At 44.2% G+C, this 132,086-nt stretch overlaps 1 protein-coding gene across 4 annotated transcripts; it reads left to right on the forward strand.

Moving 5' to 3' along the window:
• The first annotated feature begins 57,470 nt into the window (after positions 1–57,470).
• CD36 (CD36 molecule) lies at positions 57,471–120,622 on the forward strand. Of its 4 annotated transcripts, none has more exons than XM_054988458.1 (14): positions 57,471–57,488; positions 75,571–75,816; positions 90,631–90,791; positions 94,900–95,044; positions 96,521–96,700; positions 98,530–98,621; positions 104,330–104,376; positions 107,644–107,713; positions 110,153–110,340; positions 112,877–112,995; positions 115,019–115,092; positions 116,141–116,195; positions 116,897–117,061; positions 120,048–120,622. In XM_054988458.1, exons 2-13 carry the CDS (start codon positions 75,697–75,699, stop codon positions 117,059–117,061), a joined length of 1,416 nt encoding a protein of 471 aa, XP_054844433.1. In that variant the 5' UTR covers positions 57,471–57,488; positions 75,571–75,696; the 3' UTR covers positions 120,048–120,622. The 4 variants fall into 4 exon arrangements, with proteins under 4 accessions (XP_054844433.1, XP_054844430.1, XP_054844432.1 ...); XM_054988455.1 differs by lacking the exon at positions 57,471–57,488 and adding an exon at positions 57,623–57,786; XM_054988457.1 differs by lacking the exon at positions 57,471–57,488 and adding an exon at positions 62,512–62,599.
• The last annotated feature ends 11,464 nt before the right edge of the window (positions 120,623–132,086 follow it).

Consider the following 132,086-nt stretch of genomic DNA (forward strand, 5'->3'; position numbering starts at 1 on the left):
GTATATAAGCACAGTTGGGAACCATAGGTGGGGGATTCTGCACCTCTGCAGGTAGGGTTGCCAGGTCCAGGTTGGGAAATTCCTGGAGATTCTGGGGGTGGAGCCTGGAGAGGGCGGGATTTGTGGAGGGAAGGAACCTCAAAATAGTATAATCCCATAGAGTTCACCCTCCAAAGCAGTCATTTTCCCCAGGAGAATGGATCTCTGTCACCTGGAGATCAGTTGCAATTCTGGGAGATCTTCACCCACCACCATGAGGCTGGCAACCCTCCTTGCAGGAAATGGGAAAGCTTGTACATAGGATTCTGCTATAAGAAGGCTTTCAGCCTAGTTTCTTTCCTGCCATTACACCCTGGTTCCTATTTGAATCACTTCTTTGCCCTGGCCTGCAGTTAACTTGCCTGTCATAGGGTGCTGCACATTTATTCACAGACATACATGTGTCCCTGTTAGAGCTGCAAGGTCCAGATCCTGGCCTGGCAACCTGCTGGGAACCTGGCAGGGGCGGAACTTACCCTAATGGGAACCCACAATGCTACAACATCACTTTGAACTGTGAACCAGTAGAGTCATCATGTTACAGTATGCTCTTGGGTTTTCTGGAAACCTTGTGGTAAAAATTTTAAAAAGTTCCAATTGAATTCTAGAACAACCTGCAATGCAGTGATATATCTTCTGATTATGCAGAAACTGTGGCATTTCCTCTCTTTTGGTCCTCTTCTATTGTCATCATCTGCCAGCAGATGAAGACCTTTTTGAAGACCTTTTCGTTTTTCTTGACATTATCTCAATAAGGCTCTGGGTGTCATGTCTGAGCCACATCCGTGCCAATATCGATGCTGTTGTCAGCAATGCTAATGCTAATGCAGACCTGTTGTCCTGAACCAATGCTGTAACTTGCTATAACTTGATATCATATTGCCAATGCCATAACTGTTTCTCTCACAGGCTTAGTACAGGTGCTTATCTAATGGACTGTAGAATCTTTCAGTGTTCATGACCTTGTATAATACTCACTCCCTCGTATTGCTATGTCTTGCTTTCCCAGTGACTCAACTTGATAGTACAAAGATGTGAGATGTTCTCATGCCAGGTTCATGCCAAAAATCCTATTTACTGTTGGGACGGAGGAAGGAGCAAACGTGTGTGTTAAGAGGAAGGATTTTTCCACATATCACTATTCCTGTCAATCTTGCTCTTACTGCTTAGATGCTTACCTTGCTTCTGAGTAATCCTATGGACATATATACGGAAATGATTTGATTTCTGAATAAAACCATTTAACTAAGAGCCTGGACTTCTGCCATATCCTGTCATCCATAGCCTGACACTAGGACAGCTGTTTTTGTGTGCAACAGCACCAAAATTGCACAGAACACAGTCCTCCCTCTAACCCATCGGCCCACTGTGTTTGAGAGCACGCAATAATGTGGTTCCATATTTATGGATACTGAAGAATGTTTGGGGAAGGCATGCATCAAGTGCTGGGAAGTGGCACATGCACATACACACTGTTCTTTTCAAGCGGTGGAGTTGTGAAAACGAGGCTTTATTCACTCTTAATGAAAAACCACACCATCTAGAAACCAATTGATCTAATGAGTTTCTCCTCAAGCACATGAAAACACATGCAACAATGGACCCCAAAGAAAGCAAGTGTTGGCAGGCACACACAATGGCAGCGTGCAAGCATGAGAGAGCTCCATTGCCAACTGGCACAGTGCTGCAATTTTTTTTAAATTCCTGTTTTAGTGAAAAAGCCAATAAATTATTACTGTTGAGGCCTGCTGTTATACCATGTTTCCCTGTGCCTTGTAGTTTCATCTCTACAAAGAGGGGTGAATCCTCGCCCCAATCTGCTTTCCAGCAGTCCAGAACTTCTTGTTGAAACCTGCCAGCTGGTGGCCTGGCATTGCATTGTCCATCGAAGTGCACAGCAAGAGAGGGCTAGATGTTGGTTTTTTTGCTTCATGGGAAGGAAAGGAGAGAGAGAGAAAGAACGGCCCTCTTTTTTCATACTAGTAAAAGTGGGAGATGGGACGGGTTGCTGTTCATCAGTCTGCCTTTCTAACTAAAACTGGAACCCAGACTTGAGTGAAAATAAAGAAGAAACAATGGCAGGAAAAGCTGAAGGAGAGACTCTCATTGGTGTGCCTGAAAATAAAAAATCTGACCAGATGAGTCCTTCCATGTGGACTACTGCTCTGGAAAGACTTGGGTGTGCATGTGTGTGTGAGTGTGCAATGCACACACCTACCACCTCCCCGTCATTTAATGCTGGGTTAACAGTTTTAATCAAAAAAGCCCCAAAAGTCAGAAGGCAAGATGAAATTCCCCCTGGTGCTCTATCTTGGGAGGATGGGGGCACTGGCACCATGGCACCTAAGCGAAGGACAGCAGCAGCAGCAGCAGGCCATTGACTGGATGGGCATGAACCAGCTCCATGTGCCTGGGACCTCCTGGCTCTCCTTTAATAATTGCCTTCCCCCCCCCCAATTTTCACCCTAATCTGCATAACGTGAGCCTTTGCAGCAGTTGGGGACTCAGAGGCCGAAGGAGAACCTCCTCAAACCCACATGTGCATGGCTGCATGGATGTTGCCAGCCTTTCCCTGCATTGTGCATAAAATGCACAGAAAGGGATGGCGATGCTGGCTCCCCTCCCTAGTGCTCCCCTCCCTAGTGCAAAGCAAACCTTTTGCGATTTGATCCCTACAAGTCACTCAATGCCGATGCCATTGCCCAAGAAGAGCTGAAGGAAAAATGCACTCATGCGCTCTGCACAGATCTCCTAGGGGCTCAGTCTCTCCCTTCTGGATCCAATTGGTTGCATGATGAGTGCAGACAGAGTTGCCTTTAAGGAAAACAAGATGCTGCAGGATGGCCCACCACTGCCTGGCCTGCCTGTGCGGCTGCGGCGGCGGCTGCTTAATAACAACCAAAACAAAACACACACACTTTTTGGTGTGGGTGTGTGTGTGTGGGGGGGGGAGTTGTAACAGATTTGTTCCTGAATTTGTTCTGCTGTGCCAGGAGTCACTTCAGCCAGTGATTTCTGTGTGTATTTTAGCTGTTTTTCCCCCCATTACAAACACACTTACCTGCCAACCCTGCTTTTGCTCGCTTGTGGGCTCAAATTGGGTAAATAGGTAGCATAAAACCCTGCTGTTAAAATAAATAAATAATGTTTTATATATTTGTATATGTATTTGAATATATATATATATATATAGAATCTAAATGAATAAATTTGAAATGAATATATCATGTCAGGCTGAAGGTCTTTCACATCCCTTACTACTTGATCCCTTTGCCAAGAACCTTCTGCATGCAACAGAAATGTCCCCCCCCCCCCACCTCTCTTATCATCCTCCCTCCAGGCTTGGAGTTTCCTTTTAGGGGATGGACCCAACAGTCTGGCATAGGGTCACAATCAAAGGCTTAACGCCTTTGCTAAAACTTCAGCTAACTTGCTATAGAGCAAGTTATGCAACCATCAGCCAGCTTTTCCTAGTCATTGTAACTGAGTAAATTTGTCAGTAAGTTAATTAGTATTCACTCAGCTGCAAAGGATAAATACATGAAAGGCTATTCTAGCTGAGATCTTCATGAAGAGGAAGATATAGGTGTGAGATGTAGACTTTGTGGCTTAGAGAGAGCCTTGAAGAAAGGTAGGTGGAAAGATACAAGATCTGAAACAGCATTAGGCTAGCTAATTAGATAAATTGAGACTGGTATTTTGTAGGCATGTTTGATACTTAAATAAACACATGCTTTTTGGACCAGTTAGTCTCCCTCCTAGCTGAGTTCTTGTGATGTTAAAATGGGGAAGAGAGAACCACATATATTGATCTGAGTTCCTTTGGGGAAAGGTGAAATAAAATGTACTAGGTAATGATACCTGCTGCTTTTGCATATTTAAAAGTCTGAATGTATTGTCTGTTGAGACTGGAATTGGAGGAAAGGCTCTTTTTCTCTAGTTCTTCTTCTGATTAATAATCTTTGGGCAGGTCAGAGCATGTAAAAGTGTGCAGTATTCTGGATTTATTGAAGATGGATCCTCTCTAGAACTTCCCTAGTGTTAGTCTTCTCTTTTGATTGCTTCAAGCAGTTGAGGCTAGTGCAGGCCGCTTCCCAGCTAAAGTAGGGCCCTGGAGGATGATTCAGTCCTCATCTGGCCATTCCAGATTATTTCCTTTGAAACATACAAAGTCATTTTTCCTGTGTACTTGGCAAGTTCAAGGAGTAAACAGAAACCCCCCTGTTCTCTGTGAATGGCCTTGTGCCTGTTGGGAGGGCAATGAAGGAGAGCCAGCAAATTGTATTAAATTAGAAAAATAGTCCAATGTTGGAACTGCATTAAATTGGAAAAATAATTGTACCTCTAGAAACCCCTGCATGAACTTTAGTAGAAAAGATCATGTAGATATGATATTGTATGTTTGAATATCTGATGGAATATGGAATTTTGCCAAGCAATTCCTTTTACCAAAAATGGTTACTGTTTGATCTGGCTAAAGGATTTTTATATTTGTGTTAAATGATAGTTTTATGTTATTTTCATTGGTAGGTAGTTCATAATAGTTTAATAGATGTTTTAGATATTTATGATCTGCTCGGTAAATTTTAGCTTTATTAATCATATGGATTAATGACTGTGTTGTTTGTTTATCTGTTTAAAATTAAATATTAATTAAACAAAAGAGAGCCAACAAGCTTGCTGTTGGAGGGGCATCTGCTTGGCATAGAGAAGGCCCTCAATTGAATCTCTGGAATGTCTAGTTAGAAGAATTAGTAGGAGGTGATGTGAAAATCCTTTGCTTGAGATCCTAAAAAGCTGTAGTAAACAGTCATAGTTGGCAATACTGACCTTAGTAGACCAATGGTCTGACTCAACCTGTTGCTTTAAGAATGCCCCTACTGGGTAGTTTTATGTTGTCTAATGTCAGTCCTAGAATTGCTTATGCTCTGTTTCCACATCTCTTCAACTCTGTACTGGATTCTTGCACATGTTGAAAACTTGCTTTTATTTACTCAATGACATCGTTTATTGAAATGTCCTTGATACTGACTGTACTAATTGAAAGATTTATGCGATTTGAAGAGAAATCTGAGCATATTTACGTTACTGCGGTATCTTTTAATCTGTATTCTCTAGTTTATTTCTGTAACACTGTTCATTCCTGTAATTTTCTTACTGGTCTAGGACCGTAATAATAAATTTGATTTGACTGTACTAATTGCACACTATGTGATTCTTCTTGAGTCTCAGGGAGAAAGGCAGACTATAAATGGCAAATAATAATAAAAATAACTAGAAAGGAACACTGGCTGTGACAGAGCATCTGTTTTGTGTGGAGAAGATTCTAGACTGAGGTTCTGACTTAGGAGGTTCAAGTAGAAGCTGTGAAAGATCCCTCCCTGAGAGAGACCCTGAAGTGATGCTAGCAGGGTAGACAATAGTAACCTTGATGGGCCAAGAATCTGAACCTTGGAAGAAAGTCCTTCTTGTGTCCTTCGTGGGAATGGTAGCAGTGGAGCCGCTATCTCAAAGTGAAGTTTCAGGGGCTGGCTGTATTACGACTCTGACAGTGTTTCGCCGTAGGAAGAACTGATTTGGAGGGCAAATAGCCCCACCTGCCCTTTCCCTGGGGCTCCCCCCCCCCGCTCTTTCAGATGCAATGGATCTTTGTGGGGGTCCAGCTGCTAAGGGCAATGGCATACAACTGAGCAATCACAGCAGAAGAAATGCTGGATTGTTCTTTTCCACTTCTCACTTTTCTACTCTGAGCTGCTGTCTCCTGAAATTGTTCTTTATGCACTGGGACTCTTGGATACACATTTGCATATAATGTATGATTTCCCCATTTGGACCTGCTTGTTGATAATCTCTGAGACACACTTATCACATCTGATGATCTGAAAACATGAGAGCAACATCTAATCTATTGTGTTCTGGAATCTGTAGAACTAACATGTGGGAGGAAGAATGTTGTGTTTGAACTCTCTTTTAATTGAGGAAAACTATGTCATGTATAAGACTAAGTGGAAACTCTTATGTAACGTTTCTGATGAAGCAGATTTATTCACATCCCACTGCTGCCATGAGCTCAGTAGGTGGCCTTGTTAAGCCGCTCCTCCCAGCCCCCCAGCTGTATTGTGGGGATAATAACAACACTGACTTTGTTCACCACTCTCGCTGGGGCACTAATCTATCTAGAAGAAAGGTATATAGGTATTAGTTATTATTAAATGGGTACCTGCTCTAATGTGTTGATCACCTCTCTGTGGGAGGATATGTTATGCCTACTCTCTCTGGAGAAGTAGGCTTTCTGCTGACCAATAATTGCCCTAACTAGGCTACTGGTTATAAAGTGCAAACCAAAAAAATAAGACTTATCACTTGGAGAGCAAAAGGAACAGAATTCAGGAGGCCAAAAAGCCAGTATGTTGGCTTCAAGCTGCCCAATTTGTCCCCCTTTTTCTCTCCTCCCATCCCTTCCGTTTTGGTGACTGCATCTTCTCTTTCACTTGTGGGGCCTCATGAAATTGAGGTTGAGCTGATGATAATAGGCTGAGCTCCCCCCCACATTTGATATGATTCTGAATAACTTCATCACACTCAGTTGGGAGCAGTAGTTGGCCTCCTAAAAGCAAGACTTTCCTTTTACTTAGCCCCAGAAAGAATTAGTCAGAAAGAATTCTTGGTGATGAGTAGCCGTGTTAGTCTGTCTCTGTAACAGTAGAAAAGAACAAGAGTCTAGTAGCACCTATAACAACATTTGTGGTAGGCTGTGAGCTTTTGTGAGTCACGTACCACTTCAGATACACAAAGCTCATACTCTACCACAAATTTTGTTTGTCTTATAGGTGCTACTGGACTCTTGTTCTTTTCTTGGTAGCAGATAAAGAACAGTACAAATGATCTGCCTGCTGGAGCACTTGAGCAACAATTCACATTGGCATTTCCCATTAAGAAGTGCCTAGTCCATAATGATCTAATTGAGGCTATGGAATTTCCTGCCATAAATCCCACCTCAATGAAACAATTAGGACTGCCTCCAAACACAGGTGTCCTTCCCAGAGACATCCTCTTTCTTTCCTTCTCTGAAAATATTTCAGAAACTGGGAAGTCCTTCTCATCTCTAGCCCATCAAGGCACATAGCTGTTAACTCACCTGGATCCCTTTTCTTTTTTCCCAAGCCTGAGAGAAAGGGAATCTTTTATTTTCATTCATCCAGAATCTGGCTCCAAATAGAGGCTTTCTGCCTGCCTAAAGCTAACCTATATCTTGTGAGATGGAACATCTGACTCCTGGGAAATGTTATGGACCTTCCAGTTTCATTTCCCCTCTAGCCTTCTGCTTGGACTACTGCTTGGGTAAGTGACTGTATACCCTTCTGATCTTTTCTAGAATGCCCACGTTTGTGCCAAGGCTTAACTCCCTGCCTTTCATGATGTCTCATGCGTCTTACCTTTGCCTTGGACTGCCTTTTGGTATTACTGTCTACTTGGACAGTTGGACTCTGGCCTTGGCATCTGAACCCTGAAGCCTATGTGAATGGCTATCTCTAAGGCACTGCTTCACCTTCTTTGAGTGATCCACATTATATTGTGTGAGAAAATGTTTGGAATAGAATTAGCGCATATACTTGGTGTTATGCTTGCGTGGCTGTGCCAATAAATAAGCTATTGCCAAAGCTCCCATCTCCAAGGCCTTGGTGCTTATTTCGAACTTGTGTTTGGAAGCTTTGGACCTAACAATACATGACATTCTCCTCCTGTTCTCTCAAGGTATGTCACAAGGACTCTTAATCGAACGTGCCTTGAGATTCCATGCTGGGAATTCCAGGCATGTCTGAGCCCAATTCAGACACAAGTATATCAGGTTTGGGGTCTACGTTCCTAGGATGCCACTATTTGTTTCACTAGGAAAACCTATATGTAAATGTTAGTGAATTTTGGGGTACCTCCTGATTTCCAATTAAAACTCATTGATTGGGACTGCAATGCCCTCTCCCCCAATCCCAGCCACAATCAGGCATGGAACAGGTTGCAGTGCCTGCCACCACTTCACCTGGCTGGGAACAGTTGTGGAGCAGGCAGGAATTCTGGCCCCCACTTCACCCGGCTGGAATCAGGTATGGAGCAGGAGGTAATGCCCCCCCCCCCGCCTTCACCTGGCTGGGATCAGGTGTGGCACAGGAGGCAATGCCTGCTCCCCCCCCCCCTTCACCAAGCCAGTATCAGGAGTGAAGCAAGTGGCAATGCCCACCCCCACTTCAACCCACTGGAATCAGGTGCAGAGCAAGAGTTTCTCAGTGGAGAAATCTACAATTAGCTAAGGGTGTTGGTTTAAGTTCCTCATTAGTAAAATTCCCAATCAGGCAAATAGCTTTCCACAGCCATTTCAGATTGGGAAAGTGGCCTGGGAGGGAAGCTGAAGCCCTCTCTGTTTGGTTGAGTTCTGACTCTGAGCATAGAACTCAGAAGGTACATTTGATCAATAGTCCTTGTGGTGCAGCAGGGAAGAGGTAAAGGTTGGGATATAGTTAGACCCTTTCTTCAAACCCCCCTTGCTTGCTGCTTGTGTGTAACTACTCCAGTTGGGTACATTCCAGTAGATTAGAAGACTTAAACTGGCAGCTCTCAGGAGTGAAAAGCAGTGGAGGACAGGTTTTTTCCTTTATGCTCCAGCAATCCTAGTTGGCTTGTGGGTTTTTAAATTTTTTTAAATTCATTTATTGTCTGCCTTTCTCATTGAAATTCAAGTCAGATTACACAGTATAAATCAATGGAGTCAGTAGAATGAGACATCTAATAATGAGTATATAAGGACTGGGATTACAATTAAAACAAAGCATAAGTGTTAGATGTTAAACAATAGAGAAAATGGTATTATACAGGTATAAAAACAAAGCAGTGAGAATAAGATAATACATATAGCAAACAATACATTCTGTATACAGTGGTATAGTTCACAATTTAATTCCTTTGATAAAAGTGTCTTTCTAAATCATTTTGTTATAATGTGACAGCCAGTGTGGTGTAACGGTTAGAGGGACTAGGATCTGGGAGACCCAGGTTCGAATCTCCACTATGCCAGTGAAGCTTGCTGGGTCACTTTGGGCAAGTGACACATTCTGAGCCTAACCTACCTCACAAGGTTGTTGTGAACATAAAATGGAGGAGAGGAGAATGATAAAAGCTGCTTTGGGTCCCTATTAAGAAGAAATGTGGGGTGTAAATAAATGTAGTTCTGTTCTTTATAACGGCCTCCTGAATAATTCCGCTTTACATGGCTTGTGAAGTAACAGAAGTGGGTAGCCTTTTTGATCACCTCAGGCAGGTCATTGTAAAATAGGGACCAAATCTGAACATGGGCCTGCTAATACAGGTACATGTGATCCCCAGAGCCAACACGATGGCAAATGATGGATAGAAAAAGGACTTTGGAAAATGATCAGTGTTAATATTTTCAATTCATATACCATAATTATCTTTTTATCTTTGTTCTGTCTTCTGGATTATGGCTTTCTCCTTGATTGGTCTGTTTCTATTAGCAATAGTCAACCTTCTGTGAACTCTAATGGTTTTTATTTTCAAGATGTTAAAGTTTCGGTTAAAAAGCTAAGATTCCACCCCCACCCCCCAACATAAAATTTCACTATCACAATGGCCATTCAAATGGGATTGGTCCTATACGAGAGGTGGTGAAACTTTCTGTTTGATCAGACCCTTCAGAGTCTCTCCTAATTTCAATGCAGTCAAAATTTGGTGGCAATTCTGCCTCTAGAAGAGCAGGAGCATGAACTCATGGGGCTTAAAGTGTTCTGTTTCCATAGCTTCTGGAGGTATGAGGAGCAGAATTTTCTCTACAATCCTTAGTTTCTTCTCCTTGAAGTGAAGTGACATAAAATTTGGTGGAGGACTGCTGGAACAAAACTTTTGGATTAAAAGTGGAACAAATATATACTGGGACAGAACAAGATGAATCAATTCATTCCTTAAGCTCATATTTCATTGATGCTTTACACCAGTAGACTGTAGGAAGTCAGACATGACTGCGTTTACTGCTTTGAACCCATTCGGAATCCCCTTGCAGCATTCTGTGACTTTGGAGAGTGCCCTATAGATCAACACTAGGGTTGCTAGGCACAGTCTGGCAATCCTTGGAGACTGGAAGGGAGGGGACAAGGGAGGGTACCCATCAATAACAGTATAGCTTCGCTTCTGGGCAAAACAGTAGTGGGATTCGAACCAGCAGAATGCTGATTTGCAACCCAACCACTTAATCACTATGCTACAGCAGCTCTAGGGATCGCTGGAAACTCTATGGTAAAAAAAACCATACAAGACTTTCTAGGAACTCCTAGAGAGCTGTGATGTCACTTCTGAATTTCCCCCCAGAAGTCATGCTGTCAGCCTCATGGCCTTTATTTTATTTAACTCTTGTTACAAGCAGCTATGGGAAATGGGAGTGGAGAGTCCCCTGCCCCCTCAGCCAACTCTAGTCATCACCCCCACTTTAAAAATACCCTTTAAGCATGGTTAATATGAGGTTAATTTTGAATACAATTCAAAATTGTATTGAATATCTGTGTCACTCACAACTGGACCTTGTGTGTCCCAGTATTATTAAAGCTTTGCTCAAGACTGCCCACTTCTGAATGACTCTAACTCTCAGTGGATATATTTTTTTCCTTGTCTCACCTCAATTAAGCACACAGTGCTGCTGGGATATGGGATGGGGAGGGCAGAGTGCGATTAAAATACCCTGATAAAATGAATTAGTGACATGCATGCCATTAAGGACTTGTTAACATGCAGCTTGGTGAACCCTTGCCAACTGGCAACTGATTATGTCTTCTGGTTCCAAAGTGATTTGAGGCAATATGAAACTTTGGCGTGTGAATAAAATTTCCAGGTCATTACCACATGTTATTGAGATCCAGAAACAATGTGGTTGAATCAATGGTTATAACTTGTGTGCCTTGTGCATTAATTTAGGTAACTTTTATCTTAAAAAGAAACTCATGGTTAATTTTTGTTCCAAGCATTATTTTTGTTGCATGTGTAATTTGTGTGTATTTGTCAACTTCTTCCTCTACAGAGCATGTTACTGTGATTTATTCCCCTCCCACCCACCCCCCCAAGTCAAAATGAAATTCTTGGTGATTTTAATCATGTAAATCTGCTAATTTCAGGCTGGTAGACTAAATGGTTCTTTTATAGGCATAATGGACAGAGGAGAGCATGTAGAAACCCAAGGCAGCTACTGCAAATATACTTAAAACTAACAATAAAACAGGATACTTTACACCCACTACAGAAGTAGCAGTGCTAAGAGATCATTTTGGGGGTGCAGCTGGCAGACCCTCTGCCCCACCCCCTTTTCTGAAAAACTGGCCTGTGAGAGCCAAGCTGTCTGGCTCTTTCCACACTTGGCACAGCCACTGGGGGTGCAAGAGCACCATGCTATGGGTTCAATCATCCGTTTAACAGCTATTTGGGGCTTTCCTTTTCTGACTAAAACTCCTTAGATGCCATCTCAAGAGGGAAAGGGGGAAAGACAGACTTTTGTGACCCTTTTAGTTCTTGTTGACAACCAAGCTGTATTAGCTCCTCCTAGAGATGGTCGCCTTATGTTGGTCTTTGTTACCGACTCCAAAAGCAATACTTTTTCACATTTTTCTGTTTAATTTTTTTCTTAAACTATAAACTATACACCATAACACAATAAACAATAAACATAGAGAATAAGAAAAAACACACAATTCTAAACATGACACACTAACAATACATATATCTATATAATTAAAAGGAAAAAGAAAACAACCAACCTCCCCCCCCCCTAGATTGTGAGTTCCGATTTTCTCCGCAACAAGTATATATCATTTCTAGAGTCACACTTATTCTAGGTTAGTCACAAAACCCCTCTTTTTTTTTCTATTGTTCATGTTTCTTAATCCATAAATGCAGATGTCATCAAATCCTTGTTATCCATTTCATGCAAAAAGTCTATTAATGGTTTCCATTCAGTCAAGAAGTTAACTAATGTCCTTTCTCTAATCAATGTAGTAAGTTTTGCCATTGATGCAAACTCCAAAACTTTTGTCCACCATCCCTCCACTGTAGGCAATGTTGGAGTTTTCCACTTTTGTGCATAAAGTGCTCTTGCGAGTCTTGCTGCTGTAATAAAGTATAAGAACAGAGTTCTAAAGCTTTTTTTCCAACTGGCTGTCCGTTATTCCCAACAGAAAAGTCTCTGATTTTAGCTGAAGTTTAATCTTCAAAATCTTCTGAATTGATTATTGTATCTGCAACCAAAAACTCTTATGTCCACCACATATGAAAAATGTCCCTTCTTGTTTTGGCACATTTCCAACATACATTTGATGCCCCCTTATACATTCTAGCCAATTTTTCAGGAGTCATATACCAACGATACATCATTTTGTAAAAAATTTCTTTAATACTGGAGCTTAATGTAAATTTCAGCCCTTTTGTCCACATATTTTCCCATTGCTCCATTAATATATCGTGTCCACATTTTTTTGCCCATTTAATCATACAGTCTTTTTCTTGCTCTTCTTCCATCTCAAACCTCAACAAAAGTTTTATGTTTTAGAAATAACGTGTTCATCATTTGTACAAAGGGCTATTTCAAATTCAGTTTTAGATTTCTCAAAGTCACAATGACTCTTGTCTAATTTGAATCTCTCCAGAATTTGCATATATGGAAACTACTGACAGGTGTGCCCTTCTGTTGCTAAGTCCTCTCTTGATTTAATTTTAACTTGGTCTTGAGAGAATTCCAATAAATCCTGATAAGTTAACCATTTAGGTGGACTAACCATTTCCCTTCTAAAATAAGCTTCTTGTGATGACATCTAGAGAGGTATTTTCGAACAAAACCTAAGTTGTATTTATTCCATACTCTCAGGATTGCACACCTTACATAATGATTATTAACTCTGCGTTGGTTTTAACTTTGTCTTACCATAGATACCCATGCCACCCAAATTTTAGATCGTGCCCTTCCAGGTCCAGTAATTGTCTATTTTTTTCACAGTATCCATTCCTTCATCCAAACCAAACAGTTAGCCACAAAATATAATCTCAAATCTGGGAGGCCCAAACCTTCGCTTTCTTTTGCATCCTGTAGAACCTTAAATTTAACCCTTGGCTTTTTGCCTTGCCATACAAATCTCAATATATCCTTCTGCCACTGCTTAAATGGTGCCTCTGTTGTTAATACAGGAATTGTCTGAAATAAGAATAACATTCTAGGTAATACATTCATTTTAATTGTAGCTATTCTTCCCAACAGCGATAATTGAATTTTATCTCATTTTAGCATATCCCTTTTAATTTCTTTCCAAGTCTTAATATAATTATTTTGGAATAACATACAGTTCATATTAGACAAAAGTATTTTACCTTTTTCTCAACTTTAAACTCTGTTTTGCTCCCAAGTTTCATTTGTTCTTGTATTTTCATATTTCTAGTTAAGATTTTGGTTTTCTGCTTATTAACCTTAAAACCGGCCACTACACCAAATTCTTTCAACTTTGTCATTAGAGTTTCAATTCCGTTCAAAGGGTCCTCCAAAATCAACACCAAGTCATCTGCAAAGGCTCTCAGTTTGTAGTTCTCCTGTTTCACCTTAACACCTCAGATTCTCTCATCTTGTCTTATGTCCCTATTCAAAACTTCAAGCATCAGTATAAATAACAAAGGTGACAATGGGCAACCTTGTCTTGTGCCTCTTTGTATTCTACATGGTTTGGTTAACCCTCTATCCATGCAGTCTGGGTTGTATAAACCGACTTAGTCCATTTAATAAAATTGTCCCCAAAGTCCATATCTTCCAATATCGTAAACAAAAATTTCCAGTTTAAATTGTCAAAGGCCTTCTTGGCATCTAGGAAAATCAAAGCATCTTGTCTTTCATTATGTTTTTCTAAATATTCCAGAATACCCAATACTGTTCTTACATTGTCCTTTTGATGCCTCTTAGGTAGGAATCCACTTTGGTCTTCATGAATAATGTCCCATAGGATACTTTTAAGTCTTCCTGCCAGGATCAATGCAAACAGCTTATAGTCATTATTTAATAGTGATATTGGCCTGTAGTTTCTTGTCAATGTGTGATCTTGTCCACCTTTTGGTTTAAGTGTTATGTTGGCCTCCTTCCATGAATCCGGCATTTTCCCTCCCTCTAAAATAGAATTCATCGTCTTTTGTAAAGGCTGAAGCAGTTCATCCTCAAAACACTTATAGTAGCTACTTGGGAGGCCATCTGGTCCAGGAGCTTTTCCCAACTTACTTTTTTATGGCTTCTCCCACTTCTCTTACTGTTATAGGTCCATTCATAATTTGTCTTTGTTGTTCCGTGATCTTAGGTAACTTCAGTTTATTAATATATTCATCTATTTTTTCCACTGACACATCACAACTCTTATACAGATTTGTATAGTACTGATAGAATGCCTTTTGTATATCTGCAGTGTCTGTTAGTGCCTTATCCGCCTTCTGTATTTTCAATATCATTCTCTTTTCTCTCTCCTTTCTCATTTTATAAGACAACCATTTTCCAGGTTTATTTGCATATTCAAATGTTCTTTGTTTAGCATAATTCAATTTCCATTTCTCTATATTGGTCTTGGTATTGTAATAAAAATTATGATGATTTCCATTTCGCTTGACATTAACATAGATAGTTGTCGTAAGTTCTTGATATGTTGCAATATATTAGTATTTCCAGGAGCTCTCTTGAGTTCTTCCTCTTTGCTCTTTATCTCCTCCAAAATACGTTGCTTTTTCTCTTGGTTCTTTGTTCTCAGTTGAGCATTATATTGAATTAGGTAACCTCTAATATATGCTTTGCATCCCAGACCATTCTCATATCTGTACCTTTGTTTTAAGTTTAAAAATAAACTAAAAGAATATTTTGAGTTAAAGTCTTTGATAGTCCCTTCATTTTGTAACAAAGCTTCATTTAATCTCCACCTAAAGGAGATTCCCCCTATAAATCATGGATACTGGATTATGATCTGAAAATGTCTTGGGTAGGACCTCTATTTTAACCACCTTGGTGGCAATGTCCCTTGATGTCAAAATCATATCTATTCTTGAGAAAGATCTATATCTTTCTGGGGGGAAAAAAGTATACTCTCTTGCGTTACCATTTTTCTGTCTCCACAAATCAATCAGACCTAAATTGTCCATTAGATCAAAAAAAGCTTTAGGTAGTTTACCCTGGTTCATCTTAATATGTTTCTCAGAACATCTATCTATCTTTGGATCAATCACTCCATTCCAGTCCCCCATCAAACAATAGTTTTCATATGCTATATCTGTTAAACAATCCCCATTTTTTTTTAAATAAAATCCAGTTTTATTCTCATTTGGAGCGTAAAGACCCACCACCATTGTTTTTGTCCCCTGTACATCAATTTCTACCACCACATATCTTCCATACTATCAAGTTAGACTTTAAATGTGGCTTGATGTATAAAGCAATTCCATTCTTCTTTTTTGTATCTGCTGCTATAAATACTTCAGCCAAAATTTTGTAAGTCAGAAATTTTATATCTTTTCTCCTAATATAGGTTTCTTGCAAACCGATCATATCATATTTTAGTTTCTTTAAGTAGTGAAAATTTTTCTTTCTTTTTGGAGCTGAATTTGCTCCATTAATATTCCATGTTAAACTTTTGTAATCCATAGTGCCGTGAGATTTTAAAATTTAATAAAATGAGGGGGGAAATATATAAGCGTAAAGAGCAGAGTTAAGTATGGGCATCCACTTCCTCCTCCTCTTTGCTCTGCTCCAAAGGATGCCTGTATTTTTCAAGTCGGTCTCTGGCTTTATGTACCGAGTTCAGTCTAAATCTTTGCCCTGGAAATGTAAAAATCGTACCTTCTGGAGTATCCCATTGAAAAGCAGTATTTTTCTGTTTTAGCTTTTCCACCAGAAAGCTATAATCCTTGCGTTTATGCAGAAATTGGATGGGAATTTCTTTCAAAACTATAATCTGAGCACCACCAATTATTAATTTTGTGATATAGTGCTGTTGTAGAATTTGCTCCACTCTTCTTCTTACAAAGTAGACCAGCACATCCCTTGGGAACTTTCTTATTTTAGCAAAATGAGAAGCACAAATACTGGATGGGGGATACACTTCTGGGCAGTAGTATATGTGAAAGGGATCTTGGGGTAAGAGTGGACTGTAAACTGAATATGAGCAGTCAGTGTGATTCGGTGGCAAAAAAGGCTAACTCAATCCTGGGTTGTATCAAAGGGGCCATAGCATCGAAATCGCAGGAGGTCATAGCCCCTCTCTATACTGCCTTGGTCAGGCCACACCTGGAGTATTGTGTGCAGTTCTGGAGGCCTCACTTCAAAAAGGATGTGGACAAAATCGAGAGGGTGCAGAGGAGAGCGACGAGGATGATCAGGGGTCTGGAGACTGAGCCCTACGAGGAAAGGCTGAGGGCCTTGGGAATGTTTAGTTTGGAGAAGAGGAGGTTGAGGGGGCACATGATTGCTCTCTTTAAATATTTGAAAGGCTGTCATTTGGAGGAGGGCAGGAAGCTGTTCCAGTTGGCAGCAGAGGGTAGGACGCGAAGCAATGGGCTAAAACTACATGCACAAAGGTACCGGCTGGATATTAGGAAAAACTTTTTCACCGTCAGAGTAGTTCAAAAGTGGAATCAGCTGCCTAGGGAGGTGGTGAGCTCCCCTTCACTGGCAGTTTTCAAGAAGAGGCTGGATGAATACTTGTCAGAGATGCTTTAGGCTGATCCTGCACTGGGCAGGGGGTTGGACTAGATGGTCTGTATGGCCCCTTCCAACTCTATGATTCTTCTAGGATCGATCTAAACCTCTGGGCAAATTCTTTTTCCTGCATTTCTAACAGTACCAAGCTGTCTAATTGTTTTTCAGTCAAAATATCATGAGACTGTACTTTTTCTGTTGTTTCAACTTTCTGCTTAATTTGATTCACTTCTACAGAAACTTGTTTCATAGATTGGTCCAATTTTTGAACTTGCTCTGTCATTTGATCTTTCAAAGCAACAATCCTTTTGTCTATTTGTTTCTCAAGGGAGTCCATTTTGGCCCCCAAATTCTTCCCCAACTCATCCATCTTATCAGCCATTTGTTGAAAATGTTTCTGAAATTGTTCCATTTCTTGAAGATCTAGAGATCCATGGCAAGTTTTTTTGTAGCTGTCATATTTTGTAGATATTTCTGTAGTTGCCAGAAGGTGCCACAGGGTGGCAGTCGATGTCTAAAATCTTAGTAGTGTCTCCACTACTACAGTGGAACTGTATCTCTTCCAAGTCCCGTTGCCATAGCAACAGAAAGAAAGCAATAACACAGTCCAGGTGTTCCTTATCTTGCATAGCCAAAACCAACAGCTGTTTTCCCAGTTTCACTTTCCCAGCTTAACCGTTCCTTTGCTAAGCAATGCTTTTAATCGCAGAAGTACTTTCCCCCTAAAAATGTCCAAATCTACATTAATAAATCTTGAAAAAACATTCGGTCTTTAGACTTTTCACTTCCCAGGTCTATAAATCCTCTGAAATGCTGGAATAAGAAAGATTTATTCAAATGTCCTTTATATCTCCTTTTTAAAAAAGGCTTTCTCCCCAAAGGATGTTATCTTATTTATTTATTTTATTTGATTTATACCAAGAAATGAGGAGCGGAAAGCTTGGTGTCGATTATTGGCTCCAGCACTGCTACGAGTGAAGATAACTTTCCCAGATTCCAAATGCTATGGCAGGGACCAATGCCAAAACCTCCATCTCAGCAAAAAAGCCCCCTGGCAAGCAGTCTTAGGAATGCAGATGGGATAAACTCACATCTGTCTTTTGATCCAAGCAGATATTTGAGTGGAAAAACTCCCACATGGCAAATTAGCAGTGCTGTCCCTCAGCTCACTTGCTGGGCATCTGCCTTCCTTGCCCTCCTCACCAGAACTCGCCTCCAAAAGCACTACTGAGAAGATGCATGCTGGCATCTGAGGGGGAGCTGTGTGGATTTAGCAGTGCTTGTGATCAAATAAAACATTTGTCCCAATGGCAGCTGTCAGCAAAGAAAGGAAGAGGGTCAGGGGTGGGGAAAACCCCCCACAGACTCAACCCAAACAGACAGGGGCAAATACAAGGGTCAAGTTAAAAGTAAAATATTCAAAACAGGTATTTATTGTCAGTGTACACAAGGTTCAAGTTAAAAACATAAGGCCTGAACAGCAAGCTGCATACTTATGTTAAAATGTGTATGTAGTATGTTAAAAACTGGTAAACTGTTCTCAATATACAGTTGATGATAATGTCAAATGACCAACATTAAAACAGGCCATATGCATTTCAGCCCCAAGGCTTTCCTCAGTGGTCAATTGTACAATATTTGTCATGTCTGTGTTCAGTCATGCCATGATTGTCTGTATGTTGTCACCACAATGCTCATTATTAACCTGATGTATTCTCTCCTTAGTGCAAGTGTTACTTTTGAGACCCAGAGTGGGCCTCTCCTGTTATCTTTTAGAAATATGCTCCTCTAAGCTAACACTGACCTTGGAGCATCCAGATGCCAGCTCTTGCTACTTTGCCCAGATGCTGGGAGTGTATGATTGTATACTGAATGTCTAGCCATAACTAAAAAGGGTTCTCACAGGACCCATGTGTACTGTGCACCAAAACCTTAACAGTTATTTGAGCACGGGGAAATCAAGTATAATATAGAACTGCTTGCCTTGCCTTATCACTTCTATCAAGTGCTGTGATGGAGTGCAGACCTGAACTGTCAAATCCTGAATAAAGCTTTTCTACTGGAACCAATGTGTGTTCACTAGAGAGGGGCTGAGGGATCTGCCTGCCAGGAACTGACAATATTTATGGTAAACAAACAAACCCACACATCCAGAAACAAATATAAAAATACTCCTGATGTTCTTATCTCTTGTATTGTGTGGTATAATGCAGATTGTTGCAGCAGGCCATGGACTGCATTCACACAATCCTTTTCATTTGGTGTTATATTCTGAGGCTTGGTTTCCAATCTTTCTGGATGTGTGTCATCAATATGAAGTTACAGTCAAGTGGCCTAATAATATAATACCAAATGAAGAGCATGTTTTTAAATTGAACTTTGTGTACACTGATAATAAATACCTATTTTGAATATCTTACTATATAAAAGGCTAAGCATATTCAAGACAACTCACTTTCTACCCTGGTGTACCACCAGAGGGCGCTGCTGTGGAAGCCCAGATGAGGCAGCCAGAGCTCTAGAGTCACAGCAGGAAACCCAGGCCAGGATCAGGCGCAGAGCAGGTGGTAATGTCTGCCCCCCATCTTTACCCAGCTGGGATCAGGAATGGAGCAGGTAGAAAGGCCTCCCCCCCTTCACCCAGCTGAGATCAGGAGCAGAGAGGGAGCACTGCCCACCCCCTTCTTTCACCCAGCAGGGATCAGGAGTGGAGCAGGTGGCAATGCCTGACCCCCCACCTTCAACTGGGATCAGGAGCAGAGCAGGTGGCAATGCCAACCCTTCCTTTACCCAGCAGAGATCATGTGCTGAGGAGGGGGCAATACCTGCTCTCTGCCTTGACCCAGTTGGGATCAGAAGTGGAGTAGGTGGCAATTCCTGCCCCTCACCATCACCCAGCTGGATCAGGAGCAAAGCAGGTGGCAATGTCCACATTCCCCTTCATCTGGCCAAGATCAGGAGGAAAGCAGGTGATAATACCTGCACCTCACCTTCACCAAGATGGGATCAGGAGTGGTGCAGATGGCAGTGCCCGTCCCCACCTTCACCCAGCTGGGATCAGGCACAGAGCAGGTGGCAAAGCCCACCCCACTTCACCCAGCTGGGATCAGGCATGAAGCAGGCTGCAATGCCCACCCCTATTCATCTGGCCAGAATCAGGCATGGAGCATGTGGTAATGCCTGCCTCACCTTCACCTGGCCAAGATCAGATGTCGAGCAGATGGCAATGCCTGTTCCCCCTTCATGTCACTTGGATCAAGTGCAGAGCTGGTGGCAATGCCCAGCCCCTGCCTTCACCTGGCTGGGATCAGGAGCAGAGCAGGTGGCAATACCTGCCTCCCTTCACTCGGCTGGGATCCGGAGTGGAGCAGGCAGCAATGCCTACCCACGCTTCTCCCGGCAAGAATCAGACGCAGAGCAGGCAGCAATGCCCATCCCCCTTCACATGGCTGCGATCAGCCATGGAGCAGGTGGCAATGCCAACCTCCCTTCACTCGTCCGGGATCACCCGCAGAGCAGTTGGCAATGCTACCCCTCTTCCCTCTTAATTTCCCTCTTAGCGATAGGCACGAACAGAGAAAAAAAAGAACATGATGTTCACTGTTCATTGTCATCCATGAACAGGGAATCACGAACAACCACGAACATGACCCTGTTCATGAACATGTTCGTGGTTGGCTGTTTGTGGGGGCCAGCAGGCTCTCCTCCAGCCATCATCCAAATTTGGTCAAGATCCCTACTGCACCAGAAACCTGACTTGAGCAGGCACCAGGAAAAGTAATAAATAATAGCTTGGCCCCAGAGCCTGGCAGCAGCCCTGGAACCTGAAGGGGTAGATCCCTACTGCACCACTCCCAGAAACCTGACCTGAGCAGGCAGCAGGAAAGGTACCAATAATAAATAATAGCTTGGCCCCAGAGCCTGACAGCAGCCCTGGAACCTGAAGGGGTAGATTCCTATCCCACCACACACAAAGAAAATTCAAGCTCCAATGCACTCACCCTGTCTCTCTATCAAAATGCCAACAGCAACTGTTTCTCCCTCTCCACTATCTGCAAAGAAAGCCAGAGCTGGGAACTCTCTTCTTCCCCCCTGGTCTTTGCTCCCTTATAACAAATTTGGAGCTCCACACTTGAAAGACCTGCCTATCAAGCTAAATTGGACTTAGATTGGGGTTTCCAGGGCAACAGCAGGAGTTCAGACAGAATTCAGACAATCCCTACCTACGTTGCCAAGGGAATTGATTGCAGGTGCCAGACTGTCTGGCTTGACGAACAGCTGACGAAAGCAATGAACAAGGCTTGCAACGACCACCTGTTCGTTTAGAATGGGGCCTCACGAACAGCTTGTTTGTGAACAGATTGGGCTGTTCGTGGATTTTTTTAGATCGTATTGCTGTTCGTGCCCAGCTCTACTCTTAACCTATAACATAGCACATTGTTCTCACCTTCTGGGGTTCCTAAAGTTGATAGGAGACCAAGTTTGTGTTCTTCTAACACTACCTGATATGTGAGGGCTGGCTGGATTTTTGTGTTGTAATCAAGGCTGAAAATAGCCTTTTACCTCACCAGAGAAATTCAGTGTGGTGCCCAGTTGAAAATTAGGGGCTGTTGACATATTAAAATCCTTTCTAATGCTCCCAGAGTGCCCAATGAAGAAGCTAACACAACTCTTCGAATGAACTTCTTAAATGGGAGTTCAATTTGGGTCATCAGCAGGTACATGCTCTGCATGCCTATGACATCTTCACTGTCTCCTGGCCACTAAATCTTGTACAACGTGAAGAATGTGGTACACACCTACTCCCCACCTGATGATTATCTTAAGCTGCTGCTGTTTTGGGGCACGTGTTGCTACTTGTATGCTAGTTTCACCACAGTTCATACTCCTGAGATCAGCTGTTCCTTAGAATCTAATCTCTCTGTTGCACAAGTGTAAGTTTAGTTGTTGGTTTTCCCAGTCCAGGGGCAGTTATGAGTTGCCCCCATCCTGTTTTCCTGAGTATGTGTGTAAGAAGAGCCTTGCTGGATCAGAAACCTCTGTAAAGAGTTCAGTAGCACCATTAAGACTAACCAACCTTATTGTAGCATAAGCTTTTGAGAGCCACAGCTCTCTTTGTCAGATGAAGAGAGCTGTGGCTCTCGAAAGTTTATGCTACAATAAAGTTAGTCTTAAAGGTGCTACTGGACTCTTGCTATTTTGCTACTACAGACTAACACAGCTAACTACTCTGGATCTATAGCCTTTCTGTGCTATACCTGTTTCTCCCACAATTATGCTATAGGTGGGACAGACCATCCACTTCCAGTTCAAACTGTTAATATGGATCAGGAAGTAAGGAAGGGTGTTTTGGCTTAAACCTGCCTGAGGGACAAGGATAAGTACATCTATGTGAGGAAGTTCTTTCTCAGGCTCATGGAAGTGTCAGTAATCTTTAGCTGGTGGACCCAGAATGCTGTCTCTCCCCCTCCCCCACCTGTGATGGCAAAAAAGAACCAGTGTGTGAAGTACTGGAAACAATGTCAAACTAGGATCTAGGCAACCCAGGTTTGAATCCCATCTCTGGGTGGTTTTGGGTCAGTCATACACACTCAGTGTGACCTATCTCATAGGATAAAATGGAGGAGGAGAGAAGAATGACGTAAGCCAGATTGGGTTCTCATGGGAGAAAAAGATGGCGTATAAATGACCCAAACAGAAAAACAGAGCTGGCATGTTCTCAAGGGTAATCTAATCTGCCCATGCACAATGCAGGAAATTGACAGCTCCCCCCCCCCCCCAACTCCCATAGTGACCCTTGCTCTATGTCCGGAGGAAAGCAAACAAACTCCAGGATCTCTGGCCTGGATGAAACTCCTTCCTGACCCCAGAGTGGCAATAGCCATTGCCCTGGGCATATAAGAAAGGGCCACGAGAGCCTAACACTGGGTCATCCCATCCTGCCCCCTCCCACTCACAGTCTGCGGAAATTAATAGAATCAACCATCTTGCCATTTTTTAAGCAAAAATCTCCAGAGAAGGAGAACCCACCACCTCCCAAGGAAGCCTGTTCCACTGAGAACGCACTGTGGATGGAGGTGGAAATTGCCTTTTTAGCTGCAGCATCACACTGCTGAGTCATGTTCAGCATATGATCTACTAAGACCTCTAGATCCTTTTCACATGTATTACTGCCAAGACAGGTCTTCCCATCCCATAATTATGCATTTGATTTTTTCCTACCTAAATGTGGAACTTCACATTTATCTTTGTTGAAGTTCATTTTGTTAGTTTTAGCCCAGTTTTTCAGCCTATCAAGATCATTTTGTCTTCTTCTGTGTTTGCTACCCTGGCACTTGCCTAATTCAGGGTCCGTTAACACTGGCCACCTTGTTTGTGTGTGTTGGAAACTCAGTGAATTCATGATTAAGAAGGATTTGGGTGCCATTGAGTGCAAAAACAGCTGCCCTAGAGCCTTCAGTTGGTCCCCCCCCCTTCCCCATTGAAAGAAACAGCCGCAAAAACAACGAGAATGAATGTTGAGGCTGGTCCAGCAGCACCCCCCAGGAAAACTACCCAATCATGATTTAACATTTAATTTGACAGCCACAGATACGAAAACAGAATGGTAATTTTCAAAGTGTGCACCCCTAGTTGAGTGAAACTGAATTCTCCATGGCTGCTTTTACTAATCCATTGGGATTTTAGAGAACCTGTATTGAGTTTTTACAGATTAAACACAAGATTAAGATCAATGCGATATGATTCAAATCCAAACACCTGCCAAACCACATGTTTTAATCTTAAATTATGAAAAATACAAGCTATTCCTTCCTTGCCATGGCAGATTTCTTTGGTAATGTAGGTTTCCAGAGTATTATTTTGTAGAGATGCTTGACACTTTCCTAATACTTTCCAGATTGATGACACTATTTCAGGGGTCCTAAACCTTTTTGAGCCTGCGGGCACCTTTGGAACTCTGACGCAGAGTTGTGGGTGCAGCCGGAAAGTGGCTGCTGCAGCTTACCTTGACTCGTGCAAGGAAGAGCTCTGTGCTATGATGGCTGCTTCTGCCAAAGGAACATTTTTAACAAACTGCACAGCCAATCGAATCTCCTGTGGGTAATCAGAAGCTTTCCTGGGCAAAAGCCCCACCTGGCCCCACCCATTACCTAAGAAAACTTGTTTAGCACTAGAGAGGGTGTTGGTGAGTGCCAGGGCTCCCACAGGCACCACACTGAGGGGGTAGGGTGGCCTGCTCCAGCTTGTGGATTTCCTGGAGATTTGGGGGGTGGGTGGGGCCTGGAGAGGGTGGGGGGTGGGGAAGGGCGGGGCCTTAGCTGGGTAAAATGCCACAGAGTCCATCTTCCCAGGCAGCCATTTTCTCCAGGGGAACTGATCTCTGTTGGCTGGAGATAAGTTGTAATTCTGAGAGATCTCCAGCTGTCACCTGGAGTCTGGCAACCCTATGAGGGGGGCTGATCTATGCAGTGCTTTTGTTTTTTTTTTAAAAAAATCTTGTCCTTCCACCTTTGAAGTAGGCTAGGCTAGGAGAATATGGGCTGGATTCTCCTGATATGTTCTGTTCACAGTGGTGCTTCTGTCTAGCACCAGGTGCCTTCTCCTGGCACAGGAAGCAACGGTGAAAGAGCCTCTTTCATTGGGGGTGGGGAAATGCCACCATTAACAGAATGGATTCCTCAATCCAACCCAGTAAATGTTATGGCAGGGCTGCTGATTTCAATTGAGATCATCCTGATTTCAATTGAGATCATCCCAGCACTCTAACCACTAGGAAAGACTGGTTATGCAATGGTAAAAGAATGGGCTGTCGTGTGTGTGTGTGTGTGTGTGTGTGTGTGTGTGTGTGTTTAAAGCATACCTTCTCTTATACCTTGAACATCAGCTCAACAAACTCAGATTAAGCTACTACTGGAGTGGAGGGGAAAGTGGTGAGAAAAGCTTTATTTGTATTGGACTCTGGTTAAAGTGCTGCAGCACAACTGTTATCAGGAGCAAGCAGGAGCATCACCCCATTCTGCAATCACTCCATTGGCTATCTATCAGCTGCCGTGCTCAGTTCAAGGTATTGGTTATCACATACAAAGCTCTACATGGCCTTGGCCCAGCATACCTACGGGACTACTCTTTCCCTATGTTCCTCCACGGCAGCTTTGCTTATCTGAACAGGGACTCCTGCAGGTGCCACCCTGCACACGTGCAAAATCAACAGCAGTCTGTACATGGACTTTCTCTGTGGTAGTCCCTATCCTGTGGAATGGCCTGCCTGAGCCCCCACTCCCCTAGCTTTCCGCAAATGATGCAAAATCAAATTATTCAAAAAGGCTTTTGTATTGTAGGGAGGGGTCTCAGATGCTTCGCTAATGAGTTAGGGACCATAGCCTTCAACACTGTGTTTTCTTATTTATTATCTGTTGTTTAAATAGGTACTCCTAGTGCCTGTGCTTCATGCTGTCTAATTGCTTATGCTCTGTTGCAACATTTCTTCAACTCTGTATTGGATTCTTGCTAATGTTATGTCTTTGTAAACATGTGTGTGTTTACCCAATGCATTGTTTATGTTGACTGTATGTTGACTGTACTAATCTTGTACTGTGTAATCCGCTTTGAATCTAATGAGAAAGGTGGACTACAAATGACATAAAATAAATAAAATTACAGGAACAAAATCAGTAACCAAACAGGATATTTATATATGGTAAAATATTTTGCAATTAGGCATATTTAGGCAGTTGGTGTGGTGGGGCAATAGAAACCCTGCCATTCTGGGCTGAGTCTTGATGAGAACAATTTAAGTTTACAGATTGGGTTGTGTAAAAAGATTCAAGCATATCTGAGAGAAGTCTGTAACTCTCAAGCAAAGTTTGGTCAAGAAGCCTTCTTCTAGGCTTTCATTCTTTCCATCCAAGAGACTGTAGTCCTGCGACTTTCTGCTAAACAAGCATATTCAGTTTCTCTATAATTTAAGGCTTTTGTTGCTCTAAATCTCTAAAATACTACCCAGCTATTGCCAATACATCCTCTCTCAGGAATCTTAAATGGTACTTTACTGTAAGAGTGAAATGACCGATCTTGCTCAAAAATAATTGGGAAAAGTCCCTAAATGTTGCATATGGGCAGTTTTTGGAAGACAGAAGGCACTATTCTGAAGGAATCAATGTGAAGCCTATGAGAGCCTAGCATGATGCCAGTTCTCAGATTTCTGCAGAAGCCTATTTTCTCCCACTGCTTCACCTATAGGTATGTAGCAAACCCGGCTGGTGTTAATGCTTTAGAATTCCTGGACTGAGCCCTGTTCTCTCCTCTTGATGCAAGCGTTGCATCGCGGCACACTAAGTGCATGTGACGGCTTTCTGCAGTAGACCAGAGAGAAGCCTTCTCTTTAGGCACTCTTGCTGTCTGTCAGTCCTCAACTGACCTTCGCATTTAGGAGTTGTGTTTTCTTGGTATGCAGTGGATCTTTGATGGGGCACTCATTCGGGGACAGGAGAAGAATTGTTTGGCCCTAAATTTATTCATTTTAGCAAGTCCGTCTTTCTCTCTACTTTGAGGATGTTGAGTTGGGGGTTGTGATAACCCTGGGGACAGGGGTGGCCATTCTCACATGCACCCTCAGTTCCAGACCTCTTGGGAGCTGAACAATTGTATATGCAGATTGGTGTGGTATCTTCCCATAAAATAATGAGGTAATTGTTTTAAGAGTTAACTTTTATTAACTACTAGCAACAAAGCCCGTTGTGGGAAAAAATACAATGGGCTCTAGAAAGGGGAGTGCTGGAAAAGACATTCCCTCCTCCTCCTCCATCACTGATCCTGGCCAGATGAAGGCAGGGGAGTGGGCATGGCCACTTTCTCTGTGCCTGATCCTGGCCAAGTAAAGGGAGAGGGCAGGCATTGCCACCTACTCCATGCCTGATCCCGGCCAGGTGAAAGGGGGGCAGGCATGGCCTCCTTCTCCACTTCTGATCCTGGCTGGGTGAAGGGGTGGGCATTGTTGCTTCCTCCATGCCTAATCCTGGCTGGGTGAAATGGGGGAAGCATTGCTGCCTGCTCTGCACCTGATTCCAGCAGGTTGAATGGTGGTGGGCATTGCCTCCTGTTCCGCACCTGATCCTGGCCGGGTGAAGATGGGGGTGGGTGGGAATTGCCACCTGTTTTGATCCTGTTCCCTGCCAGGTGAAGTCGGGGAGTGGGCACTGCCACCTGCTCCATGCCTGATCCTGGCTAGGTGAAAGGGGGGAGCATTGCCTCATGCTCCACTCCTGATCCCGGCTGGGTGAAGGGGAGGAGCATTGCCAACTGCTCTGCGAGTGATCCTGGCCGAGTGAAGGGAGGTGGGCATTGCTGCCTGCTCCATGGCTGATAGCAGCCATGTGAAGGGGGATGGGCATTGCTGCCTGCTCTGCATATGTTTCTTTCTGGGTGAAGGGTGGGCCTCCTGCTCTGTGCCTGATCCCAGCTGAGTGAAGGCAGGAGGCATGCATTGCTTCCTGCTCCCCTCCTGATCCCAGCCGGATGAAGGGAGGCAGGTATTGCCTCCTGTTCCACTCCTAATGAAGGCAGCCTTCACCGCTCCTGATGCACAGGCCAGGCATTGCCACCAGCTTCGCACTTGATCCAAGCCACATGAAGGGGGAACGGGCATTGCCATCTGCTCCACATCTGATCCTGGCTGGGTGAAGGTGGGGCAGGCATTGCCACCTACTCCATGCCTGATTCTGACCAGATGAATAGGGGTGGGCATTGCTGCCTGCTCCACACCTGATCCCAGCCTAGTGAAGGGAGGTGGGCATTGGCACCTGCTCCATGGCTCTGCGTCTGATTCTTGCTGGGTGAAGGGTGGGTAGGCATTGCCTCCTGCTCTGTGCCTGATCCCAGCTGAGTGAAGGCAGGGGGCATGCATTGCTGCCTGCTCCACTCCTGATCTCAGCCAAGTGAGGAGAGGCTGGTATTGCCACCTGCTCTGCTCCTGATCCTGGCTGGGTGAAGGTGGGGCAGGCATTACCACCTGCTCCATGCCTGATTGTGGCCAGATGAATAGGGGCGGGCATTGTTGCCTGCTTCATGCCTGATCCCAGCTGGGTGAAGTAGGGTGGGCATTGCCACCTGCTCTGTGCCTGATCCCATCTTGGTGAAGGCGGGGATGGGCACTACCATCTGCTCTGCTCCTAATCCCATCTGGGTGAAGTTGGGGTGCAGGTATTGCCACCTGCTTTACTCCTGATCTCAGCCAGGTGAAGGGGGGACATTGCCACCTGCTTTGCTCCTGATCCAGCTGGGTGAAGAGGGGATGGTCATTGCCACCTACTCTGCTCCTGATCCCAGCTGGGTGATGGAGAGGGGCAGGAGTTTCCACCTTCTCCACTTCTGATCCCAGCTGGGTCAAGGCAGAGAGCAGGTATTGCCCCCTCCTCAGCATATGATCTCTGCTGGGTAAAGGAAGGGTGGGCATTTCCACCTACTCCGCTCCTGATCCCAGCTGGGTGAAGGAAGGGGATGGGCAGTGCTCCCTCTCTGCTTCTGATCTCAGCTGGGTAAAGGCAGGGCGGGGGAGGCATTTCCACCTGCTCCATTCCTGATCCCAGCTGCGTGAAGGCAGGGGGCAGGTGTTAACAACTGGTCCATGCCTGTTCCCGGCCTGGGCTTCCTGCTGTGGCTCATTCTCTGGAGCTCTGGCTGCCTCATCGGGGCTTCCTTCCACAGCAGCGCCCTCTGGAGGCCCACCAGGGTAGGAAGTGAATTGTCTTGAATATGCTTAGCCTTTTATATAGTAAGATAAATGCATGGACTGAAGGCCAGACAGAATGGAAGTTTAAGAGGCAACTGGTAATCAAAACGTTCTGCAAGACAAAATAAAATACTTCAATTATCTACTTGGATAAGTCCTAATTCAACAATTACTAAGATCTTTGGTAATGAACTGTGTAATCCTGAGAATACGTTCCTGGGAGTAAGCCCCATTGAATAAAATGGGACTTACTTCCAAGTATACCTACTTAGGATTGCTCTCAAAGATTCCTAGCTATGTTTAACTCATGGCTAGTCCGTGAGAGTTGTATGGATGTTTGTGTGTGTCTGAAGAACATGAGTGAAGGAAGGATAAATGAGGGAGGGGAAAGAAGATGAAAGGTAATTCAAGGAGGAGGCTTGGGAGACCAAGAGGAGGAGCTATGCTGGAGACATGGAGCTGTATAACAAGGGGTCTGGAGGGAGGGACTTTAGGAGAAATAAAGGAAGACTCCATAGCAAGACTGAGGAATAGTGTCTGAGCAATGTAGTGAGAGAGTATGGGGTGTCAGACTATGGAATCCCTGTTATCTAGAGTTTGTCTCCCCCTTCTGCAAGAAGTACAATTTCTTGATTTCAAAAGGTTTATTGAAAGACTACGCTCTGACACAAGTATCCATATTCCAAGGCCTAGGAAGGATCTTGGCTGAACACAGTCATTGTCGAGAATGGAAAAAGAAAGCACAACATGTAATACATCAAACCCTGCATTCCCAGCCTCCCCCCCCCCCACCCCATCTTCCATGGCAATGAGAACTTGGCTGTGGGAAGGCTCGGCCCGTCAAGGTCTCTGGCTGTAGAAACAGATAAGAGTATTCTCTCCCATGGAAAGCGCGGTCAAAATAACACTTGGACCTGGAGGGAGAGAAAGGCTAACAACTACAGTATGAAACATGGCGTAACTCTGACTAAGGAATCCCAGAACATATTAGATCCTGACATGGGGAACATGGGCCATAGTGAGAGAGAGATTAAGAAAAGGGAAGAGACCTGTCTTGAAGAGTGCGTGCTGTCTCCTTACTGGAGGATGTAGGCTTAGATGGAAAGACCTGACCCGAAGTTAGGGTTGCCAGGTCCCCTCACCCTCTGGGCGGGAGGCAGGGCAAAGACCATAATGGAATATTTGCTTATAGGTGTTGGGACTCCAGTGAGGAGGTTCTGCTGTCCCCCAGAGGGCTCTGTCTGCTACATTTTGGGCTCCTGGCTCTTCCCACAAGACTGGCCGGTCAGGTTAAGGCCTGCAAGCCTGCCTTTACACACCAAGCCTACTGGATGTCTAATACTATTGTGGGCTGCTTGTTTTTCTTTTGTGGCTTCCTTGTTGCCTTGGTAGTACATTTGCTTTTCCTTGCAGTGGAACTATGATAGCACGCAGTGCATTATATTGCTTCTGTACATGCAAAGCAGCCTGAAACTGGAGTCTGTGCGTCAAGTCAAAACCTTCACCTCTCTTTGGGAATTAGTGGGTGTGTCAACTATTCTGAAGCAAGAAGCTTCTCTGTTCTGATGCTATTTCTATGCATGAGAGGTGTAGGTGTGTTTTTTCTCCTCCTAACTCTATTAACAATGTAACATTAAGATAACATTTATTTTGTGTTTTGTTTATTAACAGCATTAGTATTCTGCCTTTCTCAAACAAGATTCATTGTGGATTTATCCAAGGTCCGCACAACATAAGCTGGAGAAGGAGCCACATCCTGGGGACATAAGCTAGTTGTTTGGGCCTAATTTGGACTTTTGTATTACATAATTAGAATAGGCTTGTCATTTCCCTAGTGGGGCCGGGAATCCTCAACCCCCAGCCTTTTCCCTCCACCACTTCTTACTTAGCTGGCAGGGGAAGAAAAGGTGTAAGAATGCTGTGCTGGGGGCCAAGCACAAACCTATGTGTTCTGGAGTGCCTCCACATGCGCCCATGTTGTGCTGGGAATGATGTCATTCCTGATGTGGTGTGGAAGTAATAGGTCGTGCTGAGGAGCTCAATCAGCCCCTCTATGGTCGTGCTGAGGAGCTCAGTCAGCCCCTCTATGGTCGTGCTGAGGAGCTCAATCAGCCCCAGGTGCAACCCATTACTTCTACATCATACCGGGAATGATGTCATGCCTGTCGTGACATGGGGCACTCTAAAGCGTGCACGTAGAGTTGCCAAGTCCCCTACAGCCCGACCTGGGGGGCAGGAGGTTATGAGGGGCATGCAGGGGGAGAAGTTACTTTGCATTCCTGCTTTGTGTGTGTAGACATTCCAGTGCTTCTCCTTGTTGCACCAAGAATTGTGTCATTCCTGGTGTGCCAAGGAAAGGAAGGGCCCTGCAGGCTCCTGGGACAATTCCCTGCACCAGGGGTGGGTGAGGGGTGGGGTGGAAGCTGGTTGCGAGGCCTAACTTTTGTGTGTGGGAAGTAGAGTTTCCAACCTTCAGATGGGGACTGGAGATCTCTCAAAATTACAACTGACCTCCAACCTACAGAAATCAGTTCCCCTTGAGAAACAGACAACTTTGGAGAGTAGCTCTATGGAATTATACCCCACTGAGGTTCAACCCCACCTCCCCCCCCCCCGGATCCCCAGGAATTGCCCAACCTGAAGCTGGCTATCTTAGTTGGAAGGATTTCACATGCCTGGGAGGGAGGGGGCTATAGCCAATGCACTTTAGAACTTAGCTTTGTATTTAGGTACCTAAGCATGCTTCTGTTGCAGAAAATCCAGAGGGAGCACCCAGGCCCCCTTCCATTATAACTGCAGCCATTTCTAGCAGGGAGTGCCCTTTCTTCCAGCTAAGGACTAATGAGGCTGGAGGAAGCATTGCCAGCCTCCAGGTGGGGCCTAGAGATCTCCCAGAATTGTAACTGATAATCCAGGCTATAGATCAGTTCCCATGGAGGAAATAGATCCAGAGGAGTTAGCTGTGTTAGTCTGTAGCACCTTGAAGACTAACCAACTTTATTGTAGCACTAAGAATAAAGCCTCTTGTGGGAAAAATACAACAGCGACTAGAAAGGGGAGGGCGGGCAAGCGGGTATTGCCTCCTCTATGACTGATCCCAGTTGCTGAGAAGGAGTGGACATTGCCACCTGCTGTGGTTCTGGTCCCAGCTGAGAGAATGGGGGTGGGTGGGCATTGCTTCGTGATCCACACCTGATCACGGCTGGGTGAATGGCAGGGTTGGCATTGCCACCTACTCCACTCCTGGTCTGGGCAGGAAACAGAGAGGGCAGGCATTGCCTCCTACTTTGTGCCTGATCTCAGCCAGGTGAAGGGAGGGCATGCATTACCGCCTGTTCCACTCCTGATCCCAGCTGGGTGAATAGGAGGCAGGCATTGCCACCTGCATTGCACCTGATACCAGCCATGTGAAGGGGAATGGGCATTGCCTCCTGCTCTGACCTGATTCTGTCTCGGTGAAGGGGAGCGGGTATTGCTGCCTGTTCCGCATCTGATGCCAGCTGAATGAAGGAGGGGTGGGCATTGCTGCCTTCTCCTTGCCTGATTCCGGTGAGTTGAAGGGGGAGCATGCATTTCCACCTGCTCTGATTCTGGCTGACTGAAGGGGAAAGCAGGACTTGCCTCCTGCTCCGTGCCTGATCCTGGCTGGGTGATGGCAGGGGCAGGTATTGCCACCTGCTCTGCTCCTGTTTCCAGATCCCAGCTGGGTGAAGATGGGGGATGGGCATTGCCATCTGCTGCATGCCTGATCCCAGCTGGGTAAAGGTGGGGGTGGGCAATGCCACCTGCTCCTCTCCTGATCCCAGCTGGGTGAAGGGAGTGGGTGGGCATTGCCACCTGCTCTGCTCCTGGTCTCAGCTGGGTGAAGGCAGGTGGTGGGCAACAGTCCCTGATCCATGCCTGGTCCCATCTGGGTGAAAGTGGCCAGCAGGCATTGCCACCTGCTCCATGTCTGATCCCAGCTGAGTGAAGGCAGAGGTGGGCATTGCAACCTGCTCTGCTCCTGATCCCAGCTGGGTGAAGATGGGGAGGCGGGCATTGCCATCTGCTCCATTCCTGATCCCAGCAGGGTGAAGTCAGGGGGCAGACATTGCCATATGCTCCACTCCTGATCCGGTATCGTAGAGCTGTACTGCGCCGGAAATGGATTTGCACATGTATGATTTTGCACATGTATGAATTGCAATGAGCACTGTGTTTGTATGAATTGCAATATTGGCTTAACAAATAAGAGGCACTTGCACTTTGAAAATTGTATAATCATTTATTATTGTTGTGGCGTGCACATAGAGTGCAAACGTTTCTGTGGGTAATCCCTCCCTTGCCACTACTGTGTATTGCAGAAACGGCCATTCTTTTCTTTTCCATTGTTCATCATGGCATCTTACAAAGAGGTGTTGGCTTTCTCCATAGAGGAGCAGGAGCAAATTTTGTTAGGCGTATCGTCAATTATGAATGAATCTAATGACTCTTCTAAACCTGATTGGGACACTCTTAACTTTCTGAAATGCAAGAAGGTGAAATATGACCTGCACGCGGCCACCCTATCGGATTACCACAAATCTCAACGAATCCCACGGGGTTTGCGGATCCAGAAACCTCCGGGAATGTTTGGGTTGGATGAGCAGTTCAAATCAGATTGGGCTGCGATATTGAACAAGTGCAGCCTAGATTTAATGTTATTAATTATCAGGAGGTGTAAAAAAGAGAGTGAGGCACTAATGGAAGATATTGAGGCAACTGGGAGGAGGATCAAGGAGTCAGTCCCTACTGTGGAATATGAGCCACGTCTCAAAGAAATAGAACAGGAAGTGCGGGCTTTTGAGAATCGGACCAAGGAGATCAAGGTTAAGAAATACAAGAGGGATTCTCTGGATTACACGAACAATAGAGTGTATTTATGGTGGGATTCTTCCATTAGTAGCAAGGACACGAACCGTAGAGTCACTTGGGCGGAACCGATCCGTTCCTACTCCGACTTAGAGACCTCCGGTCTCTCTGATAGTTCCGGGGAGGAGGGACCGAGCAACCGCAGACTTCGTAGCGGAACAGTCTTTCCAAGCAGTAGGGAACCTTTTTTAGGCAAAGGCAAGAAAAGACCTGTCCCCAGAGCAAGACAGAAACCCTAGTGGTCAATCTTTCTAAACGCATGTTAGAACCAGCGGAACACACAGTTCTCAATAAAGGGCTTGGTTTTGTACCTACGCCTAGATATCAATCCTTTCAAACAACAATAGACGTTTTCAAACTGATCCGACAGATAAAATTGAAAGCTTTTTTTAGTGGAGCGATTGAAGTGAAAAACAAGGATTCAGGGATAGAGATACCTAAGCGCCTCAGGCAAAAGTCCAACTTTATGCCTCCCATGACCGACCACAGAATTGATACTTTCGAGTACATGGTTATGCGGGATATTAAACATCTTGAGAGTAAACCGGTAAGGACCTGGCAGAATCTTTCCAAGGATGAGAGGAGAGCAATCAGCACTTTAAAAAATGATAAAAACATCATCATAAAACAGGCGGACAAGGGAGGGGGAGTGGTAGTTATGGACCGGGATATGTACATGGAGGAAGTTAATAGGCAGTTAGGAGATGCCTCTAGTTATCTCAGGACTCCATCTGACCCAACAAAGCATATTAAGGACATCATCAAGGTAGTTATTGATGAAGCAAGGGAGATGGGCGAGATTGATGATCAACTACACAAGTTATTACAAGCTAGAACCCCACGCACACCAGTCTTCTATATACTACCAAAAATACATAAGAAGATCTTCCCCCCTCCCGGACGCCCGATTATATCAGGATGTGGGTCTATCCTGGAACCGTTAGCTATATTTTTGGACATGACCCTGAAACCAGCAGTCACAGCAATTGGTCCTCTCATACAGGACACCAGGGACTTCATTCAGAGAATAGAGGGGACACCCATGGTGGAGGATGCTTGCTTCCTCACCATGGATGTAACGTCATTATACACAATCATTCCACATGATTTGGCACGAATGGTAGTGGAGGAGGCTTTGGAGTTAGTAGGAGGCAATAGACCATCAAAGAATTTTCTTCTACAGCTTCTGGACCTGATATTAGAAAAAAACTATTTTCGCTTTCAGGATCAGTTCTTCTTCCAAGTGAGGGGAGTGGCCATGGGGTGCTCTGCAGCACCAAATATTGCAAATCTTTTTATGGGCAAATGGGAAAATCAGCACATCCTGGATCAGTCTAACCCGTTTGTAACACAGATCATACAATACTTCCGATTTATTGATGATCTCTATTTCGTGGGGTGATAAACACATGGGTGATAAACACATGGAATTCGTTGCCACAGGAGGTGGTGGCAGCTACAAGCATTGCCAGCTTCAAGAGGGGACTGGACAAATATATGGAGCAGAGGTCCATCAGTGGCTATTAGCCACAGGAGATAGATGGTATTCTCTTTGTGGGGAGGTGGTGCTCTGTTGTCTTGGTGCTGGAAGGAAGGCAGTGGGAGGGCTTCTGGTGTCCTGGCCTCACTGACAGTCCTTTAGATGGCACTGGATTTCTAGCCACTGTGTGTGACAGAATGTTGGACTGGATGGGCCACTGGCCTGATCCAACATGGCTTTGCTTATGTTCTTATGTTCTTATGTGTATAGAGGGACAGACTCAGTCGTCAAGTTTTGTGAGTGGCTCAATAACAGGGACCCCTATGTTAGGTTCACCTGGCAATACAGTAAGATTGAGATCAATTACCTCGATGTGATCACCTTTAGGGATGCAGATAATACGATCAGGGTACGATCCTTCAATAAGGAAACAGATAAGAACTCTTATCTACACTTCGACTCGTTCCATCCCCGGCATTTGAGGGAAAACATTCCCTTTAGCCAATTACTACGGATTAAACGTAATTCTTCCTCGGCTTTGGACTTTTTCAAGGATGGGAGGAGGCTTTGTGAACAGTTTAGGAGAAGGAGCTATCCGGTTAAAGTCATAGAGGCAGCTTGGAAAAGGGCTAATAGTACAGGAAGGGCGTCACTCTTTACGTCGGGAACGAGGAACCAGGACGATAGGATAACGTGGGCGTTGGATTTCACTCCCAGAGCCAACCAGATTAAAAAGATAGTATATCGACATTGGCCTCTGATAGAAGGGATAGGGGGATGTGAGTCCAGACCAAGGATTGGTTTCCGTAAAACCAAAAGTTTAAGGGACGACCTGATACGGGCAGATATTAGAGAGAGGAAGAAACATCTTGATCTCCCACAGGGTAACTTTCAGTGTGGCAATTGCCAAATTTGCAGCATTATGAACGTGGGCAGGGAGTTTCACATCGGGGGCAATAGAGTGACTGTTCACCATTTCGCCAACTGCCAGACCAAGGGGGTAGTCTATCTTCTGGAATGCCCCTGTAGAATGCTTTACGTCGGGTGCACGTCCAGACCGGTCAAGGTTAGAATATTGGAACACATCACGCATCCGCAATAACATACAGGAAGCTCCACTCACACAACACTATAGGGAACGCAGTCACCCAGAGAATGCCCTTAAGGTAATGATCCTAGAAGTAGTGGGAAGAATTAGCGGCGATACATTCCAAACAAGGCTTCTGCGCAGAGAAGCTTTTTGGATTCAAAAACTCGATACGATAAAACCAAAGGGACTGAACAATGAATTATGCTTGAATTGTTTCTTATGATGAACTGAGGTATATAGCGTGTGAAGTACAGCATATAGTGTGTGGTTGCTTTAAGAAAGGGTGGTACCAACAGACTACAGCTGATTCAAATAGGGGGCAGTTTGCAATGACGCACAAGGAAGAGAACAAGCATACCTACTAACCAGGCGATGAGAGAAATGTGGTGGTGATATTCTCCGGGGGAGTGTCCGTGAGTAGGAAAGATTATGAGTTACAGGGAAGGGGTATTACAGAGAAAAGGTTGTAAATAGGTAACATATTCATAGAGTGTTTCTATCACAGATGGCACGCTCCTGAAGAAGGTGGCACGAAATCTGCGTTCGTAGCCGGCCCCAGATTGAGCGTGGCGTTTTCCACTCCCTCTTTTGGAATTCAATTTGGCTTTACACCACCTTTGGGAAGAATTAGCAAGAAAACTAGTTGAAAGAGAGGAACGAGTGAAGCTGTATAGAATTTATTGAATTTATTGTATTACTTGTATACCTGGTATCGTAGAGCTGTACTGCGCCGGAAATGGATTTGCACATGTATGATTTTGCACATGTATGAATTGCAATGAGCACTGTGTTTGTATGAATTGCAATATTGGCTTAACAAATAAGAGGCACTTGCACTTTGAAAATTGTATAATCATTTATTATTGTTGTGGCGTGCACATAGAGTGCAAACGTTTCTGTGGGTAATCCCTCCCTTGCCACTACTGTGTATTGCAGAAACGGCCATTCTTTTCTTTTCCATTCCTGATCCCAGCAGGGTGAAGTCAGGGGGCAGACATTGCCATATGCTCGCCTCCTCAGAATGGACACGTTACCATCAGCGGTCATGGAGGGCAGATATGCAAAACAACCACTCGAGAAAAGAGTATGTATATGTGGGGCTGGAAAGATAGAAACTAGGGGACGTACTCTTCGAGTGTGAGCTTTATCAAAATATTAGGGCAATCTTCATAACTCCAATTTGTAATCGGTTCCCAGGTAGAAATGACAGATTCTATCTAGATAAGCTTTTAGCCGATAAGGACCATGAAATTACATTAAAGGTGGCAAATTTTGCTGTGCAAGCCATACGGATTAGGAAGTATTTTACAGGGGGAAATATTTAAATATTTTATAATGTTAAGGATTTTAATATTTAATAATTTGGTCTTAGGCACTCAGGTTTTAAGGTTTTAAATATTTAAGACTCTGTACCCTGAAATTTTAGTGAATAGATTTGTAAATAATATGACTTACCATGACTGGGTTGTATGCTATTATTGTGTGGTCTATGACCGTAATAAAGATTGACTGACTGCCATATGCTCCACTCCTGATCCCAGCTGGGTGAAGGTGGGGGATGGGCATTGCCACCTGATCTACTCCTGAACCCAGCTGGGTTAGGGAGGGTGGCCAGGCACTGCCACCTTCTCCACTCCTGAACCCAGCTGGGTGTGGGCAGGGGCAGGCATTGTCGCCTGCTCCGCACCTGATCCCTGCCTGGGCTTCCTGCCATGGTGCAGTCTCAAAGGGACGGGTTGCTTCTTCTGGGCTTCCTACCATGGCAGCAACCTTTGGAGGCACACCAGCATAGGAAGTGAGTTGTCTGGAACATGGTTAGCTTTTTATATAGCAGGATAAGCTTTTCTTGAAAGCTTATGCTACAATAAACTTGGTGAGTCTTAAAGGTGCTACAGGACTCTTTACTATCATGGAAGTAATCATGCCTCTGGAGGGTAAACTCTATTGTATTACAGCCAGCAAACTCTATCCTCTCTGGGTTCCACCCTCAAATTTTCCAGAATTTTCCAGCTCTTAGTTGGCAACCCTACTGGAGGGAGATGAGAGTCCTTGGGCATCCATGCCCAATGCCTCATTAAAAATATACTTTCTTCATTGGTTTTTATTTGTTGGAATCTGCTTCAAAACCTCTTGTTTTGTTAAATATATCTAAAAATATATGTTTTGTTAAAAATATCTAATTCCTATTAATTTGTATGTTTCGGTTTTTGGAGAGGATTTATCTTCTCTTCCTGCAGTAGACTTATAGCACTAAACTCTGCAGCAGAAGATTTAATTCAATAGCTGATCTTGGTTTCAGGAGCCCTACTAGCTTCAGAACAAAGTCCATGGACTACATTTTTATGAAGACCAATTGAATATATTGCAACATAGAATCATAGGATTGGACTTCCAGGGTCATCTAGTCCAACCCCCTGCACAAGGCAGGAAATTCACGATTACTCCCCCCCCCCCAGACATACACACACAGTGACCCTTACTCCATGCCCAGAAGATGGCAAAACACCATCAGGATCACTAGCCGAACTAGCATGAGGAAAATTGTTACCTGACCCCAAGGTGGCGGTCAGTATTACCCTGGGCGTGTAAGAAGGGGCCACGAGAACTAAGTACTGATGTAGCCCTTCCTGCCCTCCCTCTCATGGTTCACAGATTCAGCATTGCTGTCAGATGGCCATCTAGCCTCTGCTTAAAAACCTCCAAAGAGGGAGAGCCCACCATCTCCCCAGGAAACCTATTCCACTGAGGGACCGCTCTAACTGTCTGGAAGTTCTTCCTAATGTTTAGCCGGAAACTCTTTTGATTTTGGGCTCCTGGCTCTTCCCACAAGACTGGAAAACAACTCCACACCATCTACTATATGACAGCCCTTCAAGTACTTGAAGATGGTTATCATGATAATTAACATGAAGTGCAAGTTTTCAAGTTCTCCAGACTTGATGGGGGGGGGGATTTGGGGGCAAAATTATGCCAGGCGAAGGATCAGTGCAAGGTAACATGGCAGCAAGCTATCAGTGAGGTCCTTTTATTGATGCAAACCTGTTGAGCTTTGCTCAAAGAATGCTTGCCAGAAGTCTTAGCATATGACTGGAAACTATTTATATAAAAAGCCAGTGCTGGAAATTTTGATTGGTCATCAAAAGCATTATATTTGTCTTTGGATTCTCCTCTCTCTGTATCATCCCTAGGTCTAGAAAGTTCCACTTCTTTGAATTTCAGCATATCATGCAGTTTTTCAAGAAAAAAAAGCATCAGTTATCTCCCCTCTTCCCCTTGAATAAATAGGAGAAAGGTAATGGAAATTGATGCTTCCATTAGATATCCTCCCATCAACTCTCCCCTATTTTGTCCACAAGTTCTTCATTTGAGAGTTGGGAAAGCATTCTTTAAAAAAATAACATTTGTTATATATCTGTTAAAGGCACTGGCGGTGATTTGGCAATACCGTCCAGAGTGCAGTATGTATAAGGCAAGACCATTCTGTAGCCCAAGGAAAAGCAGCCAATAGGTGCCATATGGCTGCCTTCAGTAGGCTCTGTGCATATTTGTAACTTATGGAAGCTCAGATCTGTGTTGTAGTTCAGTGTTGAGCAAAGTTGTGGTGTGTGTGTGTGTTTTTCCTTTGGGATTATCATCAACATCTCAGGCCTTTTTGAAATTCATTTTCACAAGCTGGCAAAGAGCTACGTGCTGATCAGAGAGTTCTGTCTGGAGGCGGATCTTGTTGGTAGCCAAGATCTGTGTGGCAACCACCCTGGTGAATGCCGTAGCCCAAACTGCATGCTAGAAAACCATTTGACTCCAAACATGGGGTTGAGAAGATGACTCTTAAACTGGATCACTAGAGATGGGAATGCAGCACTGTCATAAGAAAAGCTTTAGTAGGGTAAACATTACTAGATGGGGTGGGTGGGAATTCCACAGATAATTGCAGGAAATGAGAACTTCAGTGCCTTGAAATGTGTGAAGTTACAGTCAGGAGACTGTCAAACTCAAACTAGGGAGACAAGGATGAGGATAGCACTAGTAGGCATGTTGAAAGTTTTGCTCACCAGGCAAATGTAGTGACTGCGGTGACCTACTCATGTGTCGAGCCTCAAATTGGTTTGTCTTGTTCAACAAAAGAACACAGTATTTTGGATCTGCTTACAAATTGACTGGACGTCCCAGAAGTCCTCCAAGATTAGTGATACCCCTATTATTATATTGTTATTGTTGCAGTTGCATGCATCCATTCCTGTTGGGGAAAGGGGATTATGGTGCAGGTATTTTTGTATCCAGCCATAAATTAAACCGGTGCAAATGTCACTGCAGTGGGACATGCAACCTCTTAAACAAGCTTTGGAGTTCTGTGGACAAATGTCAACAAGTGAAACAGGCAAGTCACCTCTCTCCATTCCCTCCCTGAAATCTAACAGGCTTTTGAATAGTTATGGAGTGGGCTTCTCTAGCTGGCTACAGGTATGCATGTACGTATTTCTTTAAAACATTTCAGTGCCACCTATCCACCCAATTCAGGTAGTGAACAGTAAAACAGCCAAACCAAAGGTTTCAGATGTTTAAAAGCATTGAAAATACAAATATATAAATATTTAAAACATAGTATAAAAACATGGACAAGGAGAAGGGCTAATAAGAGTTTGTGAAGGAATGCCAAACAAAACAAAAAGGCTTCACCTGCTGGCAGAAGACAACAAAAGCAAAACTTGGAGGAATCTCTCTCGAGGTGGATTTTTGAAGTTTTGGCACCACAACCAAGAAGGCCCTTCTCTTGTTGCCCTTGGTCTAGCCTCAGATGGCACCTAAAGCAGAGTCTCCAAAGATGGTCAGAGTAATCAGGTAGATAGAGGGGGGAGAGTGTGGAAACTGGGTATTTGATTTTTTTTTATACCTCATCTTTCCTCTTAACACAATTTCTTCTGTGTGAGGCCAATTCATGCTCAATTTTCTAGGAGCCGAGGCTGGATTCATATCTATTCTGCAAGGCCAAAAACAGAAGATGCCAAATCTGCTTTCAGAAAATAAGGTAAAAGAAAATGCACACTGGCTGTTTGTAATGGAATCATGCAGAATTTCCAATGTCTTCTGTGTGTATCCAATACCGTGAAAACTTCCTTGTACCCTACTAATGCATTCACATCACATCCATGCTGATCTGGGATTAACCCTCCCTGTCTACCAGTTCACTGACTTGCGGGCTGGGGTGTGGTTTTGTGACAAGTCTCTCTATTTACTGAATCTTGAAATGTTTATGGGCCATTTTTTGCCTTTTGTGAGACAGCCAATAGATGAGGAAGTTTAGAATTACTCTCTAGATTTTTAGAATGACTATTGCATTGCCTCACTTGGATGCTTCTAGCAAGCTGGACTGCTCACGTCTTCTGTGAAAGCAGGGGTCTATGCAACCACATTCTGTTACTTTTTTTTGCTCTATGGATTCGTCCGCACCTGCATTCCACTCTATCTGAATTTTTACAATCTGAAATGGGGGCATGTGCAGTCGATTGCAACATATAGTTCATTGTTTCTTTCCTCCACACATGTGAAAACACATTACCAGATTCTCATGCCAGCTTTTCTGCAGTATTTATTTGCCAGTGTTGAGGTGCATCTCTATCTGATTGCATCAAGATTCTTTGTATGATACCTTATTGATATACACATCTCCCATAAAACCTTGATACAATCACATTCAGGTTGCTATTTTGCAGAGTATTTATGCATGTTAATGTCTCTTGAGAGAGGGAGAACAAGGGAGCCAGGGCAAACCCTGCACGCACAGTGCTCTGGTCTGTTAAGGATTCGGAAAACATCACTCTTGGGCTTCTCTTCCCCTCCTCTGCATGTACTGGTTCTGTTTCCACAATAAGGCCAGGTGGTTGAGCATCTGAAAACATGGAGAAAAATTCAAATCAAGAGAAATGGAAGCATCCTTAAATCTAAAAGAATGTCCACTCTTTTTTATTATAGATAAAAGAGCAAGTGTTGGTATAGTGGTTAGAGTTAGTGGTATAGTGGTTAGGATTTGGAAGGCCCAGGTTCAAATTTCTACACTGCTGAGAAGTTTGCAGGTTGATTTGGTAGAGCGGGGCAGTTACTGTGTCTCAGCCCAACTACTGCTCTGAGCTCCTTGAAGAAATGACAGGCTAAAAAATGTAATAAACAGATTTCCTAAGCTTTCAGCCCATCTTATTTAGCAAAACTTTGAGAGTATGGGGAGAGTTGGTTGTTGTGGGTTTTCCGGGCTGTATTGCCGTGGTCTTGGCATTGTAGTTCCTGACGTTTCGCCAGCAGCTGTGGCTGGCATCTTCAGAGGTGTAGCACCAAAAGACAGAGATCTCTCAGTGTCACAGTGTGGAAAAGATGTAGGTCATTTGTATCTACTCAGGAGGGGTGGGGTTGAGCTGAGTCATCCTGTAAGAGTTTCCCAGGGTGTGGAATGCTAATGGCGGGAGGCTTCACTGTATCCTGAGGAGGTTCTTTTGCATATGGATTGGGGCTTGATGTGCTAATCTTCTCTGCAGGGCTATTGTTGAGTATAGAGTGTTTTGTTAGCCTGGTGTTTTTCAGAACTGGAAACCATGCTGTGTTCATTCTTAAGGTTTCTTCTTTCCTGTTGAAGTTTTGCTTATGCTTGTGAATTTCAATGGCTTCCCTGTGCAGTCTGACAAAGTAGTTGGAAGTGTTGTCCAGTATTTTGGTGTCCTGGAATAAGATACTGTGCCCTGTTTGAGTTAGGCTATGTTCAGCCACTGCTGATTTTTCAGCAGTGGGGAGAGTTCTTGAGCCAAACTTAAGCTTACCAGATCTGCCACTATGATGAGAGGCCTCCCATGATTGTTTCTGTTGCCCATTGCTACTCCAAGCAGCAGCAAGGAAAAAATAAAAATGCTGTAGGTCTCTGCTCTGATGAGTCATTCCTAGCTCTAGGAATCGTCAGAGCCTCTATGCTGAAATCATAGTTTTGCCATAGAGTTTCCAGCAATTCCTAGAGCAGCTACCCATTGTCACTTCCAGATTGTACCTGGAAGTGATATAATGATGTCAGCAATACTGATTTCACCAACCCCTCTCACATGTCCCTGCCCCCACACCTCCTGCTGGTTGCCAGGCTTGGTTTGCCAACCCTAGCTAAACTGGCCGTGAAAATGAGGGCAAACTGTAATTATGGTCTTCTGGCTCTGGCAATTTTTTGCCCCAAATCAGCTGCATGAAGCGACTAATTTTGTCATTTCTAGGGAAGAGGGTGATTTCTATGGTTTTCCTGAAGTTATTAGTTCTGGGGGCGGGGGGTGGGGTGAGAGACCTTGGAGCTTAAGGAGAGAAATTTACATTACCCTCCACACTGTTTTTCTGGTCAAGAGTAATGGATGTGGAATAGGAATGGGGCTCCCTTGACCACACAGGCAAACTTGGCTGTTGGCAACAGTCCTAGATGGAAGGAAGCCTCTAGGATTAAAAAGCAAAATAAAATAATAAAATATCTCTATTTTTATGTTGTTCATTTTGAATACCAATCAAATAAAGGTAAGAGCTCGTGCTCAACCTTTCATCCCCCCCCCCCCTGTATTGAAGGAGAGGGGTGAAGTCCTAGTCCACGTAGGGTGCCAAAATCCCATGTGCTGGTCCTGCATAGGAACCATTGTTGATGCTACTGTACCATTGCCTCCGTCCAACTTGTGGGACTAATAGTCGATGCTTGAGGAGAAGATATGGAGTTAAGGATTAAGTACCCCCTGCTCTAGTTCCACAGATCAATTCTTTTTTTTTTTTTTTTGGAATGGCAGAAGAGCAAGAGTCCAGTAACACCTATAAAACTAACAAAATTTGTGGTAGGGTATGAGCTTTTGTGAGTCACAGATCACTTCTTCAGATACTGAAGATATATATGAAGTATATATGCAGTGAGCTGAAGTATATGAAGAAGTGAGCTGTGATTCACAAATGTTTATACCCTGCCACAAATGTTGTTAGTTTTGTAAGTGCTATTGGACACTTGCTCTTTTCTACTAATTGTGGAAGATCCTGTTCACAGATCTCCCATGCCACAGCCAGTGCACACCATTTTTCAGCAGCTTCGGTCACTGCTGAAGCTCTGAACTTTGCCTTACAACTTCCTATCTACGTGCAAAACAGCTTTTGAGCTGCTTCTGCTGATAGGATCTGTGGCTCACCTCCTGGTTTCATCTGGCTTGTTGTTGTCCCTTGAGAAATTACACCTTGCTGGATGAAAAAACTACTTCCTCTTGTGGAAGCTGGACTTGCCTGTCTGTCTTTGGTGCTCTCTTCCCAGTCAACCTAATTGGATTTAGTACAGAAACAAAGTGGCCACTCCAGTTTTGGCTGGTGCTGAAGGCTTCTGTGACTACTTTAATGTACAAGTGGGCCACAACTACCCCACTGAGGGGAAAAATAAAAAAAAATGGTGCTGGTTTTCCTTAGTAGGTTGTATACCAGAGGTACGGCCTAGTTCTGCCATTTCTGCCTTGTGGCTTCAGAAGCCTGTGTGTATAACAGAGAGAGAGACCACACAACCAAGCTGAATAGTATAGTTTTAAAAAGTTTCCCCCCCTGTACTTCCACTTGAAGACTTCTTCATAACTCTTCACATTTTAAGTGTGCCTGTAACATTTTATGTGTACATATAAAAATATTATGTATGAATGTGTCAACCATGTAGTTCAGGCTACATATGTATTAAATGAGGACTCATGCAAGACAGAGAGACTGTTAGTGGCCTATTCTGCTGGGCCACTTGCACTGGTGGGGACTCAGCCTTTGTCCTCCAAAGGACCTCTACTTATTTGTGAAATAGTAAAGAGTCCAGCAGCACCTTTAAGACTAACCAACTTTATTATAGCATAAGCTTTCAAGATCCACAGCTCTCTTCGTCAGATGCATACTTATTTGTGGACCCTTTTAAAAAAAATGAAACAACATCTTCAGTCTTCTTCTCTTGGGAGTCTGTTTTTATGTTTCAGTCCCACTGTGTTTTTCCCAAACCTGACTGGTCTTGTTTTCACCTCCTTTGGAGACTTTGAACAGTCAAGCTTCTCTCTAATAGTCCTCATGTTCATGTTTGGCCCTTGATAATTAAGAAAATAAAATAGGAACCTAAACTTTGATTTAGTAACCTTTGGACTAGTTTTGGCATTCCTGTAGCAACATCAAGAAACAGCCCAAATGTGGGTGTCTGTCTCGCTGTCTCTGACTTTGTCAATTCTGCAGTTTCAAAAGCAGTTTTTCATTCTGCAACAGCCAATGGTTAGCATAGAACAGCCAACAGCCAATGGTTAGCATGCTCGCCCGCGGAGACTCATGGATCCGATTGGTTTCCAGAATGCTCTGCAGGAACCGATGCTCCATGGTGGTTCGTTGGATGAGCTGGTGGAAGACTGGCGAAGCTGGCTCTCCGAAGCCATCGGCAAAATCGCACCCCACCGTCCTCTTCGCCCCTGCAGTCGCCGAGCTCCCTGGTATATGGAGGAGCTTTGGCAGAGGAAGCGGGAGCTAAGACAACTTGAGCGCATGTGGCGGCAATCTCGGGACGAAGAGACAAGAATATCTTACAGGTCACTTATGAAATCCTATGAGGTGGCAGTGAAAGCTGTGAAGAAGGAATTCTACGCAGCTTCCATTGTGTCAGCTAGCTCACGCCCAGCTAAATTGTTTAATGTGGTATGTTCATTGGTCTCCTTATCGGGTGGAGACCATCAACATTTGAATTTGGCCATTAGCTGTGAGGCTTTTGCAAGCTTTTTTGCTGATAAAGTCCTGTCTCTCTGCCACGATCTGCCAGCCACAGTTGACACAGTATGTGAACTAGAGGCCCCTTGGCTGTCTTTGTGTTGGTATTCAATCATTTCAGCCCTCTCTCTGGGGAGGAGGTGGACAGGATCCTGCAGGTGGTGAGGCCTACCACTTGCCTCCTGGACCCGTGTCCATCGTGGGTGGTGAAAGCCAGTGTTGGTGGACTATGGGATTCCTTGGAGGCTATTGTCAACACATCCTTGGGCTCTGGGGTTTTTCCCGGGGCACTAAAGGAGGCTGTGGTGAGGCCCCTGTTATAGAAACCATCACTGGATCCCACTGACCCTATCAGTTACTGCCCAGTCTCGAACCTCCTGTTTCTGGGTAAGGTGATTGAGCGAGCGGTGGAGAAACAGCTGCAGAGTTTCCTGAAGGAGACCTCGGCCCTGGATCCCTTCCAGTCTGGCTTCTGCCCAGGCCATGGGACTGAGGCACTGCTGGTCACCCTCATTGGATGACCTGGATCGAGGTGGAATGCCGTCACAGACACCTGGATCGAGGTGGAATGGCACTGCTGATTTTACTAGATCTTTCAGCAGCATTCAATATGGTCAATTATGATCTTCTGACCCACCACCTCGCTGATGTGGGAATTCAAGGGATGGCATTACAGTGGCTTGTCTCCTTTCTCCACGGTCAGGGACAGAGGGTGGTGCTAGAGGAGAAGTTGTCATCCAGCTATCCATTAGTGTGTGGTGTGCAGCAGGGGGCAATATTCTCCCCATTATTGTTCAACATCTATATGCCCCCCCTCACCCAGCTGATGCAAAGTTTCGGGCTTGAGTGTCATCAGTACGCTGATGACACCCAGCTATACCTGTTGATGGCTGGCTGGCCTGGATCGGCCCTGGATGTCATGGAGCATGCTTTTGAAGCCATGGCTGGATGGTTGAGGCAGAGTCGGCTGAAGTTAAACCGCTCAAAGACAGAGATCCCGTACTTGAGTCGCAGGAGTGTGGATTTGGGGCCCAGGCTTCCTACGCTCAATGGGGCGGTGCTTACACCAGTTCCGAGAGTTAGGAGCCTGGGGGTGATCCTGGATGCCTCCTTGAAAATGGAGGCTCAGGTCATGGTGGTTGCCAGGTCGTCGTTCTTCCATCTCCGACAGACCAGACAACTCGCCTCCTGTCTTTCAACCTGCGACTTAACTGCAGGTCCAGGTAATGGTCACCTCTAGGTTAGACTACTGTAACGCGCTCTATGCAGGTCTTCTCTTGAACTTGATCCGGCGGTTACAACTGGTCCAAAATGCGGTGGCACGTGTCATCACCAGAATGCGTTCTAATGCACATGTTACACCGGTATTACGCCAGCTGCATTGGTTACTGGTGGAGTACCGGATCAGATTCAAGATTTTGTTATTAACCTATAAAGCCCTATGCGGACTGGGACCAGCGTATCTGTGGGACCGCATTTCCCTATATGAGCCCCAGAGGATGCTTTGATCCAGCGACAAACAATTGTCCCTGGCCCCAGGGAGGCCCGCCTAGTGTTGACCAGGGCCAGGGCTTTTTTGGTCCTGGCTCCAACCTGGTGGAATTCTCTGTCTAAAGAGACTAGGGCCTGGCCACATCTTTCCGCCAGGCCTGCAAGATGGAGCTGTTCTGCAAGGTGTATGGTTGATGCCGGTTGGGCCTCCCCACCAGCTGACTAGAGGAAAACATACCCCCCCCCCACCTACCCAGCCTGTTAAATACTTTGGAGATGGTTGAGTGGTGGTTATTGGAGAAATCTGCTGATGTGTGTTTTAAATATTTATGTGGTTTTATTGGTTTTAAAGTTATATGGATTTTAAATTACTATACCGATTGTAATCCACCCTGAGCCTGTTGATGTGGGGAGGGCAGAATATAAAGTGAATTAAATAAAAGAAAATAATAAATAGAAATTGGAACCACAGCTGAATCCAGCCCAAAGGAACTAATGTTCAGAGTTCAGGTTGTATGTTCTAGGGGGCTAGCTGTGTCAGTCTATTGTAGGGAAATAAACAGAAGTCAGTGGCCCCTTAAAGATAAACACTATTTATTCTAGCATGTGCTTTCATGAGTCAGAGCTCACTTCCTCAGATGCAATTAATGCAGTGTGCAAGTGTGTTGTGACAGCCTCTTGTGTCTGTTGAATTAACAAGTGGGTGAGTGTTTGCCACAATTAGGAGAAATTAAAGCTCACTGTATAACACCAGGCTCTTTTTAAGGGGGCTTGTAGCACCATGTAAAATTGTGATCAGCAATTTATCTAATTCTCAACTTGGCCAGATCGGTGGATGTTTAAATCTGGAGACTGGAGCCATAAAACAACAAAACAGGTCTTTTTACAAACTCAAGAAAACCACTAGGGTTGCAAAAGAAAAATATGGAATGAAAAAAAACAACAACCCCCAAATCTGGGGTTGACCCCCCACACCCCCCCCCTCAAAACACTAAAACACTTCCGGCTTTAAGAACTGGATGCCTTGGTCATTGCTAGGCAACTACAACAGTCTAGCGGGCAAGGAGGCTGTGAGGTGTCCGTCCTGTTCTGTTTGCTGTGGACTGGGACTGGTTTTTGTTTCTGCACCAGCCGTGCATTTCCTCTATGCCCTACCTGATGTTTAACTCTGCTTCCATGATTTTGTATGTTGGAGAAACATACAAGCATAGGATAGAAGATGAGCTTCCCCCCCCAGCTTCCTCCGGTTTGCTACACTGAAATCTCCATGTTACCGAGGATTCTACTGCAAGGTTTGCGGCACGAGTCAAGAGGGAGAACTGCTTGCAGGAAGAAAGTGTGTGCTTCTATTTATTTGCTGACAATATTTTAAATTATTTTTTAAAAACCAGGCCATGACTGGGTACTGTAGAGGGTGGGGTTACAATATTACAACTGAGATGAGTCCCTCTGGAGGAAATGGCAGCTTTGGAAGGTAGATCTCCCCAGGAGCTGCTCTCAAATATCCAGGAATTCCTCAAGGCGGAGTTGGCACCACTATTTACAGGTCTCAGTTAGCTCAACAAATTTAGAGACCTGGACAATTATTGCCACGAGGAATGTGTTTTTCCTCATTGTGTTTGAATTTTGCATAATTGCATCTCAGAGGTTTTCTGCACTGGGCTTTTGCTGTGTTTCGTCACAGCCTTGGTTTTCCCCCTTCCCTTACACCACAATATCATTTGCAGGCTGTTCTCTCCAGGTTTTTCTTTAAAATCCCACCCCACCGGTGGTCTGCAGAAACATGGGGAGCAATGACTGGCCAAAGGAATGAGAGTAAAGGAGGGGAAAACCGACTACCACAAAGAAGCCAAGCTGCAGCAAAAACCCAGTGTGAAAAGGCCCTCGCTCCGTGTACGTCCACAGCATTTCGTGGCCCTTGATGGGGCTTTGCCAAAGCTCCTGCTACACCAAAAACAACAAAGGAAGCAAGCCAAAAGGTATATTGCCCTATGTACAATTTTACAATAAATTTACAATAAAGACTACAACAATAAAGAGCAATGTAGGCCTGATGAAGGATTTGTCCTGAAACGAGCCAAATTGGATTGGACCGGTAAGCTCGTTGCCACTCAGCGCTCTTCGTTGTCTTCAAACAGCTCCTATGGACTTTGGGATGAATTTACACGAACTAACAGCGACGTGACTATAAACAGAACCACTTACCTGTTGAATACTTGAACAAATTTGATGGAACTTTTCTTGCTCTTAATAGTTGTGTACTACATTGCTCTTTATTGTTGTAGTCTTTATTGTAAATTTATTGTAAAATTGTACATAGGGCAATATACCTTTTGGCTTGCTTCCTTTGTTGTTTTTGGTGCAGCTTTACTGAGAAAGCTCCTGCTACAGCAGGAGGCCTCCCACAGGCAAGCCCTTTTGTGTGCCGTCCCGCCAAACAGAACTGAGGGAAAAGTAATAGAAACAGCAATATTGCTGACATCACTACGGCAATATTGGGTAGAACTTGGAGGAAGGGTTTCCACCAGGTCCCCTCACCCTCCAGGTGGGAGGCCGGAAGCCTGGCACTCACCTTTCTCGATGTGCTCCTGGGCTGTGCAATGACGTCACTTCTGAGAAGTCACACAATCACACAGGAGAGCTGCTGGGAGAGCTCCTGTGCTTTACAGTGGTCCAATTTATGTCCCAAACGGGCCCAATTCAGCCCACTTGGGGCCCAAATTGGCCCACTGCAGAGCGCGGGTGTGTCCTGCGCTGCCTGTTCCCACACCCTTTCCCCTGCTGGCCAAGTAAGCGGAGGCGGAAGGTGGAGGGTGGGAGGTTTCCCCACCCCAAGTGGGGACCTGGCAAGCCTACCTGGAGATGATGAAGGGTAGCTCTAGCAATCACCAGAAATGGTATGGTTTTACCATACAGTTTCCAGCAATTCCTAGAGATACTTTTTGTCACTTCCAGGGTTTCTCTGAAAGTGATGCAGTGATGTCAGAGACATTGCACACCCCGTTTCCCTGCCCCCAGTGCCCCTGCCAGTTGCCAGCCTCGGCCTGGCAACCCTACCCTTCATCCTGGTGTTTATAATCTGAATTTTTCCACAATCTTATGTACCTTGGGCTCTTGTCCGCAAAAGCTTATGCTGGGGGATTATCTTTTTTTGTTTGTTTTTAAGGTGGGCCGGAGAGAGAAAAGGCTGTTTTCTGCTGTTTTGAGTTGGGGGGATTATATGGAGGGGAGGTAGGAGCCTCTTCCCCTGTCCCCCCCCGCACCACTGTCCTGCCCCAAATCAGGGTCCCACGGTACTTTCTGAGGGAGCTCTCCCTAGGGACTGGCAGCTGCCATATAGTTGTCAGTCCCAGTGGAGAACTTGTGACAAATGTAGAGTGGTTCTGGGTGTGTGTGTGGATTTCTGTTTCAGAAAATTTCTTTTTTAGATATAGCAATTAATTCCTTTTAGTCTCTTTTCCTCTTTCAGAAGAGGAATTCTCTGTGTTTTTATCATTAATTTATCTTTTGAGGTTTTTAACCATTTAATAATGTAGAATTCCTCACCTATGGATTTCTGCCAGTTGTTGTGCCATTGCAATGCGATACAAAGGGTAAAAAGCAGTCTGATGCAGCAAGAATATGTTCAGACAAGTCCTGACTTGTGTTTGATTGTTTCTTTTAGGGCTCCCTTTACTTAATTTGCAACTATGCTAATAGTATATAAATAAATACATTACCTCTTAGAGATCTAAATCGAATCTTCCTCTTCATGAAAGAGAAATTGACTCAAAACTGATTCTAATTCCTAAAAAGAGGAATAGAAATGGATTGCTGGATTTCAGGGAGAAATTTGGCAAAGAGAAATCCAGAGAATTCCACTTAACAATCCTAGACAAATGTCCTCTCTACTACAGCCCTCAGTGTGTGTGCAAACAAATGTAGGAGATATAGCAGCATTCCTTTTTCAGTATGTGTCTAAAGGCAGCCCTAAATTGTAGCTCTGTAGTAGCTTGCAGCCCAGGAAATGGGGCTCCGGGACCTACCTAAGGATCTTGACCCATAGGATAACCAGTGGCAGTAAACTCCATTGAAGAGGACTTTTGAGAATTCAGCATGTTTCAAGCTGTCATTCAAAGGGAAGGCTCTTTCTCAGAAATGCAAGGAGGTGCTTTTCATATTGGAATGTGCAAACTTGCTTTGTTTCCATGGATATCTTTACCTTCCTCCCCTCTGGCATTTTGTGTCTGATTGACAGTTTTCACACTGTAGCTTGGAATAGGCATTAAAATCTTGTATATTATTATCTGCAATGCTTAATTCTGTTCATTATGATCCCCACCTAAGTGTGAGATGTCTTTCTAGGCAATACCAGTGCAGCTATTAAGTGACTGTGTATTCGGCTGGCATACTTCTGTCTACTGATCCCAGGATAACATCAAGCCTGCTGGCTGTTTGAAAACACTTCTTCTACCCGGGTAGCTATGCAGTTCTTGCATCAGAAGCTGAAATGCTAATCCAGATATTCTTACCCTGTGCAAAGAAAAGAATGCAGAGTGTTTCAGGAACAGTTCCTCATTGCAACTGACCAACAAACTTGATTGCAAGACTTTTAAAAAAGCCATGCTTGAGCCAAGAGATTTTGGAGCCTGGTGCTTTGAAGACATTATGTTGCTGGCGTGCCTGAGCAAGTGTCAGGGCCAGCAGAGCTATCTTGTCAGCCTATCTTCAACGCTTTGTGAAGCATGGCCCTAACCAGCACTTCCTTCAAGGGAGTGGATGTTATGTGGTATAGGGGGAGGGGAGTAATTACAGGGCTTCACAGGCAGCCCATATGAACTTCTCTGGAACAGCCAGTTTATAATACTTTTCCCTTTCTTTCTCTTTCCTGCCCCATATAATTTCAAAAATGCTAAGCTCGAATAATAAAAAAATTCTTTTCTCCAAAGCAGTCCCCTTCTGTTGTGTTTGGCATTGCATAGCTGGCAGGAAGAGGCGCCTCTGAAACCAGATTTGCTGTGTAGCTTCCCAAGGGCAACCTCTGTACTTCCTTTTTCTGTTTGTCATCTCCATATGACCTGTCTTTGCCACCCTACCTCAGTATGAACTTGTTCCTCTGGCACCTACTGGCAGGTAAGTGGCTAGCAAGATTTCAGGAGGCTTAGGTTGGGGCAACTCTACATAGCATTGCTCTGTAGGTCTGTCTCTGAGAGAAGCAGCAACCATATTCTCCTTGGGAAAATGAAGAGGATAAGAGGCTGTTTTGCTGATGGCTTTTTAAATGGCCAGTGAGGGAGATTAAAGAAGTGAAAATGGCCATGAAGGACTTTAATAGTGCTAAGAGAGAGATCTGGGGCACAAGGGAATGATGAAGCAAAATTTGACTAGTTATTGAAGATTTGGAATAGGGTGGGCTATACCTTTAAACATAAATTGGATCTAAACTCTCTCAATGGTCTCTTGTGCATCTGTTAGGGATGTACGGGGAAGTCCAGAGGAATCTGCGTTCCAAAGAAAATAAAATTGGTCAGTTGCTTGGATGCTAAGTAAACTTTTAATTCTAAAGGTACTTTAAGGGAAACAATTGCATAACTTTAGGAAAGTACTTTGAAAATGAAAACAAACGTTTGCATATGTAATGAGCCAGAGAGTTTGGCAACTGAAAAAATTTGCAGAGACGAGACTATACCTGGGAGTTGAAAACTCCCATGATGTCCATGCTCCCATTTATATTTTCCTCCCACCTTCAATTCTCTCTTCCCCTCCATTACTTTTTTTTTTTTTACTAGAATTAGCTTTTAGTTATGATGCTGTTCATAACATAACATTTATATTGGCTCAAGGGTAATAGGAAATAGGGACATGCAAAAAGGGGGAAAGAGCTGAAAATATAGCCAGAAACCACTCTTTTATTTTGTTAAAGCAGCTTCTGGAATGCTGAACCAAATCTGGGAAACTAAATTGTAATGAGTCCGTCCCACCAAATAGTCTCTGTGTGAGGCTTGTGAGAGAGCAGGAAGGGGGAATGGGACCAATGAGCGTGAGTGTGTCTCCCTTTCACCCCTACTTGTAGCTACCCAGGAAACAGCAATGTCTACCTGCCTGTGGGTCCTCACAGAGGGAGACCCCCTCCCTCCCTATCAGCTTTGGAAACATTGGGAAAGGGGAGACTTCTATCATAGAATGCAATTCAAAAGAAACTTCCCTGGGAGTATGCACTATTGAATTATATGGGACTTACATCTGAGTAGACCTGCTGGGGTGCATCTGTTTTACAGCACTGCCCAGACACTAGTCTCTCTCCCCCACCCCAATCAGAGCACTTGGACAGTCACTGTGAGAAAAGTGCCACAGGTGTGTGTCTGTGCGTGTGAGCATGCACACATGCACAAGTGATCTGTTCAATCAATCTAACTTGATAAAAGCCCTGGAAGACTTCAATCATAGGCCACAATTTTAAAAAGTGAACATAAAGCAGGAAATTTTTTTGTGCATGTTACTGCCTCTGCCCTGCTTTCCCACAGTGTGTGCACCCACCAATATCCACATTCTTCTGGGTCCATTGTTGTGTGTATGTGTAGTGTAATTGTGGAAAAACTCAGTGGGTAGATGGTTTAGAGGGAGTACTGTATTCTGTGTGATTTTGGTGCCATTAAGTTCAAAAAAGCCCTGACTCGGATAGGCCAGGTGAGCCTGATCTCGTCTGATCTCAGAAGCTAAGCAGGGTCGGCCTTGGTTAGTAATTGGATGGGAGACCTCCAAGGAAGACCAGGGTTGCAGAGGCAGGCAATGGCAATCCACCTCTGCTAGTCTCTTGCCATGAAAACCCCACCAGGGGTTGCCATAAGTCAGCTATGACTCAGCATCACTTTCTACAAGTACAAAAACATCTGCCCCAAAGATCCTGGAAACCTGCATTGTAAAGAACGGGACTGAAACTCATCATAATGAAAAAGCCAATTGGGTTAGATCTGAACTGGCAATGCCCCAGTCAGAAAAATACCAGAAACGGTGCATAGTCGGTTTGGAACCCCCAGATCTTAAACTGAAATGGAAATTTTTTTAGTGCACACCACTAGTGGGAAATATTTAAGTAACATTTTGGTGCCTTCACCACTGCCACCAGCACTCTTCAACTTTGTGTCTGATGTAAAAGTTGCTTCTGTGGATGCATGTGAAGCTGCTTTATACTGAATCAGACTCTTGGTCTGTCAAATTTAGCACTATCTACGCAGACTGGCAGTAGCTCTCCAGGGTTTCAGGTCTTTCTCATCACCTACTGCCTGGTCCTTTTAACTAGAGATGGGGATTGAACCTGGGAGCTTCTGCATGCCAAGCTGATGCTTGACCAGCGGGTCATAGCCAGAGCACCACCCCAGTTCTCCTTCAATAGTGTTTAGCTTACCAAGAAATTGCCTGGTAGTTCCCTGCTTTGGAAGACTACTGGTGATGACCATGAGCAAGCTGAGCCAAGTGGCAAGGCTACAGCCATTGTCTTTGGGATCCACTCTATCCCTGATTCCCTGGGAAACGAAAGTGAGAAGAAATGATTCTTGCAGAAAGTTTGCCACTCTCCAGGCTTCTCAGATACAGAAAGCTTGCTCTGTCTTGTGTCTTAGCCTTCATTTTCAATGAAGAATGGTTTACAACTTTTTCAGTTTGAGATGGAAGGCAAGCGCCAAACACTGAGCTACTTCACTATTTATTCATGCATTCCCACTGATTATAAAACTAGGAAGGTCCAGTTGTGGGGGCTACCAAAGGAGATATGGCTAACAGCTGATTTAAGATTTCTGAACAGTCTTCTCTCCTCCCCCTACATGTTGGGAAAAGAAGTGCCACTAATGTTGCCCAAGAGAATTTTAAGTTTGCTACTCTTCAGATGAAAATCTCAGGACATTTTACTGGGTTGGATCTAGGGGGCAGCCACCCTGACTCAGCAAATCCTCTTCCCCCAAATATAGTCTTGTTGCTAGAGATGGGTAAGCTCTACTCAGTTCACTTCAGCCTTTATTCCTTTCAGCCCTTCAGGGCATTCTTGGAATTATGGCTCACAGCATGCTTGTCATTAATGACAAAGGGGTTCTCTACAGAATCACAGAGTTTGAAGGGGCATACAGACCTTCTAGTCCAACACCCTGCCCAATGCAAGATGAGCTTAAAGCATCCCTGACAAATATTCATCCAGTCTCTTCTTGAAAACTGCCAGTGAAGGGGAGCTCACCACCTCCCTAGGCAGCTGATTCCAACTTTGAACTACTCTGACTGTGAAAAAGTTTTTCCTAATATCCAGCCAGTACCTTTCTGCATGTAATTTAAACCCATTGCTTCAGGTCCTATTCTCTGCTGCCAACTGGAACAGCTCCTTGCCTTCCTCCAAATGACCACCTTTCAAATATTTAAAGAGAGCAATCATGTGCCCCCTCAACCTCCTCTTCTCCAAACTAAACATTCCCAAGGCCCTCAGCCTTTCCTCGTAGGGCTCAGTCTCCAGACCCCTGATCATCCTCGTCGCTCTCCTCTGCACCCTCTCGATTTTGTCCACATCCTTTTTGAAGTGAGGCCTCCAGAACTGCACACAGTACTCCAGGTGTGGCCTGACCAAGGCAGTATAGAGAGGGACTATGACCTCCTGCGATTTCGATGCAATGGCCCTTTTGATACAACCCAAGACTGAGTTTGCCTTTTTTGCCACCACATCACACTGACTGCTTATATTTAGTTTACAGTCCACTCTTACCTCAAGATCTCTTTCACATACACTACTACCCGGAAGTGTATCCCCCATCCAGTATTTGTGCTTCACATTTTTGTGGCCCACATGTAATACTGTGCACTTATCTATGTTGAATTGCATCCTGTTCACAACCACCCACTTCTCCAGAGTATTCAGGTCTTGTTGAATTTTAACTCTATCTTCTTGGGTGTTTGCCACTCCTCCCAATTTGGTATCTTCAGCAAATTTAATGAGTAGCCCCTTTACCCCTTCATCCAGATCATTGATAAAAATATTGAAGAGGACTGGGCCCAAAACCAAGCCCTGCAGCACCCCACTGGACGCTTCCCTCCAATCTGATGAAACATTATGGACCACCACTCTTTGGGTGTGGTCCTCTAACCAGTTCCCTATCCACCGAACTGTCCTATAGTCCAGTCCGCAATCTTCCAGTTTACCCATTAGAATGTCATGGGGGACCTTATCAAAAGCTTTACTGAAATCCCGGTAAATCACATCGACAGAGTTCCTATGATCCAGCAAGCTCGTCACTCGATCAAAGAAGGAAACCAGGTTGGTCTGGCAAGATCTGTTAGGGACAAAAGCATGCTGACTTCCCCGGATCACTGAGTGGTCCTTCAGATGCTTACAGATCAATCCCTTTAAAATCTGCTCTAATATCTTCCCAGCAACGGAACTTAGACTGACCGGCCTGTAGTTGGTTGAGTCCAGAGTCTAAAACTACCAAGTTGCATCAAAAATGTTGGTAGCTCTTGAAATTTCACTTGTCTTGTGTGTATGTTTACCTAGGATAAGATAGTGGTACCTAGAGCACCTTCATCTATGGGGGTCTCTGGGAAGGGTCTGCTGAGGAAAGGCTGGTTGAAAATGGACAAGGCTAGAGAAATCTAGCCCTGTCTTGGATGGCCCCAGTTAGCCTGATTTCATCAGATCTGAGAAGCTAAGCAGAGTTAGCCCTGGTGAGTACTTGAATGGGAAGTCCTGGGCCATTACACAGAGGCAGGAAACAGCAAGCCACCTCTGTTCATCTCTTGCCTGGAACACCGTACTGGATTGCCCTAAGTCGTCTTTGCTTGACAGCACTTCACACGCACAGTGAAAGTCTAGATTTTCGGGGACAGAGTGGATTTCTGCCTCAAGTTCTCTGACCACAGACTGAGGATCAGCTAAGTCTTTCACAGCACCTCACTAATCCACCTCCTTTTGGCTTCTATCTTCTGGTGGTTTCCTCCTCCAAAATGAAGCCTGACCAGTCGTTTACTTACAGTATTGTTTCTGATATGTAACTTAACCTTGTACCTCCCATCATTGTTTACCTCCAGTATATGTTGATGAGAATTAGTTAAGCATTTGGATTAATTAGTTATCGAAGGCTTTAGTAGACCAAAAGTTCCTCATAATTGTTCAGTGTGATTAGGAAAGTTTCTTCAGCCTTTCAAACCTGTTCTCCTGGATTGTACAATAAATACCTGATACCTTCACCTCCTACCAGTTCACAACTACTGTACTGGAGTGAGAAAACTGTTAATCTCTTGCTTGGGCTGGTACTGCTTATGAAGAGTAAGTAGGGAAAAGGGCTGTCCTGGGCTGTGGCAATTCATCCTTATCTCTTGAGGCCATTAAGGCACAGAGGCATTTATAAACATCTGCAACTGGCCTCTTTCTCCCTTCAGAGGCTGATGAAAGACCAACGGACTCTTGGAGGACTAGGGCACTCTGAAGTGCCCTAGGTTGCTATAGGGTTGCTACAGCAACCTAATTTCCCCTGTAAATAAAGAGGCAACCTGGCCAGCTTTTTCTACAACTCTACTGAAATCTTGTTGGTTGGACTGCAAAGAACAACTTCCCATCCATTCAGGTTTGTAGCACCTTCAGGCACTGATGATGGAGGCCTCCTACCTGTGTGGTAACTGTGCATTGATTTTTGCCTGTTAGCTGACTATCTTGACTGGGAAAAGTGTAAAAACTGTTTAAAGCCTCATTTCTAATGAAAGATATTGGGATCTCTCCTAAACTGGATATTAATTACAGTGCTATGAATTTTTTAAACTTGAGTACCATTTTACAATGGCTTTGCTAATAGTATAGATAGATGCAGTTGGTGTTGTAATGTGCTTGGCTGTGATCTAGATCACATTTCAGTACTAGTGTACACTAGGAAAGCAGTATCTTTTCTTATATATTAATTGTAGCAAGAGAGAGAGGTTGATTACATGTGAAGATTATATTTTTATTAAGTGAACCTGCATGACAACCTTGTCAAACTCTCTTAAACTAAGTTTACATCACAATGTTTCGTAAAGTGAGTAGTTGTGTGATAACACTGGTAACTATTGTGTCTGTTTTTATGTGGGATGGCTTCAGAATTTTTATCTTGGCATTGTGCCTTTAAGCATACTTTCCAGAGAGTAGTTCCCTCTGGAACTCTTTGACTTTCTTTGGAATGAAGATGTATAGGATTGTGTTGTGGAAAGATTTATCCCTGCTTTGTCCTCTCAGCCTGATTGGAAAACTATGTTGGAAAACTATGACTGGGAGCCAAGCTACAAGTGACGACTGACATGAGTTAGACACGTGTCAGTTTCACTCAAGTTTTGATGGGAACTGTAGGCATCCTTGCAGCTTGGCTCTCCATTTAATTTGAAGTTGACAGAGCAGCAGTCTATGGGAGGGAGAATACGTGGTCAGGAGGGGAGTACAGGTGTCGGGTTCTTGCTGAGCGCACCCCTCCCCTCCACTTGGGTGGGTGGGTGTTTCAGGGCCCCTCTCCTACCCCCCTCCCCACACAGCAGACAGGGCAGGCTGGAGCATTGCTGAATCTCCCCCCCTTGCTCGCCAGGCCCCCGCAGAGCGACGTGGCATGTGCGCCCAGGCATCACCTGTAGCTTGGCTCTAGGTTAGCAGCTGGGATGAAAACAGGATCTCTGCTAGTATAGCTTTTCCAATCGATTTTTGTCAACTAAATTTTGTTGTGGTCAAAATATCCTAGGGTGTTATCAGGAAAGGAGCTCCAGGGTGGGCAATCCCTTGTATGTTTGCAGGTCATTGACTGGCCGGACTCTTTTGTTGGTTCTCTACCCAAGTACTGAGCGGATCCATTGAGGCACTGCCAGAACCACTGGGCTGGTGATATGGGAGGAAGGCCTCTCAAACCAGCACAGCTGCCAGGCCAGTCAGTCTAACGGCAGAATTGGGCCCTGGGGTACAACCTCGTCCCTGTGTGCCTGGACAAGTACAACCCCCCACTCTCTCTGTCCCCCTGCCACCATTGCTGTTTAGTTTCCTGGTGCATCAATAGGCAGACTCCCCCCCCCCCGGCCAAAAAATTTACCTACACCAATGTAAGTTAAAGGACTACACTAGAAAAGTGGTGAGAATATGGAGTTAGATTTCTTGCAGCAGGAAATATAAAATGAATATCTAAGAAAGGGTATGATTAGAGAGGAATTGATAGAAGAAAACTGTTTGTGGCATTCCCTGAATTTTCTATCCAGACTTTATTGGACTCTCTTTCCAGCTTCTGCAAAGCTTCTTGGGTTTTGTGTGGATTTTTAAAACCCAGTATCATGTGTTGAAGCCATAGTAATAAGGATAGTGTCTAGCAGTCCAACATGTGATTAAGTGACTGGGATGCAAATCAGCGAGCTGCTGGTTCAAATCCCACGAGTGCCACGAGCTCAGCAGGTGGCCTTGGGTAAGCCACTCCTCTCGGCCCCAGCTCCCCAGCTGTATTGTGGGGATAATAATAATACTGACTTTTTCACTGTTCTGAGAGGAGCACTAATCTGTCTAGAAGAGTGGTATGTAAGTGCAGTTGTTGTTGTTGTTGTTGTTGTTATTTTACAATCAGAATTTAATATTTTGCTCTACAACAGCAAAGAAGCGCCATTGAAAGTGTAAAACAAAATGGTGCATTTCCTTCATAAACTATATTTAAAGATATCAAACTATTAGGGGGAGTAATACTGAGCTTTGGGCATGACTTGGAAGAGGAATAGATAAAGTTTGGCCTAAGGAAAGAATAGCCACTAACTGCTGGCAATTCTTCTGAACTTGAACACATAACCCCTCGCACCTTAAGAAAATGGGGCAGCAAGGGGCAAAGGGGCAAAGCAGCAACACACCACAGACAACCCTGATGGAGTCCAAAGAGGCCACAGCTATACTGATTTAGAGCTTGCAGAGCATTGGCACTGCATAGGGCACAGAATCCAGCACTGGCTGACCTGCTTGCCAGCCAATGACCCCCTCAGACCTCTGCTGAGGGGAGGAACAATGGGATACCAGCTAGTGGGATCTCACGTGGTCTTGTGTGGATCCTCTGGCAGGCCTGGATCTATGGTTGCCAGCGCCCAGGGCAACCGAAGACTGGCCACTCATGTGCGCAGTGCACGCGCGCTCCTGGCACTGCGTGATGATGTCACTTCTGTGATGTCATCACGCAGGATGGTGCGTGCCACCCCGTGGCCAGCCGGCTGTCCCAGTGTGTCATGGGGCTGGCGGTGGCAGTGTGAGTGGCTGGGAGGCTGCCCGCACCATTCACCTGCCCCGCAGAACAGGGGGCGGCTTGCTGCATGCCTCCTGTCCTGCGGGGCAGGCGGATGGTGCAGGCGGCCTCCCAGCTACTTGCACTGCCTTTTGCCTGCCCCACAGGACAGGGGGCACGTGGCAAGTGCGCCCCCTGTCCTGCTGCCCACGTGCTCCCGGAGCTGGCAGCTGCGCCCAGCACCCCCTCTTTGGTGGCGCCAGGGGCAGACTACTCCCCCTGCCCCCCCATCGATCCGGCTCTGTCCTCTGGTACCTGGTAATGAGTAGGCCTCAACAGCCCCCGAGCTGGGCATGCACCTGCCATGCCACACTCACCAGATCTTTTAAGAAGATCTCCATAATAAGGAAACTGAGCTCACAGGCCATGTTTCTGCAAACAGATCTGTGCCCAAACTGCCTGCTCCAAAGTTGTGAGAAATGAAAACCAAGTACAACCCTCTCCTGCATGCACCTATAACAAACCCTAACCAACCCAAAGTCCCAAAACCATGCATGGTGACGAGAGTTCCAATAAGAAAAGCTCAAGGAAGGGCTGGGTGGGAAGCAGGCCCCAAGCCAAGAAGGGAGGGGCAGGGCTAGCACCTCCTGATAAGTGCTGGCAGCGGACTTGAGAGGGAGCCTCGCCTCTCGAGTCTGTTGCCCTTTCTCTGCCCTCCACCGCCCAGGCCAGCCGCCTTGACTGGCTGGCTTGGGATTTGAACTAGGGTGGCACAGAAGGCCCGCAGAGGCTGCAGGGAGCCTTGCCACCCCTGGAAACATGCAAATAGTAAAGAGGTAATTACGGGTATGAATAGCAGAAAAAGACAAAGTCCCCGTAATAACAGATCGACACAAAAATAACTATTGACAAATAGAATATACAGCAGTAAACGCTGACTCATTTAAATTGACCCTGAGTTCGGGCAATAAACATATAAATACACAAATTAGCAACACAGAACGAAATGTATTGGAGCTGGAATGAAATGTATTGGAGTTCTAGCTCCAATACATTTCGTTCTGTGTTGCTAATTTGTGTATTTATGTTTATTGCCCGAACTCAGGGTCTATTTAAATGAGTCAGCGTTTACTGCTGTATATTCTATTTGTCAATAGTTATTTTTGTGTTAATCTGTATTACGGGGACTTTGTCTTTTTCTGCTACCCCTGGAAAAATGGCAGCCCCCATGCTCCTCACCCCAACAGCCCACAACCGGCTCCACCAGGTAAGTCTGGGGAGGGTGCTATTTGCTGTGAAAGGTAGAAATCGGGTTCTTTTTCAATGTGTCTCCTAGAAAATCAGTCTGGATTCCTCAACTTGTGAACATTTGTCTTTATTGATAATAGCTCTTCTTGGGTAAAAAAAATCAGTAAGTCTGAGATTGTCTCTCACTCACGGACTCTTGGCATCCTTTTAGTTTTTTGGTTAAGTAATTAGTTTGTTAGCGTGCCTAGTCTATTCAGGTAAAAGTATTTTAGGAAGTACCTTGAACATTGTAGGAAGCAATACAACAGTGATAGTGGACTGAAACAGAGACACGGAGGGACAAGAGTTCATTTCCTGTTTTTTGACCATTCCAAAAGTTGGAAAAGGATTTGATTACATTTGCGTAGCAACTTTTAAAGTGCGGGGTGGGGGGTGGGGGGTGGGGATAACCTGGAACTAGGACACACAGTTCATGGTAGTAAAACAATGGTCTTTCCAGCACGTTTACAAAGACACTGTCTCATTGTATGCAACATAATGCATAATTAGGAACATCTTAATTTGTACTGCTTGCTTGTTGTGATCTTGAAGTGTGTTGAATAACTAGGACTGGGTGTGCTTCTGTGTTAAAGAGCAACTGGTATCCACAGGAGTTTCCCTTTGCTTCCCTGACACTTGCCTTAGTTGGATCAGAAATTAACACCCACCCCTAGAAACTCTTCATAATAGGGCTTCCTTTTTTAAAAAAAATTTTAGCAGTATAAAAATAGCCTTGGAACAGCAATATGTGGTCAGCATTTTTTCTGGCAATAAATGGAGAAGTGGACTACATAAAAGCCATTTACCTCCCGATGCAGTCACTCTGGTGACAAGAGTAGAAAATTTATCAACAACATTCTCTCTCATAGTAAATGAGTCCTCTATTATCACAGTAGAGGTAAGACATTCCTAATTTTTTTTGAAGTTTGTCCCTGAATACCCAATGATTGGGAAACAGAGAGGCTTCTTCTGAGATTCTCACTGTGGTGTAATATGTAATTTCAAAGAGAATTAGTATATTTCTAATTCTCTTTAGGAACTAGAATTTTTTTTTTTAGCTATTTAAGCTGCTTAGTATGGTTACTCCATAATGGAACTTGGTTTCTTTTGGAATTAGATGATTGTAAGAAATTTGTTTTTTCACTTGCAGTGAAAAAATTAACTTCTTTTCAGAAATAATCCCCTCAAACTTGATGAGTAATGTTCCCTGAATACTCAAATACTTGCCCTCTTTTTAAGGATAGGATACAACGGCATTTTAATATTGACTTATTTGTTATTATGGAGGCCATTTGGAAATGAAGATCTCTTATTCTGTGCCTGCCAAAGAGATGGTGGCTAGTCTGATGTTTATATCTGGAACTTGAATAGTGGAATTACAAGTTTTGGTGCAAAGTTCAGAACATTTCTAAATGTTTTTGGTTCCAGTTCATTTTAGAAGTTACAATGAAAAGAGCTTTTTTTTTGGAAATGCTTGACTAACAGCAAAAGGAGATCAGGCTTTTTGAACCAGAGCAGAAGAAGAAATTTTGAAAATTGTTGAAGGGGGTAAGGAAAGCTGCATATGCCACATTCCAGGATAAATATGATAATATGATAAATATGATAGTAAACCAACGGTGGGCTCTCTTCTCTTCAATGATTTGAAGGCACACATTGCTGAAGCTGTGGAAACTTTAAAAAAGAAAAGCAGGATGTCGTCTTGCTTAGGAGGCTGTTAGGAGGCCCATTTAAGCTTTCCAAGAGCAGGATGTTAAGAGAATTTTGGGGTACCCCACTGTTGCTTTTTGTTTCCCAAGTGTCTCAAATCAACATGCACTCACGTACACTTTATATTTATTATTTCATTTTACTCTGTTCTTCCTGTGCTTAGTCAGTACAAGATAAAGGTCAAACTGAACTTAGCAAGCATATTAATCCTTGAGTGAATAAGGTCTCGGATGTTTTTCCTTTTTGCCCTTCTCTCTCAGCCTTGGATATATCCTAGATATCACTGGAGTCTTAAGATTTTGTTTATAGTATTTGACCCAAAGCAGATATGAAAACCAGTCAGTCCATCATATTTGAACATCATGTAACTCATATTTGATAGTTTATATATTCACTTGACTGTTTACACATTCGTGTATTAATTTCTTGTTCTGTAAATGAAATTGTTTACTTGTATCTTTTCCTTCTGAAAAGTATAAAAATGGGTGATACCAAATTCTGTGATGTACTTTTGCTATCTGCCTTGTACATCAAGTTTATTGGAGAATTAACTTTTTCTGAGATAATCAATTTTGAAGTCTTGGTTAATTACTCAGACTAGAAAGAAGGGAGCCTCACATTGGTACACAGAGGAATAAAAGAATGTCCCCCACACAGGGCATCCTCACGAGTGGTTGGAATATAGAATCTGAATCAGAGGGAACATGGCTTAATCCCTACTGAATTTAAAATGCATTGGGTGGGCCTAGGCAAGTTGCTTTCTCTCTCTGCTACCCCATGCAGAAGCTCCTGGCAGCTCCAGCTAACAGGATCAGAGAATAGCTTTAAAATGAAAGAATACCACGTGAGGTCCTCAGAAGCCAGTTTGAGTAGGCAATACCAACCTTGATAGACTAATTATTTAATTTAGCATGAGGCAGGTTCATGCGTTTATGAGAATGCAAAGAAACAAATGGGGTGAAATGGTTCCTTGTGCCCTCCAAAGGGCTCAGGGTGGAAGGGGGTGAGAGAAACAGAGTATTAGGATTAAGCATGTTTTATGTATTTAATGAGATCTGCTGTGACATATCAGGAACTCTCAGGTTAGAGTCCCATCTCTCACGAATTCCTGAGGTGGCCTGAAAGCAGGTCGCTCTCACTCGTAGCCTCCTGCCTAAGCTATTATTGTCCTACATTAGGGTGGCTGTGAAGGTTACTGTAACAGAATGTGTGTGAAGAGCCATTTTCTGTATCCTATCATGTCCATATTGAGTGTGCTGTCAGGCGACATTTTCTGTAAGAGCTTCTACAAAACTTCTTTTTCACAGAGAGCTTCAACTCTGCGTGCTTTTTGGTGCTAACGGTATTTTGAATTGGCACTCTTATCTCCTTAACATAAATCGGCTTTCAAAGTACAGTCACGAAGGGTCTTTATTGACCTTTGGCAACAACAATCAATAATCTTGTTGCTATCTGAACTGCTATTCTTGTGTAAGAGCCTGTTGTATAACCTGGGAGAAGTCTAGACTGATTGCAGGGACTTTCTCGTACTTGCAAAAGCAGGTCTTTAATAATCAGCTGTTCCTTGTTGCAAGAGTTGGCCCTTGACATTGATTACTTGATAATGACATGAACTCCTAGTGACCTTATATGTGGAGGAAATCTGCCTGCTTCTACTGATACCTCAGTATGGTAGTTTGGGTCACAACTTGACGGGTGAGATCCCACTGATCACATACAGATGAGATCACAGGAATTGTGAATTTCCTGCATTATGCAGGGTGGTTGGACTAGATGATCCTGGAGATCCCTCCCAACTCTGTGGCTCTATGATTCTAACTGTCCCATAGCATCGGTCAAAAACGCTGTTGTCAGGCTATTTTTCAGAGATGAATATGCTAATCATATCACTCTGAAGCTGAAATATCTGGACCGCGACTCCGTCTTACTTCTGGGCATAATTCAACATACTGGTCCTTGGATTTTTTTCTTTTTCTTTTAGCCAAGAAAGCTTTTTTTTTTTTAAAAAAAATTTAGAAATAGATAAGATTAGGCAATGGAAAGTGCATAGAAAAGCTTATACAAACAATACTTGCAGTTAATTGGAGACTTACAGTAACTTATACAAATAACAGATCTAAAATTAGTTTATAACTTAAACAGGCACTACGTTTAAAAATGAACTAAACTGATAAAGGTTAAGATATAAGAATTTTAGTAACAGAACTTAGTTGTAAATCTGCTTTTCTCCTTGGTTACTTATACAAAATTTAATATCTACTATTTTACTAATCATTCTTTGTGTGCCATCCTTTTATCTTTATAGTAAATCATATTAAGTCACCTTAATTAATGTTAGTTCTGGTCTAAATAATCAAAAAATCCCTCCATTTTTTGGATTTTTAAAGTCCTAAATGCCTTGAGACTTGGGGATGTGAAGATCTTCCTTCTCCCTGTTCTTCAGCTAGCCAGAAAAAGGTCGTCTTCTTAAGTCCTGCCCTCTGTTCTCCCTTCCCTTGAAGGTTAGGAGAGAAGCAACCAGAGATGGGATTTTGACCACATGGTGTGCTCCATCTCTGGACTGCTCTCCCCACTGAAACTCACCCACTGCATATCTTGCTATCTTGTGGGTGCCAGGCCAGGACACATTTAAGTACCTGAGCTTTTAATTAAAGGCTTGTTCCATTTAGGTAAAGATTGAGGCAGTCAAATACTGACATCAATGGTTTTATGACTTACGTTTAGTGTTGTTTTATAAGTTCTTCAAAGTGCCTCTGAGGTGTAACTGCTAATTTGGAGTGGCTTTATAACTGGGGTTGCTAAATCTATTTCTTTTCCTGTGGTGAGTTGATTTATTTTGTTGTTTATTTTTAACTTTAGCTGCCTTAAGCAGGCCTCTGAAGAGGTGGCACTAAATAAATGAAGTTTGGAAGGTTTTGTCTGAACCACTTTCAAGCCACGTTGAGATCCATAACAGCAGACCGGTTTCTTGGAAGTCATTGAGCCTGCCTTCCCATAATCTTCCATTGTACAATTGTGGTGGTCAAAGACAGTGGTCTTCCATCCGTGGGTTGGGACCCTCAGATGGATCACACAGTTCCATCTACAGGATCACACAAGTCTCTTTAGCACTGCCATTTTTTGGTGCTTCTTTTTGGAAAAACCTGGTACTAGGTGTGCATGTGTAGAGAGCAATGGCACCATATACCCTTCCTCTCTCTGTGTGTACACACAGGGGGGAGCAGCAGGCTAATGAGGTCACTAGATGGGGAGAGGATTCGTCCATGGTTTTGACCCTTAGCTTGTTCCTGGCTACGATACACTTCCTGGTGTTCAGCTTGTGACTCCTGTCCTCACTTTGAGACTGGTGAGGTCATAACTTTTGCTTCCCCTTGTCCTGTCATCAAGCTCTGTCACATGACTTCCTGTCATATGCTTGCAGTTCAGTGGATCCAGAGAGCCAAACTACACATTACAGCGGCCATAGGTCCCACAGGTGGCCACCAATGCCATCTTAGAGCAGATTTATGCTGTTTAAAAATTGTCATGAGAGCCTGATTCTGATTGGGACCACTGTGGAATCTTGTTTCCTCCTGTACCTTTTCAAATGCTGAAAACAATTATGGAGGCTGCATGAGAAATCTTCTTTAAAATGCCAAAAGAAGGTTATTTCAGCACTCGAAAAGACATGCAGCGAACAAGATGACATGGTGCTGCTGCACTGCAGGCCTGATCAGATGAGGGCCACTCAGCAATTTTTAAACGGCTGAATTTTCCTCTAAAATGGTGTCAGCAGCCATGGGTTGGACTCGAGGATGCCATAGCATGTAGTTTGGCCCTAAGTCTGGAAAGTCGAAGGCCACTGGTCTCAGGCCTGCAGTTCATTCATGGCAATAATGTAAGCTCGCTAAGAACTCCTGCTATGGTGAGATGTTGCTTGCTGCTGCTCTGACCCAGTGGTGGGGGAAAAAAATAAAACAGAAAACAACAACATTGCTGACATTGCTACATCTCTTCTAGATAAAATCCAGTTTTACCACGAAGTTTCCAGTGATTCCTAGAGCTACCCTTTGTCATGTCTGTGCTATACCCAGAAGAAGTAAAGTAATGACATTGTTGATGTCACATGTGTGCCCCCTTTCCCCCACCCCCAGCCCTCCTGCCAGTTGCCAGGCTCGACCTGACAGCCCTAGCCGTGAGACCCAATACTTCATATTGGAATTGACTGCATGCTGTAGAACATGCTGTCAGATATACCTCCAGCATATCTGTCATATGTTATGGATTCCTTGCTGCAGTGTGTAGTGTACCTTTGAGAACATGCAGAGGGAAACTGTTTTGCTGACTGCTTGTGAGCTGCTTATCTTACAGGTGTTTTGGTTACAGTTTCCTGGCAGGCCTGAGAATGTGGCCTTGAAGTTTCAGCAGAGACTGCACCAACCTCCTAAGAGACTGAGCAGAAATCATCCTTTCCCTCCTCCCCTCTTCCCTGGCTTCCTGGCTCAGTGCGCCAAAATCCTAATGGACTTTCTTTCCCACTGGGGGCGTGGACTTTGTCCTATAATTAACCTTGCTTTGCTACCTTGAGTCACTTCAGCCAATGATCCTGTCCGACCATCTTGATACTGGTATTTCTCTTCAATAAAGTAACTTTAACTCATACACCTGAGTGATGCAGTAAAGTGCTTGGGGATTTACCTGGCAAGACCTGACACATGCCTCCCAAAACTCTCTTCAATAGGGTTTGTGATAAATGTATGAGGACTCCATGGCAGGAAAATTAATTTGAAAAAAATCCCTGAGAAGAGGTTTTAAAGGCCAAACACAGATTGCTGAGTAGGGAGACCTAATCACATTGTACTGGTTTTAAGGTTGAAAAGCTGCTGTGTACCCTCCCTCAATATGGATCAAGGGTGGGGCAGGATTGGCAGATAAGCCATTCTATCCTGTGCTGTTTTCCACTGATAGTGGTTCTGGTGGGCTATGTCTATAGCCACTGGGGAGGCAGACAAATACGTCTGTTGTGGCTGTCTGTCTTTTCTTCCCCATCAAGACTTATGATAGCTCAGAAAAGAGCTGGCTTCTCTTGGGTACAAGGTTCAACCATCCTGTCCTAATGCTATGGCTAGAGTACAAATCCCACTTTCCCCCTGGCTGCTTTCTTCCTTAAATAGCATGTCAGGAGGCGATCCAGTCTTAAATGACATTTATTTCAAAATGAGCTAAAGGCTTGTTTTGTATTCTACCTGTTAAAGGTCACATATGGGGTGTATTCCCTGCAGTGACCTCTTTTCCTATGGAACTGCAATCTACAAGTGTCAGAAGTGTCATCCTAAGGTCTTCTGGGGCTTTTTGTTGCACAGGTAAAATCTAAATATCTTTTATTTTAAAAATGTATTGACAACAGCAAGAATATTATTAGCTCAGAACGGTAAACAGGATAAGGCAGCTCAGTGTTGAGACTTTGATTTGGCACATTATATATGGATAAAATCATGGCACACAAGGAAGGGAAAGGAAGAGCTTAAGAAAAAATTATCAGTAACTAGCAACCTTTTATAATACATTGGAGTAGAATTAAGCCCAATGAAAATCTCAGAGAAATTCTAAACTGCAGATAACTGCTTGGTACTAAGGGGCTTTATATTTTATTTTTATTTTAGACAATTTGTATCCTACCTTTCTACTTCACGAGGACCACCAAGGCAGTTAATCAATTAAAACATACATCATAAAACCACATTTTGAAACCAACCCAACAACAAGGCATCATTAAAGCAATTTGAATCAGAGCTTTACAAAACACAAAGAAACAGAACAAGAATGATTTCAAAATATTTAATCATACATTGCTTATGCTGTGTACCTGCATTGCCTCCAGCTCTGTAGGGGCTTCTGCTTGTATTCAAATTTATGCCATGTTTTTTGTATGTTTGATCTTATTGACCTACAATGTGAAATCTGCTTTGAGTCTCAGTGAGAAAGACAGACTATAAATATCAAAAATAAAAAAGACTGCAAAAGCTGAAAGGGAGCCAGATTGTTTTTGTGAAGCAGAGCTGATAGTCCAGTCCCATCCTGTGCGGAACTTGGCTTGCATTTACTGAAACTGAACAGCCCACATGTTGTAGAAGCAGCAGCTACTGACTGAAACTTCAAGTGGCATCATTTGCATAGAATGGCTCGTTGTAGTGTGATCACATTCTTGCACAGCAAAAGCATCTGTTCTCTTCAGCCTCGCAAATGACCTTCAGGCCTTCTTTGTGTTGCGGAGGGATCGCTAGGCTTCTCAGGTGCCCACCACTGATGGGCAAACTCCTGGTGGTTTGACCTATTGTCTGCCGCCCCATGATTGCCTGCCAATGGCAGGCAACCCAGACAAGTGTGTGACAGCACGCTCCTAGCGGGGCATGATGTCACTTCCTGAAGCAGGGGCCTATTTTGGCCACAAATGGGAGAATTCTAAAAGAGTGACACCATTGTGTTGGACTGGAAGCATGTGCAGATTTCCACATCAGTGAGTACTGGGTAGAGATGGGCACGAACAGCAATACGAACTAAAAAATGCCACGAACAGCCCAATCAGCTGTTCATGAACAAGCTGTTTGTGAGGCCCCATTCTAAACGAACAGGTGGTCTTGCAAGCCTTGTTCGTTGCTGTTCGTCAAGCCAGACAATCTGGCTCCTGCAATCAATTCCCTTGGCAACCAGAGGCAGGGACTGCCTGAACTCTGTCTGAACTCCTGCTGTTGCCCTGGAAACCCCAATCTAAGCCCAATTTAGCTTGATAGGCAGGTCTTCCTTTCAAGTGTGGAGCTCCAAATTTGTTACAAGGAAGCAAACTGCAGGGGGGAGGGGGGCTCCCAGCTCTGGTTTTGCAGGCAGTGAGGAAGAGACAGTTGCTGTTGGCATTTTGAGAGAGAGACAGGGAGAGTGCATTGGAGCTTGAATTTTCTTTGTGTGTGGTGGGATAGGGATCTGCCTCTTCAAGTTCCAGGGCTGCTGTCAGGCTCTGGGCCAAGCTATTATTTATTACTGGTACCTTTCCTGCTGCCTTCTCAGGTAAGGTTTCTGGGAGTAGTGCAGTAGGGATCTACCCCTTCAGGTTCCAGGGCTGCTGTCAGGGTCTGGAGCCAAGCTATTATTTATTATTGGTACATTTCCTGCTGCCTGCTCAGGTAGGGCTTCTGGGAGTGGTGCGGTTGGGATCTTGATGGCTGGAGGAGAGCCTGCTGGCCCCCACAAACAATGAACAATGAACATGTTCGTGTACAAGTCATGTTCGTCAATGTTCATTGTTCGTGGATGGCAATGAACAACGAACACCATGTTCTTTTTTTCCCCCTGTTCATGCCCCTGTCTAGTACTGGGTCCCCCTCTCCCACCGGGAGGGTAAGGGTACCTGGCAACCCTAGGTATCACCCACATAGGATGTTCCAGACAAGTAACTACCATGGTTTAAAACAACTCTTCTCTCCCACCCACCCCCACCCAATTTTGGCCTAATGAGGGGTATCATTCTCTACCCCTAGTAGCAAGGGTCAGAAATGACGCAGTTCTTACAAAGATCTTGGGTGTTTGGAATGGCATGGCTGGAAATGCCTGGTTTTGAATGTTGTCGTTCTTCAGTCAATTTTAACCTCTCTTTGATGGATGCAAATCCTTTTTTGCATTTCAAGTTAATGATACGGCAACCAGTTTTGCATCTGCACAGAAGCAGCATTTAGCTGGGTAGCTATTGCTTATACATGGATGATTATTACCATGCCGCAGGTAATTACGAGATGTCTTTTTTGAAAGCAAGTATGTTGATTTGTGTATACTGCTTCTGCTACTTGCACAGTCAGTCCTTCTCTTCCCTTGCTGACCATAGTCAGGAGTATCAGGAATCTTTCCTGATCCTCCTGACTATGGAGGGAAAGAAGCTGTGCTTCCCAGAGGTACCACTCCATAGCCAAAAAAGCTTTAGTTTCATTTCACTTCCCAAGGCCTCAGCAGCAGGTCGAATCCACATTCACCCATTACCCGCATGTTTATCAGATATCTTCCGTTTGCTTCCAATCCGCGATTTTTTCCTCTTCGTTCACATTCCTGCTTCCAATCTGTCTTTTTTATTTTGCCTGTTCAAGATTCCATACAGAGAATTTTGAACACTACATTTCTTTGAAGCTCTCATCTGTCACTGAATGATGCTCATGTAAGAATAAATCAACTGGCGGGTAATTTGGCCAATTATGCCTTGCACGGTAATGTTCTCAAACACTTATGGAACTGTGGAAAAAGTGTTTTCTTTTCTTACTTGGAATTAGCAATACTCATACCGAGCCACTTTCTACCAAGTCAGATCAATGCACATAGCAAAATTAAGCAAGAGTCCAATGACATTTTAAAGACTAACATTTATTTCAAAATGAGCTTGTGTGAGTCACAACTCATGACTTCCACACAACTGAAGAAGTAAGCTGTGACTCACAAAAGCTCTTGTTGAAATAAATGTTGGTAGTCATTAATGTGCCACTGGATTTTTGTTTTAGTTAACCTTGTGAAGCCTGTACAGTTTTGCAAGTTGAAGCCAAGCTTCTAAGATTGTTAGCAGCTTTAAGCAAAAAATGTGTTCTTCTAAAACCTCCCCCTCCCTGGGTAAAATCCTCTCTTCCCTTCTCATATACTCTCAGTCTGAATGCTATATGTGGATGTGAAAAACTTACATCTTACACATCTAGTTTGGGTCAAAGGATAATGATGAGGATGTCTTGAATCTATCTGATTTGTTCCCTTTTGAAAAGGACAGTTTAATATAATTCCATCACACTCAAAGCCTCGCTACAAGTGACATCTTTCACGCGAAGGGCACTTGATCATTTTCGCAAGTCTTTCTGGGTACTGAAGTCCCTCTCCCACACCCCTTTTCCTTCTGTTCCTTCCCCTCTCTGTTAGCACGGCTGCCTGAAGAGACGGAGAAAGCCTACGACAGCAGCTTTTGCAAATCGTCTTGCTGGGGGGGGGGGATGCTCTAGAGAAAGCTGACATGTCAGTGAAGTCCTCCCCTCTCTGTTAGAACTGTTAGGATCGCTGCCTTAAAAGTCAGAGAAAGCCTGTGTTTGCAAATCGTTTCTCCAGTCGCAAGCCTGCTCTCAATGATCTTTGGGGGCGGGCAGCTGCAACTTTCTTAGCTTTCTCCAGAGCATCCCCCTCTCCCTGAGCAAGACGATTTGCAAAGTTGCAGCTGCCCGCCCCCCAAAGATAATTGAGAACAGGCTTGTGACTAGAGAAACGATTTGCAAACGCAGGCTTTCTCTGACTTTTAAGGCAGCAATCCTAACAGTTCTAACAGAGAGGGGAGGACTTCACCGACATGTCAGCTTTCTCTAGAGCATTCCCCACCCCACCCCAGCAAGACGATTTGCAAAAACTGCTGGCGTAGGCTTTCTCCGTCTCTTCAGGCAGCCGTGCTAACAGAGAGGGGAAGGAACAGAAGGAAAAGGGGTGTGGGAGAAGGACTTCAGTACCCAGAAAGACTTGCGAAAATGATCAAGTGCCCTTCGTGTGAAAGATGTCACTTGTAGCGAGGCTCTCAGTCAACTTGTTCTGGCAAGAGTTGTTTCATTTATCCCATTTGATATCCTGTTTTCTGAGTTCAACTTCCTTATAGCTTGGAGGTGACTTCATTAATTTTCTTCTGCACAACTCTCTAAAGTGGGCTAGGCTGAGAGAGTGGCTGGCTTGGTTTCCCAATGGATGTGGTTTGAATTCAGGAATGTCTAGTCCTCGTGACCCCCGAATTGTTAAGCAGCTTCATCTTTAACCCCCCCCCCCCTTCCATGCATGCATTAAAACTAGCCAGGCCTTTATATTGGCCAGACCCTTTCTGCTTTCTGATTGTAACATTTTTAGACCTTTTCTAAGCTGAACAGAGTCTCTCCGTAGGCTTGTTGTGGAAACACATGTCTAATGCTCCTTCCTGTCAGCATGTGTAAAAGTCACATGGAGATGAAATGAACTGAGCTGTTAATCATAAGAATGCCTGGCTTTTCCAGGTAACATTTAATCTAACAAAGCATGGAAGAAATGAGGCCATGACAGCCGTTGGGATCCTCTCACTCTATAGCAGAGTAAGAGTGGCTTGAAGCCTCCTCAGTTCAGCAATATTTCCCAGCTCTCTTTGTTTCTTTATCTTGTATTTAAATGTTTTCTTAACTTTGAACAGTTTAGGGACATGCTGGATTTTTCCATGCAGACTCAAAAAAGTGAAGAATTTCTGAAACTCTTAGAGAGCCAGTTTGGTGTAGTGGTTAAGAGCATGGGACTCTAATCTGGAGAGCCAGGTTTGATTCCCCACTCCTCCACTTGAAGCCAGCTGGGTGACCTTGGACTAGTTACAGCTCTTCCAGAGCTCTCTCAGCCCCACCCACCTCACAGGGTGTTTTGTTGTGGGGATAATAATTGCATACTTTGTAAACCACTCTGAGTGGGCATTAAGTTGTCCTGAAGGGCGGTATATAAATTGAATGTTATTATTATTATTATTATTATGTTATTATTAGTGTAGGACTGCAATGAATCTATTAATTGAGTTGGTAGCAAAAATCAAATATTGCCTTGAATGACCCCTTGTAGCGATCTTGCATTTCTAACAGCCTTGATTCACAAAATCCCACACCAGACTGCTGCACAAATTATGGTGTGTCCATGTCTGTGTGTGTGCGAATTCATCCAGGGAGGGTGTATTTATACGCTGAAAGGCTTGGCTCCAAATCATTCTTTTCTTAAGCCAGATGCTGATTTCTGACCTTTATACCTGCTAGCTGCACAGCTTTTATCAATTTCTGTCACTGTTGGGAGCTCGGGTTTCCAGCACAAGGTGAAGGGTAATGGAATTATTTTTCAAGCCACGGAGGAATGTGTTTGGATACAATCAAGTCTATGAGACAATGGAAGGATAAGAGAATCATTATGCCTACCCACCTTGACCTGTGCCCGGAGGTAGAATTTTGGGTGGGCCTGGCCTACCTAGTTGCTACCCTGGGGTCAGTTTTCTTTTGTGTTAGTTTCTCAGTATTTAACTTCTTATTTTGGTTAAAATAAAACAATTGACATATTCAGGGAACTAAGTTTTAGTTTGTTTTTATGCCAGTCAAAAGAGGGATACATGCCACTGGACAAGCTACTGAGTTATTGGCTGTGCATATATATTGTGACTTCTTGTTTTTGTGCCCGTATCTGAATGAGGGCAGATTGAAAGTGGTGGGATTGGGGGAGAGGCTGCTTTCAGCTAGAATTCTACCCCTGCTTGCAACTTTTTATTATGAAGAATATGAGCTCTACAGACTTGGGTCTTGCAATTGGTGCAATACCAGAGGTTCCAGCATAGTAGAAGGCCGTTTCCCCATGTCTTAAAAATAGCATGCAACTCACGGAATGCTGGTGGCTTTTCCATGTGATTTCTGACATCACCGTTTCCAAAATGGATGCAAGCAGTTATGATTCCATTTTCGCGATGCCACGATGTAGGCAGTTATGAGTCCATTTTCATGATACCACGAAAACGGAATTATAACTGCCTGAATTCGTTTTGGAAACGGTGATGTCAGAAATCACGTAGAAAAGCCGCCAACATGACATGAGTGGGGTGTTATTTTTAAGACGTGGGAAAATGGCCTGAGCCAGCTCACAAGTGGTACAGCCATCATTTAGTAGAAGACTGTAGCAAGAGACAAATGACCTGTACATGTGAATGAGCCATCACAGCTCGACAGCCCCAACAGAACCGACACAATGCTTTTCGGTGGTGCTCAGTCAAGTGCTGAGCCATCCAATGATGTGACATTCATGCATGTGTGAATGTGGCTAACATGGTTCAAACTCTGTCTGTATTTGGACCCAAATGGTAGTAGTGAAAAATGAGCTTCTCGGCAAAAGGAAAGAAGCCTATTCCTAAGCTGTTACGTTCCGTGTGTTGGTTTCTGGATATGCTGTGCTGGATTGTACATACAAGCATTTTGCCTGCCACAGAACTTGGCCCTTGTTTCATGTGGCAAAGACCATGGACAGTTTGTTTTTTAACATTTGGTCTGAAATAATCTAATCGTTGCTGAAGATACTGAAAGTTTTATGTGAGTTTTAAGCCGCTGCCTGGGCTATTGCTCATATTGTACCTTGTACTTTGATCTCTTTTGAAAGTGTGTTTAGGTCGTCAGTTTGAGAATCTCCTGTCAGCTCTGTGCATCAGGACAAGAGAGCTTGAAGGAAATCCCTGGGAGCAGAAGAGACTTCACCTTTGGCTTTGGCCTGCCTTTGAGGAGGAGAATGGGTTGTGACCAGAACTGCGGCCTCCTGACCACTGCAATCATTGGTGCCGTTTTGGCTATCTTTGGAGGTGCCCTAATACCAGTTGGAAATTATTTCATTGAGAAGATAGTAAAAAAGGTATTTTAATTCCTTTTATTATTATTTTTGGCTTCTGAGTATCCTTACAATGTAAACACCAAACACTTCAGATCTTTTTATGTTCATATAAATGATGAGAATAATGTATATCTCTTTAAAAATAATAGCAGTGATTTTTTAAAAAAAATTCCTTTATTCAACAGGTCTACTTATCCTGCCCCTTAACTCATTAACTTAAAGCGAACGGGCAATTTGGAGGTCATATATTAGCAGCAGCATTCTCAAGCGGAGAGTTGAATCTTTATTTTTAGTCCCTTGAAGAAAACATAGAATTTAAAAAAAAATATCTTCTATAGGATAAACCCAAGTTACAATAAATGTTGGTCATCAACATTCGTTGAGGAGAATTTTAGTATTTTATCATTCCAGAAATTTATCTAGGACGCTCATCATGATTTGTAGGCAAATGTTAACATGTTTCATACATCAGTGATAAGAACATAAGAGCCCTGCTGGAGTAGACTAGTGGCCCATCTTGTCCAGAATTCTGTCTCTAAGGTTCACAGTTGCCTGCCAGTAGCAGACGATCTCTCAGGGGCTTGCTCCATTGCTCTGCAGGAGGTGGCAAGCCCCCCAGAGATGACCTGCCACTGGCAGGCAGTCTGAGAACACATGCAGCGCATGTGATCCCAGCGGACACAATGACATCACTTCTGGAAGTGATGTCATCATACTGGCCATGATAGTGCTCCTGCGGCTGGTGTGATGATGTCACTTCCAGAAGGGACATCATCATGTAAACACCAGGAGAGTGCGAGAAGACACACATGCGGAAGGCAAAAGGTAAATGCCAGCTCCACCCTCCTCCCACCGGTAGGGTATAGGGACCTGGCAACCTTACATGTCTCACAGAGGGGCCAGCCAGTTGCCCTAGAGCTCTAATAAACAGAGCATAGAGGCCAAGAACTTCTTGGCACTGGGATCCAGAGGTTTATTACTTTGAATATGGAGGTTACTGATGGTCTTCTTGTTGCCACCTTTTAGTTAATTCCTTTTGAAGGTGACTTGGTGACTAGCTCAGTTTGTTCTTTTTCCACTGTGTGGAATGTGCTTTCTGAGGGGTTGGGGTACACTGTCTTTAGAAGTTTTTAGGAGCTGCTGAAAACCATTTTATTTCCAAGGGCTTGTAGAGAGGTTTATGCTGCAAGTTCTCCCCACCACTGCACCTTGATAATTTGTTTTATTATTTGTATATTGATTTTAGTTTTTGTTTTTATCGATTTTAACTGTTCACCGCCCAGAGCCCCTGGGGATGGGCGGTATATAAATTGAATAAATAAATAAATAAATAAATAAAAATAAGTATTTGGCAGGTGGGGTATTTTACCATATTTTTGCATGTGTTTAATTTACCTTAAGCCTAGGGATCCCATTCCCCCAGTGGGGGTGGGGGATTCCCCACATTCACCCTTCACCCCTCACCACCCCTCACCTGGTCGGCAGGGAAGAAGGGTGTGGGAACAAGCCTCCCAGGGGCAGCGTGACAGCATCACTCCCAGGAGTAACATCATTGCACCACCATGACAGCATGCGTGTGCTTCACAGCAGGCCAGTTTGGGCTGAGTTGGGCCCATTTGAGGCCCTAATAGGCCCATTGCAAAGTGCGCACGTGCTCCTGCATCCATGCAATGACGTCACCAGGAAGTGATGTCATCGTGCGGGTGTGGGGCCACGTGTGTAAAGAGCATGAGTGAAGCATACTGGGGCCACATGACAGGTAAGTGTCAGGTGCCCAGCATCCCGCCGGAACGGTAAGAAAGCCTGGCAACCCTACTTGAGCCGTAAAGGAAAGGTAGGCATAAATACTGTAACCAAACTTCTGGACATTGGGACTTGATTGAGACCTAATGCAAAACTGTAGTTTATTGTAACTATGGCTTGCTGATGAAATCAGAGTTTGGATCATACCAAGTCACTCAGATCCTGGTTTGCCGTGATGAAGACTGGCTTCATTGACTTCTCTGTGTAGCATGGGAGGACATTATTGAGAACAAGCCAGGATTAAGCCAGGGTGTCTGCATTTGTAAATCATGCAAAACTAGTTTAATAAACCAACTTCCCATCTTGGTTTGCAGGATCCTGACTAAGCATCGTTAGTGCAGAGGCCTGCCTTCAGCCAGTCACACTAACTGTAGCTAGTTTAAATGTCTTAGCTGATTCTTACAGTAATACATTCTTACAGTAAATGAATATAAGTTTTTAAAAACAATATGCAGGTAAAAGGTAGTAGAGAAGTTATTTTAGTGGATTAAAATTTTAAACATCAGCACATAGCTACTAATATAAGCATTTCTATAGTAGAAGTGGGTGTCTGGCATGGGGGATTGTCCTCGTTCCATCTCCTTTTGCCGTCATCCTTCTTCTATCTCACATTGTTTCAGTGTCTGGCAGTTCAAAATGCCTAATGCATAGGCAAAATGTCACCTGAAATCTTACAAGGTCACCTTTGGGACTTAAGACAACATTTTGCAATGCCATAGCAAGTTGACATATACCAGGGTGTATGGATATCAGATCGACCACAGAACCCTCGGCCAAGTCTTGAGTGTTCCCCTTGGTGCCTGCCCCTTGGCCAAGGATGCCATATTGCACAGAAAAGCCGCGCTCCATAACCTGAGCTGGCTGGGCTGCTCAGGAAACTCCAGAGGTTGCCTGAAGCTGTGCAAGACCTCAGCTGCCACTCTCGTTGTCTTTGCAACTTTATGATGTGTGATGCATCTCAGATACCTGGGCAAACCATGTGAATCTCGTTTGGGGTGTTGCCCTAATTTTCAGGTTAAAGGTGAAAGTCAGATTTTTCTGCTTACTTAAAGGGTTCCTCCGATATGTGGAACTCTTCCCTCCCCAGTGTATGGATTTTTCTATCTGCACAGGGGAGGGAGAGCATTGGGATTTTAGCAAGCGTCCTACGTTCAATCATGAAAGAGTTAAATTGTTGTTCTGTTTGTTTAGTCAGACAGCTAGTTAGCATAGGACCACTTAGGTCTCCAGTGAAAGTTCCCGCCATAGAAGAGGGAGATATTATGCTTACTGAAGAGACCTAGGATTCACCTTTGGGTAACCAGTTTATTGGGGGGCAGTTAACTAGCAACATATTTTATTGCTCTTTGTTCAGTCTTTTGTCCATTCTCCTTTCTCTTCTAGTCGGATCACCAAGATGTAGAGATATAGAAGTTGGTTATCTATTCATTTCTTTTCTCACCAAATGTACCCTTTTCCCTGATATGTAGTAGAAGTATTTTTCTAGAGCTAAACAACAGAGGAGTCTGTCTACTTATTTCCACTGCGCTAATATTAAACTCTGCAACTTTGCTGTGTATTAGTCTTCATAGACCCAGTGATCTTGAAGGACTGTGAAATCCACTGTCTGTTTAAATTTTGCTGCCAGTTATAAAATTGCTTTTAGCTATATGTTATTTACTGTATATTGTATTGTGTTTTAATTGGGTTGTGATCTGCTCTGAGCCTGCATTGTGGGGAGAGCAGACTATAAGTCTAATAATAATAATAATAATAATAATAACAACAATAATAACAACAATAATAATAAATAAACTTTATCCTCCAACAGAGAGACTATGGAATTGTATGTAATTAAATGTATGTCTTAATGTATTTTTTTAATTATCTCATTAACCTTAACGTTAGCCCAGCAAAGTGGTACCCTGGCCATTTCCACACGGCTTACCTGAAGCCAGGCCATGGTGCAACGTTGCGGATCATGCTGGGGAAAACGCGAAATATTGTGTTTTCTCGCGCAAGTTTTGCACGACGTTGCGCAAAACTCATGTGAGAAAATGCGTTATTTCGCGTTTTCCCTGGCATGATCCGCAACGTTGTGCCATGGCCCGGCTTCAGGTAAGCCGTGTGGAAATGGCCCCTGTATTGCTGTCATGCTAGGGCTTGATCATAACTGAGATTTTCCTGGTTAAATGGCAGCCCCCTCTTCTACCCCTTCCCCATCCATGCTTGATAAAGATTTATCCCATGTTTGTTGCCCATTTTTGGTTTGTGTGATGGATGTTTAAAAGTAGTTTGCTTGAAAGCACCCATCCAAACCCTAATGTCTACACTGAACTGGCTGTTTATATATTGCAAATTTTCTAAGTTTCAAATGCAGTCACCAGGCTTATCAGTAGCAGTTCTGTGGTCAGCTCAAAGGTGCTGTATAAATAAGGCCCTTGCAACCTTGACTTTGTATACATGCAAATCAAATTAAATGCTAACCTCATCCACTTGGTTAAAACACATCTAATCTGGATCTGGAAGAGGCCATTAATTCAGTCAAGCCTGTCATCTTGCAGTGGGTGTGTCTTTCTGATAAAGCAGCCTTGACTTCTCAGGATGGAAGGCCTTCATTTTTTTAAAAAAGGTTGTGAATGTTCAAATTCACAGGTTGGAGAAACAATGGCAAAGGCATATGACCATGTTGTCTTTGTCATTGTTGAAAGAGTAAATGTCATCTGGGAAGAGCGGAGGAAACCATGAGGTTTATCAAGGGCAATCCTCAGTAATGGCCAACAAGGGTCCTTGGAAGCCAGTGGGAGGCCTTCCATTGCTGAATGTCTTTGGTCGTAGCGGGGAATCAGGCGCAGATTCTAACTGATTTCATAGATCAGTGGGATGTTGGATTCTTCCGATCTCCCAGCATGGAAAGATTGCTGCAAATGCAGGGGAGGGGGGATGGCGACGGAAGCACAGTTGATTTCCCTTCTTCCGCCCACCACAGGGCCAGGCAGAGAGATGGCAAGCCTACCCAATTTGTCAGCTTGGACTGCAGTTGAAGCTGAAGGATTTTGATGAGGAGGAAGACGAATTATTCTTTTATCTTCTCAAGCTGACAACTTGGGGAGGGGGAAAGAAGTAACCTCCCCTGAAAAGGGTTCCCAGGTTCCTATCCCCTCCTGGTGGAAGAGGGGCTGGGACTTACCTACTCTTTGCTCTTCGCGTGCGCACACTCCCAAAGAGATGTGCTGATGTCACATCCAGGAAGTGACATCATCATGCTGATCATGAGCATGCTCCTGTGCTTTGCGTGGGTTTAATTCTGTCCATTTGGGTGGGAGTGGGGGATCCCCTTTCCCCAGGGGGGAACTGGCAACCCTAGTTGTGGGGAGTTGCTTTGGCACTTGAAAGGTGTAAGGGAAAACAAGATTTCATGATGCTGCTGTGCCACAGGCCCAGTCAGGATTGGGCCCTTGTGGCAATTTTAAAATTGCTATATTCTCCTCTAAAGTGGTATTGGTAGCTATGGGTTAGACCTGTGGCTGTTCTAATGTATAGTTTGGCTCTGAGACATCCTTATTCCAGAGGGCCCAGGACCAGTGCTGGAATGTTAATATACCACCAAGTTGATGAGCTGTACATTCAGATAATATAAAAATGCAGATTTTGAGGCCAGAGAGTTAGCTTCCAATTTGAGAACCTTCCCTTCATTGCTGTAATTAGAGTGTTTCTGAAGACTTAAAAAAAAACGATCGGGTGTTCTTTAAGCTTCACAAAGGTCATTCTTTCTGTATTAGCTTCTTTTCTCCAAGTGAACTGGAAGTGTGATCCTGTATCCAGTTCTGAACTTGGCAACCATGAAGACTGATAAACCTAAGAAAAGGGGCCAGGTACAGATGGGGGTATTCTTCTGCATACCAGGGTGTCCCCCCCTCCAGGTTTACAAACAAACAAAAGTAAACTTCTCCAAATTGAGGAGGGATTAAATCCCCCAAAACAGATCTCAGAAGCTAAGCAGAGTCGACCTTGGTCAGTAATTCAACGGGAGACTTCCAACAAAAGCCAGGGTTGCAGAGGCAGGCAATGGCAAACCATCTCTGTTAATCTCTTGCCATGAAAATCCCACCAGGGGTCACCATAAGTCAGGTATGACTTGAGGGCACTCTCCACCAATCTATACGTGTAAGATCCTCCTGTGCTCCGTATTTAAGGCAATTCCATTTATAGGTATTCAAACATCCACCCTTCCTTTTGCAAACAGTCAATTTTTCTGTAAGATGTTCGTTAGCCCATCTGTGCCTTTTCAGTGCGTTCTTTCACTGTATTTGTACTTAACAGTATAATCAGCTTTTTGCCCATGTGCCTCATTGAGTTCTACCTAACACCATCTTTGCTGCATTGATGCTCTACCTAGTCGCCAGTTGTTTACATAGGCACTACATGGGGCTAATTTTTTTAATCCATAATATAGCAGAAAGCTTTTTAATGCACCACCAGCTCAAGAAATTGCCCTTATGGTTGTCAACCTCTAGGTGGTTCATTCTGATTTAAAGACACAGGGGGATGGCCCAAACTTACCGCAGGGTCATTTCCCCTGTGGTCACTGCCATGTTTGCCCACTTAGCACTGATCTTAGGAATATAGCGCATCCAACTACTGGTCTTCCCCTGCTCTCCAAACATTTTTCAACGTGTGCCACTCATAATGTGGTTTATCTCATCCAATGCACATGCACTTTATTATATGTAGGTAGCACCTCACGCCCAGTCTGACTGAGGGTCCAGGAACATATCTCTAAAATCAGAACCCAGAATCAAGAAGCACCCCTATCTCAGCATTTTCAAAATTATCATAGGAACAAAAAGGAACTGAAATTCACAGTTTTAGAGGTCGTTAAAAATCCGGGCTATGCAAATAGATTTTTATTGCAGGCTGAGGCACGTTGGATATTTAGACTCAATACATTGACACCCACTGGACTTAATAATGAATTGGACTATTCTGTATTTTTGTAAACCTCGTTTTATTGATTTTAACAACATCCCCACTAGGTAGTTTAGTGAAGGATTTCACAAATGAATTTTTTCATCCACAAGAATTTAATTATGAATTTTATGGTGAAATAATAATGTCTTAGATTAATTAATTGTATTTATTCTATTTATTGTAATTACTATATTTATTGAAAGGATTATTGTTGTATAGAGGGGACAAATTCTGAGCAGAATAATAGCTGGTTCTTGATAATTGGAAGCTGCGGGATGTCTCTTTAAACAGTGATTGGGTGGTTCATTTGAATACCATATATGCAAGTGTAGGAGATTATTGATTACTCGTCCCATTGTATCACTGCCTTATGCAAGTTGGAAGCCTAACCTGTGGAAATAAGATGTTTATGTAAGTATGGATTCTGACTGAATGTTTTCCATGATATTTTTGGATGGCAGCTTATTTCGTTACGGTTTGTTATAGAATTAACAGCCTGAAGAAGAAACCATATTTGAAACGAGTGAAAGGATAAAGAGACCGGTGTAGCTTGTTGCCGTTGCTATTGACCTCAGTGAACACGGTTGCTGCAATTTTCGGCGAACTGTGTTGTTGCTGCTACCACCAACAATTTGTGGACATCAGCAATTGTGAACTTACCCCACACTAGCGGGAGATAATATTGGACATTGGTTCCTACTTTGGAATTTTTCATCAGCCAATCATTTGGGCTTCATTGGTTATGTAGGTTCAGGACTTTGTGACATATATATAAATACACTGATGAATTACACTGTATGAATGTCAAGTGTTTGTGACGTCCTTGAGCCTGTGTGCTCCCTTAGCTTTGTAACCTCTAGGTGGGGCCTGGAGATCTCCCAGAATTACAACTGATCTCCAGACTTCATCTAGAGGAATTGTCAGGTTTGAAGGGTGGACTCTATGGCATTAGACCCCACTGAGATCCCTCCCTTCTCCAAACCCCATCCTTCCAAGGCTCCATCCCTAGATCTCTAGGAATTCCCCAACCTAGAGTTAGTAACTGTACTTATGATAGGCATAAGAATTGGGAAGTTACAAATGTGTTCCAGCTTTCATCAATGAAACACTGGAGGCTATGCTTTATCCACTATCGCTTCCTAAAATGGGAAGGTAGTATTCTCATCTAACAAGAAAGAATTTTGTTTTAAAACTTAAAAAAGGGAAGCTTGCTTTCTCCCAACATCCAGGATCTTGCTCTGTTTTGTGGGATTCTTCCTTGTTCTTAGGATATGAATGATAAAAGTGGATTTTCGTTGAACAAGCGTGCCACAGCAAAGCCAGAAGCTGGTGACAAATCTCGGGCAGGAGCACCATGTCTGTGAGAAACGGTATCCTCCATTCTACTGATGTGCTATGAGGAACAATCACTAATTATTTGTACTACTGGATCCTAAACCAACTCTTTTAAGTTGGGAATTTGACCAGAGTATTCTCTCATGTCTAGCTTCCCCACATCATGGCTTCACATGACCACATACCCACACTGATATTGCAAGAGGAACAGCTTTTCTATAGGGATAAGGCCAATGCTATAAATTACAGCAAAAAAGATGTTCAGTATTCCACAGAACTTGAGTGCAAGGGCCAGAAGCATAGCCTCAAAGACCTCTCATTGGTGGTAGCCAGACCTACTGACTTGGCTACCACCAATCAGAGGACACAGTGAGGTTCAGGGCAAGGTGCGGAGTGTGAGAGAATGAACATATAAGAAATACTCTAATAATTTATTTACTTCATTTATACCCCACCTTTTCTCTTATATGGGGACCCAGAGTGGCTTACAACATTACTCCTTCCCTTTTCACTCTCATAAAACCCTGTGAGGTAAATAAGGCTAGGAGTGTGTGACTGGCCCAAGGCCGCCCTGCATGCTACCATGGCAGAGAGGAGAGCTGAATCTGCTTCTCCCAGATGCTAGCCAGATGCCCTAGACTGTTCATCACTGTGGCTCTCTTGGAGCCGTTTTCAGTTTGATTTGGAAAATCCCTCAATCTCTGCCCATTGTGGGGGGCAGGGCCTGTTCTTAGCAGCGAAAATGTGGTCATGTGATTATAGGAGGAGGAGCCAGCCATGATTGGTCCGTGCAATAAGTAAACTTGATAGTGTGTGCTGTTGATTCTGAAGCCTACAGTGCCAAAGATAATCGATAGGGCTTCCAGGCAGCTATCTGGACCATTGGGGAGAGGGGACAGGCGCACCAGCATCATTTCAATGTGGTGGCGAGGGGCAGAAGCTGGGAGCAGGGGATCCCCCACTCCACTGGAGGAATGGGATCCCTATCGAGTAACTCCTTGAATGGAAATCCAGCAAGTTCTATGTGGAACAGACAGAGGAACTTGAATGTGCAGACAGAAGGCAAGAAGCCAGTCGCTTGAGCCACTTTGAAAGTGTGTCCACGCACAGTAGGTCAAAAGCAAGTATGCTAAGGGCCAGGGAGAAAACTTGGCCGGCACAAGGGGGAGTTAGCATTGTTGCAGCAAGACAGAGCCAACCCCCAAGTACATATATTGACACTTGCCATCTGGATCAAGTTAACCTTGGATGAGCAGCAAATGTTTTTAAAAAATGGTTTCTAGACAGTTGGCACTGGAGGCTGTTGTATAATGTAGTCTCTTCCAAACATTTGCATGTTTGTGGGGAAGCCCTTTTACTTTCTCCTCTTCTCCAAAGGAAACCCTCTGCTTGCTAGTTTTCATGACAAACGCGAAGGGATTGCTGCTGGAAATACCTTCAAGAGCTTATGAGTGACTAATGCTTCCTCCCCCCCCCCTTTCATACTGGCTTCATGCAAAGCGCACAGTTCTTTCTGCGATACAGAATTGATTTTCTGTTTGTCCATACAGTATCCCTGCCCTCTTGAGGATTGTGTAATATTTAAAGGCTGCAGGTTATAACTGCTGGGTCACGGCATTCCTTTCAAGAAAGCAAGCTAGCCTCAGCAAATTCTGCTTCTGCCAGATTTCTGCTTTTGCACAGAGAGCCCCATGCAAAGTACTGACTGGACAACTTTAATAAACTCACATGACAAAGATTTTAAAATTAGATTGCTTGCTATCTTTCATGTTGAACTGGCTGTTTCTATATTACTGATTTCCTTCTCCCTTCCTTAAAGGGATTACCCCCCCCTTCCTACTCCAACTCCTCTGGGAATAGTGCGCTCTCTTTGAGCTGCAGTGATCCATGCGCTTCAGGACTTGAGGCATTTGCAGACGAGGTTCTAATAACCTTGAGGGGCAAAGACAAAGCATGCCACAAAACGCTGGCAGGAAGAAAAACTTTACGAGCAAATGGATCCTAATAACTATGTTTTATTTTCAAATGCTAACTTTGCAAAATATTGAATGGACATAATTCAGCCATATTTCTGTGGGCATAACTTAAACTTGGCTCAGTCAATGATGATTCTCCTGTACCAAAGGCACTGCACACAGTTTGGCTTCCCACAGGGATCGTGGCCCTGCACTGGCACGATGATGTCACTTCCAGGAACTGATGTCATTGCGTAGGGCTGAGGAGTTCGTGCACACTTTGTAGTGGGCAGATTTGGGCTCAGATCAGCCCACAGTGAAGCACGGGTGCACTCTCAGGGTGGCGCGAAAATGTTAGTGACCTCAGCATGCTGGCCCTAGGAGCGTGCCTGGGAGGCCAGTTCCTGACCTTTCCCCTCACCAGCCAGGTAAATGGTGGCAGGGGTTGAAAGGTGGGAGTGGGGGATCAGGATCCCTAAAGCAAAACCCTTGCAGCGATTGTTAGTTGTGTTGGAGCAAAGTGTTCATGTTGAAGGTGTAGTCAGGGCAGTAATTCCCAGTGCTTATACATGCAAAAAGATGAGAGGACTTCTAGGAGAAGCCTTGGAACAGTGACCTTACTTGAGAACATGGTGTTCTGGGAACTTTGGTTTTAATTCTCTGGCTTTGATCTGTATGTTCTTCTTGGATTGCAAGGGAATTGAATCCAAGAGAAACAAGATGTGTATGCAGAATATTGCATTTATTCAGACCACATTCTTAAATAAATGCTGAGAGGAAATAATTAAGAGCCTTCACAGCCTCCCTTATGGTGGAACCAGAGTTTTTAGTCATGGCTACTTTCTGGAGTAGAGAGTGCCCTCAAGTCATAGCTGACTTTTGGCAACCCCTGGTGGCCTTTTCATGGCAAGAGACTAACAGAGGTGGTTTGCCTTTGCCTGCCTCTGCAACCCTGGTCTTCATTGGAGATGTCCCATCCGATTACTAACCAAGGCCGACCATGCTTAGCTTCTGAGATCTGAAACAGAGTAATTGGCCATCACCAAGGAGCTCGAAATGGGCTACGACAATAGCTAGCAAGCTTGTCAGGTGTGTGTGTGTGTGTGGGGGGGGTGTTTCACCCCCCTCTGGCAGTTTGGCACCTTGGTCAGTTTTCACAAGACCTCAGAAGATGGAAAAGGATTCCTAGCACCCTGAATGGGCGCTGAGACTGTATGTCTGAATATACTTTCTGTATCTGCATGACAAAAAAGGAGAAGTTTCAATATATTTCCTGGTTTAATAGCAGATTTTGTATTTATTCTGTCTTTATTATCGTTTTTATTACTGTACTATATTTATTGTGCATTTATTGGATATTTAGCATATTGTATTTACTGTCAGACTGTATAAACATTAGCACAGTTAGGTTAAGATGATGGTGAAGAAATGATAATTTTGAAGCACTTGAGCACTTTATATTTAACAATACAATCATATATACTTTTGTAATTTATTTGTATTTCTCTAGATAGGTTCCTCAGTGGGGTTCTCCCTCTGGTTGTAGTTAGCTTCTGAGATCTGACAAGATAAGGCACACCCGGGCTATCCAGGTCAGGGCTGCCTACTTTCCAGTATGGTCTAAATTATACAGACATCTGCCTACTTGAACTGATCTACATGAAACCTTGTGGCTCTAAGCTGGCTAGTTTAAACAATTCATTCTTGGAAGGCACTGGCTCTTTTTTTAAAAGTAGGACCCACTTTTTTAAAGTAGTACCCACTTCTGAATTTATTCAGCACTGAGACCCAGTTCCACAGGCTACTTGCAATGTAGGTTTGGGATTCACGGGGATAGGTTACATTCGTTGCCTCTCACATTGCTGTGACTTAGTTACCAACCACTGGGTGAGGCCGAAAGTTCTGAGATTACAACAGATTTCCAGACCACAGAGATCAGTTCCCCTGGAGAAAATGGCAGTTTCAGAGGGTGGCCTGGATGGCATCACTCCCCAGATCTCCTGAGATTTCCCAAGCTGAAGTTCACAACCCTAAGTTAGGGACAAACAAGGGCTGTTTTCACACTGTCTATAAATCGCACGAGACTGACAGAAGGCTGCCGGCTTTCTCCCGCAATTTTTGACGCCATCTGTTTACAAAACGCCACAAACAGTGATTTGTGGCATTTTGTAATCGGATGGTGTTAAAAATCGCGTGAAGAAGCCGGCAGCCTTCCGTGAGTCTCGCGGGATTTATAGACAGTGTGAAAACGGCCAAGGGGATGCAGAGCCAAGAAGGGGTGTGGCACGTCCAGTCTCTCTCCTTCCTTCCCACAACTGGGAAAAACGGGGCCCAGAGTCTTCTTTCCCAGATCAAGGGGTTCAGTTTCACAACCCATCTGGAAGAGAGCTCTCAGCTCTGACCTATTTGGGGGTCACAAGCTGGTGCTTGAGAAGCGACAGCCTGCTAAGACTCTTTTTACGCAAGACATCTTACAGGGGCACACTCAAGTGCCTTACTTTCTGTGTGGTCTTATATTCAAGTGTACTCTCTCTCTCTAGCAGGGCATATGTATCCACAATGGGAGAACTATAAGGACCTACCCGTTGAATCTCAATAACTTCACTGCAAGAGTCCAAGACTTCATGAGTTAAAGATTTATTGAAGATCCCCAGTTCATTATCCCAAAACATTCATTGTTAGGAATAAAAACTGTTTCTCAATACCCAACATATATAGACAGTTAAGCACAGCCCCATTCCCCCCTCCCTTCCCTCTTCTATCTATAATGAATATGGAAAGGAATTTAGCTACACTAGAGATATCTTGTAATGCAAGTTATGTATCTATGGTAACGGTTCTGTTCTTCATGAAAGTTCAACATAGTTTCTCTGCCTGCTTGCAGAGAAGAAATAGCGTCAGCTAACAGGAACTTGTACAAACAAGATTTTACACAGCATGTCAATGAATATCAAACCCCAACATTAAGCTCGGCAGAAGCATGTCAGGGGCTGACCATGAAGCTTGGCTTATGGCAGGGGCCATGACCCTGACAAGAACAAATGTAAGATCTTTCACTTGAGCGTCCCTGTACAAGTTGTCTTGTGTAGAGGGACTCTAAGAGTCTGGTTACTGTAAGTACTGCTGAAAAAGTAGTTTAGTCCACTTGTACCCCAGTGAGAGCTGTGGAGCATTCTCTAGTGTTCTGGGTTTATTGAATGTTTTCTCTTGCAGTTCAACCTACTTCTTGTTGTTTATTCTCTCTCTGCTGTGTATCAGTATGTGTTAGTGCTTGTGCTCGGAAGGCTTCTCTCTTGCATTAATGGCCTGCAGTTGGTTATTGTCTTTTTGCAAATATCCTGTTGCAGTAAATTCTTTGAACTACGAAAACTCTCTCAATAGCAATATTCAAAAGTTGGTGGAAACAGCATCCGTCTAATTACTAACGCAGTTCGTTTGATGACTGAAACAACTCGTACATTGTTCTAACTGCCCTTGAGAAAGCTGATGCGTATGCGAAACAAACCAAGCTAGCAGTCTGTTGGGCAAGCTGGGACCGTGGCTTCCCTGCAGAGACGTGTGGGCTGGACTATACAAAGATTATGCCACTGTGCTTATTAATGAGTGAATTCAACCTCCTTGCAAAACGGGAGAACAATGTAACAGTACAATAAGGAGTTTTTGTTGCAATATACACGGACAACTATCTCAGTTGTAATGGACGTATTGCAACTTATAAATGAATTGTAACTGTAATTATTGTGTGCTATATTCTGGTAACGTATTGATTGTATAAGTATTAGTGATTAACTTTATTCGGGTAATGTTGTATTGCTTGTACAATAAAGTATTAATTGTATTAGTGATTAACTTTGAATAGTATGTACTTGAAGCACTGAGCACTTTAGACACTTTAGAATATACTTTTGAATATTGCTATTGAGAGAGCTTTCGTTTAATTATCAGTTGAGCTTGATAAGCCCCTGTGTTGAGCGTAAATTCTTTGAAAATAAATTCCAAAGCATGAATTAGCTGTGCCAGTTCTTCGACACTTTGTTTTGTTAGCTTGTGAGGGTCCGAGCTATCCTTATTAAACTTTCAAGAACTGAACCTACTCTCAGTGGGCCTGCTCGTTACCTAGATGGGTCTCCTTGTGAGTTGAGGGAATTAACAAACAAGGAGAAGCTGCAAGAGGTCTAGAGCCATAGAGTTTCCAGTGATTTCTAAAGCTACTGCCATCACTTCCAGGTATTCCCCAAAAGTGAAGTTATTAAGCATGCAGCACTGCCCCCCCCCAACCTTGTCCCTGCCTCCAACTCTCCCACCGGTTGCCAGGCTTGACTTGGTAACTATATCTCTCACCAGTAGCATTGTTTGGAAAATATCTATGAAGGTTAAATTAGTTAGAAATTTCACTGTAGATATTGTCATATTTCTAAGTGGGAGAGAAGAGGAGAATGGTGAAAGACCAGGGTGGCATACTGGTAGGAGTAGAAATGCCAATGTTCTAGTCTCTGATAACAAGGTGACCTTGGGCTAGCCTTCCCCCTTCCCCCGAAAAGCTCTTTTTAAAGGAGAAATGGCAGAAAGGAGACTCCTTGGAAGAAGGGCCGAATCAACATGTGACGGGAAGAATGTGAGAAATCTGCTTGAAGCTACAGTTGGGCTTTCAAACTGTTTGAGATGGGCCCAGATGTCCCAGACACACTTGGGCTCTGCTAGAAGTTTCATGCTGCTGCTAGCTTCATTTTAATGATACATAAGATTGGGAAAACATCATTTTACAGGATGCTACTTTTTTCCTTCTTTACAGGAAGTAGTAATTGAAAATGGTACAATTGCATATGAAAACTGGATTGTGCCAGGCAGTCCTGTCTACAGACAGTTTTGGATCTTTGATGTGCAAAACCCATCAGCAGTGCTGGAGAATGGGTCACGCCCCATTCTGAAGCAGAAAGGCCCTTACACATACAGGTAGGCATGTTCTTGTGGATTGTGGGGAAGGGGGGGGATTCAAGTTCTAAACTGTTTTTGTTCCTGCCATTGGTCTCGATCCAGGATTTGGTGAAAACTTAGCAATCAGTTGTGCATTTTTTAAAAAAATGTTAATTTGCTGATAATTCCTATTCTATAAGATACCAGCTAGGCAGAATGTTCTTGAAGAGTCAGTCAATCTTTATTACGGTCATAGACCACACATTAATAACGTACGACCTACAGTCAGAGTAAATCATATTATTTACAAATCTATTCACTAAGATTTCAGGGTACCGATTCTAAAATATTTAAAACCTTAAAACCTGAGTACCTAAGACCAAATTGTTAAATATTTAAATCCTTAACATTATAAAATATTTAAATATTTCCCCCTGTAAAATACTTCCTAATCCGTATGGCTTGCACAGCAAAATTTGCCACCTTTAATGTAATTTCATGGTCCTTATCGGCCAAAAGCTTATCTAGATAGAATCTATCATTTCTACCTGGGAACTGATTACAAATTGGGGTTATGAAGATTGCCCTAATATTTTGATAAAGCTCACACTCGAAGAGTACATGTCCCCTAGTTTCTATCTTTCCAGCCCTGCATATACATACTCTTTTCTCGAGTGGTTGTTTTGCATATCTACCCTCCGTGACCGCTGATGGTAACGTGTCCATTCTAAGGAGGGTAACTGCTCTTCTATAATCTGCTTTCTTGAAGAGTTTGGCATCCTAGAAAGCAGAGGGTGGAATTGATTTGGAAGGCTCGCCTTCAGAATACATTTGGCAGATGGGACTTGAGTGAAGACGTGATGTGTTTCTGTTTATCTGATCTCATTGCATACAAATTGATTTTGATATTTAGGATGTCTGAACACATACATTGAAGGTGACAGACTAGGCTGGACTATATTGTCTTTTAATACAATAAAAAACAGATCAAATCTAGAGTGGCTTTAAGGGCCAAGCTCCAAGTGACGAATGACACTTGAACAGCAAGTGAACAGACTCATGTGTATTCCTCCCTGTTCAGTTGCCCTCCACTTGCCCTCCACTTGATCACTATGTGAAGTGGAGGGAAAGTGGAGGGCAAGTGAACAGGCAGGAATACACGTGAGTCTGTTCACTTGCTGTTCAAGTGTCATTCATCACTTGTAGCTGGGCCCTAAATTCTACCTTTTGTCCCTACTCATGGAAATTCACTGAATAGGGGTATACTTCTACTGCTTTCATTTACAGAATCAATTAAAAAAACACATAACCACTCTTTCTCCACATGACTAATCATTGTTCAAGAACTGATACAGTATCCCTCAGTTTGTACAGGAGCACTGTGGAAAGAAAAAAAAATCCATAAATTCTTAAGTCCATCGGCCAGTTATGAATACAAGGTATGAAGATGCCATTGGATGGCTGATCTCTGGGGAACAAGTTCTCTTCCACTGAATAGCCTTCTCAAAAAAACCCTGCAAGAAATCAAAGTGTGGTTTTTTTCAGACTTTTACCATTGTGTGGCCTGAAAACTCTATCATAAAATCTAGAAGATTAGTGAAAAGGGGCAGCAACCAATTTTGTGGGAGCAACAGCATAGGATAGCTATTGCATTCATGTCCTCCTTATGGGTTTACTGGAAATATCCAATTCCTTGCTGTGTGAAGCTTCTGGTCTTCTAGGGTAGTAGTAACAACAACAACAACAACATTCAATTTATATACCACCCTTCAGGACAACTTAATGCCCACTCAGAGCAGTTTACAATGCATGTTGCTGTTGTTGTTATTCCCACAACAAAACACCCTGTGAGGTGGACAAGGCTGAGAGAGCTCCTAGAAGCTGTGACTGACCCAAAGTCACCCAGCTGGCTTCAAGTGGAGGAGTGGGGAATCAAACCCGGTTCTCCAGATTAGAGTCCCACGCTCTTAACCACTACACCAAACTGGTGTATTTTAAACATACTTGAAAGATGAATGCAGTTTCTACATACCCTTCCAGAAACAAGTTGTGTAAAACAAGCGAACAACAAACTTTTTTAAAAAGAGCCAGACAGAGAGTCTCTCTACACAAGACATCTGAGAGTCTCTCTCCATGAGATGGCTTTGCATGTGTTTGTCAAGTGTAGGGAGGCGCAATATCAGCCAGAAAACATGGTTTAAAAAGACAGAGCTGGCGGAGAGGATCCTTAGAGGATCTGTGAATTTCATCTTTGCCTCCCCAAAGGTTCTGTCAATTTCACCTCTCCAGTCTAAAACTGTGTGGGAAATTAGCTAGATCTGACTTCCAGAGCCTGGAGAGGTTATAATGGGCTGAAGTTTCCCTCCTGGCATTTCACAGCCCCTTCACAAAGCTCCAGCGTATAGCAAAGTCTTTGCCCTGCCGCTGGCTCTGTCTTTTTAAACTACCCTTCCCAGCTAACGTTGTGTCTCCTGACTAGACATGGGCAGAAACAGAAAAAAAACCATGAACATGGTGTTCGTTGTTCATTGCCATCCATGAACAATGAAAAATGAACACTGATGAACATGATCCTGTCATGAACATGTTCATTGTTCGTTGTTCGAGGGGGCCAGCAGGCTCTCCTTCAGCCATCAAGATCCCTATTGTACCACTCCCAGAAACCCTACCTGAGCAGGCAGCAGGAAATGTACCAATAATAAATAATAGCTTGGCCCCAGAGCCTGGCAGCAGCCCTGGAACCTGAAGAGGTAGATCCCTATTCCACCACACAAAGAAAATTCAAGCTCCAATGCACTCTCCCTGTCTCTCTAACAGCAGCTGTCTCTCCCTGAAAGCCAGAGCTGGGAGCCCCCCTCCCCCCTTGGTCTTTTCCTCTTGTAACAAATTTGGAGCTCCAGTCCACACTTGAAAGGAAGACCTGCCTATCAAGCTAAATTGGGCTTAGATTGGGGTTTCCAGGGCAACAGCAGGAGTTCAGACAGAGTTCAGACAATCCCTGCCTGAGTTGCCATGGGAATTGATTGCAGGTGCCAGACTGTCTGGCTTGCTGAACAGCAACAAACAAAGCTTGCAATGACCACCTGTTTGTTTAGAATGGGGTCTGACGAACAGCTTGTTCGTGAACTGCAGATTGGGCTGTTCATGGCTTTTTTCCATTTGTATTGCTGTTCGTGCCCATCTTTACTCCTGACACGTGTTCTTCACGTGTGAGATGTCTCGTGTAGAGAGACTCTTACACAAGTAGGATTAAATGAAAGACCTTACACTTGTTCTCTCATTGTGAATACATGGGCACTGCTAGAAAGAAAGAGTACACTTGAATATAAGGCCACATAGAAAGTAAGTCACTTGAATGTCTCGAAAGCTTATGCTACAATAAAGTTGGTTAGTTTTATAGGTGCTATGTGACTCTTTCCTATTTTGCAACTAGAGACTAACATGGCTAACTCCTCTGGATTTTTGGAGCATAGAAATGATGTAATCCTCTGTTTGTATTGTTTCTGTATCCCCCCCCCCCATGCTTTTCTGCGATCTGTCCAAAACCTGGTTAGATAGAATCTTTTTTGGAAATCTTGCATTGTCATGTGGATAAGAAGGTATACCTTGTTTCAGACCTTGCCCACATTGATACTATTTTCGTTACCCACTTGGTGACCATTTCCTGCTTCCCCTGGAGGATCTTAGCTGTATCATTAAAATGTTAACATAATGATATATAGCAGCAATGTACTCGTTCCCAGCTTTAACTGTTTAAAAAAAGTCTCTTGCCCTTTTTGTTGCAGAGTTATAAGGCAAAAGATAGTGGATACAGCTGGAGACTCTTTAAAAAAATTAAATGAAAGTTGAGGACTAGTGTGTTGTTCCAAATGATGTTTATAATTTTACAAGTGCTGCCAGGATTTTTTTTTAAGCCTGAAAGGTTTTTTGGGGTGGGGGGTGGGGGGTGGGGGTGGAAGCCACAGAGGGCTGAGGCAAGGGCAGCGAGTGGGAAGCCTTGGTGTGGATATTCAGTCGCCACTGCAGACGCCTCTGCATTTACAGCAGTGACAACAGCTGGAAAGAAAAACGGTGCTGTGTGGAAGCAGCCTTTCCTCTGCATCAGGTTTTAATCTGCAGGTTGATTCTTTTGTCTTTCACTTACAAGGATGCGATATTTACCCAAACAAAACATCACCCAAAATCCAGACTCAACCGTGTCTTACTTCTTGCCTAACATTGCTCGCTTTGAACCTGATATGTCAATTGGGCCAGAAAACGACACCTTCACCATAGTCAACCTCGCTGTTGTGGTAAGTAAGCCGGGTCTCAATTTTTTTCTGTTCTGATGTTATCTGTCCTTCAGAACAGTCATTTTTGTTGTCATGCATATCAAAACAAAGAGTGGGTCACCAGAGCAAGAAGCAAAAGGGAAAAAAATCATGTTGGGTAGGAGACCATGTAGTGTCTTTTGCCGTGCTCTGCAGAAACTTCACGGTGTTTGTCTTTGAGCAGCCACAGTTTCTCTTTACCTCAGCCTCTGGGGAGAAACTGTCTCAACTGTCCCTTGTCTACTGTATATTTGGCTTCTCTGAAAGAGCTACTAACAATGGTGCCAATTACTGCTGGATTGGTGCCCTCTCTAGAGCCGTCCAGTCCTCCTGAGACTGTAGTCCTTAAGCACATTGACCAACTACCGTGGGACATGAGCTGTAGGAAGATACTGGACTTGTTTGCATCCCTTCGAGTTCTTGTTGGTCTATTTATACAGGAGCAATGGTTAGCTTTCTCCAGGGTGAGATGTTTCTCTTCTTGTTCCTGAAGCTTGATACACTAATTCTTTTAGACTAGGTTGCCAAAAACAGTTCCAGGATTTAATTTGTGAACTGGTTGGGCTTTACTCCCTCCCCAAGGAACCCTTGAAGGTTGCGCTACATCTGGTGAGCTGCCGCTTCTGCTCTTCACGGGTTATGATTGAGTCATAAATAAAGGTGTAGCCAAATGATAAGCACTCAGGCACATTTCCAAGTGTTGGCAGCAGTTTACATACCTTGCCAGTCCTCATAAGTAAGTATTACATGGCTGTTTGTCAGATATTCAGGGCAGCAAACAACAGATAAAATCAGTCATTAAGAATAACAGCATATATATAATCAAATCATACTAACAGCATATTTCAGTTTTATTACCACCACGACCCCCATTTTAGGGGAAGTACTCTGCCCTTTAAGAAAGGTTTTATGAAGAATGAAGAGAACCCTTCCTATTTTGGGTCAAGTGTTGTCACTCAGGTTTACTGGATGTAACTTTGAAATCTTCCACTGTGCAAGCTGTTATGGTAAACATCCTTCTGTGGCATTTGAGTTGCAATCCATTAAAAACTATTCAACTCTATCAAGGATTTAGCTTATAATTGCCACAAATGCTTGACCTTAGTGCTAACATTAGTTGACTAAATGCTCTTTGGCTATTGCTGATGTTTATAGGGATATGGTTGACAATCTGGGTATTCTAATTACAGGGTTGTTCCATGTTGTCAGTAAAATCAAATAATTGTTTCCGGCAGATGGGGTAAGGCTGAAACTACACATCCTGTGGAATGCTGGGATTCTCTGCCTGACGTTTGGTTTTTAAGCTGAATCAGCTTGGGAAAAGCTGAATAAGAGCTGAAGCTGGGCAAAATCCTGTCCCCTTTTTCCTCATCATTGCTAGAGTTTAGTAAATTATAACCAGACCTCAAACAAAGCTGTCATGGCCTAGTGTAACATCACTCATGTGTGTCTTCACAGGCGGCGCCTGTCCTGTATCCAAGCAGTTTCGTGCAAACACTGTTGAACGTTTGGATGAAGTCTTCAAAGTCATTCTTCCTTCAGAACAGAACTGTGAAGGAAGTGCTCTGGGGCTACGAAGATCCTTTTTTGAAAAAAGTTCCCTTTCCAATTGATAGAAAAGTGGGAATATTCCTTCCGGCAGGTGTTATTTATTTATTGAAATGATTGTTTCGCTTTCTTTCCAGCAAACTTCTTGCTGCAGTTCAAAACAGCATAATTTCAGTAGAAAAATTAATAATAACAACAATAACATTTGATTTATATGTACCCTTCAGGACAACTTAATTCCCACTCTGAGCTGTTTACAAAGTGTGTTATAATTATCCTCATGACAATCAACCTGTGAGGTGGGTGGGGCTGAGAGAGCTCTGAGAGAGCTGTGACTGATCCAAGGTCACCCAGCTGGCATCAAGGGGAGTGCACTGGCAGCAGCAAGAGGAAGTGCGCTCCCCTTGCTCGGGAGCAAAATGCTCTGGTGGCGGTGAGAGTGAGATTGGCTCCCTGTCCCTCTCACCACCACCAGCGCGCTTTGCTCCAGAGCTAGGGGAGCAAGAGGAGCACACTTCCTCTCTCTGCTGCCAATGCGCTCCCCTTGCTCCCCTAAAAGCACTTGGGAGCAAAGTGTGCTGGCTGTGGTGAGAGGGTCAGAGAGCTGATCTCGTCAGCAGCTCTCTCTGCCTCTTGCCATTGCCAGCACGCTCCCCTTGCTCCCCTAAATGCATTCGGGAGTTGAGCGTGCTGGCAGCAGTGAGAGGGAGCCAAGCAGACCTAGAGAAAGAATTTCTGCTGGGGAGAGGAGGGGATTCTCCCTCTTCTTCCTGACAGAGGTTTCTTCTCACTACATTTCCCATGGAGACTTGTGGGAAACTGACGAGTGTCCACCATGCATCAGGCGCCTTATCTGTTTTGGCTCTGAGTCAAGTCAGTAGGTGTGGCCCAAGCACATCCTCTGGAAGAATGAAATGTCCCACATTTGGGCAGGTATTTCCCATTTTTAGCCGTAAGTCAGATGAAAATTGAGCCATGTACCACTGGCTTGAGCACTCAGCCGATATCTGTGGACCGCATCAGTCGATCCCCGTTTGTCAGGGGCAGTCGTGCCTGGGGTGTGTGTATGTGTACACACCCCTTACATAGGAACACAGTCAGGCTTGGTCTTCTTTCATCTGTGAATAGTAGAATCCAGTGGCATGTTACTGCTCTGATCACATGTTCAGCTGGATTTTGCTGCACTGTGCCCGGGTGGGCCTCCATCAAGACAGCCACACCACCTGCTCATTTCCTAAGTGGTAGGGGTTGCATGTCCATAGGCATGTGACTGATAAGGAGTCACTTCATTGATTTTATTTTAATTGAGGGCATTAATGGTTTTGGTTAGAAAGAGGAAAATAAATTGACCGGTGAGAACCAGGTGATGAAGAATGCCCCATCTTTCAGAACCATTATCTATGAGTCTCTCTGTATGAGACACCTTGGCACGTATTCATCAAGTGTAAGGAGATTCAATGTTCGCTCTGTAGTTTAAAAAGACAGAGCTGGTGGAGCTCACTCCTCAGAGGGTTTGTTAATTTCATCTTTGCCTCCCAGAAGGCTCTGTCAATTTCACCTCTCCAGTCTAAAACTGTGTGAGATCACAACCAGAGGGCAGTGAGGAATGGAAATGGGCTGGAGTTGCCTTCCAGAGCTGGGCATGGACCTGGAGAGGTTATAATGGACTGAAGTTTCCCTTCTGGCATTTTACAGCCCCTTCACACAGCTCCAGTGTATAGCAAAGCCTTTGCCCTGCTGCCGCCTCTGTCTTTTAAAACTATCCTTCCCAACTAACATTGCATCTCCCCACACATGTTCTTCATGCGTTAGATGTCTCATGTAGAGAGACTCTATGTCTGCCTTATTCTAAAGAAAGTATGGTTTTTCTCCTTGTCTTATTTGTACTGAAAACCAATTCTTCTCCCTTCCATTTGCAGTACAACGAAACACTTGACGGTCTTTACACTGTCTACAATGGGCAAGATGAGATAAACAAGACGGCAATCATCCAGAGCTATAAAAACAAGAGGTACTGTACAGTTGTGGGAGAAAGTGTACACTATATTCAAGGGTGCCTTCTGAATGGGCATTATGGGTAGCCTGGCATTTGCCACTGTGGGCAAATCCCATCCTCAATGTACTGAGACGGGTGCTAATGAGATGGACGAGACTAAAAACCTTCAGATTATGTTTCTGCTCCTTGAATTATATCCTTCTGTACTTAATTTGCCAGAGTTGCTGGATTTAGGGAATATTGTACAGCACTGAGAAGTTTTAATCAACACATGATTATTTTTAAAGGGGAATTCATTCTATCTGCTGATAACAGCCTGTATAGTATCATAGGTACACTGTTGTACTTGTATAGACAACAGCTGGATCCAAATTCTTACTCTGCCATAAAAATCCTGACCCTTGGGCAAGTTGCTAGTTCTCAGTTCAGCCCGTTTCATAAGGAGATGGTGAAAATACAAACTATTTTGATGGTTTGTTTATTGCTGGTGACCAAAGGCCATTGCAATCTGAACATAAGCAATAATAACACATTAGAGTATTTTGCAATGCAAACACTATGCAGAATGCAAGACGCAGACCCAAAAACATGATTAAAAAAAGACATTCAGGTTACCTTAAAACAAATTAAACTACATGCTTAATCAATTTACTTCCTGGTCAGATACTGCTTTAGCCAATTATTTCCTTGGTTGCCAATGCATATGTATGTATAAAACCATAAAGGGCTCTGTGTGTAACATGCCATCAAGTTACAGCCAGCTTATGGCGATCCCTGCTGGGGTTTTCAAGGCAAGAGACAGACGGAGGTGGTTTGCTGTTGCCTGCCTCTGCACAGCTACCGTGAACTTCCTTGGTGAGCACTCAGTGAGCACTCAGTGCTCACCCCGCCTAGCTTCTGAGATCTGATGTTCTTGGGCTATACTGAGACATTGGGGTTAGGACACATAAAGGCATACATCAGAGTAATTTTCTCTACTGCTGAGCACATGTTTATCATCATCATCATCATCATCATCATTTTTAATAGCAACAACAACAACAACAATAACATTTGATTTATATGCCACCCTTCAGGACATTTTAACGCCCACTCAGAGCGGTTTACAAAGTGTGTTGTTATTATGCTCACAACAATCATCCTGTGAGGTAGGTGGGGCTGAGAGTGTTCTGAGAGAGCTGTGACTGACCCAAGGTCACCCAGCTGGCTTCAAGCGGAGGAGTGGGGGAATCAAACCCAGTTTTCCAGATTAGAGTCCCGTGCTCTTTACTACTACACCAAACTGGCTCCCTGTTTTTACCCTTTTAAGAGGGTAAAAAGGGTTAAAATATCCTCAAGGAATTTCCATCTTGTTTCAGATTAGAAAGGGCAGTAGAAAACATAATATATGAGAGAACATAAAAATTAAGTTCACACAAGGAGGGCTGTGGTATATCTTGAGCTACCTCTGAAGTTCTGGTGCAAGATGACCATTCACTTGCTTATGTTGCCACTGGAACCAAGCTTTCATGTTTGTAAAGATAGTCAGTTCGATGTAGTGGTTAAGAGCACAGGACTCTAGCCTGGAGAACTGGGTTTGATTCCCCACTCCTCCACTTGAAGCCAGCTGGGTGACCTTGGGTCAGTCACAGCTCTCTCTCGGAGCTCTTTCAGCCCCACCTACCTCACAGGATGATTGCTGTGAGCATAATAACAACAGACTTTGTAAACCGCTCTGAGTGGGCGTTAAATTGTCCTGAAGGGCGGTATATAAATCGAATGTTGTCATCATCATCATCATTATTAAAGGAATTTCAGTTGCCTGAGAAAAATCTGTAAGTCACCTCTGCCAAAGCCAAATCAGGGCCACGTGAGGATTGTTATACTTCTCTTGCCCACGTTGTCTTCACTGGTCCCTAGAAGTCAGGAATTGGGTCTTTGGAGAGAGTAAGGCAAAAAAGAAGATCTCACTGTAGCTTCCATTGTACCCTTTAAAACCAGTGCCTAGATTTGGATGGTTAGGGGCTGTTGCTGAGTGGAAGAGGGTTGCTTTGAATGCAAAGATCCAAGTTCAATCCCTGGTCTCCCCAGGGTCAGTAGCAGCCTGTGTGAAGGTCCTGTCTGCCAGAGAGCTGCTGCCAGTTAAAACAGGCAATTCTGAATGAGTTGGGCCAAAAGTCTGGCTTGAGTTAAGGTACCATCATGTGTGGATGTGGTCCAAAAACTCAAGAATATACCTTGAGATGAATTTGGTGAGAGACAACTTCTGGACAAATGTGCATTATCTGGTAGCTGAGTTGCTGAGGTTCATGCAACAGAATCATAGGATCGTAGTGTTGGGAGGGTCATCTAGTTCAAATCCCTGCACAATGCAGGAAATTCACAAATACCCCCTGCCCCCCCACCCCACACACAGTGACCTCTGTTCCATGCTCAGAAGATGGCAACACTCCATCAGGATCCCTAGCTGAACTGAACCAGGGTAAATTGCTACCTGACCCCAAGGTGGCGATCAGCCTTACCCTGGGCATGTAAGAAGAGGCCATGAGAACCAAGCACTGATGCAATCCTTCCTGCCCTCCCGCTCATGATCTGCCCAGGTTCACAGGTTCAGCATCGCTGTCAGATGACCATCTGTCTCCCAACCTGGGTTTTTAAAAAGTTGGCAGTAAAGATGTATAATGTCTTAGTGAGTTGGCTCACAGCCTTGAGGTTGGGATTGTGAGTCACAGAGCATCCATTTAAACCATCATAGGAATTATGTGACCTGCATCCCTGGCTATCTTTATCATGTTGTTGTGCACATCTGACGCCCTTTCTCTGCACACCTCTCTAATTGTTTTGTTGTTGGCATGTGACAATGGTTCCTCTACGGCTGGATGTTTGACAGAAACTCCTGCTTGAGAGCTTTCTGGAGTGAGCTGATAAACTGCAAATGCATTCCTGCAAATGAGGCAGGCACCACCTATTTTTGTTTCTACCTTGTTCAGGGGTTAAGGGTGGTGGTGGAATGAAACTGCAATGCAGAGATCAGCACGTGATAAGAAAAGTGACAAGCGGGCAAGGGGCAAAATCAAAAGAAGACTGCAGGTTGCAGTGTTGTTATCTTATCACCACAGGTAGATCAGCCCTTTAGCTTACGAGAGAAGGTCCCAGTTGGGCTATTGTGTTGCTTGCTAGGAGCAAGCAGCATGGAAGGAGGCAACTGGAGAGCTGAGACCTGTTTTCTGAGAGTCTCTCTCTGTGTCATGAAGTACCTAAGGACACTCAAGCGAACCTCATTTCATGTGTCCCCCCCCTCCAACTTTCACGCGCACAGTCACACTTCAGTTTGCTCTGCGTGAATTCATTCACGTGTTTAATATCAACTGCTAAAGGTATCCCAGTTTCCCCAGATTCGTTCATTGAAATGCAGATCTTGACACTTCCTCATACCTTAGAGAAATGCAAATTGCCAATTCAAAGGAGACTGCAGTATTTGTTTTCGCAGCAAAAACAGAGCAGAATTGGTGGTTTGCCCTCCAGAATCACTTGCAGATGCAGCCACACAAAGGAGCTCTTTTGAAAGCAGCATTCACGCGCACTGTGCAAGAACAGCCTGCACATGAATTGAGGACTACGCATACAATCCTGCTCTTGAGCATCCCTAGGTACTTTGTAACGTGTAGAGAGACTCTGCGTTGCTGGCCCGCACACTACAGTGTTATCGATTTGGCCCTGGGCCACAACAAACTGTGGGGCTTATGAAGGCCACCTGGCTTGGCGTGCTCCAGGGCAGTTTAATGTCCCACTGCACTCCTGGTTATAACCCCCGGCTTGAATGGGTTTGATAACAACACTGAACTGAGCTTTATTGTTGTGGGCTTAGGCCAGAAGAGGCTGCAGCAAACGCCCAAAGTAGTTTCTTGTTTTTAAAAAAGTATAGTTCCTTACTAAATATTATCTAAGGTGTGGCAAATGTTGGGCACTGGGTGGCCTACAGCCAGTACAGCATTGCCATGGGTGGAAGGAGTCCCACTGCAGAGTGCAATTTTCTCACCTCTCCCTCAGCTCCAGATGCCCCCCCGCCCCCCCCCCCCCGCCGCAGTCCTACTCCTGGGGAATTCTCTGTTATCCAGCTCACACGAAAAATGTGCCCTCCTGTCTTTGCTCAAGAAGGAAGAAGCAAGGAGGCTCCATGGAGGCTCCATGAGAACATTACCATATTGCTGTCGCCTTTGGGAACTGATTGCCGCCACTTGCCACCTGTGAGTAGATGCTTCAGGCGCACGTCATCGGTTCCAGACCCCTTCCCTGCACTGAGGGTTTTGCACTGACCAATTGCAGGTGCTCTGCGCGTTGTCAAGGTGGCGCCTGCTTTTAAAGCTTAGCCGTTCATGAGGAGGCCGGAACACTCCAGCTCTTGCGTCTTGAGACCAAAGAGTCTCTCTACACATCACTAAGTTCCTAGGGACGCTCAAGTGAATCTCATTTCACGTGTTCCCCCCCTCCAACGTTCCATGCACTCGCTCCCACAGTCACACTTCAGTTTCCTTCACATCCATTCATTGAAATGCAGATCTTGACACTTTCTCACACCATCAAGAAATGCAAATTGACAAGTCAAAGGAGTATACATTACTTGTTCTCACAGTGAAAACAGAGCTGAATTGCCGCTTTGCCCCCCTGGAATCATTTGCAGGTGCAGCCACATAAAGGTAGCTCCCATGAAAGCAGCATTCACGTGCCCTGAGCAAGAACAGCCTGCAAGTGAATTGAGGATTACACATACAATCCTGCATTTGGGCATCTCTAGGTACTTAGTAACATGTAGAGAGACTCAGAGTAGCCCCCAAGCATAGAGAGATTTGCCATCCTTGGATTAGACAACTTTTCACAGTCATTTCACTCGTGCAGTTTTAGACCACTATAACTGGGGCTGTGGTTGTTTGGAAAAATGCTACTCAGACAGGTGGAATGGGCTTTCAAAAGTGAGGGGTTATTCCACAGGTGCTGTGTGCTGAAAATGCAGCGATGTAAACTCGGAATCAAACAACGGCAGTGTGAGGCATGGTAAACGTGAACCATATTTATTAGTTGCAAACGGTTGCATTGTTATCTAGCACCCACAGAAAACACAATCTCCTGGGAACCCCTCTTAAGAAAGCATGCAGATGTTGTTCCAGTCCACCAAAACAGAATACAGCAAAAGATGCTTTTTTCTTCTCTGTGTTCAGAGAGGAACAACAGTTCACCAGTTAATATGAACTGCAAGATGCTCTGTAGGATATGGCACATCTTCAAGTACTTGAACAAACAATTGCTGTGTGTTGACTCCTCTTGTATCTGCTTTATGATGAATGAAAAGTCTTGCAATAGTACTTGTATTCTGGGTGTGAGTGAAATAATGGTTGTAATGGAGAGTATAATTAGAGGAAAAATCCATCATAGGAGAATGGTGGAAAACGCTTGCTATGTAGCTTCCCCTTCCAGGTAAACAGCTCAGTGATGTACAGAGAATGATGCCGCCACTGAGTCCAGCCTGAACTATGCGTGTGTGGACAGGGTTGCATGTAAGCCACAGACCTTTGTCCTCAAAAGGGAACATGCTCCCCCTCCTTTTGATCTGCTTGTTTAGAAAGGAAAAATTGCCACATGGCCTATTGCTGTATCAGCATGTTGATCTAGACAGATCTCTCTAAGGACCTGGGCCTTTTTAAGACCTAAGAAGGAATTGTTTCTCTCTCTCTCTTTTTTTTTTACAGCACCCTCTCATTCTGGGAAGGTCCTTGTGACATGGTCAATGGGACAGGTGAGTGTCTAGAAACCAGAATTGGGCTCACTTTGTGATTTTTATGTTAGGTCTCTTGTATTTTTCCTCCTGTGAACTTCTGTTGTTCCCTTATTAGAAAATATGCTGCTGGTACAAAAGGACTGGTTGCTTAGCATCATTCCCCTATCCAATTCATTCCAATGATTTTGATTCCCCCCCTCAATGGCATGGAGCAGGTAAAAAAATAGGGCACGATGATCCAACTAAAGGAGAAGAAAGATGGTGGTTGTGGGTTTTACGGGCTGTATTGCCGTGGTCTTGGCATTGTAGTTCCTGACGTTTCACCAGCAGCTGTGGCTGGCATCTTCAGAGGTGTAGCACCAAAAGACAGAGATCTCTCTGTGTCACAGTCACTGAGAGAAGAAATTCCATTAAATCAGTTGTGTAAGAATTGAGTGCAGCAATTTTTCCAGGAAATGCTAGAAACTTGACCCTCCTAGGTTGTGTGTCCCGGCAGTGGTTTCCTTGTAAGCCTTGTGAGGATTAGTGTGCCTGTTGATTAGTTAATAGACTGCTCCTTATGTCATATGGTGCATTTGAAAGGTCCAACTAAAGGAGAAGAAATTCCATTAAATCAGTTGTGTAAGAATTGAGTGCAGCAACTTTTCCAGGAAATGCTAGAAACTTGACCCTCCTAGGTTGTGTGTCCCGGCAGTGGTTTCCTCGTAAGCCTTGTGAGGATTAGTGTGCCTGTTGATTAGTTAATAGACTGCTCCTTATGTCATATGGTGCATTTGAAAGGTCACAAAGACAATTCAGGTTTTCAAAGGAGATAATCAGGAAAGGTTATGTTTGCTCCTTTCCAGAATAGCAAGAGAGTTCTGCTTTCCTTTTGGAATTGGGACAGCAAAAGAGTGACAGCATTTAAACCAGAAGCAGTTAGCTACTGAACAGGCCCAGCTTGTGCCAGTCAAAGGAGGTGTGGCTGTCTTGATTTAACAAGATGGGAAATTCCCATTTCAACATCTAAGAATAATAATGCAATATCACCCCATCCAGATTCCATCTCTCTGTCTAGTGTTAGCATGAGCTGGGTGTGTGCAAGCAGAGGGGATCTTGCTTGAAAACAAAGTCCACAAGAGAAGTGTTGCTTTAGAAATGAATACTCCTTATTGTTAGAGAAATCCATACTAAGAAAGGAAGGGGGGGGCATTCCATGCAGCGTACTTGGTTCTTCATTTTTATTCTCACAACAGCCTTGTGTAGGATTGCCAGCCTCCAGGTGAGGGCTGGAGATCTCCTGGCATTCCAACTGATCTCCAGGCAGTAGAAATCAGTTCCCCTGGAGAAAAGGTGTGCTTTGGAGGTTGGACTCCCTGGCATCATACCCCGCCCTCAACAGGCTCCATCCTCAAATGTCCAGGAATTTCCTGACTCAGAACTGGCCCCTTCAGAGCCCCTCTTCATGAGACCTCTTATATGAGGACGCTCAAGTGAAGGGAGATGCAGTGCTAGCCAGGAAGCATTGTTTAAAAAGACAGAGGCAAAGGCTCTGTCAGTTTCCCCTCTCTACAAAGTAGGCAAAGAGGGTTTGTTAATTTCCTCTTTGCCTCCCTGAAGGCTCTGTCAAAATGCAAAGAGGAAATTAACAAACCCTCTGAGCAGTGATCTTTGCCTGCTCTGTAGAGAGGTGCAATTGACAGAGCTTTTGGCTCTACCTTTTTAAACACGCTTCCTGACTAACATTGCGTCTCCGTTCATTTAAACGTCCTCATTTAAGAGGTCTCGTGTACTCTGAGGTAGAATAAACTGAGAGCAACTGGCCCAAAGCCACCCCGCATCCTTCATGGCAGAGTGAGGGTTCTTCTGTAGGCATTGCACTGCCTGATGAGGTAGTGCTTCTCTCTGGCCCTGGGTCATCCCCATGCTTCCTTGACCTGTCCTTGGTATCAGACATAATCCAGCTCTTGTGCCTCCTATGGGGTGTGTGTGTGTGTGTGTGTGTGTGTGTGTTTTGCTTCGGGTCTTCCTCCTCCTGGGTCAATGATAAAGAATTCTCTTTCACGTCTGCTGAATATTTTTGCAGTGATACCCGTGCAACCCAGTCATGGCTCTTCCGCCCTGCTCCTTCAGCAATGACGGCGTGTGACCCACCACCCCAAAGGGCTTCTTTGTCAGGGCCTGCTGCTTTTTACCTGAGTCAGGTTGGGGAAGAGAGAGCCCCATATGATTGCTACTGATTCTCATCCTCCTCCTCTTGGCAAAATATTTGATGGAGGGGTTGGAAAGAGGGTGAGAAATTCTCTTCTACCCTTCCTGCTGAATTGGGACCTGTAAAATGTTCCCTTGGTCAGCTTCTCAAAGAAAACCTGCGGTTGCTACATGTGGCTTTCATTGTATAGGGCCAAGCTGGAAGTGACGAGTTACACTTGCCTGGCCAGTGAACAGACTCACATGTATTTCCTCCCTGTTCACTTGCGCCCCACTTGCACTCGATATATTGCATAGATCACCTCCCCATTCATGTCATGTCTGTCCAAAGGCTAGTCTACCTAGAAGAACAAGGTGGTACAGTCCATTCTGTCATTTCACACTGCTGGAAGTGAGGATAATCAGTTTTTAATATTTTTCTAGGGATACAAAAAACCCCTAAATGTAGAATAGTAAAGAGTCCAGTAGCACATTTAAGACTAATCAACTTTATTGTAGCATAAGCTTTTGAAAACCACAACTTTCTTCATCGGATGCAAGATGGCGCAGTAGTTAAAGCATCAGACAAGAATCTTGGAGAGCCAGGTTCGAATCCCCACACTGCCATGGAAGCTTGCTGGATGACCTTGGGCCAGTCACACACTCTCAGCCCCTAACCTACCTCATGGGGTTGTTGTGGGGATAAGATGGAGGAGTGAAGAATTATGGAAGCCACCTTGAGTCTCCAGTGGGGAGAAAGATAGGGCTTAAATGAAGTAAATAAATAAACCTATTACTTGCAGGCGGTTGCTTGGATAGAGGATCGTTTCCAAAAATGACATTCCCCTTCAATCAGGCTGCAGTGGTATAGTCTACCACATTAAGGTTCTCATTTTTTTGCATATGTAGATTAGATCTTACTCCCTAATAGGCCATGATGCATTAGATTTATGCATGCAGCAGAACAAGGGAGGGGTGGAGCGATTAAATGGACTCTATGAGGTTCGGTTACAGAGGGCGCCAGACTCCTTGAATTCATGCTTCTGTAAACTGCCTCAAATATTTACACATTTGGGCTGTTCAATAGTTTACACTGCACTTTGATTTAATCCACAGATGGAGCATCGTTTCCCCCTTTTGTCAAAAAAGATGTTATACTACATTTCTTTTCTTCTGATATCTGCAGGTAGGTAGGTAGGTAGGAAACAGGGCTCCATCGACTTACTAGGGGGGATTGTAGCCAGGAGGCAAGGTGGGGTGACTGAGGGTCCCTTTGTATCATCCTCTGGCTTGGAGGGGGAACCATCTTGCCACCAGGGCAGGGGACCCCAGGGCTGAATGTTCCTTCTCATGTAAGCAGACTTTGGCAACTTTGGGCAGCTTGATTCCTGTGCTGTGTCTCACTGGCCAACTAGGGTAGCGTGGATGAGCAAAAAGGCCTCTCCGGGTCCCCTCCACCCCCTTTTGGTTTGTACATGGGGGGTGGTGGCTCATTTGAAGACATCCCCCACCAGGATTGTGGTGCATTTGCTGTGCTATCCTGCTTTGCTTTGCCACAATGTTGGCTTGCCAGTTTGGGGGACATTGGGCCATATCCATTGGGAGGGGAGATTGTTCTGGCTGGCCAGCTCACTCCCAGTTTAGGGGTCCTTTTAAGGGATCCAGTGGGGAGCCATGCAGGGACATGCCCAGCTCAGGGGCCATTGTCCAGCTTCACCCTGGGAATCACTGGAGCAGTGCCCAGGTGGAGGTCACATCCCTTGCCAATTCCAGCAGGCAGACTGGGCAGATGATGCCATCAGACAGCAGTTGGGTACTTGATGTGTGCCCTATGCCACATCAATGCTCCAATGGCTGTAATCAATACATTTAGGGCCAGCTTTACCACAGCTACGTTTTTGAGTCTCCTCTTTCTCCAGCGCTCCCCATCTCACATCCCTGCCCTTCGGGCCGCAAATGATTTTCGTGCCTTTTGATTTATTGACCCCATTGAATGGATCCCCTGCCCTGGCACCTGCTCTGATCATCAGGCTGATAGGGGATTTCTAGGAGAAAATACAACTTAGCTAATACAGGAAACAGGGGAAATGTGCCCATTATTTTCCCCAGAATCCAGGGGCCATTTCGTAGAAGAAGGGCTGCAGGAACTCATTAGCATATGTAACGCCCCTTGACCAGTCTGAAATGGCCAGGATTCACCTGCTGCCAGAGGAGGGAGTGTTCCCCCACCTGGCAGTGGCCCGATCAGGGCTGTTTGGGCCACAATCCAGGCCGAAAGGGGCGCAAAATTGCTCAAAATGGTCATTTTGGGCATATGTTGGTCTGGATGAGGCCCAAAACAGCCCAGATTGGGTTGGTGCCAAGCAGGGCAGGGGTTCCCCACCAGGCACCGACACAATCCTGGTTGTTTTGGCCTTGATCCCGGCCGAAACGAGCCCTAAATGGCCCAAAATGGCCATTTGGGGCCCATTTGTGCCTGAATCAGGGCTGAAACAGCCTGGACCAAATCAGTGCCATGCAGGGGAGGGTTCCTCCGCCTGGCACTGACCCAATCCCGGCCATTTTGGCCCCAATCCCTGTGGAAAAGGGGGCCAAAATGGCCAAAAATGGCCATTTGGGGGCTGGATCAGGGCTGAAATGGCTGGAACCGGGTCAGTGCCAGGTGGAGGAGGCTTCCCCCACCCAGCACAGACCTGATCAGGATGGTTTTGCCCGATCCAGGCCAAAATGGGCCCAGAACGGCCAGAAAATGCCATTTTGGGCCCTTTGTCCTGAATCGGAGCCTAAATGGCTGGGACCGGGTCAGTGCTGGGTGGGGGAGGCTTCCCCCATCTGGCACCAACCTGATCTGGATGGTTTTGGCCCCGATCCTGGCCAAAATGGGCCCTAAATGGCCATTTGGGGTCTGTTTGGGCTGGAATTGGGACCAAAACGGCCAGGACTGGGTCCGTGCCAGGTAGGGGAGGCTTTTCCCTCCCAGCACCAACCCGATCCAGATGGTTTCAGCTCTGATCTGGGTCGGAACGGGCCCAAAATCGCAAAAAATGGCCATTTTGTTCCTGTTTTGGCTTGGATTGGGGCCTAAATGGCCAGGATCAGGTTGGTGCTGGGCGGGGGAGGCTTTTCCCCTGGCATCAACCTGATCCAGATGGTTTGGGCTCCGATCCGGGTCAAAACAGGCCCAAAATGGCCCCAAATGGCCAATTTGGGCCAGTTTTGGCCCGGATTGGGGCCTAAACAGCCGGGATCAGCCACCCTATCCAGCTGGGATCAGCCACCCTATCCAGCCGGGATCAGCCACCCTATCCAGCCAGGATCAGCCACCCTATCCAGGCCATTTCAGCCCTGATCCCTGGGCCGTTTCAGCCCCAATCGAGGCCTAAATGGCCCCAATTTTTTCCAAGTCAGGTGGGTGGGGCCACCTGACTGTTGGGGGAACTATTGGAACGATGTCCCGGTGCGTTCACCCTCCAAATGAGCCCTGCAAGTATCCATCTACGTTGGCATCCATCAAGCTTGTAGGCCCTGACGTAAGGTGGTTATATCATAAGAATGTCTATTCCCAGGAAGTTCTTGTTTCTCTTAAAGTAAGACTCTTCTTTCCTATATCTTCTTACTCCTGCAGGTCCATTTATGGAGAATTTGACAGTGATCAAGTTGTGAAGGGAATTCCCCTGTATCGCTTCATAGTGCCTCCTGGAGCTTTTGCATCACCCCTCGTCAACCCAGATAACATTTGCTTCTGCCTGGACAAAGTCATTTCAAAAAACTGCACGTTAGCTGGGGCTATGGACATTAGCACATGTAAAGAAGGTACTGAGCTAGAACTTGCGAAGCACTGAAGTTGAGAATTTAAAATGATCCATTCTGAGTACTCGTGACTTGAATAGCTAGAATTGCAACACAATCTCTGTCTGTCATTATGAAGTGCCTAGGGTACTGCCCACGTTCCCCCTCCAACTTCCCATGCACTCACTCACACAGTCACACTTCAGTTTGCTCTCACACCTTCCATCTCAGTTCCTCCTCAACTGCTAAAATTATCCCAGTTTCCCCCACCTCTTACTTCCATTCATTGAAATGCAGATCTTGACAGTTTCTCACACCTTAAAGAAATGCAAATTGGCAAGACTAAGGAGCCAACAGCAAATTGCCATTCAAAGGAGCCTCACAGGGAAAACAGAACTGGACTCACTTAAATACATAATCACACAAAGGGAGCTCATATGACAGCAGCATGCATGTGCACCAAACAAGAATAGCCTACACGTGAATTGAGGACCAGGCATCAACTCCTGCACGTGTGCGCTCCCAAGTAATTCACAACGTGCAGAGAAACTGTGTTTCCTGTTGCCGGAAACAGCTTCAAAGTTCAGGGATGTGGAATTAAATCTTATTTCTTGGTTGACTCACTGTCCTGTCCCCTATTCCCCGGGCCAGTTTGACAGACTTCACATTTTTAAAATCCTAGGCTGTAGAATTAACATCAACAGGACTTTAAAAATATCTTTTTAGCAGACACCAGGGAACTATATTAAAGCCATGGGTCTCTTCCAAAAATATGTGAAATAGCATGGACTTAAGCTTTAAAAAAATTCCAAAGAGCATTGATGTCCCATTAGAGAATCTCACAGCCAATACTCTCTAATGTGATATAGAGCACCTGAATGAATTCCTTGGTATGCTTTTGTAGAGATCAGTTAATATGGAAAATGCATGCTTAGGCAGGGATATTCTCTATTTCTGTCTCTCTGTCTTATAAGCACATGTGTGCATGTGTGCAAACATACACACAGACACCCCAGTTTGGCTTGCAGTAGCAATCAGGGGGTTCAAGGGGTTGGTTGGTTGTTTATGCTAGTTCACCACAATTGGGAAACTTCTTATTGTCCCAGCCTTGCAGGTACTATAGGAGAAGCCTGAAGGAAGAAGAAGAGAAGCTAATAAGGTGATGGGCACTAAGCGAAATAGTTTTTGAAAAGAATTGGACAAATACATGTTGTATTGATTGCTGTTGGCTAAATGAAGCTGGCCAAACTCAGAGACATCTAGAGCTGATTCAGACATTACGAAGTCATCATGGCTGTCACAATAACTTTGGATCATACACTATTTACTCAAATGCAAGGCTAGGGGTTTTTTTTCTCAGATAAGCCACCAAAAAGAGGAGGGGGTTGTCTTTCATTCACATTGTAGTTGTGTGTCCATTTCCCATGTCACAGTACATAAGAGTGAGCCCCCCCCCCCGTTTTTACTGATCTACTTGTCCAGAATATTCCACGTGGTGTGGAAAAAACAGTAGAAAAAATCGCCCTTCCCTGCTATTTTGACATGGGGAAACCACTGGAGGGGGGAGGAACTCAGAGCCAAACCACACAAGACAATTTACACGAGGACGCTCAAGCGAAGGGATATGCAATGCTAGCCGGGAAGCGTAGTTTGAATTTCACCTCTCTCTACAGAGCCAGCAAAGATTGCTCTTCAGAGGGTTTGTTGATAATTGACAGAGACTTCCATGAAGCAAAGAGGAAATTAACAAACCCTCTGAAGAGTGATCTTTGCGGGCTCTGTAGAGAAGTGAAATTAACAAACCCTCCAAGGATTGTTCTTTGCCAGCTCTGTTGAGAGAGGTGAAAGTCAAACCACGCTTCCTGGCTAATATTGCATCTCCCTTCACATGAGCGTCCTCATGTAATTCATCTCGTGTGGTTTTAGCTCTCAGGCCCAACTCTTTAAAAACCTGCGTGTCTAGCTTGGCCCTTAGTAGGCCTGCTTAAAGCTCTAGTGCGGTCCTTTAAAAAAAAATCATATAGCTATGTTGCACACATAGTTTGTGCAAGCAGTGGCCACTGTTTCATCTTGGGGATGATATACCTTTGGTGATATGCTGCTTTCCTAAAGAGCTGTAACCCTCACAAATCAGATTTTCAGCTGTTAAAGATGCAGAGGAGTTAGCCGTGTTAGTCTGTGGTAGCAAAACCAAAAAGAGTCCAGTAGCACCTTTAAGACTAAATGTAGCATAAGCTTTCGAGAATCAAGTTCTCTTCGTCAGATGCATGATACAGAGACCAGTCTCTGTATCATGCATCTGACGAAGAGAACTTGATTCTCGAAAGCTTATGCTACAATAAAATTGGTTAGTCTTAAAGGTGCTACTGGACTCTTTTTGATTCAGCTGTTAAAGCAGCTGAAAATCTGAAGGCTTGGAGTTCCCTGTGGCCAACTTAATCCTTTGAATAAAAATGGCCCTCCTAGCCTTCTTCCATTCACCAGAGTTGAGTGAACGGAGCATGGTTATTTCAAATCAGGCATTAATGGTATTTTTTTCTTTCTCCTTCCTCTTCTGTAGGCAAGCCAGTGGCTATTACACTGCCACACTTCTTGTACGCGAGTAAAGAAGTTGGGGAAGGGGTTGAAGGAATGCACCCAAATAAACAAGAGCATATGACTTATTTAGACATTGAGCCAGTAAGTCATTGGCATTATATTTCTCCTTCTTTCCCCTTTCCTATATCATTAAGTCCACCTCCTGGAAGGAAGCACTGATAGGAGGTGCTTATGGCTGCAGAGTTCCTTTCAAGCCTCAGCCACGGAAATTGGTTGCCTCAAATGTCTTTGGTGCACCAAAACGTGAGTCCTGGAATCCTTTGTGATGCAGCAGGGGGTGCCTCTCTGCCCACTTGCTCTTTTCGCCAGTGTATGTTGACCCAAAGGAGTGGCTGCTGTGGGCAGGTGGGCAGAAAGGGGGCTGCCAGAATCCCTTGCCTTGTTGCACAGCGTGTCTGAGCTGAGATTCAAAGGCTGCCCCGGCCATCCTCTGTCCTTACAAGTTTTCTTGGATCACTTCCTCTTCTGGCTTCTGTAGACACGGGGCCAGTGAGTGCTGCTCTTTCGAAAGCTCTGGTCATCTGACACTGGTTTTTTTGCGATTCCTGAAAGCATAAAGCCAGAAGATGGTTTTCAGCCATGAAAGGGCCTAACAATAGGATCCCTTTCTCCTACGTATATCCTCAGGTGGGCTGGCAGACGTGTTCTGGGAATCCATGCCTCCCAGGCAAAAATGGGCATGATTTGTATCAGGGCTGCGGTGTCTGAGAGATGGTCCCGAGGCCTGCCCCCCCCCCCATGCCAGGCAAGATGGCTCTGTTTACTTCATTAGAGTCTCTACATATATTGATGGGGCAAATAAGGTTTCCCCTGTTGGATTGGTACTTATTTATTTATTTACTTCATTTTATACCCCACCTTTCCCCCCATGGGTACCCAAAGCAGCATACATCCTTCTCTTCTCCTCTGTTTCATCCTCACAACAACCCTTTGAGGAAGGTTAGGCTGAGACGGTGTGACTGGCTCAGGATTCCATGATGACTGCTAGGGAGTGGTCATCTTGTCTGTTGCAGCACAATTAAGCACAAGTCCAACATTAAAGACAAGAATGCAACATTGGGCTTGAAAGTGCCACTGGACTTTTGTTTTACCAAGCTTCTATTTCAGAGTTGCAGTTCAAACTTGGGTCTTCCAGGTGCTAGTCTGACACCCTAAACTCTACACCAACTTGGCCCGCTGGTGTTGTTTCAGGCCGGGAAAATGACACAGAAGACACAGGAGAAAGGCTATAAGAGCCAAAACAGACGAGATACCTGATGTGTGGAGGACACACGTCAGTTTTCTGCAAGGTTCCATGGGAAGTGTAGTGAGAAAGAACCTCTGCCAGGGAGAAGAGGGAGCTGCAATCAGCGGCAAGAGGGAGGTGATTGCACCAGCGTTGGTCAGAGGGAGCTGGCAGCGGCAATACACTCCTTGTCCCTCTCACCGCCACCAGCATGCTTGGCTCTCTCTGGCTGCTGAGTGCATTTAGGGGAGCAGGAGGAGCTGGCGGTGGTGAGAGAGAGCTGAGCAAACTAGACGAGATGCCTAGAGAAAGAGGATTCCCTCCCTCTTCTCCCTGGTAGAGATTCTTTCTCACTACACTTCCCGTGGAACCTTGTGGGAAACTGATGCGTGTCCTCCACACGTCAGGCATCAAATCCGTTTTGACTCTAAGGGCCAAGCTACAAGTGACGAATTACAGTTGCCTGGCAAATGAACAGACTCAAGTGTATTCCTCCCTGTTCACTTGTGCTCCACTTGCGCTCCACTTGATCAAGTCTCTTTTCCTTGCTGTCCCAATCTGGATCAGGTACATACATGCCTGGGGAGCACAGACTCCAAAAGCATGTCTGCTGACCCAGCTGGGGAAATTATTTCGTATGGGTATGACTGTATGGTTAGGCCCTGTCAGTGAGTGAAAAATAGATCTTTTTCTACAGTTTCTCACTGTTCTGCTCTGCTCTGCTCTGCTTCCTGTCTGTGCTGTGGACTCTTTAGGTGCAGCCCAGCTTGCGTGCAGGAAAAGCGGCCTGTCAATCTTTAATTCTGCCCATCACTAGAATTAATTCCTCGGACTGCCATTTCTCTGTGTAACGTTGGTTCTTTTTGTTTTTTATTTTAGACAACAGGGTTTACGTTACAATTTGCCAAAAGGCTGCAAATCAACTTAGTGGTGAGACCTGCTCCCAAAATTACGTAAGTTTGGGAGCAAAAATGTTTTCTGTATATTACTTTATAACTGCGCATATAAATAATTGGTGGGTGCTTCATAAATACTGTGCACATTTCAAGTCAGCTGAAAGTTGTTGGACTTGTAGGACTTCTTTTTTAAAAACACCTTACTCTTTAGGATCAAAGATGTCTTTGCTTTAGGAGTTACGCCACTTACAAATTCAGCTCTGGTCATAAAGACATGTAAATATTAATCCATAGCTTTTCAGGAGACAATTGCATACTCTCTGTCTGCTTCCATGCCCCCTTCCCCCTAAGGAGCTCAGAACAGCATACCTGGCCGCAGTTACGGTTTTAGTTTCACATGATCTTTATGATGTTGGTCAGGCTAAAAAAGAGTGACTGGCCCAGGGAAGCTTCGTGGTGGACATTTGAGTGGAAAGTTGAACCTTATCTCTCAGGTCCTAGTCTGACGTCCTAACCACTAAACAGTACTGCCTCTCTATCCTTCCATGCTACCTGGGAAGTATGCTCTCTCTTTTTTGAACTGTAGAACGAATATCAAAAGCAGACTATATAACAAGAAAGTAGCATTAGACAGTAAACATAATATCAAAACAAAATATATAACAAAGTAACATTGAAGTATAAACATAATATCAAAAAGAGAATGTATAGCAGATTATTAAAACTATGTAACATTTCTCTTCTCCATCTCTTCACTTATTTCTGTTAAAATACATTATACTTTCAATGTGTGGCAACACACATTTTGTGACGGAAGGTAGTCTTGTTAGTGCTTTCTAAAACATAAAATTGCTGAGTGCAGAGACAGCATCTTTAACCCTCTTGATGAGGCAATCGTAACCCATAATGAAGAAAATGTTTCTCTGTGAAATTCTCATCTAGGGCAATTTTAAAAAATAAAATAAAATGAGCAGTATGCTGTGTTAACGTCACTAGAAATGTATTTCAGCCAATTATCTGAGCTGTTTGAATAAAAAAAGTTTTTGCCATTATATGAGTTGTTCAGGATTTTACCATGCTAATGTATCATCCTGTTTTATTCCAGGGCTTTACAGAAGATTGAGTTCCCTTTTATGTTTCCCATTCTCTGGCTCAATGAGGTCAGTGTGTGTGCGTCTGTGTGTGTGAGTGTGTGTGCATGCATGATTACCAATGGTTATTGTTAAGGACTTCAGAATTAAAGGTAAAGGAAGCAAGCACCGAGTCATTACTGACCCACGGGGTGGGGGGACGGGACGTTGCATCGTGACGTTTTCTTGGCAGACTTCTGTTGCGAGGGTGGTTTGCCATTGCCTTCCCCAGTCATCTACACTTTACCCCCAGGAAACTGAATACTCATTTCACCAGCCTCGGAAGGATGGAAAGGCTGAGTCACCCTTGGGCCGGCTACCTCAATTATTTGTTTTAATGTGGCCATGTTTTTCTATTGGCTTTTCTGCAGCTTCTGAAAGCCAATCTGTGCATAAACACACGTCAGCACTCTTGCACCACTAAGTCCTACAGCATCACCAGCCATGGCCTGCCCCATCCACCATCTTTTTCGGGGGTGGGGGGGCTGCTGCCAGAACGTTGCTGGCCTCATTGTGCTGGCAAGTCAGGCAGAAAATAATGGATTTCCTGATCAAAATTGAAAGCAGGGGCTGCTTGTTAACTGCAGTATTCCTGTCTCTGGACTTGTCCCCCAGTCTGAGATGATATGAATTGTGTGCTGACAAAGAGATTGTTGTGTTAACAAAGCTGTGGAGAGAAACTACTGGTGTGCCCCTGCATGGGCTGATGTGGCTCTTTGATTCTCTTTCAGACGGCAGTTATTGATGACGAGAAAGCAGAGTTTTTCCGTTCCACAGTGACAAATAAGATCAAATTGCTACACCTGCTGGAAGCTGTGCTCATCATCTTTGGTGCTGTGATATTCCTAGGATTCCTGGCTTCATATTTAATTTGCAGAGCACAGAAAGTAAAATAAGTAAGTGGTTGGTTTCTGTATTTCCATAATACTCATTTTGTGGGAGATGGCTTGCAATCAAAGTCCTGTGATAAACACATGAGCTGTAGTAGCTTTGCTTCTCTTTTAAAGATGGGTAAAACTGAAGCCAGGAGAAGATGAACGGCCTAGTAATATCTGACATTTGTAGATGGCTTCATTCAAATACCTTGCTGTAAATTCCCTGCCCTTCTTTGAAAATAGCAGTTTGAAGCCTGGTGAAGAGGGGGAGGAAAGGGACAAGTTCCCCTCTAGCTACACACTAGGGCTGGAGGCACCTCCTGATGCTGTCACTTGCCACAGGAACCCTGAAGGTTGGGCCGTGAGAGGGGGGTGACAGGGCTGTTTGCCACCCTTCCACCTCTGGCACCCAAGATGTGCCTAGTGGACAGGTTGGAGCTGGCAATCTGTGAAATGTCCCTAGATTCAGCATTTTAACTCTGATGTCAAATTATTGTCCAGAATGCTACAGGGACAGTTGTGAGCAGCTCTAGCTACCAATATAGAGACTGTAAGAACATCAGAATTACCCTTCTAGGTCAGACCAGTGGTTGCCTTATGTAGTCCAGAAACCTGTTTCAAACCGTTTCAGGTGGGTAGCCATGTGGTTTTGCAGTAGAACAGCAAGAATTGAGTCCAGTAGCACCTCAAAGACCAACAAGATTTTCAGGGAGTCAATGTTCTTTTCTGACTCCCTTCCTTGGAATACCCCTCCCACCTTCTGGGTGGCTAGAAAGTCTTGGGAATCTCCATTCCTACTTGTATCTCATGAAGGGAGCTTTGGCTCTTGAAAGCTTATACTTCAGAAATCTTATTGGTCTTTAAGGTGCTACTGGACTGAAGTTTTGCTATTTTAAATAGTTGCCCTGGAAGAGACAGCAAAAGGCCCAGAGGTCCAGAGGCCTTCACCTGCTTTTCTTCCTAGTGCTGGCTTTCAGGGACTTACTGCCTCTGAATATAGATGTTCCTTTTACAGTGTAATCCTAAGCAGAGTTACTCCAATCTAAGCCCATTTAAATCAATGGTCTTAGACTAAAATAATTCTGTTTAGGATTGCACTGATATAGTCTCTCGAGCCATTATGAAGTCCCTAGGGATGCTCAAGTGAACCTCATTTCATATGCCGCCCCCTCCAACTTTCCATGCACTCGTGCACACAGTCACACTTTAGTTTGCTCCCCATGAATACATTCACTAGTTCTATATCAGTTCCTCCTCAACTGCTAAAAGTATCCCAGTTTCTCCTACCTCCACCCATAGAAATGCAGGTCTTGATACTTTCTCTCATCTTACAGAAATGCAAACTGGCAAGTCAAAGGATCCTGCAGTGCTTGTTCTCACAGTGAAAAGAGAGCTGAATTGGCGCTTTGCCCTCCAGAATCACTTGCAGATGCAGTCACACAAAGGGAGCTCCTGTGAAAGCGGCATTCACATGCCCTGAGCAAGAACAGCTTGCATGTGAATTGAGGACTATACATACATATAACCCTGCACTTGAGCATCCCTAAGTCCTAAGTAACATGTAGAGAGACTCTTAGTCACTGTGGCTAGTAGCCACTGATGAAGCTTCTCCTCCCTAAGCCCCTTTTAAGGTCATCCTTGCTCGAGTCCATCACTACATTCACTGGCAGTGAATTCCAGAATTTCATTTCTCATTGGATGAAGAAGCATTTCCTTTTTGTCCGTGTTTTATTAACCCCCGACCTCTCTGGATGCCTTCAAGTTCTGATATTACAGGAAAGAGTGGGGAAAGCTCTTGATTCACCTTTTCCTCAATGTGCATAAAATTATAAACATCTACATGCCCCCAGTTGTCTTGTTTCTAAAAAAAAAAAAGTCCCAGACTCATAAGAAAGGTGCTTTAACCTCTGAATCTTTTTGATTGCCCTCTTTTGCATTTTCCCAGCTGGATGATATCTTTCTTTGAGAGACACATCTATGGCATGGCCTCATTTGGAATAGTGCGTACACTTCTCTATGCACTATTCCAAATAAGATGATGCCATAGATCTGTACACAAATGTGTGTGAACTCATGCAATGGGTCTAGCCAAGCTGATCTCCCAGGACCAAATTCTAGCCACTGACCTGTGCTGAACACCTTCACTACACACTTTGGTGTCCCTTCTAATCAAAACTATATCTAGCAACACAAAAACAAGACTTGCGCATCTCTTATCTCTTAGCTATCTCACATGGTTGTTAGGGGGCTAGAACAAGGAAAGGAGAAATACGTGTGCTGTTCTGAGCTCTTTGGAGGAAGGGTAGATTGGGATGAAGATGTTCTGGGGAGATAACTTTAAGAGGCTGGGAGGTGGGGGACTGGCATCTCATCCTGCTTCTAGCCCAGACCCTTCCAAGATGCCAACCTGTCTGGTAGAGACACCTGTATTTTAACTATTCTAGTCTGATGAGCCCGGATATGTCACTACAGGAATAAATTAATTTACCAATTAAGATGTCAACTCTTTTGTGTATCAGAAACATGCTGGTCACATCTTGGTTTAAGAGCAAGATTTGGGCCCAGTAACACCTTAAAGATCAACAAGCTTTCCAGGGTATAAGCTTTTGAGAGTCAAGCTCCCTTGACCTTGATATCTGATGAATGACCTGCCAACATCTTTTCCACACTGTGACACTGAGAGATCTCTGTCTTTTGGTGCTACACCTCTGAAGATGCCAGCCACAGCTGCTGGCGAAACGTCAGGAACTACAATGCCAAGACCATGGCAATACAGCCCGGAAAACCCACAACAACCATCGTTCTCTGGCCGTGAAAGCCTTCAACAATACATCAGAGCTTTGACTCTCGAAAGCTGACACCCCGGAAAGCTTCTTGGTCTTTAAAGGTGCCCCTGGAATCAAATCCTACTATTCTACTGCAGACCAACACGGCTACTCACCTAAAACTACAGCTACCCATCTATAACTCTCTGGTTTAATTTCCTGATTTTGTTCTGTGTTTCCAGGTTATCTCACTGCCGCAGCTGTAGGTAATAGTTGCATTAGCTTTCAAGGAAGGGGGAGAGGAGAATGTAACTTCCAGATGACCCCTCCGGTGGCATCACTGCACTCTCGTTTTGTAAGTGCAAACACCATATGCCTTCTGGTAAGGCATGGGCAGTATAAGCATCTTGGCAACAAGAAGTTCATTTCTGTTCAGGAGAATCATTCCAATGATGCTGGAGAGACTGCTGTGAAAATACGAATTTGTGGATGAACTTTAAGCTGGAGGTTTGGAATCCAGCCTGCACCGAATTTGTGTCTCTTTCATCCCCTCCTTATTTCTCACCTTGCAAACTGAAGTCAAATGATGCAACTGGGCTTCTGTCCGTGCCCTCAAATCTATGGGCAATCTTCTTTTTCCTCCTCCCTCTGTTCTGAGAAGAAAATCAGCCATTGATAGAACTGGTGTATCCCTCTTCCAGAGATGTGAATATTTTTTTAAGTGTAAAGTTTACTATATGGAATCACTAAGTGTTGCATAGGGATATCTAGTAAAAGAGTTATTGGAAAGTAACTCCAGTAAAAGCATTATATTGTCTGTTTTGTTTATCTGCCTCCTCTTTCAAGTCCACGTGCCGCACTTTCACCTTGCGCCTGAAAGCTGCTTGACTTCAAAACAGCTGCACTGAGACACCTCTTGGACAATTCCACACCTGCCCTTGCTCAGATGCCACGCTGCCCCACTCCTCCACCCTTAGGAATGGGAGGGGTGTGTAGGGTGGATGAGGGGGGTGTTCTGTGCCTTGGACCTGCTTTGCTTTGAGTGGATCACAGGGCTGCTTTGTTACACAAATAAGAGGTCTCCTTAATTAGTTGGAATAACAACAACAACAGTAACAACATTTGATTTATACACCGCCATTCAGGACAACTTAATGCCCACCCAGAGCAGTTTACAAAGTGTGTTGTTATTATCCTCATGACAATTACCCTGTGAGGTGTGTGGGGCTGAGAGAGCTCCGAGAGAGCTGTGACTGACCCAAGGTCACCCAGCTGGCTTCAAGTGGAGGAGTGGGGAATCAAACCTGGTTCTCCAGATTAGAGTCCTGCCACTCTTAACCACTAATTAGCATTTAAGGAGACAAGTGAGAGGGGGTAACTAGGAATCTCCACCAATGTTTACAGGGATCATTCCCTTAGCGATCTCTCAAATAAATCAGGCAAACGTTCAGCAGGAAAGGTGTTTTAATAAAAGAGAAATAAAAAGGGCAATAACACAAATACATATAGCGCACATAAAAGCTAAGAGGGAAAGGAATAAAGCAATTCAGGGAAGGTGATAATTACCAGTCTTGACGAGGGAGGGGGGGACCATGGAGGCAGCAAAATGACCAGTGTTTCATGGAGAAGAGGAGGTAAGGCCCAAACACATTCTGGGGTGTGTGGATGGGTCCCCGGACACCCACACACTGCACATGGCTGGGAAGCCCAGTTATAGGGCAAAACGTCTCCTGGGGCAAGCTGACTTCTTGCTCCCAGAAACAATAACTTAATGGTATGTCCAGAGGTATGGCAATTAGTTGGGAGAGGCTTGAAGTGACTCTCTGGGATAGACTGCAGGTGAAAATATTGCGTAATGATCTGGTAAGCACTGGATGGGAAAGCTACCGGGTTTGCTGAATAGCTTTGGTTAGGATAGGTGTGTGAGGGGTAACTATAGGGGTGCTTAAAGCATTGATGAGATTAAACAAGGGTTTTCTTAGGAAACTTTATCATCTCTGTGTCTCTCCAGGACCTGGAGGGGCCGTCAGCCAGCCAATTGCCTCTGACTCACGTCCTTAGTGTTTTTCCAAGCTCTTGCCCAGCTGGCATCCATTCTGGACCAGGCAGTGCCTTGGACTTACTCGCATATGAGGAAGGAGTTTATGATGTGTCATCAATAAAATGCCTTCTCAGCATGACGAGGGGGTCTGACTGCTAACAGCTGTGGCTCTTCAACAGTAAGAGTTAAGGTGTTCTCTTTCCAATAATCACCTCTTTGCATAGGCCAGGAGTGCCTTTGAAGGAGGGCTTTGTTTGAGACCATGAGAACAATTCTTTGTCAAGGACTCATTGCTGATTGTTACAGGGCTTGAAAATGAGCCACAATAAATGAGAGTAAAGCACACTGCATTGTGCCAGTTGAATCTCAGAATAGACCCCAGGGCAAGTTTTCAGGACTTGTTGTGGCTTTTGACTCCCCAACTCTTGTGTTGTACTTATCAGAACATGAAGTGGTGCTAAAACATCCCTCTGGGTGTGCCATCGCCTCCTCCCTTGGCTGCTAAACATTTCATCATGCATTTTTATAGCACTTCTCGAAGGAGGGCATACTTCTTGTATTGGTGGCCCTTATGGCAGTTGCCATCCATGGCTCTGTATCACTATTCCCATATAGAGGGGGAAGAATGGCATACCCACCACGGTTAAGTTGGATCCTTAACTGTGGTTCATTGCTCTGAAATGCTGGTCTGGTGCATGTGTAATTTCAGGCAATCACCACGAGGTGGCGATGCTGCACTTGAAGCCAAGTATTTTGCATCATCATGTTTAGTTCAGCCCCCGCCAAAAGGTGGACTGTCAGTTAGGGGGAAAACATGCATGTATGCATGTGCTGGTTCTGTAGGAAGCAAAAGAAACAGGATTGAAACTATGAAGTCTGCAGTTTTCCTAGTTTTGATCCAGTCTGCCTTCAGTGAAAGGTATTTAAATGTTATTACATTTGACGAAGAGAGCTGTGATTCTCGAAAGCTTACGCTACAATAAAGTTGGTTAGTCTTAAAGGTGCTACGGGACTCTTTTAAATGTTATTGAAGTGCCATTTCTGCATGTGCGTGGAATTGTGAGCAAGTTACTCTGTCCCAAAATTAAACACGTTGCTGTATCTGTCCATGCACTGATCCAAAAATTGCTGCTAATTTCCCTGGGGCATGTGTCGTAACAGTGACTGCCTCTGCCGCTAGTTTTGCAATTGGCTTGTATCCCACCGGGAAGTTTCCTGCACTTGAAAGCACATTTCTTTAAAACAGTGGATATGCTGATTAATCAGTGTTAGTCGAAAAACTAACCTTTGCTGTAACAGAACTTGCTGGTTTTGGCACTGAAAAAAAATCTTGGAAATTGTTACCAATTGAGTTCTGAAATCTTAGCTTCCTGATAATTTCAAACTTTGACATGCTCAAGGGAGGGGGCATATTTTATGTTTCCTAATAAAATTCTACACCTATTTCAAAACTGCTCTTAAATATTTTCAGAAAGCTTGGAGAAAGTTATTGATACTGTTTTCCTTTTACAGGGAAAAAATGGCCAATGCTATCTGCAATTCATGAGTGTCTCAGAATTTTGACACCCTTGTTAATTTCTCAGGAACCTGTCAGAAAAAACTAAGGCGCAAGGCCTGCTAACACACAGTGCTTGGCAGGGAATTGCAATGGCTTTGGGTAATTATATAGTACACACTTACTGCCTGGTCTGTAATTAACCAAGGCAAAGGATTTATACTTAAGCTGACTTCTTCCCACGGAAGTCGTAGGGACTATTACGATGCCCATTTTGTAGGCAATAGTAGGTATTTACGATGCCTACTATTACGATGCCCGTTTTGAACAGAGTTCTAAATTCTGAGTCAGTTGCTTATTGTGATGATCTAAGTGTGAGCAACTTCTTTACAATTGTTGCTTGGAAAAGCAATCAGTAGGCTGTTGTTGTGCTTTGTGCTGGGCTCTTCCCAAAAGTACTGGGTGTTCTTCCTCATTCTGTGCAGTTGGCTTAATTGCATGGCATCTTGGGAAACTAGTTATTACTGATATTCTTGTGCAGATCTGCTATTATGCTTGATTTGGAGCCTAGATTCATAGTTAAAAACAGGTGCTTTCCATTCTGGAATATGAAAATCTTGAGGGCTTGTCCCTAAATCTAATAGCCAATGGATGGCTATTAGATATAGTGCAAGTAGGAAAATCTTTGTAATTGGGCCATTCATGGTTATGATATAGGTCACTTCCATATGAATATTTTATTCCCAATAGGGTCTGAAACTGCAGAATTCTTTTTCCAGGGCTTTCACGCAACCACAGTCCTCGATTGTCCTTCATTCTTTCACTTCCACGGCTTCCCCTGCTACGGTCCATTCTTTCTGAAACCAACTTTGGTACAAGCTTTCTGGAAAGTTTGTACTCAAACATATGCCCAAAATGTGGACAGGAAGGTCTGGATTTATGCACTTCCCAGCCTGCACTAGTGCCATTTCCCCACCACTACGGGCCGGCTTCCTGCCCCTTTAAAAAACCCTAAAAACTCAAGAGCAGCTATATCACTTGTAGCTACTTCTGAATTTTTTTAAAGCAATAGCCAGAGCTCTCCTACACTGCCTGTGGGGGGAATGGTGGACATGAGAAGTAATGAAGGCCAGTGTTAAGCACACAATAGAGAAATGTCTCTGCATGGAAGCAGTCACAGAGCTCTACAAACTAGAAGAACTTCCAGGTTTGCAGGGAAAAAATGTCTCCTAAAAATAATTAGGATTATAACCCCCTATCCCCAAGATAATAATAATGCTAGTGAATGAACAGCTATCTCAAAAAAAGAAAGAAAGAAAAGAAAAGAGCACCTCATGGTGTTCAGGAAGTATTTTGGATTTCTGCAGCAAAAAAGCTGCTTCAAGTAGAAGCAGCCTTTTTGCTGCAGAAATCAACCTCCTGTCCACCTGCGTCCTGCTTCCATCACTGCTCTAGAACCATAGGGTTGGGAGGGACTTCCAGGGTCATCTAGTCCAACCCCCTGCACAATGTAGGAAATTCACAACTACCTCCCCCCTCACACCCCCAATGACCCCTGTTCCAAGCCCAGAAGATGGCAAAACACCATCATAATTCTGAGTCAAACTAGCCTGGGAAAAATTGCTTTCTGACCCCAGTGGTGATTGGCATTATGATATAGGCCACTTCCACATGAATATTTTACTCCTAATAGGATCTGAAACTGCAGAATTCTTTTTCCAGAGCTTTCACTTGCTCTGCTCCTGATCCCGGCTGGGTGAAGGGGAGTGGGCATTGCTGCCTGCTCTGCACCTGATTCTGACAAGTTGAAGGGGTGTTGGGAATTGCCACTTGCTCTACGTCTGATCCTGGCCGGGTGAAGGTGGAGGCAGGCACTGCAGCCTGGTTCATTCCTGATCCCAACCAGGTGACGGGGGTGGGGTGGGCATTGCCACCTGATCAGTTCCTGATCCTAGCTGAGTGATGATTGAGTACAGGCATTGCCACCTGCTCCTTGCCTGATCCCAGCTGGGTGAAGGTGGTGGGCAGTCATTGACACCTACTCTGCTCCTGATCTAGCAGGGTGAAGGGGGAGCAGGCATTGCTGCATGCTCCGTCCCTGATCTAGCTGGGTGAAGGGGGAGTAGGCATTGCCGCATGCTCCGCTGATCTAGCTGGGTGAAGGGGGAGCAGGCATTGCCGCATGCTCCACTCCTGATCTAGCTGGGTGAAGGGGGAGCAGGCATTACTGCATGCTCCGCACCTGACTCCAGCCGGATGAGGGGGGGGGGGACATATTGCAACCTGCTCCACTCCTGATTCATAAGAAAATTAAAGGGCACCTTCAAGACAGAACCACATAAGAAAAAGGCAAAAGCCTGCCCAAGGGACAAAACAATATAACTGTTACTACATATATATTTTTGTTTATTTTTATGATTGTTTTTAAATATACTTTAAAGTGCTATGTGCCCAAAGTGCCCTGTGAATCTAATAAATAAATATACTCAATCCAATTAATATTGTAACTGCAATAACTAATACCTATAATTCACAATCTAAAATCCTATGATGCCAGGATTCTTCAGAAGGAAAAATGTTCCCACCATCTCATGGCTGTAGGTGGGCAGAGCCCAATGGGTGCTGCCAGATCCAAAATCCCACTTCACATAAAAACTCCACCAAAGGCTCAAAGCTACCATATCATACAATACAGTGTGTTGATGACAGAATAACCAACTGGGTGATTTAACTTGCTTGGCAATATGCTGTATTGTGTCAGTTATGAGAGATGGTGAGAATATTTTTCCTTCTGAAGAATCCTGGCATCATATTTCTGTGGCCGCAAAAGAAGAAACAAACATTGGAGAGAAGACACTTACATGTGAAGTCTGCTTTGGAACTGTTTCCATCTATTGGATTGGACATTAACTGCATCATTGTATCTATTGTGAATCCTAGCAGTATTTTTTACAACCAGTGGTGTATATAAGATTTACATTGTAAATCTCACATTGTAAATCTTACATTGTATAAAGTGATTATTGATAGACTTAGCCTTTCCTAGGATTTTAGATTGTGGGAGCAAAACTACAAAAAACAAGGAAGCGTGAAACCAGCAGGCAGAAGCAGAATGCAAAGGTAATCAGTTATTGGCACTATAGGAAAAGAAAACAAATAACATGAAGCAGGCTTGTTTTTATTGTTGCTGGACTGCATGCTCTCCTATGTGGGGCCCCACTGTTGCTGCTCCACCCACTGACACTTGCCTTTTACAGATCCGTTGTTGTGTGCGTGTTATTGTGCTTGCAGAATATCTCTGTGGATCAATGGTTTAGATTAGGAGGGGGATTAATGGTTGATGCTGTTTTTGATTAAGCACAAAAACACCTGTCCCAGAGCCTTGTTCCTCTACACGCCCCCAACCAAATAACCCTCATCCAAATAACCGTGTTCATTTGTGCATGTGTGACCAAGGCACACAACGGGCCAGAACTCATGAAAACAAACAAAACAAACTGATCCATTCCAAGCTGGCACTAGATGACCCAGAACAATCTCGTAATGAAACAATTATTCTGTAACCCCCAGAACTGAAACTGAAACAGGAATTTCCTTGGTGCCCACCCCTGGTCCTGTCTTCCGGAATTCCAGCAGTCTAACAACCCACCCGACCGTTGCTTTTAAAAAACTATTTAAAGAAGTTGAAAGATTTTCACTACTGGTCTGTCATTTGGTTGAGACCAAATTGGTAGCACTATCAGAATGTATGCTAAAACCTGAAAGCAAAAAGTTTCCCTCTGTGCCCTCTCCCAAGCAGGGAACACGAGTGGTGCTATCAACATTGTGTGAATGCGTATGTATTCCCGATCTTTCGTGGCAAATTCAGCCTCCCTCTATTATTCATGATCTTTACCTTCTTCTCTGTTCCACTGCCCTTCTTCTGCTTGAAGCCAGACAGCCAGGCTCCAGTAGAATGCCCAGTTTCAGATATTATTCTTTTTCTTTGGGTTCATTATATTAATATATGTAGCATATTGGCTGAGGTTTGATTAGATGGCATTTGCACACAGGTCAGTAATGCCTCTTACAAATGACATGCAGAAAGGGCCTTTGCAAAGAAGCAAATGGCAGAAAGAAAACTATGGGATCTTGCTGGTGTGGAAATAATTTCAGTTCTGCCTGAAATGAGAACTGAATTGCTGAAGGAAAATACAAAAAAAAAATAAAATAAATAAGAAGCCCATTCTTCAGATATTGTCTTCTTTCTAGGATGTTTCTTTAATACTTTTGAAGAAAAAATTTAAAAGGGAAAAATCTCAGCATCAGTAAGATCAGAATTTTTTCTTTGAATAACATTTGATTCATATACCGCCCTTCAGGACGACTTAACACCCACTCAGTGGTTTAAAATGTATGTTATTATTATCCCCACAACAATCATCCTGTGAGGTGGGTGAGCTGAAAGAGCTCTGAGGGAGCTGTGACTGACCCAAAATCACCCAACTGGCTTCAAGCGGAGGAGTGGGGAATCAAACCCGGATCTCCAGCTTAGAGTCCTGCACTCACCAAACTGGCTCTATGGATTTGATATGTAGCCAGTGTACTGAGAAAATTATTGGTACTGTGCTGAAACTTTGTAGCCTTGGGTGAAGGCATTGTCACCAAAATCCTCTTTTTGAAAGGGATACATTTTTAACAAATGGCCACTGCTCTTCTTCAAAAACTGCGCATCAAAAAGGATACTACTATTTAATTCTCTTTGGGCTACTTCCATAGTGCTTCAAGCAAGTATGTTCTCCAAGAATATTCTTTATTAAATAAAATTATCCTCTTGTTTGTCTTTTTCTTTTTTCTTCTTCTCCTGTTGTGTGTGTAAAATCTTTCCTGAGTTTGCAGGAATCACTACACGCTCATCAAGGAGTTGTTCAGAGCATTGTAACTTCCAAGATCTCCAAGGCTGAACACAATTTAGTTGCAGTGACTTTTGTAAGTGAAGTTATGTTGCCTTTATGCAGCCAAGGAGCTTCTATGCTGGAAACATCATACTGCATTATGTACGAATGCACAACGGAGTTCAAGTCCATCCGCTTAATGCTGAACAAAGTTGCATCGGCAAAAACAACTCATTGGGAAAGATGTGGATGTCATAAAAGTTCTTTTCCCATTAGGATCGATGCTTGATTTGTATGCTCAGGATAATGCCTGAAAGACAGAAAATGGAATGAACTTTTTGCCAAATCTTTAAATGATTAAATAGTCCCACTAGGAAAAATAAATAAAAGGGTAGCATTATGTAGTGGTTAGAATGCTGGACTAAGATGTAGGAGATGGGTGGCCTTGACCCAGTCATGATTTTTCAGCCTGGTATGCTTTAGAAGATTGTTGTAGGGATTAAATGGAAGCCATGCATACCATCCTGATATGGTTTCCAACCTCTAGGTGAGGCCTGGAGATCTCCCAGAATTATAATGAATCTTCAGACAACAGAGATCAGCTCCTCTGTAGAAAATAGCAGCTTTGGAGGTGGACTGTATGGCAAAGCCCCCTCCCCTAACCCTGCCCTCCCAAAGCTCTCCCCCCAAATCTCCATGAATTTTCCAGACCAAAGCTGGGCTCATTGGAGAAACAGCAGGATGGATAAAAGATGCTTATAGCAGGATGGAAAAGCTATAATAACAAGACCTTTCCTTGCCCTATTTGAACTGGGAGACATCATCTAAAGTTGTTTGCTCTGCAAGCAGAGCTACTAGATCGATTGGGCTGCTCTTTGCACCCAGAGTTAGACTTGATGGCCTTTGAAAAGGCCTGTTTCCGTGAAATGGGGACCTGACGATGTGTGCACTAAATAGGTGTTTAATGTGTGGAAGCCCCAACTGAACTTGCATTTTGTGTGTGACTGTATTCAGATGCTCCTGCTAGTCAACTTGATGCCCAGTATTTTGTGAGCAAAATGGTCCTGTGTTCTGCTTAATCTAGTGATGCTTAAAGCACCTGAGACAAAAAGGCTTAAAAGATGCTCATTCACTTAAATATGAAAGTATCCTTTGCCAGAGAGCCATGTACACACATTTTTAAAGCTGTTGGTTTATGAAATGCACCAGCTTTTCACATCTGGAGGAGCAGAAGTCCAAAATAAATGGTATGCTTTGCATATTGTTTAGCTCTGGTGTGGTCATTTGATTCCTGAGAAATGAACACATTCCTCATGTGTAGGACAAACTCTTAACCCCTACGATGTGCTCTCAAGCAAACACCAGCTGCAGGGTGAGTTAAGCCAACAGAAAGAGGAGCAAAACCGAAATGCTGTGTTCACAGCTGCATTAACACTTGGTGACAGGAATGCCTTTCTAACAGCACAAAGTTGGCCTGTAGGAAAGGAATCGAAGGATTTGGGTCTGAAGAGGAGAGCATGCCCTGGATTCCTGACAAGCTCCCTTGAAACATCTGGCACTGAACTCGAAGCATCCCGTAGTCGATTGCCTTTTTGTCCAAAACAGGAGGCTCTTGTTGATTCAGATGCACTTGTCCGAATGACTTTCAAGGAATGAACAGAAGGCCAGCCAGGAGGTCGTCTCTATGTGCTATGTAGTTTCTGGCATATGGAGATCCATATAGCTCACTGGGGTCATTGGCTTGGACACATGAATTATGGAAAGCATCAAGAAGTGCTCCTTCTTGCGCGCTGATTGCCAAATGCAACAATGTGCCCGTGGTTTCCCCACTGAAGTGGGCAGCTTGGAGGTAATCTGTGTAGCTGAGAGCCAAGCTACAAGTGACGCCTTACACAGGTTGGACACTTGTCAGCTTCCCTCAAGTTTTGATGGGAAATGTAGGCGTCCTGGTTTTACAGCTTGGCTCTCCATTACAGCTGCAAGATCAGGATGCCTACATTTCCCATCAAAACTTGAAGGAAGCTGACAAGTGTCCAACCTGTGTCAGGCGTCACTTGTAGCTTGGCTCTGAGTTGATCAGTTCCCTGATTAGGAAAAGAGCCTGGAATACTATGAGCCCAATGGACCGTGCGAGTTCTTTCTCAATGAACCCTTTTTAGCTGTACCACAAAATTAATTAAGTAGCAAGGAAGCAAGGGGAGAAGGGATTTGGAGTTGAGGGTGAGCGAAGGTAGAAAATACATATTTGCATGAGCAAGTCACCATTCTAAAGATCTTTCCCTTTGAGGCAGAGTAAAGTGGCAGGTTTTAGTCCCTGTTAAAAGAGAATGACTTATAATTCAGCAACTGGGCTAATGAGAAGATCAAGGTGACTCTGTGCAACATATCCTCCTTCGCTGTCCTCAGTACTCCTCTCTGCGTTTCTACCTGATCTGCCCCCTTCTGCTTTCTGCAAAGACCATGATAGCTAATGAAACTAATTTCTTGCTATCTGACAAGTCCCCCAAAACCACTGCATCTTTTGCCGAGTTCCTAGCATGTGTATGCAAGCTAAGAGCACGAGTTTATAACACCCAGTGTTTATTGTACATTTCCCTTTTTACTTAGTGTGATATTACTGTGGGGTCTGACCAGTGGGGATCCCTTATTTGCTTATTGTCCTATTGTTTTTATTTATTTATTTATCTATTCATTTTCTTCTTTCCCTTTTATTGTATGCCAATAAAGGTAATTGAATTGAATTGGTGCATTTTTGTTGCATAATTCATGACATAGCAGTGCCATGGTGTAGTAGTAGTAGTTAGCCTCAGATTAGGACCTAGGAAGCCTCCCCGCCCCCCACCTCTGCCACGGAATCTTGCTGGGTGACCTGAGGCCAGTCACACCATCTCAGTCCAGCCTACCCCTCAGAGTTGTAGTGAGGATAAAATGGAGGAGAAGAGAATGATATAAGCTGCTTTAGGTCTCCACTGGCGAAATATTAAGTAAATAGATCGTTAATTTATATAATAAACAAAATAGCTCTAGACATGCAACTGTGCGTTGTGGTGAAGATGGGATCCTCCATTAAGAGAGTGACTTTAATAAGAACTTGATGGCCAAGGAAGATAGGGCCCTTGGAAGATACCAGTCATGCTCCCCCCAAAAAATAATTGGACAATTTTGATAATTGGAAAAGCAAGAAAATACTCACTTCTACTAAGAACAGAACCCAAATTTCCCCCCATAAGCAGAACAGTCAGCATTTCCATCTTTGTGAGTCATGGGGAAGTTGAATTGAGTGAACCTGCTGAGCCCCTGTGGGCCAAGGAAGATGCAAGAGTGTTGGTAAAGAGTTCGTTACTGTCAAGGAGTTCAGAGACTAGTAGCACTTCAGTCCATCATGGGTAAGGTGGAAACCAGTATGTTGGATCCCATGGTTCTCTTCCACAGACACAGGGTTTTTCCTCCAACAAAAGTTATTTTTACCTGATGCAAGAGGAACACGCACAAACAATTATTTGACTAACAAAAATTAACATTAGCTTACTCAGCGAATAACATAAGCAAATAAAAGGAACAGATAACACAACAAGAAGCCTAACAAGAAAAATGTAACACAGAGACCAGTCAAAAGAAACCTTAAAAACAGCTTTAGGTACTCCAGTTGAATGTCTCCCCAGCAGCCCCACCGTTTATTAAAGATGACTTCACTTTTGCACAAAACTTATTTCCCAGGTTTTGGTATTGGAAGAGGGGAGGGTTCCCTCTGAAGAGGTTTGTATGTGATGTAACTGAATTGATTCATTAATGACTGTAGTTCATATGTGTTGGAGCTTATCAACAAAGATCCTCATAAAAATTCAGAAGCGAGTCTACCTGGGCCTGTATT

The sequence above is a fragment of the Eublepharis macularius genome, chromosome 9, assembly GCF_028583425.1.
Source record: "Eublepharis macularius isolate TG4126 chromosome 9, MPM_Emac_v1.0, whole genome shotgun sequence".
Taxonomy (NCBI): domain Eukaryota; kingdom Metazoa; phylum Chordata; class Lepidosauria; order Squamata; family Eublepharidae; genus Eublepharis; species Eublepharis macularius.

Bases quoted from the DNA above. Each gene is read 5' to 3' on its own strand.
- CD36 (XM_054988458.1), top strand. From the start codon at position 75,697: ATGGGTTGTGACCAGAACTGCGGCCTCCTGACCACTGCAATCATTGGT. The intron at 90,792-94,899 runs GTAGGCATGTTC...TTCACTTACAAG, and splicing joins AAAGGCCCTTACACATACAG to GATGCGATATTTACCCAAAC. The intron at 98,622-104,329 runs GTACTGTACAGT...TTTTTTTTACAG, and splicing joins CAGAGCTATAAAAACAAGAG to CACCCTCTCATTCTGGGAAG.